We start from the raw sequence: 144,179 nt of genomic DNA on the forward strand, positions 1-144,179 counted from the left end.
CCAATGAAGCTGAATCCGAATCCAAATTCCACAGACGCCTGGACACGTTCAAACAATTGAACCGATTCCACTTCTGCCGCAATTTTCTGTTAGACTCAGTAGTATTTCTTTGATTATAATCTTGATTATTTCAGCCATTTTTACAACAGTGGTTGTAATAAAACGAAAAAGAAGTCCCATATTTTTATATGGTCCCAAGTTGCAATCCACTCAAATCCAGATACTCCAAGATCTGTTCTCAGAGATTTCGAGAACGAAGGGAGGAGAAATATGAAAGGTCCCGGACACTGCTCAATTATCAACGGATTTCAACGAACAATAAATAATATTCATATGGTCAGCGGATTCCAAAACACGGAACCAATAAATATAAGTTCAATGTAATTTATAAAGATTATTTATTGTTTTATTGCCATCGATTTAATAGAGTATAGATTTGTTACATTCTGTATAGATTTGGAAGTCGTTTATTGCAAACAAATTATTTTTAAAAAGTTGAATGTGTCTCCTAGAACATTTCTATATAGAAATCTGTTGCCCCATTTAATGAACCTAAAACAGATTAACCTTTTTTATTGCTTTCACTGAGGTAAATTGCTTTGCGCCCTAAATGAATGGAATGAAACGCCAACGACTTTTTAAACAATTTATTTCGATTGATCTATAAATAAACATATACAATAGTTTGAAGGTTCACAATTACTGCAGTAAAGATTTTTATTACCAGAAACATACAAACATAAAAAGATCGAGAAAAAACAACTAAAATTTATCTATAATAAGCTCATATTAATGATTTGTGAAAACACTATCTAGCTTTAGGTTGCTGAACTCGCAAAGGTAAATCACAAATTTGAATTTTGATTATCAACCTATTTTTGACTAGTGAATTGAACTTTAGAATAATAGTTAGAATTTTGTTTTCTTCTCCGCTATAATAGTAAGAGACTTTTTCTGAGAAAATACATTTTCAAATTGTTGATATTGATTTTAAATCGTTTTTAACATTTTACCAATAGCAGATAATTCATATTTGTGCATATACCATTGCCACATTGATTTCCTTTGTTGAACTGTCTTTTTAATTTTCTAAATTGCCATTTTTCAAGACTTGATAATACCATTATCCTTTAGAAATTGGTATTCGTTGAAAAAGAAGTCATCATTCCATTTTATAGTATCATAGTATCCAGTCTCAATTAAATTATTTATAAACCGCTTTTCTAGTAATTCTCATAAATAATAAGCAAATATAGTGTATTACCCAACTAACGAATTTTGTTAGGAAGAATATGCAAGAGAAATGGAAGAAATTGTGCAAAAATAGATATGTTACATGGCTTTTATGATAACGTCCACTACTTCAATATTAGCAGAATTTTTGAAATTGCTAATGACACGAAATTAGAAGAAGCCGTTCATCCCTAATTTCGTCACTCAAAGAGAATACTCTGCAGTATATATCATAATTAGAATCAAAAGTTGATTACTAGGATATTATGTGTGTATATGCGCGCGTGCGTGCGTGTAGTTATTTAGCAATAAAAGAAATTGCCTTAGTCGCCCCATCCGAATTTTTTTATCTAAATATCTCTCTTGGTAGTAAATGTACCTTATGAGATCTGTAAGATAACAAGTTGAAGGATTATGGGCTTGTAGTTATATACATACAATTATATACTCTTTCCTTAACCATGGTCTTTCATGGTTTTTGGTAATTGTTTATCAATTAGTATCAAATAAAGTTATTCACAATAAATACAAATTACAAATAGCTAAGCTCGGTAGGGTAATCAAAATAAGATTTAAATCAAGATGAAACACTCCAAACAATTTAGAATATAGCATGTGATAAAGCCCTGTAAACATATTGAATCAATACACGTGTTTTTTTACAACTCAATCGTATTATATATAAAAAAAAACTACCAATGTATATGGAAAGATATTCAAGATATGCTTCTTATATCATATCGTAAATAGCTTAATCTGAATTACTTGAAAATATGCGCTATGATTATTCATACCTTTTTCAATTCCATTGATTATATTTAAATTTTTTTGGTTCAGTTAGTGCTTGAATACTTATATATTCAATCCAGAAAACAACTTGTCAGATTCTTGAATTTGATGACATAATCATTCTCAAGTTATTAAGCCAAGAACCGGCGTTAAAATTCCTCGGATCATTTCTTTGTTCCTGAAAGCTTCTGGATTGAAAAGTTCCTATATATATATATATATATATATATATATATATATATATATATATATATATATATATATATATATCATGCTATCAAGTAACAAAAAAATAGTTCAGCGATTTTGTTGTTGACAGATATAAAACTTAATATACATTTTGGTTTTTATTGGTAAGTTTATAATTTGTAATTATAAAATCACCCACCAACAAGTGACCTCGCTCTTGATTTATATCCGAATCTGATTGATTGTGCGTTATTTTCGTTCTTATAAATGTGTGCTAGATTATACTTTATGTAAATTAAGATTTTCACAATAATTAAATCATATCAGACATTTAAACACAAAACGAATAATTTCCAGGTGAAGTATTTAATTGTGTACAAAAACTTGAACCATATTTACAAAATAAAAATAATGGAAATTGGCATTAAAAGAATCGGATAAGATTTAGAATGAAAAACACATACCATATAACGGTTAACATACAATTCGACAAATAACATGTAGGATGATTTATTTTCTTGAAATTCAGTCTATGCTATTTTTCATAAACCGAATGGCAAGTTATTACATTTTACATCTATCTATATCTACACATTTAAATATAAGAAATTGTGATAGGGCAATGTAGAATTTGTCAGAATTAGATTCATTGAAACATAGTTTTATATTAAGAATAGCATAAAAACTATATTAGATCTAAATGTAAATTTATAAAAAATATTAATAATTTAATTTAAGACTATACATCTTTGAAATTGGTATTATGTTTATTGATATTGGTCATTTAGATGGGTTTCATGTAAACTTATTGATTATATCGTTTAAAGCTCTTATAATAAATGAATACATATTTTAGTTGAAATTAACATCTAGTTGTGTAATTTATGTATATTATAGACAACTTAGATGTTTCAATAGAAAATGTCGACTTTTAAGTTTTAAGAGTACAGGATGTTAATCAGAGTATGAAACAACATTAAAGGATTGAATCACATTTTGGTATTTTCTATCCATTTCTCGTTGTGGAAGTTGCATTATCCGAGTAAGACAACTTATAAAAATCGAAATTTAAATATAACGCTTTAATAATAACACTATCACTGATAAATCTTTGCGTCAACTCCATTATTAGATTAAACATATGTTAACAAAACCTACACTTTTTAGATTATAATTTTTTGAAAATATCTATCAAACGAGAATAAATCCAACAAATTCTACAAGTAAATTCCTTTTCTCATTGGAAACACTACAAATATCTTGTTTTCTACTGAATTTCATTAACCTGAAATGAAATGATATGTGTAACTTCTTACAGTTACTGGATCACTTTTTTTACAAGTTATTTTTAGTCTGAATTTAATTTTGTTAATGGTAAAAAAATCCTAATTTTTATTCAATTACATTCCAGTACAGGTTGTCCAAGATTATACATAGAAAAATAATTTTATATAAGTTCTCAGTTATTCATGCGTAAGCATTGGTTCATTCTATATATCAAATTATTATTTATCTCTATATATAGTTGCTGAATAATGATGTATAAACACAAGCATAGAAGTAAAGGAAAAAAGAAGAAAATATAAATATAGGAAAAATAAAGAGTATTCTATAATTGTTTTGAAATTGTCCTAAAAATTTCTGAAAGTACTCCAAGGCTTTGGATATAGTTTTTATACCTGATAGTTCAAAAATATTTATAAAACACTCCAGAATATTTGATAATTGCGTGGTCGTATAAGTAAAAGCTAATTTAAAGGGGAAAGAAGAATAACATGCGAATGAGAAACCATGTAGTCTAATTAGAATAGTACGACTGGAACCAGAAATAACACAGGGTAAAATTGTGTAGTATACTATAATTTCATTAACATTGATATCTTTAAAACTATAAAATGGCTGGAATCAAGTTGAAAGAAATCAATCAAGTTTGTACTGTTGAAACATTTCAAATGATTTGTAGAATAAAACATCATTTAAGTTTTGAAACAAACAATTAACATATTCAAACAAAAAAAATATAATAGAATGCAATAAAAACATAAACTGAATACAGGTATAAACCATTATCAAAAAAGCTATGCAATTCCAGAGAAACAAGAGATATAAACGAAATTTATTTTTTCTTTTTTTCTTCTTCACTAGAGCAATAACCATTAATAATTGTTTTCTAGTTACAACATAAAAATAAATAAATGGGTCAGTATGTCACTTAAATTTTGCCATATGGTATTGCCATTGCTACTCATTAACGTAGTAGCATTATGATAATGGGTAGATTATTAAAATCTATCAAGCATATGTATAAAATTGTACTATTCAAATTTGCTTTGTTTCCCATATAAATTGGATGAATATACAATTCTTAAAAAATTCTATGATGACTCATACTTCATTATAATATATTTTAATTTGAAATTAAATACTTTTTGACGTTTCATATTTATTATAGGGTTATTTTATAATTGTCGATTTTTTAGTTAAAAGTACTTACTATTGAATAGATGTATTTCTATATTTCAAATACAAATAATGTGATTTTTCAAATAAAAAGTATAAAACAAAACATTTATTCAATATATATGAGAAAAACCGTTTTCAAATGAATAAGGAGTAATATTTAAAAATCAGAAACTACTTCATGTTAAAGATTCAAGTTGTCCTTTCAGAATAGGATAAAATTGCAAACCATTTCTGAGACATTTAATATAATTGATTGTGTGTGATAATGAATTATTATACTACAGAATTGTAATAGATGAGATTTTGTAAGTATTTTCAATAAATAATTAAAATTCATGATAAGTTTCTTCAAAATATCTCTTTATTGCGAATGGTTTTCTTGGCATGTACAACGATATAAAAATCTACATATCTCCTAAACCATAAATTTTTTCTAGTTAAATAAAGAATACCTTATTGTTAAAAAATCGATTGAAAAATTTATTTTTTCTATCTTTAAATTGAAGAGGCTGTACGGTTTGTTAACCATTGGGCATGAGCCGCCCCTGGCCTTCAGATAGTAATGTAGATTTATTTATTTCGTCAATTACACTACATTGACATATGTAATCATTCATTGAATTTAGAAAATTTATTCAAATAAATGTTCTGATTTCACAACTTTAAATGCCTATAACTCAGATACGGGGGATTGTATGCGGTCAACTGTCAACTGGTATAGATCTGCAACTGTGGGAAATGTATAGTTTTAAAAAAATTTTCTACCTAGTTTTATTTGTAATGGCATAAGATATAAGTGACTGAAAAGCTCCATATAATTCCAAAAATTTAATTAATAAACTAAAACCATGTCTGTGTTTTATTATTATGTATACATTACACATAAATTGCTATTTAAACAAAAACAAATCTATTAATTATATTTTTATAGTATGATCATATTATAAAATAAATGAAAAATAAATATGCAACTACTCTGAAATTTTGGAATTAAGATTGTACATGCTGATTAAGAAATATACACCATTGGAAAAATGTTTACAGGCGATAGAACTATCAATGTTAAATATTTAACAACCTAAATACATCTCTATAAATTACAACTGTTTCACTGGATGTGTATGGGTTTGGTTATTCAAACTAAATATGAACCATGGACATACGATAGGACCTAACAGTGTAAGTTAATGGTGGTAATAAACAGTGTTTAGTATAAATATCACAAATGGATCGAGACATTTCTATTAAAATGAAGCTAACAGTCACATAATAGTTAAATTAAAAAAAAACTGATGGTCAGTTTCACACAAATTACATAAAAAATTCTAAGAAAGAATATAGTGATTATTCATAGAATCCGGTAAATTCATAATCAATTTTTAGTATCTTGAGTTTACAAAAACTATTTGTAAGCCACAAAGTATAATGTTTGAGATTCATTATGAATTTAATAAATTAAAAAGGAAAATAGGACATTAGTAGTGAGTATACAGAGTGATTTTTTTTGTAATAAATTTACAGGATATTTCTACAAAAACTAAATTCAACTGAAAATGATGATAAGTTTGAACATTATTGATTCCAAATATGTAAGCTCCGTAAAAATTTAAATTTATCATTTTTTGAAAATAAAATAAATATGAACAAATATTTATTAATAATAATGGAATTTGAAAAAATAGCATAAAATTTTGACAAAACTCAAAAATAAGTGAAACAAAAGTGGTTAATTTATGACTAATTGAGCAAATATTAAAAAGCAGCACCAATAAAGCGAATAAAGTGTTTTTGCAGTGATATGTTATTCCAAAAACAAAAGTTTTTTGTAATAGACAATTCTCAAATATTTTATAGGCAGTTTTGATGCCTGCAAGAAATGAGATTTTTAATGAAATAATATTGTGGCTTTTCAATTGTTGAATAATTTCTTAAAATCAGAATTTTATACCAATGTGTTACAACAAGCTACTTTACAACCTGTTTATTCAAAATGTCTCTTATCATATGCATGCTATAATGATATATCGTAATTGAAAGTTGCAGAAAGTTGTAAACCATTTCTAAAAATTCTGTTTTTCTAGTTTGGACTTGGACATTTTTGTAATATATATGTTTTCTCAATATTTAATGGTCACGAAGTCTTATTTTCTTCGTCATTTTGATGGCCTTTTTACATATTTAGATGTCTGTCTCACTTAAGCAGCCTCACAATTATTACGAGGAGCCTTAAACACAATATTATAACTTTTTTTTTGATATTTTAGATTTTAGTAAAAAATATTAAAACCAATAATGATAAACGGGTTCTCGTATTTCAAGCATCTAAGTTACTTTGCAATTTCTCAAATAACACATTATTTGGAGAAGGATCCAATATGGCATCTGACAAGGCTATATAAGACATCTTACAACAGCATATAATACTTTCTTGAAAATGATCACCATTAATTTCAAACTAAACTATATAGCAAATATTTTACTTGTTTAATAATTTTGATTAAACCACATAAATTGCGCCAACACTTTTTTCGTATTCTATTTTAACTGGAGTTCACAAATGGAAATTATAAATATAGACAATCAACTGAATAATAAGAAATAAATAGAACAATATCCATTATTGATAATCTAAAAAAATTCCAGTTTAAGAAACATAACTCTGTATATTCACTCTGATGAACAAAAAAATGGAACACTTACAATCAACCGGGTTTCACACCTAGGAAGAAAAATACACATCGAAAATTGCCGATAAAATGTTTCAACGGGGTTTCTTACCAGCAGAATTCCCGTTGCCCTACATTGAACAATAAAGCACAAGGGGGACTTGGTACCAAGATTAATGATATAATTTTTTTAAATATATTAATATATACAATGACTAGACTGTTCCATCCTCTGATTTCTCTTAAAATTTAATAATGCCCTAGATATTTGAATGTTTTAATGTGTGTGTGTATAGATGACGACGTTTCTTGTCAATGAGTAAATGTGATAATTTAAAATAAAACAGGGCTATTGTCAGAGGTGGTTGATACTAGTCTCCCTTCATCGGATATCTCGAATATTTTGCTTCGAGCCAAATATTTTGAGCATTTGTTCTTCATAATCAGTAATATTGCGCTTCATAATCTCCATGCAAGGTCCTAACAATCGTTCAAAAGCCTCCACATCCAAAACTGTAAAACAATTGAAATATTAATAGGTGGTCCATAAATAGGTACATTAAATGAATTTTGAAGTTACATTGCTTTCATAACCTATTCATATCATTAGATTTAATGGAAAATTGTTGGCAGGAAGTATATAATTTAACCCAGAATAATTAGGTAAGTACAATTAAAATGTAATTATTATAATATAAAATATTTTTAAAATTCCAAGTTTGTTGAAATAAAACAGAATGAATGTAAAGGCACATTTTGCAAACATAGACTGATATAAATATGTAATGTCGATTTCATAACACTTTGTTTCAGTTGGGTTAAAAAATTAATTATGTGCAAATGATTGTGAGATAATAATAATGTGAAAAATGAATATTTCTAATGTTTTTCATCTTGGTCCAGATGAGTTTTTAACGGCCCAGACCCCAAGTACCACATTGACGAGAGAACAATAGCATATTTTGTTCTTCTTTCATCTTTTCGATTGTATTATTTTATCAATTTTTATTTTTTAAAGCATTATATACAAATTATCGAACCTATAACAGATTTAGTCAATTGCGGTTTTTTAAAAAAAATTACCATACGAGTGTGATATGTGAGACTATGTACAGTTAATTTATACAATAAATCGTCTGCTTGGAGGTAAAAGTTATTAAGTGAAAAAATCAAATTTTTTCAGGAGAGCAAAAAACGGGATTATACTTATAAAAAAGGGAAATGATAAATCATCAAAATTTCCAATCGATTCCTTTTTTGAACTAATTTTAAATTATATTTTTTGAAATTAATACTTGACTCATAGTAGACGAAAATTTAATTTTCGCACTTAATGCGTCTTACTTTCCAATAATGATGTTGGGTATAAGTGAAATAAAATATTATTTTTTTTAAATTCCTTTTATTGAAAGAGAGAAATATTTCAAAAATATTTTATAAACAATTACAAAATACAACATGTTATACACAGAAAAATCTTATAAAAATTTTACGGGTCTAAATTAATCAAGTGTCAATTCTTCATCGCTGATATCATCTATACAAAGCTTTCATCTGAAGTTCCCAGAGAAGATATATTTCTATACCACTGATGGACTACCTCTGGAATGATTCCTTTGTCACAAAGTTGGATCAAATCTTTTTTCTTTGCTTTAATCAATTGTAATTGGTCACTATAGGCATGGATGAAGGCTGAGAAATAAATGTCATCATTCGTGATCTTCCACGATTTGATGAGCTATTAATTTCTAAGGCTTCATAATCGTCTTTGTAACTGTACCTGCTCGGCTTTTAAAAATTTGAAACATTTGGTTTTTAGCCAATTAACTTTGTTTCTAGATCGGTTTTTTCATTTTTCATGAACTTAGATATCCCAAATCTAAGAAATCTATATACCTTAGCTCAAAGCATTGTAAGGTGACTCCTACAAATATTCGTGTATAGTCGTTCATAATAAATATCTCCTGACTTCTCATTTTCCTTTCTTTAGTGGAATGCATGAAATCACATTCCATGTATTAATGGCTGGATTCTAAAAATGTATATTCTATTACCTCTAAATAACTTGATATCACAACAGTATAAAGAATAGCAGCGACAACGTGCTGGTTGCGATTTTGTCTTGAGCAGGTGTCGGAAAATAAGGAGATTTCTTTTATTCCACTAGGTAGCATTGATATAAATTTCGTTATAATAGAACCAACTTCATCAGAGCCTGTTTTACCATTTATTTCATTAAAAAAAACTACCCTCTTTGTTTTTGCTTTCAAAGAACGTTAAGTTATACACTGAAATTTTCCGGATATAATAAAATTGGGAAACCGCATATATTGGAAGCTGCATTACTTATTGCAGCTTAAATGTATAGGTTTGAAATTTGCTGTCAGATTTTGCACGCTCTTTGCCCTTACTTTTGGCTTCTTGATTAAATTCTGTACAAATATTTTTTTATATAGGTGAATGCTAACAGTACAGTTCTGTTTGGTGGAGGCTTTGTTCAGCTCGCCAAATGTCCCTGATGGTGTGACGGTGAAAAATGCTTTGTTGATGGGGCCATTGGAAATATAAAGAGTTGCTTGAAAAAATGAGCTGCAAACCCTGAACTGCCCTATACTAGTTTCAAGAAAATAAATCCTTGATGTACTTTAAGGTTTAAAAGCTTTCACAAATCTTCTAGCTAGTGGGACAGAATTAAATATGAAGTCATTTTGTCTATTGTAATCAAACACCCAAAATATTCGGCCGCTTTCAATTCGGTCCTCTTTGGAAAAATTATCAATGCATACCTTGGCTAAGCATTCACCACACCTTGTGATATAAGGAAGACCTTCAGATCTCTTTTTCTTTACTATATTGCATTTCCAGGTTTCTAGTTTGGCTTTATTCTATTGATTTCTTTTTTTTGGCTACTTCTCTGTAATGTTGGAGTCGATCTTTCTTATCATGTAAAAATATTTGTTATTGTTTGTAGAGCGACACATAAGGAATACTTACAAATACCTTGATTATTTTCTCGATTTTCAAACTCATCTGAATAAACATCAAAAGTTGAAGTTGTTGGAGTCCTTTTCCTAAATTTTAAAAAATATTGTTTCAATAATACAAAGTATTTTATTAATTTTTAATGTTTACAGAATTATAAGTAATACACAGATAGAGAAAAAGCTTACCGTGTTTGTAGTGTTTACAATCATACACTCCTGATTTCTATTGTTTTTATTCTCATCGATGGATTCTTTATTATTCATTTCATTAGATTTACACAAAGCAACTAGTTTTTTACCACGACTGAGCATTATTAATTAATTACTATGCACTATAAACAATGTTTTCTTTGAGATAACTCACACTCACTTATTGGATTTGATAAAGGCAAATATGTGGTTCCAAAGAAAACCACTAAGATTAAATTCATCAGTTGTTCTAACCTACACAAGTCATGTAATAGTAAAACTCATCAAGTGATTTATTGATTTTTTGCTACTTGTGTTGGATTCTTTGTTCTAAAATGTTGATTTAAAAAAAAGTAAAATATCTGCAAGGCTTTGTCAATCATTCTGATATAATGTAAGATATTTTCATGACTAGATTTGTAATTTTTATAGATATTTATGTAGGATTAAATCAACTTCTTTCTTTACTTTGATGAGTAAATTATAATATAACAAAGATTAACCAATTTAAGACACTTCCAATTAAACTAGTCCCCTAGCTTTCCTAACAAAATCGCAAAATTTTAGATATATTCAAAAAACCTAATAAATAAATAAGTTCACCATAATTTCATTATGAAGTAAAATGTAAGGTAGTATAAATTTATAGAGTATATATTATGAATATAAGGTTTTTTCCTGAGAAATGTAATATTCATTTTCAATTTTATTATGCCGAAAAAATTATTGTATAATGTTCCATGGCACACACACAAAAACTATAATATTATTTCTATTTAATTTACCACTCAAACTTTTTAACAATTATTCTACAAAAGGCAGAAACCTACAATTTGGACAAACATTTTGGATTCATTAATTAATCCAACTAAATTATTGGCAAGATTTGATTTTTTTTGTTGATCAAATTTTTTATAACGATGATAGGGTACTTGCATGGTTTGAGAAAAAATAGTTTCAGATAATTTACACGCAATTTTTATTATAATTTTTTTATAATTCTTTGATCAATATTTATAGAGAAAAATTTTGAAGGTTCAAAAATTTTGCAGGTAGTTTAAACATTTCAGTAATGCCACCATATTGAGTGACGTTATAAGAATAAAATAAACACTGAACATATGATACAAAGTAAACACGACTGTAATTCTCTGGGTTATTCTAAAATAATCGTTATTATTAAACTTTGATTCATCTGAAAAATGGTAGTATATAAATCGTGTTTTGTGCCAGGATGAAGAAGTACCACTACTAAAACACTTGATAAAGTTTTTTTATGATGCCAAGAAATATATACTGCAACAAAAAGGGTTTATTATGATTTTAATTTTTAACGCGATTATGTAATAATATGGGAGCTTAACCTATAAAAATATAGAAAAATGTTTTATTTATAAGTAACTAATAAATTGACTACTATAACTGCACACGATTCGTTGCCGACAACGATAACCTCGTGACCATCAAGCAGACAACTGCTGAATGTTTTTATTAAACCTATGACGTCTCAACTGAAAACCAATGAGAATAGTTTTCCTATGAAGTTAAAAATTTGAAATTTTTGCGATTTTCAATTGAATAATTAGATATTATTTTTCATTTTTAATTAAATATTTTACTTCCTGACATTTCATATCAAGAACTTATAAAATAAACAAAAAATAAATACTTTTTAAAAAATTCAAGTACCCTATTGATAATGAATATATAGTATGCGGAAACTGTTTAAAAGATTTTTGTGTTTCTATACATGCAATCTATTTTAGTGCTCTACCGAAAGTTTTAGAGGATGAGTATAAGGAATGAAAAAGTTCTCAAGAAATTTTGAATTAAAAACTTATGACGTCTATGAATGAACCCCAGGACACAAAACTAGAAGCAGTTTGTCACTAATATTGTTCATTAATACGAATAAAAATAATAAAAGATTATTATTCGGCACTTACATGCACATCTAACTTCGCCATCGCAATAAGCAGAGGCGGCTCTAGGACGATGTGTCACCAATGCCAATTCTCCAAAATAACCACCTTTGCTAATACGATTAATCTCTACTTCTTTACCACTATCATCTAAAACGCTTATAACAACTTCACCTTGTTCTACGAAATACATGCCGTCCGCTGGATCTCCCTGTTTTATTATTCTATCCCCCTTGTTGAACACTCTGTAATACAAATTAAATTAAAACATTAAATTATAGGAAAAATTTATCAAGATCATTCACTAATACATTATTTTTTATCAAATTAAATCTAATATGTTAAGAATTATTAGCTACCAGATATAACAATCAATATTTATGTATGAAAGAATTTATTTTAGTTCTATGAAATAATCCTGCCGGGTATTTCTTTACTAAGAATAGCTGTTCTTAACCTTATTGAAGGTTCACACTAGATGGTTTTTTAACCTCTCATGATATTTTTGGCTTTATTTTTCTTTCTATTCTCATCGACTATTGTGATTTGAAGTACCTGATGTAGTATTTAGTTGATACCTTTCATACTGTAACTGTTAACGCTTTCAGGATTTTTGTGATGCTGCTTGCTATTTACTCAAATTATTGGCACAATTCCATATTTTGAAACCATAAGTTCATATTGGAATGATTGCTACCTTGTACATAATTATTTTGTTCTCTAATTACATTCTTGATTTTCTTCTAAGCAATAAGTACAATTATATCATTATGTCTGTACTTGCACTCTATGCATTTAGTGTACTTTCTGTTATCGGGTGATGTATTTCCTAGAGTTTCTTGATGAACGTGAAAATTTTTTATATGTACTCGTACCTATATATTAAACAGGTTGAAACAAGATATCTCAAGTTTAAAATAGCATAAAGTTAGTAAAATGATTCAAAATGCTTCGTGAGACTGCTTCTATCAGTTTTAATTAAACTCGATGTGCCAGTAGGGAAGTTAAAAAAAGACAATACTTTTTTAATACTTCAATTGAAATGAATTATCATCAAACGAAGCTAACAAAAAAAAACTGAAGGGCGAACCTGATAAGTCAAAATATTGTACATCGTTTGCACGTTATTAAATTTTACGAACAAATAAAAGCGATAAGTTTAATTAGAAAACTAAAAAATGAACATTAGATACTTACGTGATATGGCCAAATATATATGGACGAGGACGTTTTAAATTCGAATATAAATAGCGTTGTAGATTTTTTTTATTATAATTAATGATTTATCGTAAACGTAATAGACAATCATTATTAACGAATACGGAGGAAACTAAAACCATTATTAACATTAAAAAACATTAGTATCTGATGTATGTTTCTTAATAAACACGAACATTTTGAATCTCTCGATAAAATCAACTTCCAATTTCTGTCCACAGTATTGGTTAAGATCAGATATGCATATCAGGTGTGCCAAATTTTCTATTATTTTTATTTATAAAAAATAGTTTTTCGAAAATGTGAATTATTGGATATCTATATATGTGGATGTTATATAATACAAAAACAACAACAAAATACTCCTAGATCCATCATATATAATAATATAAAGGGTATTGTAAAAAGTATAGATATTTTGCAAATAATAACATATTTTATATGTATTCAGGATCTCTGTTAATTCAAGGCTGTTGTCCTGCATGCAATGTATTCGAAAAAAAAAAAACAGTAATGTTTAAAATAGCGTGAGATAGCTTCAATCCATGCGCTTCTGATAGTAGGACACCAAAAGGGTGAAGAATTTTGCTATTGAAAAACTATTACTTTATCACAAAATGTGAAAGTTGATTTTTAAGTGGTACAAAAAATATTTACCTTGGTACAAGAGCATCAGCTAGATTCATACGTTCGTACGGTTGTAGAGCCTTTAGCATTGGAACGCTTTCTATTAAAGTTTCGTACATCTGCCTCTTCTTGAAAGCAGATTTCAAAATGATACGCCTAAAGGTCTGTCTATCCATAGCCCAGAGAGATCCTTGAGTCACAGCTTTTACAGTAGCAGCACGAGGCATATTATACAATAAAGCTAACTCGCCAAAGCTGCCGCTGTCTTCGTAAGTGTGGATGTGATTAGGTTCTTTTGACGGGTCAGGAGAAACGAACACATGGTAAGTTCCACTAAAACATAAAAACATTAGATTCAAACACTTTTATCTTTTTATTATTTCATAGGTTCAAAGTAATTTGACACGTGTTTTAAAGACACGGTCGTTAACTCACAAGATGAGATACAAAATGTACAATCTCGTTGCAATTAACTAAATACGTTGAAAATGAGAGAGCTACAGGAAATTTTATACAGATTTGGACCACTTTACAGATGAAATAATAATGAAGTAGAAAGAGAAAACTAAACGGGGTCTGTAAATTAGGGTAAAATAATTAGATTCAGTAACAATGACCAATACCAATAAGAACGGCTGAATATAGCACTAAATAACTTGCAGAATGTAGTGGATGTAATCGAGAATTGACAATGCCCGAGAAAAGCTATGAATCGGGTAGTAGAAGGTACAGACATTATGAAAATGGAAGGAAAACCACGATTTGATGATATCAATTAATTGAGAAATAACTATAGTTATATGGGCACATGATGTCATTGTACAAATAAACTTAATTTTCTTCTTCTTTTCTTTTCCTTTTCTTTCTTCTAGATTCTAGAAGACCGAAATTCGTCAATACGTCAAAAATATTTTTAATAAAAATTTCTTTAGTTATTAAAAAATATTTGTACTAATATAATTTATTTACATTCTAGGATGTGTAGTAATCTTAGAACAAACCTTTCTCATTTTTTCTTGGCTGTGGTATCATTTATTTAGGTTGAATAAACAGAAAATTGTACTTCAGTTTCTTTGTTATGTTAAATCTAATATCGTATAAAAATGTAATGTTTCTTAGAAAGTTTTATAGACAAATAATTATGAAAATATGATTAACGAACGCATTGATCAGTACTTTTATCATCGATGTTTTGTAATGATAATAAGTGCCTCTATCAATTATTTGAGATAAAACAGTAGGAACAACAAAGACCTACCAAAACATGTTTATTACCTTGAAATTTATAAGAGCCGATAGTACAACTTTCAGCAGATTTACATTTAAAATTAGGACTTTAATTTACCAGTCAAAAGGACAGACTGAGAGTAGAGATATGAAAATTTCTTTTATTTTTTTTTTCAGAAATTTACTATTAAAACTGACTTTTTGAGATGAAAAATGAGAACGAAAAATGTACCTCGTGTCTTGATTTATACATTGTTATATACTTGATTATTTTATAGCTTGACTTATATCGATAAGAATTCGTTTTTTAAAATCAATTTAGGTGATAAGGTAGAATTCATAGGCCTTATTTTTATTGTTTAATGATATAGTACAATGTTAGGTACAGTTTGGCTATCAATATAGAACGGCAGAATTTAGAACATAAAAGAATTTTATACAAGGTGTTTCAAAAAAATGTGATCCCGTCTCTAGGGTAGATAGAAAACTGAAAAATATTTGGGATTTGCTTTCGTAACGCAATCCGTATTCAAGATAAAGGGCGTCGAGGAAAAAAACTACACATTTTCTACGATTTTGCCGCAACAACATTGTATTGAAATTTTATACAAATATGTTTTAGAAGCTGATACATCCAACGAATTTGTTTGACCCTCATAGATAGATAGTTACACGGGGTATTGAACAAACTTTTTCAATATTAGGTTTATTTAGCAAAATTTCTAATAAACTTAAACATCATGTATTTTCACACTAAAAAGGTACTCTTGATAAAAATCAATACTAAGTAGCGTTTTCGGAATATTTTGCTTTGAATATTATGAAGTAATAACCTATGCCGGTATGAAGTAATGATAAATGTATTTATTGAACAAAAAATCACAAGATGAACATTTAGAAAAAAGCTTATAACATATAAGATAATTCAATTTGAGTCCGAGGAGGCCAATGTATGGGAGCTTCTGCATCCCTACCAATCCATCGATTCGGAAAATGGTTACTCAACACAACAACTTTCTATCAATGTGGTGCTCCGTCGTGCATAAAAAATAGGAATTTTTGCTCGTTTAGCGCTAAATCTTCTAATATCTCGAATAAGTGATTGCTTAAAAAATCCAGGTACGTATCACCAATTAAATTTCCAGGTAGAATGTGATCACCTATTAATTCGTCACCTGAAGTTGCTGCCCAAACATTAACTTCAAATTAATGTTGGTAATGTGATACCCTTTTGACATGTAGATTCTCATAACACCAGTAGTGTGCATACCTTGTCGCGTAAAAGTGGCCTCATCCATAAAAAGAATACTTTTAAAGAAATTTTGATTGAGGGCTCTCCTTTCTAGTAATGTTTGACAAAAATCCACTATAACCAATAGATCTTCTGGCAAGAGCTCTTGTACTTGTCTATAATGATAAGGATGTAGCTGTTGCTCTTTAAGTATCTTCCAAGTACTAGAAGAAGACATATTTGTTTGTCTTGCCACATTCCTTACGCTAACTATTGAATGTTGATCAACTAAATTTAAAATCATATTTTGTTTATTAATGGTTCTTGTTGCTCTTGGTCTACCAGAATTTATTTTCTTAGGTCTTTCACATTACCAGTTTCTCGACAACGTCTTTTAATGGGTCTAAATGTATTTTTACTTAGTAAGTTTTTTCGAGGAAACTTTTCTGCATAAAGCTGCTAAAGTTTTCTGAACACTTGCCTAAGGTCAATAACATGTCGGTGTATTCAAAATTTGAATACATTTTGATTAACAATATCTCATTTAACAAATAACAAGGTTTCAGAAATGTAATTATTAATGGCTTAACGCCATAACTATCTATGAATGACAGTTTTCCATGGCTAACTCAGAGAAAATGCTATTGCCGTGTAAAATTCAAAGTTAAATAATTATGGGTACTCAGCTATTGGGGGCCTTAGTATGAAACACACAATAGTTTGAATCCCAGAACCGCGACACATGATCATCACATTGTTGTTTGTTTCATACTGAGACCTCCAATAGTTTAGTGCCCATACTTATTTAATTTTGAACAACAAAATCCTATACTGATTAGATTGGATTTATGTGAAACGTTACAAGAAAAGAACGCCCTCAGCCTTATCGATAGGGTCTCATTTGCGCGTGAATAAAATTTTCAATTCACATAATGCTTACTAATTAATAATAATAATAATGATAATAATAATTAATTTAATATATAATAAAATTTCAATACAATTTTGCCAGTAGTTGCGGCAAAATTGAAAAAAAGGTGTATACTTTTTTTCCTCAACGCCCTTTAAATTAAGTAAGGATGGCGTTACGAATTTTTTTACTAACCAAATCCCAAATATTTTTCAGTATTCTATCTATCCTAGAGACTGGATCACATTTTTTTGGAACACCCTGTATATAAATCAAGGGAAAGATTCTAAGAAGATAGTGATATTAATGAAAATTACTAATGAATATTCAAGCAAAAATTTCCGATAAACTAAACTAAACATATACAGAATTAGCTAGTTAATCACCTAAATGCCCAATCACCTGAATACTTGTTTTATTTGTAACAATTTCTGTTTGGTCATAATCATTTGGCACAGAGATAAACGTAATTTAAAATTTTCTTGCTATGGAAATTGGAGTGTTAATAGTTTTCTAGCTTGCTTCATTTAAATAAAAGACATATAGCAAAAACCATATTAATCAAGTTCTCACTTTAATTGAAAATGACATCAATAAAACTAAAATATACTAAGATCTTCATGGACCTGTTTTTGGTTAACTGAAATATTATTGTTTAAGATGCTGATAAAATTTTATACACTGTTTACTGCCACTACACCAAAAATCATTACCCTGCGTTCATTTTGAAAACAGTCTTTAGAGACCAATGATAAACAGTTAACCTTCGGTTTTTGAAGAAAACAACTTGGTTAGGGTAGGTTAGGTGTTCGAAATTGAAGTAATTAAAAAATTGTTGAAAAAAGTATCAGTTTTTTTCTATAATTAATTGAAAGTGTAATTTGCTAATTTTCAAATGTAACTATATTGACAGAATAGAAAATAATAACGATTTTTGCGTTAAGAGCTTTTATGGTGATACTAAAACTAAAAGACCTCATAATAAGGTAGCTCACTTATTTGGTATGCAAATGGAGGACGTAACGAAGACTTAACTAATGATGAAAAGTCCTTCGACGTTATGCAGAATTTTGTAGAAAATCCTTGTACATCCACTCGTAGAATGACAGTAGCATTACAATATGTTACTGTAGGATTTGTCTGAAGGGTTATTGATAATTTTTTTCCTTGTAAATAACACTAATATAGAATTATCTAATAATGAATGGAATTTGGTGAGCCCAGAAAAACTAAAAATATCATTATATTTTTCTGTGAAATTAACTGAATTATAAATATTTGACACGTGTCACGTGTTATCAGTATTAGTCTAGTGGTAGTAAAAAGTTTCTGAGTGTACTAATATTACCAAAAGTATCCAGAAATTCAATTTAGAAATTTTGCTTTTTGTACCTTACTTTTTTTTGATAATTTTTATAACAATTGTAAGCGAAACAAAAATAAAAACTAATTAATGTGATAATTTTAAGTACGGGGACAGCTGGAAATGAACAAGTAAGGTTACGATTAAACTTTCGTAATTGTTCAAACAGATAACAGTTATTGAGTTATAAATTAAAAAGGTTTATTCTAGTCGAGAAATTGCACACGTTAAAAAATTCCTTTCTAGTATGTAATGATTACATAAACTTTTTATAAATTAGTAATGATACTCATACACAGTGTTTTCATTAAGTAACTTTATAATTCACTTAATTTCACAGAAAAATATAATTATATTTTTAGTTTTTCTGGGTTCACAAAATTTCATTCATTATTAGATAATTCTCTGTTAGTGTTACTTGACAAGAAAAAAATTATCAATAACCTTACAGACGAATCCTACAGTAACATATTGTAATGCTACTACCATTCTACGAGTGGATGTACAAGGATTTTCTACAAAATTCTGCATAACATCGAAGGACTTTTCATCATTAGTTACGTCTTCGGTACGTCCTCCATTTGGTTACCAAATAAGTGAGCTACCATATTATAAGCTCTTTTAGTATCACCATAAAAGCTCTTAACGCAAAAATCGTTATTATTTTTTATTCTGTCAATATAGTTACATTTTAAAATTACCAAATTACACTTTCAATTAATAATAGAAAAAAACTGATACTTTTTTCAACAATGTTTTAATTACTTCAATTTCCAACACTTAACCTAACCTAACTTTCGAACTATGAAATGCAGAATTATGTGGTTTCGACAGTTGTATTTGTAAATTAATAGATTATGAATAGTTGAAATTTTTTCAACGTGTACTAGTTTAAAAAATATGTTAATAATAGGCCAAGAGCCGGCTTTTTTTGTAAAAAATGCACGGGAACAGCTAGTTTTTTTTTAAAGTCCAGGGGTGTCCCCCGAATGTAAGTCCAAGTAGCCGTCACAGAGGGGGGCTTCACTTTAGCCGCCATCTTGAAAAACACGATTTATTAAATATCTCGCGAACCGCGTATCGTAGGACAAAAATTGTGGATATCATTATATTTGCTATGTTTTTTATTTGAAACTTTTTTTGTATAACGCACATGTTCTAAATTATAGCGCTTCAAACTTGATTCAATATGGTTTTTGCTAAATATTTAGTTACGCTACATCGTAAGAATTGTTATTGTTATTCTTAACATTATTATCAGTAATTAACGTTATGCTTGTATTATGCTATTTTATATTGTAATATTATAATATATTGAAATATTAAAAATGATTTCTTTTTCAATAGAAGAATATAATTAAAAACCTATGCGTTATGAAAAAAAAAAGATAGCATCAATCATTTTAAAAAACTTCCATCCAACATTTTTTTTAAACTACTATTGTAAAATATACTGCAAGGTGCGTGCACTGTGCAATATATTGTGATTATGGAAAATTTGGAAGGGGCGTCGAAAAATCGTTTTTTTTAACAAAAAGTTACACTTTGTTTAATTTGCTAAAAATTTATGGTTTCGGAGATATGTATATTTTTAGATCCTTGTACATGCCAAGGAAACTGTTTACCATAAAGAGACATTCTGAGGAATATTAGCATAAATTCTTATTATTTATTGAGAGTACTTCCAAGAGGTATCAAAATACAATCAAACATTTCTTTGAAAGTTAATGAATAAATAAATGAACATTTGTACTACATACTATCAAAAATCATATTACTGGCATAAGGAAAAACTTGAAAAAGATTAATAATTAAAATAGAAAAAATAACATTGATCCTAATAGGTGGATTAGTATTTGCAACACCGGTAAACACAAGGAACGAAATGATCGATAGAATAAACTTCCATTGTGATGATATAAGGCAGAATCTTGGAATGCTCTTCCTAGTTCAAAGAAATATCCTACGTAGACTCCGGAAGTGCAAGGTGCCCACTTCGAACATTCATTAAAGTTTTTTTGTTTTTATTTGATAAGCTGTAGGCTAACCAACTAAATTCTTCTAAATTTTAATTTTTTGCTTATGTAAGTAACACGATGTTCGATAGTATGTAATTCAATTAGAAATGTTTGATTGTGTTTTCATACCTCTTGGAAGTATTCTCAATAAATAATAAGAATTTATGATACTATTCTTCAGAATGTCTCTTTATGGAGAACGGTTTCCCCTAAAAATCTACATATCTCCTAAACCATAAATTTTAATTTTAATTAATTATTCCATCAAACACATTACATGGACATACGTAATTACCCATTAAAAATTCATAATTTGGAAAATATACTTAAATATAAGTTCTGACTTCGCATATCTAAATATCTATAACTCAGAAACGTGCGGTCGTAGGAGAATTATTTTCCCGTAATCTACTCACTCCAGAATTTTTTGCATCAAGTCCCGAAACACCCTCTATAGAGAAAAATACAGAAAATGTTCAGCTAATTTTTATAAATTTTCAAAGAAGTTTTTATTTTATCCTCGTACAGTGTTATGTACTAAAAATTTTTGTCTTAGTTCTCATACATTTAAAAATGTTTCTTCTTTGTTACCTTTTTTAGAGTTTTCTCTTGATATTACGTCTCCTTTCAATCTATTACTTTTTATAGATATTTATTGATATATTGAACACACTGTTTACACTACCACTCACAATTACACTGAAGGTAAACAGTTCAGTCTTTGAAGGCGATAACTTGGTTATCGCAACGCGCATCAGACACTGTAATTGTGAGTGTTGGTGTAGTGGTAGAGTATGAATATCACCAACAGTTCCAGAAATTCAAACTCAATTTCTTGATTTATCATTAATATGACCAGACGTCCTGCTTTTAGCGGTACAGTCCCGATTTTTCACAATTTGTCCCGCATCCCGCGACTTTTTTTAAAAGTCCCGACTTTTAGAATTAAATTAAATTTTATATTTATGTAAATCATTCTTTTCCGTCCTAAGAATCCTACGGGCTACGACGACTAACATATTTATTGCTTTTGCTACTCAGTTACATTGTATTTGTCTCCCAGATAATACACTTCGTGCTCGTACTGCGTGCTAGCAAGCTATTTATGGTTTTGAATTGTATTAATTCTTGTAAAAATTTTAAATTCATAGGTTTCAAAACCACCGAAAAACTTAATTAATTATTTCCCAGAATACAGAAGTATTCGAAAGCTCGGAAAATATATTAAAGTTAGTCCACTTTGGTGTTTCATTGCCACGTTCCCAACAAGAAACCGTTTATATATATATATAAATATAAAATTTTTGTTGATACCCCCCTCCTTCCCTCCTTCAGAATAGACCCGGTTGGCCTATCTAAAAATCTGGTCTCCTTATCTATCATGAAACTAAAAAATCTGACTTTGTACAGTACAGGCTCAATATACAAGTTCTACATATCGTTGAAGTTGAAAAACAATTTTGAAAAATTTCCTATATTCTTGTTGAATATATATATAATTTACCACTTTTGTTTTTAATAAATTATCAAAAAATATTTTCACTTACCTTTGAATAACGTAGAAATTGTCACCATCATCTCCTTGCTTTATAACCAACTCGTCCTTTTCTACGATTCGTTCAAACATGGCGTCCAATACATCATTCATCTGGTCTTTATCCAAGGATCTGAAAAGTAAAATATTCTTGACTGCTGTAGCCAATCTTTGACGCTGCTCATCGGATTTCGGATGAACCAACTTTGCGCCGTCGTCGTCTTCATCATCCTCTTCTGGATTGTAAGTTTCTGCGAATACTGATTTGCGTCGGCCAGAAAATCTAATTGAAGGTTCTGTAAAAAATAGAAAACATATTAGATGATGACGAAAACCATATTTGAGGGCGGTTTGACGGAAGATTGACTTTTCAAAGGTTGACGCTTTCTCCACAGCGGTTGTAATTTTAGTTTTCGTCTTGTTTCTGATGACATTTTTCAAAATTTTACATAAATCTTTTGAAATGAGCTTATTTTTTAAAAATAATTGGTTTATCTGTAAAATAGCTTGTTCGTGGAACAGTTACATTTCGGCCATTGTATACACCCTCATATTCTTATAAAATGCATCACAAATTGCATTTTTTTATCACGTTTCCTTGTTTATTTAAATAAAATACTGGAATTTTATTATTGTCAATCGGTTCTAATAATAATTTCAAGATATGTAACAAATTTCTACATACAAACATATTTTTAGGTAAATTTTTGTGAAGTATAAAAATATAATATATATATATATATATATATATATATATATATATATATATATATATATATATATATATAAGGATGCAGGTGAATGTACAGTATTCATTCAGAATACTAACAAATTTTAGCGAATCAGATTACCCGATATATTAAATATATACACAGCGGAGCTGTCTGTTATCTTACAGGGCCTTTCCTGGTTGTCAAATAAAAAAGATATGGGTATTATTATATCTAACTCTAATGAAATGTCCTATTTTATGTGACATCAAAACTATATTATCATATTTGAGTATGACATTTATTTGGAATATATGGCAATAGAAAAATTCAGTACTTGGAGGAGTTTTTGTAACGGATATACAGAAAATATGCGGTTAATTCAATCAAATATAAAATATACGTCTCCTGGAATAATGCTTCACAATCCTCAAATATCACCTATTTTCAATTTTATCCTATCTTACAGTCATCTCAAAACTATTTCTTTAATTACATACATACCGAAATTTTATGCAGCAAGTGTATTCAGAATAAAGACTAGTCATGAGAGATATTCTGCCCATCTTCCCAGGCTGGGTATTAACATCATCTAACTCTCCCACCTCTCCACATAATTCTTAGAAGCGTGGCAGAAAAAACAGCACTTAAAATGTTTAGAGACGGAATCATCAAAGAAAAGCCGTTCCTGAATAATGACTAACCCTGTGACATGCCTCAGCACGTCACATCGCAAAAGTTTTGTTTTAAGAAAAAATTTACTTCAATAATAAACTGTAAAAGTGGGACCAAAACAACACACAAGAAATTAACAGAAATGTCATTAAATGGTATACGGATGGATCAAAAACAGCAGATGGAACTGGAATAGGAGTGTACGAGTCCAGAACCAAACACTCTTAAAGTCTGGGCAGCGCAGCAAGCATTTCTCAGGCAGAATTTTATGCAATTGAAAACTGTGTTCGGATCAATCTAGAAAGGACCTATAGCAAATAGGAGATCATCATTCTGTCCTATAGTCAAGAAGCCATTAGAGCTCTAAGCTCCAGTATCATAAAATCCCAACTCGTTTGAGATTGCCTAGAAAAATTGAACGAACTAGGCAAGAGAAATTACCCTATGGATTCCGGTACACACCGTAGCGAAGGGAAATGAAATAGCTGATAAGCTCGCTAAAGAGGGGGCAGACAAGCCCTTCATGGAACCCGAACCCTTCTAGGTTTTAGCTACAGAGCAATGGAAAAAGCACTGGAACACAAGGTAGATAGGAACAAAACCAAATATTAGGACAACCTACAAGGGCTGAGACAGGCAAAGACTCTTTTGGGAAACTATAACCAGAGAAGATTTGCAGAATGTATCAACCTAAGTAAGAACAATCTATGAATACTAACAAAAGTTCTATCGGGGCACTTTCGCCTCAACAAACCTCTGAAGATGCTAGGCCCAGCAGATAATGCGGCGTGCAGGTTTTGTTGCACACAGGACGAAACCTCTATTCAAATTCTCTCGAAGTATGAAACACTAAGGAACTCCAAAGCACAACACCTGGGAGCGTATGAAATAGACAAAGATCTCTGGCAATTTTAACCATCCCACATTCTAGACTTTTTAAAAGTGAGAGTGGGATTAATGGGATCGGCTGTAAACACAGGGTTCTCCAGTATCGCAGCAAGAAAGGGGGACACAATAGATCTTTGGGTCGCAGTATATACGAGACCCCAAATCCATACATACACCAACAATCATCAGTCTGTGCCTGCGATGATAATTCTTAAGCTGATCTTAATAACATTTTCTTTGAACACAGCAATTACATTCACAAAACAAAAATTTATCACAGTCACTTGTTAAACAAAATTATTCTCTACCTTTAAACCTCACTCACGTTTCAAGAATAGATAATCCTCATACTTTAGACCTATTGGTAAATTTTCTTCAAAGGTATCATAATTAATATTTAGGTAGAATCGTTAGAAAATTCTGTGGTTGATGAACTTGCTTTGAAACCATTTCTTTTCACACTTACCTTAGTTATCATATGTCAAAAATAAGTAGCAGCCAACAATGAAATTAATTATAATAGCATTGAAATGTATAAAATATAAAGAACGAATTTTACTCTAATTGTTTATGTCTTTTTAAAGTATAAAAAAGTCGTCAATACGATAAAAAATTACGACTGCATTAACACAAACCATGAAATATTAAAATAAAAACATACATTCAATTATTATAATCAAAAACGCTTCAAACGCAATGAAATACAAGAAATAGAGAATTTTTGGGAAACTGTTTACATATTTAGGAAGGAGAAAGCAATTATTTATAAAAAAACCTAAACAATTTGAGTAAAATTCATAATTCTATTTTGTTCATTTCAATACAACTAGGTATGAATAATTTAATTGTTGGCTGCTATGTATTTATTTTTGACAACTAAGGAAAAATTATTGTGGTTAAGGCAGATTTTTATTTCGATATTGGTGATTTATTAATATAATTATGCAAATTGTCGTTATTAAGACATATTTTCATAAAGACCGAAATAAGTCGTTTTCTAACGCCAAATTTCTATGAAACCACTTAAAACAAGGCGATTTATCAACAAACACATTATTTATTAGATTCTCTACAAAATTAAATGGTTGACAGGAGACCGCACCGTATGATCATTAATAAATCCCTTACTAATATTTTCTGGAATTATTTGTGATAGTGTTTACTACCACAACACAAATACTCGTAATTATACCGCCTGGCTAGTGTTTCAATAACCAAAGTTATATCTACAGAGACTGATGGTAAACTGGTCTCTCAAGATGGTAACTTGAGTATCGAAACGCAAGTCAAACTGTGCATTTGTATGTTGCTGTAATAGTAATGTTTACGTACAAGAATGTTATATCCATCCTCTCGAATAGTTTCACCATTATATTTATTAATTAGATTATTTCCGCTGTTTTTCTTCACATCAATAAAACAGATATTTTCTTTAACTATTACTTTTTTGCTGGATATTTTACTTCAAGACCTCTCATCCTTCATTTTCACCAAATTATACACAAAATATATACAATTTTCGAAGTAATATTTATTTATGAGTTTTCTTAATCTGAGAATGGACTGAATATTATCTTAGGGTTACATCCGTATTTTTCGAGATTTTTTATTTAATCCTTGTTCAGCGTATAATAATAATAAAATAGGGATTATGTTTTGTCTTATTTTGCAAACTTGTATATGTAGGATGAACTGTACTGGTTTTATTAAGTTAACTATAAAATATAAAAAGTTGGTTAGATTTGAATTCGTTAATCCAATTATAGCAAATAGCAGTTAAAACAAAAATCAATAAAACTTATATTCAATTGAAATGTTTTTAATAATGCACAAACACTGGATAGTTTATTATTTACTTTAAAGTTGATCAATTAAATTACTTTCGGAAAATTAAAGTTATACATTAATTTTCTGGTTTGCATGCATGTATTATTCCTAAAAAGCTCGGCATAGTCTACAACTACTAAAATTTCATCATGTATCAATGAATTTTGCTAGAGAAAAGTACCTTTGATTACTAAGAATATCAAATAATTTTTTAAAGAAAAGTTAATTAGAATGGAAAAAAATGTGCATCTAACATACATCCAATCCTAATATTAGGAAATCAGGGTTATTTTTCAGAAATTCCTCTGCTCAAGGTCAAAAACTATAAGGTAACAAAGTATTACTCTAAAAGATAATTTTATTTGGTTTGAAAATGTGGTAGAAGTTTATCTTCAATACCAATCATTCGATTTCTAATTTTTAAATATTTATTAATATAGAAGATCCATTTTCATATAACCATTACCAAGATAAGTTTTTTATTTTATTTTGAAATATGTCGTACTAAGTTAATTTTAGTTGAATACGAGAAGTATCTGAAAAGTTTCTGACCTCAATCCGAAGATTTCAATACTTATTAATATAAATCGGGAAATAGACTTGGGTAAGCCTTAAGTGATTATCACTAAAATTGCATCCATTGGTTTGTTTGACAATCGTATACGCGAATTGCTGTGCTGATTTTGCTGGAAAGGAAGAAATAGAGTTTTGGCCTGTCATTAAATATTTCTTTTTAAAAGTCAATATGTCTACGAAAATGAAAGAGCAGTTAAACACTGTGTACGGAGACTCTGCAACATTATTTATAACATCGAGAAATTTTACCAAAATGATACTTGACGACCGTTAGATTAAAATTACAGAAAGGGAAGTCTATCGGCATCTCAAAAGAATGCATTTGCCATATACTAACTGTAGACTTGCGTAAGCTATCCGCGCGTTCAGTGCCACGTTTGCTCACTTTGGAGACGAAGCGCAATCAATAAGTAGCATTTTTCTCAAGGTTTGATAACTGTACATGGAACCCCACTTCTGAAACGAAAAAACAGTCTAAAGACCGTTTTTTGGGATAGTCATGGGATTTTGTGCATCGAATATTTTCAAGTGGGTATTAGGAAAGTAATACGCATCATTGATAAAGAAAAGAAGAAATTTTAAGAAATTTACCGCATTTTACGAAGAAGTGTTTTTCTAGAAGGACAACGCACTCTCTCCCATTTCGGTGATTGCCATGGCTAAAATTCACGAATTCGAATTAGTTGTCTACCCACCGCATTCACCAGATCTGGCCCGCAGCGACTTTTGCCCGTTCCTTAACTTTAAAGTTTAACTCGCAGTAGGGAGACTATCAGATAGGGACTTTATCGTAGATTACAACGCGAGAACGCCTTTTTTGTGAAGAAAGTCGACAACTATTATTTGGAAGGGTTAAAAAGGTTAAGGCATCGCTGGACTAGTGTATAGATTTAAAAAGAGATTAAGTTGAAAAATAAAAATGATTATGGAAAGGAAAATGTCTAGTAACTTAGTTATTTCAGGAATTTTTCATACAATCCTTGTATGTTATATTTAATAATAATTTTGTCTTAAGTTCAAGCCTCGATTTCAATTTAGTGACTTTTAACGTTAGAATGCCTTTATTAGTATGGATCAAACATTATTCTATATATTAAGTATTCAAAATAATTTATATGAAATATTTTTGGACTATTTTATATTTCAAATTTCACTAAATGATTACGGAGAGGTATAATGTTCCTAATAGTTATACTAAAGTATGTTTCTAGATTAATGCCTTGAACAGAAGAGAAAGCTGTTTCATCTTGTTACTGACAGGCATTTTAATGTGCAGCTCATTTTTTATCTCACATTATTAGCTCTAAAAGGTCCATTTGATTTATAAACTACATTTTTCATCAAATAGCTATAATACAAGGTATACAAAAGTAAACGTTGTTTCATACATAAATATTACTATAAATGTTTTTTGAATTAGTTGAAACATAATAATCAAAAAAATATAATTTGATATAAGTTTGTTGGTTCATCAATGAGGAATAAAAAATGATTGTTCAATTTTTCTTAGTCTTTTTTTTATATAACTGTTCTTGATTTTTGATCTTTTTTGATACATAATATGTTTTTTGTTAGGATCAACATTGATCTTCTTCAAAATATTATGTATTGGAAAGGTTTTTGTATGTATATGTTAGGTACTACAATAAAGGCCAAAGTTGGGACAAAACATCAAAGTTATTATAAATTTAGGTAGAGAAGTTATTCTTAATAAAAAATTTTGCATATCTGTCCAAAAAAATCAATAGAAATCAATATTAACTTTAACAAAGAGTCGAATATCTTTAAAATTTCAATATTGAAATTTTTATTACAAAAGCTAATCAAAAATAAATAGAATTTGTTATTGGTAAATACAAAAATACTCAATTGAGTATTTGAGTTTTATTTTAAAGAAGAAATAAACAATTATTTTGAATAATTAATACACATTAAACAGTGAACACTTATCCTAACCCTTATACAAATATGCCAAATATTTAATTGAATTAATTCATAAAGCAGATAGTATATTTCCAAAATATTTGAAAAAACTAAAATCTGGAACACCAAAAAATGAAAGATGTTGTATATAAGACGTTTTCTTGTAATCATTGAGACCCTTTTTGTAAACAGCCATATGCGAAAAAAAATGAAAACAGCGTCAACATTCTTAAAACAGTCAAATGCAAAACGTCAATTTTTACAAAATGTTTGTGTATATAACAATGAGAAACATATTGATTATGAAGAAGTAAGCAAATCGAGAAACATTTCAATTTTTTTTTATATAAATTTTTCTCTTCAATGAAAAAATAAATGAGTATACAAGGATATCTTGAAAAATTATAAGCCTAATATAAAACCAAACAAAATTTTAATGTCAAAATAATTTATTACTCAACATATTCTCTTCTTAATTGGATACATTTATTACAGGGAACCTGCAACGTTTCCAGACCGTTCAAAAAAATGTTTCTTCTTGCTCTGCAAACTAGACCTCCACAACTTTTATTACCTCCTCGATGGAAAAAAATTTACGACCTTTTAAACTTTTTTTCAGTTGAAGAAAGAGATGATAGTCGAACGGAGCCAAATCTAGTGAATAAGTGTGTTCTAGTAATTCAAACCCTAAATCACGAATTTTTTGCATGGCAACATGAGATTTGTGTGCAGGGGCGTTGTCCTGCAAAAACAAAACACCTTTGGATAGCTTTCCGCGTCTTTTCTCTTTAATTTTCTCCGTAGAGTGGTCAGTAATGACGAATAATAATCTCCAGTTATTATTCTACTCTTATCCAAAAAATCAATCGTGATTACTCCATGGCAATCCCAAAAAACTGAAGCAAGAACTTTTCCAGCAGATTTTTTGACACGAAACTTCTTAGGTCTTGGAGAACCAGAGTGACGCCATTCCATCGATTATTGTTGCTTTCTGGATCGTAGAAATGTACCCAAGTCTCATCCATAGTAAGAATTCAGTTTAAGAAGTCTACACCTTTTTCAAATCGAGCACAGATCAAATGCGATGCTTCTACCCTTGCACGCTTTTGGTCAACATTCAAACATTTGGGGATCCATTTTGCAGAAATTTTTCTCTTGTCCAAATTCCGTGAGCTGTATGATGAACGCGTTCGTATGAAATATTCAGTGCTTCAGATATCCGTTTTAGCCCAATTCGAGGGTCTGATAAAATCATGTCATAAACTGCATCGATATTTTCGGGGACTGACCTTCCCGATCGGTCATCATCTTCAATGGAAAATTTACCTCTTTTGAAGCATACGAAGGACATTGGACATCACCAATGGTATTAAGCATATCTTCGTAAATCTGCTTACCTCTTAACCCTTTTAAGTTCTTGATGATGGTTCGGTACTCCAATTTTTTTATTTTCACAATTTCGGTGGATATCTTATTTCTTTTAATTTGTTACGTAAGTCTGGTTTACTTTTTTAACGTTAAACTTTACACTGACACTTCTAATAAGTTATTGTTCGTTGGTATGGTAACGCAATATTTTGTTTATGCTTGGAACTGGTCTAGGCTAACTAGATACATCCTCGTATACTAAAATAGACATATTGTTTACTAACTAAAATATATATAAAAAGGTCTAAACCCCCAACAGTTGTTTTGCCACTTGAAACAAATTTATTCTATGAAACAAAAAGTACAACTTTAACAAAATGGAATGCTACATTTTTAAATAGTTAGATAGACATGAAAAACAAGTAAAAATTATAGTTATCAGATTTTAGAAGTTATGGTATGTTTATTCACAATGTATTGCTCTTTCCTTTGTTTGGGTAACTACGTGCTCTTTGTGGACACTTATGAAATGTGACTTTCCATAATCAACTTTAATTAAGAACGACGAAGAAAGGACTACTATGTCTTTTCTCAGGAAGGTAACTTATAAATAATTTTCATTAGATCCAGTAATTAGAAAATTACTGAGTGATATTAATTTAAAAAAGTAACCAATTAATAGAGCTAGGAACAGATTTTATGTATGATAATGAACGATTTTTATTTGGGTTCAAACTAAAAACTAAAGAAATTCCAGACTTGTTTCATTTACTGAACATAAGTGAGAATTCACTTTCTCTATTTACATATCTTATAATTTGCGTGCTGTCTGCGTACAGCTCCACGATCTTATATAGGAAATTTCGAATGTTCAATTATACCATCTGAAAGGTCAGAAATTGGTCATAAAAGGTCAGTCAATTCCATCTACGCACGATAGAGTAGCATTGAAATTGAAAAAAAAACAAATAAGTTGTCATTGTCTTAACGGGCATGGTTGATTGTATCAGGGCAGTGAGCACTTACGCACAGCTCTTTACTATAAACCCGACGGAGTGAGGGAAGCTGTCGATAACCCATCTTAATTTGCTTTCACATAGCTCAGCCGAGCAAATTTAGCTAAATTTATTATTATTTTTTTTACAAATATGGATTTGATATACAGGTGAATTTTTATGTAAATAAATATTTCTAATTTAAAAAATGTAGGTTTATATAAAATTATGATGAAGTAAGCCAGTTAATTATTTTCCCCCCTCACGTAGTTTAAAATATATCCTATTTTTTTCTCCGCTATTATAAATTTGATGAAGTACATTTTTTTTCTTAAAAAGAATTACAAAAAAAATATTTCCCATTCCGTATGGTCTATAGTAAAGAGGTGTGCGTAAGAGCTCACTGTCCTGATACAATTAACCGGTCCAAATGAGGTGGTAAAATTTCGCAATGAACTTTCAAGATACGATATTACTGCATAAATCATGATAATTGAATTAATTTATTGTTTTACTGTTTAAGATAATATTTTGGACGTTTGCTTATCATTCTACAACTGTTTCTTTAAATATAAGTATATTGTATATGTAATATTTATACAAAAAATCATAAATATTATTGGAATAAATTAGTATTCAGTATTATATCAGTATCAAATGAAAAAACATCAAAATCATAGTCAACTTGAATAATTCTTTAAATCATTTTTTAAACAAACCGGTATAACAGGTGTTCACATGGATTTAGAACTAGGTAGACGGACGTTAATGAGTTTTAGTTACATTGTAATGGCAAATGACTAACGTTAGTTCAAAATGTTTTCAAGTACAGGTTTTACTTCTGAATTGCTCATAAAACACCGTTCATTAAACGATACTTCAATTCATCTATAAATTCAAATAGTAAAATAAAATACCTAATAACTAATTTTAGAATATTAACTTGAGAAATTTGAGAGTAATCATTTTTTACAAGGATGTAAATTATATTAATAAGGATGCATTATTTATTGTAACTATACTAAGGCACTTGAGTACGGTGGCCAAAACGCATGCAACCCGCTTAGTGTCACCTTAAGGCCCGTGTATCCGAACCGTAAAAAATGTATATACAAAAACTTCTACATAATAGGGATATCTTGGACAATTGGATAACTGAAAATTCCATTTCCATAGGCATAAAAGTTCGTTGCTTTAACGTTTTAAATGTCTAATGGGCTGCAAATTTTAGTTGATTTAAAAAAATGTGTCAAGGTCGTGAAATAAAAAAAAAAATAAATAAATGGAAAATATTTATAAGAATATTTTGTAGAGACAATGGTTTTAAGTACGTGATTATGAAAAATAAAAAAATAAAAGATTTAAGTCAAGTTAGTTGTAAAAAAATTGTTTTTGTGAAGGAACTAAGGAAAAGACGCATTTGCCATTTACTACCGTGTTTGCTGACTTTGGACCAAAAGCGCAGTCGAAAGAACATATTCCACACATTATTAACGCAGTTGGAACAAAATGAGTTGATTTTGGATTCATTAACTGTAAATGAAACCTGGATCCCCTACTACACTCCTGACACGAGAAAATAGTCAAAAAAATGTTTTGTAAAGGGTAAACCTGCTCAGAAAAAAGCAAGGACGGTTTCATTGGCCGGAAAAGTGACTGTTTTTTGGTAAAGTCATGGGATTATTTTCATCGACGGTCTTCCAAAAGTTGAAGCAATAACAGGGAACATTACGCATCATTGTATGAAAAGATGACAGTAGAAATTACAAAACTTCATTCAATCATGACAACGCGTTGTCTCCCACTTCGGTGATCATCAAGGCTAAAATTAATGTAACGAACGATTTGGGAGAAATGTATAGATTTAAAAGGAAAATATGTCTCTTGTTTCTTTGTTGGCTCGGAAACGTTTCAGATAATCCTTGTGTTATTATTTAAATTTATTTTATTTCCTTATTATTATTATACACTTACATTTCTAAACAATGATGATAACCTCAACTATTCTGAGCAAATTATAAATTCAAATTTCTATGTTTGTTCATTGTTTTCTTTAGTGAGTTTGTTTTCATTGCAGATGTTCTAAAAATATTAATAGTAACGACGAATATGTAAAAGATGAATGAAGGGAAAAATCAGAGACAAGGGAAGCAAAGAAAAGAAAAAAATACCGAGTGAATAAATCAATACCAGTTTAAGATATCCATTATGGTCAAAATGACGCTCCTAATAGGAAATATCTCCCAACAGAATTTAGTCAAACTATATAAAAGGTTTTTATGAAGACTTTAATGGATCCACGGAATCACTAGAATTTAGGCAATAGGAAGCACGTTGTGGTATTTGTAAAGTATGTAGAAGAGTCTTCCATATTTTCTGGAGCATCTCTTTTCTATAATCCCTAAAACATACTCTGGTAGAGTTAGTACGTTGGCCCACTGGAAACAGGTAACCTCTTTCGGTTTAATATCTTTCCCCCTTTGATGTAACAATATTTGTTACTAAGTTCTAAACAAAACAAGATAGATGCACTTGATATTATTACGTTTTGTCACCTTGAATTATATTATCTATTTGTTGAAACTTGAATATTTGGTTCATGTCGATACAGGTATGTAAGTATTTTCTAGAGTAGAATCTACTGAAGTTCCTGTTTAAAAAAGTTGGAACAATTTTTTAGATTATCTCATTCGACGTCAGTTTTAGAAAATTCCAGTTTATTTGAATAATTTAGTAAGCTTTAGTCTTTACTCAGGTAGATATTGGTATAAGCCAGAGTCATAAACATCAAAATCTTTTAACTGAAACGAGCTCCTCGGAAAACCTCCGTATATAAATTATACATATACACAAGCGGTGATAATTTTCAAAAAGTAAATCTGTCTTTTTTTCACATATTGTAATTTGAAGGACACTTGTTTAAAAGCACTACACCCGAGAGCGCGTATGAAATAGAAAACGAAGATCTCTGTTTATAAGAGATCCCAAATCCATACATACACACATACAACACTCTGCCCTTTGTACATTTCCAGAAAAAGTAACTTCACAATCACAACTTCAAGCTTACAAACCTTATATCAATTGTTAGTAATTTTCTAGAAAATAAAAATGCTAAGGAGTATTTGAAATGCTCCAAAATTTCTCCGAATATTAGGATAAGGATAGATTTCTTTGCAACCTAGAAGATGACAATGAGAACGATTCTAACAAGATATCAAAACAATAAAAGAAATACGAGATATCGAGACCAATATGATTGCTATATAATAACAGACTACTGATGGACCTTACAAAGAGATCATCTCGAGTGAAAATACCCTAGATAATCCAGCGCAAAAGGATTTTCTCAACAGTTGCCTTTAATTGACAATTCAAAATATAAAAAAATAATGAGAAATTTCTGTAAAATGTGGTGTTAGCACTTAAATGTGAATAAAATCGACTAGTAGAAATTATGGCCTATCTCAAATTCAAAAGGATGTTCATTGGATGGTATGTTAATTTTATTTGTGATCTAAAAAAGTTTTGTTCACAGAATACGAAATAAAATAGAATCCATTAGCAAGAGATCTTTTTGATTCAATTTTTTTCAAAAAATTAAGGAATGTCTATCAAGCTTACTTTATAATAACTATAACAGTATCATGCCCTTACTGGCTCTTCACAATAAACCTTGATAATGATAGGATAAATGTATGAAACTATTTTCGCCATGTTGAAGTAAATTAAATATATTAACTCACTACTACATATATTTATGTATTTACTGACCCTTTGTGGCCATACCTTAATGCTTTACAGCTGAATAAGAAAATTATTACCAGCACCTATAATATTCTAATTTTACTAGAAGAAACACAGTGATGGTACGAAGAGATTTGTAATGAAATGAAAAAAATTATATCCCAGATTCAGTGGGACGTCCTAGTATAAAAAACGATCATATTTAGGAATGCAGCAGATGGCTCACGCAAGAATTATGTAAAATAGGATTTGTTATTAGTCGAAGCGCGACATATTATCGACAATTCCTACTGAACACACACTGTTTACGCTAAAACTACAATTACACAATATTAACCAAGTTATCGATTTCAGAGACTCTGAAGATGATAAATTGGTTATCGAAAAGCGATGTGTTCAGTATGAATATCACAAACGGTACCAAAATTCCCAAATTAATCGACATTTCCTGTTAAGCTTGTTTGAGCTTAGGTCGATCACCACAAAAGTCACTTAATAGCAAATAGAATAGCGTCAATACTTGAACAAGATCAAATATTTTTCTTATCTTATGATGATTACTGGTCACTGTCGATGTAACTGTGGCAAAGAGGAAGCACCTCTTCTAATAACCGTAAGTCGTTGGATATTTTGAATAAAAATTCATCACTCTTCGAAGTGGAATGCTTAGTTCATTTACTGCTAATATTCATGCAATAAACGCTTTTCGAAATTTCAAGCTTTGGCAAAAACCAGTGGGAACCATAAAGGTTGATGAATGGTCGGATGAAAATCCACATTATCAAAATGTTATAGGGTTTGCTACACAGCACTTCAAATGACATGATCTCGATTAATTGTTTTTAGCTATCAATACTTCTGAAGATATGGTCTCCTTACCATTTTCGTTCCCATATCAATGAATGTGTTGCAATTATTAAACGTTTAGAAAGTTGAAAGATCCAATCCAAGAGTACTCAAAACATGTGCGTGAAAGCCAATACTTGCTTCAAATTGTAAAATGTAGAAACATAGAAATGGCCTATTTAAATTACTACTGGTTCTGCCATCAGTAATGTAAAACAAACAGTTGAAGATTTGGTCAAGTTAGCTATATGATTGTAGGGCAAATGCCCTACAATTATTTTTTGCCCGACTGGAAAATTGAAAATATTAAGTCGAACGTGCAAAACATGTGGTCGTTATCCGTCAAGTCACTAAATTCATAAAAAAGAAAACTAGCTCGATGAAATCGACATAAACATTCCAAAATCGGATGAAAGTGAGCAGTCACACAATATTGAGCAGCAAACATCCAGTGTAATCAAAAACTTAGAATCATTGAATCGGGCATACCAAAATTAAAAGAAGTTTGTTTTTTTCGTAATCTCACTTAATACCATAACTTTTGTATCTTTATCTATGCTGACTACCGTAGTAATAAAGTTTAAATCAGTTATGTCAAAGTTACGGCCCGCGGGCCGCTTCCGGCCCCTGAACTGTATCAATAAGGCCCGCGACCGCAATGTGTCACAGAAAGAAGGATCGTGTTTTTTAGAACTTTTAGACTTCATTCGATTCCTCTACGGATATTTTAAATACTCGTACTCTCAAGTCTACGGATGTTTATTAGTAATTTTAAGAGCAGCGTGTGCCTAGACAAGGGAGAGAGAAAGACAGCCATCTCTTAGCAGCAAGCGGAAATAACCTATTATTTTTGTCGAGAATTTTCCACGAGCTTCGAGTCTAGACTAGAACCTTTCTTAACCATATAAAAGAGTGCGTCGGGGCTACGTGAGTCAGTTGAGTCGAGTAATCCAAGTGATACGGTTGGAGAAGGATTTTAATTGTACTGCGAAAGTGATTGTGAAGATATAATGCGCATTTGTTTATGTCGTGCGCGTGCGATATCCATAATTGTTGTGTCGAGTTCTATAATTGTCACGATTTTCGCATAATGTCAAGTTGATAGTGAGTACAGAGTTTTTCAGTCTAAATGAGAAATTGCATATTTTTTCGAATGGAAAGGTAAACCACTGTGTTTGATTTGTAATCGAACAGTTGCTGTTTGTAAGGAGTTTAATTTGAAGAGACACTATGATACTAATCATAAGTCAAAATCCGATTGTTACACTGAAAAAATAAGAATCGGCACATTGTCGTCATCTTTAAAATCTAAACTTCTAGGTCAACAATCGATGTTTACTAAAGCTAATACAGAAAGCGAAGATACCCTGCAATCAAGTTTTATTACTGCATTAGAAATTGCGATAAGATCAAAACCTTTCACTGATGGTGATTTTATTAAAGACTGTATGTTGAAAGTTGCCGATGTTTCATTTCCATCTGAAAAGTCAATAATTCAAAATATTTCGCACTTAAGAAACACTATTGCTTCAAGAATAAATGATTTATTTCAAAATTTGGTTCCTCAACTGAAGGAGAAAATTAAGGAATTTAAAACTTTTCGCTGGCTGTTGACGAGAGCACTGATACTGTCGATACAGCTCAACTTGTTGTTTTTATATGAGGCATTAACAGTAACTTTGAAATAACTGAAGAACTATTAAAGTGCGTTCTACTGACAGGTACTACAACAGCAAATGATATTTATTCTGCAATTGAGCATTTGATAGCAGAATATGAAATCGACTGGAATATACTTAGCAGCGCAATTACAGATGGCGCTCCTGCCATGGCTGACAAACATTCGAGCGTTGTAACTAAATTAAAACAGAAAACATCGGGGAATTTTATGGGATTTCACTGTATAATTCATCAGGCAATATGAGGGCAATATTGTTTTCTTATATAAAAAATAAGCCGCTTGCCGCAAAAACTACAGAATATATTGATAGGTACTTCTCTATCCGACTAGACTAGAGAAATTTACCTCGTATCTCGCCTCACTAATCAAATTTCGACTAGGTACGCTAATAGGGCGGCATATTTTGTTCTTGTGCCCGGGCGGCGGATACCCTAGGCTCGGCCCTGGTCACAATGCACATTTTCAGCTTTAATTTATTCTTGAAAAAAAAAGAATAACTGAAAATGTGTGATTGGAATCACACAAATGCAATTGTGGACTGCAGATAAGTTTGGTTAAAAAGTTTGGGAATCACGAAAGGTATTCAAATATATAGATGTATATAGTACCTCAGTAAAAGGCATTGAAAAAATGATCTTCCATTAAACTTCAGTAGTAATTTTGGCGATCTGCGTATACTCAAAAAATATATTTTTATGCAACATAGTAAATTCATAACCACCTCACTTTATTATAAAATTTGGAATAACGACGCGGTAAATTATAATAAACTCAACGACACTCTTTCACTGTATTCTCAGTCCAATTTTTGAATGCTCAACTTTTATTAAAATCGAAAGCGATCAGTTTTAAAAACATGACCGGGTTACCGGGTAGGTATTTATATACGTCTAGTACACCAAATGAACACTTCCAAACAATAATAAATTAAAGAGACATTACTTTAAAACGAAATGGTTACAGTTGCTTTAAATTAAATACTCCCAAAATATCGAGCAAGAACTACAATTAAATCACTAAATGAAAAACTGAGGAATACTGAAATAATAAAAACAGAGGATCTACAATGTAATAATTAGGAGTGCTTTAGCAAGAAAAGCAAATAGAAACTTAAGTTTAGATCGAATCAGAAACGACACAATGAAAGAGCAAATGAACCTGAAAGAAACAATTATAGAATATATTAAGAAAAAATAGTTGATTTGGTACAGTCACCTGTAAAAGATTGCCAAAAAATTATGAGGTGGACCTTACAGGAGAACAGTAAGAGAGGAAGACCAAGATTATCATGGATGCATGGAATAAGAAAATCAATGAGTGTACAAACTCTGAACGATAAGATCTGCAACGACAGGAAAGAGTGGCAATTAGGCATCGGAAAACGTCGTAGGAAGTTTTGAACCCAAATTTATGAATATATTTTAAGACTTTCTTCAAGGACGCAAATTGAAATAATTACCCAAAAAGTAAAAAGCAAATTGTATTGGGAAGCTTAAATGATACATACTTGTCAATTAGAAAATTATATGAAGAATAATAGAAAAAATACAATATGATAAAAGAGGTGACTGATACCCGCCTAAAAACGATTGCTTAAAACGACTTTAATATAACAGCTAGGTGTATTTCTGTTGCATTATCTATCTATTTAACGTTTTCTTAATATTACTGAAATCTTTTAGAATATTATATACTATGAAAGAAGCTTGGAACTAGCTAGGGTTTAAAAAAATAAAGTTGTAAGAAAAGCTAGGCAAAACTAAAGCCAAAGATCAATTCACAAACGATATAAATTATAGAAATTTGAATTTAACGCTGCAATTAACACTTGTATAGTCTGTTTAATCAACTTATTTGTACTCTCGAAATGGTTAAGGATATACTATGATGACAAAACGAAAGCGTCGTCAACCTACATAAATTTTTAGTATCAGTTGGAGAGAGAAATAAATATATAATTCTTTATTTTATTGAAAATTATCACTTTCGTTAACTCAAAGTATTTATTTTTGGCTATGTTACTTCGATGTAAGAATGTTCAGAAATACGGATAATAAATATTAACTCTCTAAAATTTAATATTAAGAGTTACCAACCCCTTGGTACTCATTAAAACGTTTACAAGCACAATGTGTTATAATTTATTTCATTGATACAATTCGAATTACGACAATATTTCAACTGAAATTTTGTTTCCAACGTTTCGGCGATACATTTAGCCAGCTATTGCTCGATCAGATGAGAATTGTGAATCAGTACTGTCTGAAACTAAAAAAATATGTATCATCAATACTGCACTTCACAATATTTTTTTACCAAGAATCATTGGAAGGATTTTTTTCACAAAACGTGAAATATTATTGAACAAAAACTGAAAGCATTAAAATTGTTTCACTTTATCCTTTAGGGAACTTTATACATTTACTTCAATAAATTAACAATTTTTAAAAAGAATGAAAACATGTGTTTTGACGATTAGTATGTACTCAGATTTCTTACGTTTATAATTATTTCAGCGAATGCTTATGCATCAGACTGAAAAAGAAAACTAAAATTATCGGGAAGAAATAAAATATTATTTCGATTTACATCATTAAGTAATAATTTTCCTGAATAGTATGTATTACTTTGTAGTCTAGGAAGTAGAAAGTGGTATAGAACAGCAAACACCTAAGCACTTCACATCCAATTTGTTTTAATTTGTAAATTGATTTTGAAACTGTCTATTTATTGGAAACAGAATTAGTTAATGAAGGTAGTACCTACACACTTTAGTTATAGGCATGAATGATTTAGCTCAAATCTCAAAAGTATTGAGACACGTTCCATTCACCAATGTTGAACAATTTCTATCATAACATTGCGTAATTTCTACTTCGTGTAAAATTTGAAAATTATATTGTGTGTTCCACATCATACAGAACAAAAAGCTATGTTGCAAATATCAACTAATATTAATCACATCTAAAGGATTTGCACATTGGATTGAATATCAAACATAAATAATAACACAAAATAGGTTTAAGTACTTGCTCTCGATCCTTTCATACAATCAAATCATGAGCGTGGCTGTACCGAAGAATACAATAGATATAGTAATCAATACAGAAGTACTAAGAAGAATGGAAAAGGATAAAAAAGTCCTGTATAATGATAGGACTAGAAAGCTGTACAACCTGGGGTAAAAAATCATAACGATTATGATAGGTAACTCCAGAACGAATAAGCACTCTTCAGAATTTAAGTAACAGTAACTAATATTTTTTGTAAAATGTTTTATACCAAAAATGAAGTATTTCTGTGATATTTTTGATTTTTAAAAAGTTTTGGAAAATCTAATCCCCCAATATTTTTATTAATTTGAACATGTTACGTTAATGTTTTGTAATCAATGAACAACGTCAACTTCAAGGGTTCCACAGATTTTTAGTGATCTAGTTAGATGGATATTTGTCTATGTCTAGGAATTATGTAAGTGGCATCTAAAAAATGCAGAACGAAGAAAGATATTCATTCAGAAAAACAATCTAATTAATTTCATTCTTTGATTTTAAATCATAATGAAAAAAAAAATGTGTAGAAAGTAGAAGCGAGGAATAATAAAGAAACTTAACGTAAAAGTGTATGGGAAGTTGAAACGATCCAACCAAAAAAAGGACGGAGAGGCTTGTAAATTAAATACATATCATTGATTTAATTCGCAAATCTAGTAAAAGCTTAACGATGTTCGAAAATAGTGGCCACATATCAAATTTGCAGAAAATAGTTGAAGAAAAATAGTATAAGTAAATTAACACGGATTGCAGTTGGTTTTAAACAAAATAGGGTCTGAAGTTGCGAGGTTTATGTAGACTTTTAAATTGTATCAGATTTTTTGAGACTGTTTTCTGTTAGATGAGGTCAGAAATTATGTATCTAATTGTGTCAAAATGTTGATTATAGAATAAACGTATATACGTAGTTTGCGACTTAAGCCGACGAAATATAACTTGTATATTAAATAGAGGAAATTTAATTTAACCTAATCTTTTCTAACTCAACCTATGAACATATGCGCTCTCAGAATGTTTGTGAAATCCAAGTAACGTTCACAATCCACGTGATCTCCCGAACAAATCAGAATCCATTTGCAGAATTTTGTAGTTTGGGATAGAGACACTTTTAAACCGCAAACAGGCGTAATTTGAATCGATTATTGCTGATTTTAAATAGAATTTTGTCACATTTTCTAGTAAATATTTGAGACCCCTAAAATAAAATCTATTCTTATCTTTAAAGAAGTAGTAATATTCAATTAAAATATTCATAATTACAGTGAATTAGATAAAATGGAATTATAAAATGCATTAGAATTTTTCAGGTCTTTTTTATTGTTGTATGGAACCATTTCTGAAAATTCTGTATTTTGGAATTTGACTTTGAGAATATTTTTTATTGGATGTATGTTTGTTTTTTCATATTTAATTCATTTGTCAATTCAGTTTGATTTTTTTTATCGTATTGATGACTTTTTAATCTTTTTCCAAATATTGAAATATTGAGATGTCCTATGTAAGCAGCACATGTCTTACAAGGTAAATACTTTATACACAATATTACCTCTTTTGTATATATATATATATATATATATATATATATATATATATATATATATATATATATATATATGCAAGCAATGAAACGAAACGAAGTATTTGCCAGCTACATTATGAGCGATTTCTTGTTGGGAATGTGACAATGACCCAAGTAAACTAACTTTAATATATTTTCCCAGCTTTCGAATACTTATGTACTATTCATCCGGAACTGAAATTGCCAAACCATTAAAATTTCCCATTCCGAACTAAAAACTAAACTAAAGTTTTCTGCCTTATTTGCAGAAATGTATGAGAAACGTCACTTTGGGTAACTAGCTATACGAAACAGACGGACTGAGCTTTATGAAAACTTTAAACGCTAAAAAATCAACAAATTTTATTTCACACTGATCAAGAAGGAATGAAATAAACTGGATAATTACCCATTTGCGTTATGCAATTCGTATAATAGTGAATTTGACAGCAAAAGTGTGCATTTATTTTGAAATCTTAAACTTGACAAATCTCGTTAGATATAAGGTTTTATCCTTCTAAGAATACAGAGAATAAAAATTTGAGATATATTTATATTTTTTACAAGCAATACCAAGCACACAACCTACACTTACCCAATAACGTTTTCGACATTTTCTATAGGTACTATTATGAGCGATATATAAAAAATACTACATTTTATGTAAACATAATTTTTATTATATAAACCATTGGCTAGAATTTTGGCAAATATTTGATGAAGATTTGTCGGGAAACTGGATCGATTCCAAATCAGAAAAGTACGAATTATTTATAAATTAGATATAAATTATTTGTCAGTGTTTTTACATTGATCAAAATAATGATACACACCCTTAAATGGAAACTCAATTTCATCCCAGATCATAGACCAGTAAATGATACAATTAACTTCCACAGAAACCAGAAATCATACCCTCATATTACTATTCAGTGAAAGTTATAAATACATATAAACCATTATTGACAAACTCAAAACACTATCACCTATCACTACATTAACACTCAGAAATTAGTAAAAATATTACCAACGGGTTCAGAAATTCCAACTTTATTATCAAATCTTTATCTGTTCAAAGACTAACAAGAAAAAATGTAGTAAATATTTTCCAATTGTCCTAGCAGTTCAAACCTATTTCATTACTCGACTAGCACTATATTTTAACTAAATATTGTCTAGTCGACTCTGGAACACGGTAAGCAGACAATTGATGATTGGGAGAAGATAGCAGCTGCCGACACTCAAGATAATTAAAGAAGACAAAATAAGAGGATTAGAAATAAATAAAAGAAAGACCAAATGTATAGTATACATAAGAGGAAAAATAAATGAAACCACCATAAAAAGAGGAAAAACAGTTTTGAAAAAGTAATTAGGCACCATATTAAATGAAAGAAATGACAGATCAGAAGAGATTAAGGACAGCATGCAATCTAGAGATATAATAGATTTATAAGAGATACGAACTTAAGTACCAAAACCAAGTTGAAAATTCACTAAGCAGTGGTTAGTCCGGTTACCGCCTGCTGGGGAGAAACTACAAGTATCACAAACAAAGCAGAAAATCTCAAAATATTCGAAATGAGAATACTAAGAATAATATTATAGCCAAGTGATCCAGTGAAGAGGGGGATAGAACCACGAAAAAGACTAAGTCTTTTGGCCCAAGCTTCCAATCACTAGAAGAGTTTCAGATTATAATAGTGTATTAATCAGATCTGGATGTTACTCATAAGATGACAATCGAGAGTTGTATGGAAATGAAGAGGAAAGTCTTGTTAGCTATTGCCAATTAGTATGGTAGCGGGTATGTAGCCTTTGACAGAATCGGCTGGAAGAGGCTACTCATGGTTACTGGATGCTCCAACATGCTCTGTGGAACGCTTGGAGGCAGTACCCTGATTTTGTGACATTCTTGGATCGGTGGCGAAGTTAGAGATTGTAGCGAGGACCAAGTTACGAATGAGTATGAAAGTATAGATACTTCCTTACATAATAGATGATGGGGTAATATTGGATATAATTAAAAATATAAATCTGAACATCGATTCTCGGAGGTGGCATCTCATTAGGCCCAAGTAAAACCGTAAGTGACCAGAATATAGTCCTCACCGTTGACGACGAGTCGCTTGACAAACTGAGGGAATAAGAGAGAAGTATTATATTTAGATTGGAGCACTAAAATTGAGGCTTTCTAATGAACCCAAAATTAGCACATCAATAGCAATTGCTGGTGATGCCAAGGAATGAACTAATTGCATATTGCTTCTGACTACATGTCATCTGATGAGGACCAGCCAAGCTACAGAGAAAGCTACCATAACGTCTAGTGGAAAAGAAGTGACATAGACGGGAGAGTTAAGTAAATTATGAATTTTATGGTAAATACTAGCTTAATCATTTGCAATAGGGAGGATACACCCAGCTTTGTAAATAAGATTAGCGATACGGTCATAGATATTACACTGCCCACCTAATTGAAAAATTGAAAAATAAAAAATTGGTATTCTCAGAAAATACTTTTTTGGATCACAAGAGAATACTCCAGAAAATGAATAGATAAACCCAGACAGAGAAATTTTCGGGAAACTCTCTACCAGCCCAAAAAACCGATCACAAAAACATATAACATATCTACATAAATGACTCAACACCAATATAGGTATTCAAAGGAACTGAGCATACAGAAGTCGTAAAAATTGAAGGTAATATCCTCCAAGCGGAAATTTACGCAATTGTGAAAGGTTCCAATGCTGGTGGATCCAACAGAAACACAACAAGGCACCCTCAAAAACAAAAGCATCAACAATAAAAATAAAATCGAAGGTGGTAATGGCTATCTCGAAGCTCTCTCCTGGATCCGTGACACTAAAGAAGTCTCAGCTGGACACTATGAACTGGAAAAGGGAACTCTCAAGCAGATAGGCTTGCAAAAAGTAGGACTAAGATATCGGATGCCGAAAAAACAGTTTCAATGCTACTCTCAATAGAATTGTTATTGAGATATCCAGAATGACTGATCTAATGATCAATGAAGACACTAAATCCAGAACACCATTGGAGTGATCACTGGACATTGTATTGTTTGTGCAAAATTCCAGAGATGGGAAGTGACAACTATTGCAGAGAGTACAACGGAGAAGAAGAGACGATCGACCATCTGTTTTGCAAGTGCCTTTTCTTCAGAATTAGAAATAGAAAAAGTGCAAAGCTTCATTCTGAATTGGAATTGTTAAAAAATAAACAATAAAAGTGAAAAAGAGGGAAACGTGTTTAGGTAATAAAGAACCCAAGGACCCAAGGGTCTCCGCGTGATTCACGACAAATCTAGGTCGAGGTTACCAACCTAACCCAATTTAGCTTATAGTATACAAAGGGGAATTAGCTACTTAATAAATTCATTACTGTTAAAATTGGTGTACCACAAGGAACAGTACTTATTCTAATATCTTTTAATGTGTACATTAAACCCACTTAATTTTAAGATAAGATCGTGCTGATGATGTTAATAATATTTAATGAACACAGTTAATAAATTCCTAGACTATTTTGAACTGTCTCTAACTGTTACTAAAAAACTTAATAGGTACATCAATTATACCCTCACAGATGTGAATCTGCTGTTTTAGTGGTATTTGTATTCATAAAACAATTGTTCATTTTCTAAATACCATTATTCATTATCATAGAAATTTTATTGTAATTCTGACAATGAATATTTAAATAGATTGTTTAATAGTTATCACATCGACTAGCTGTAACTTTCACTCAAATCTTATCTTCCAATTCTCAATATTCTATAATAACATATATTTTTTTTGTACAAATTGCTTTTCTTCCTCAATTCTTACTGTAATAAATTGTAAATAAAGAGTAACGACATGGAAATATTGATATTGCCTGAAGTAAGTTATCATTAACATAATTTATTTGCAGCTTAGTCTTGCAATATTGACAGTTGTCAGTAGGCTTAATCACAAACCTAATTGAATAATTATTTATTATTTTCAAATCAACCCCAACATTAGGCATTCAATATGTTGTGAAAAGTTAATAGAATATGAAAATGAAATGAGAGAGTGTGATACATGATTTGATCGTTTTCCGAATTAACATATATACATATTCAATAATAAATATCCAAATAGAGAGCCACCTATAAAATCCAGTATTTCCAAGATATAAAAAAAGCAATTTGCAAACATTAAAAAGCGTTTGCATGTAAGTTTAGCCTACAATCACAATATCAGTCAACAATCAGTAATATATTACATAAGAAGGTATAAATGGCACCCTTATAAAATAAAATTAATTCAAGAATTAAACGGGGATTACCCATACCATAGATTGGAATTTTGTTAGTAGATTGGTGTAACCTAAATGCATATTTTGTTAGGGATCTAGTCTTTAATATAAGGACACATTTTTTCTAAATGGCACCCTTAATAGAAAAAGTTGATTATGGGAGCCCATTCCGAGCTCCCTTAAAAGGGTTAAGAAAAAATAGTTTTGGATTGTTTATATACCAGTTTTATTATATATTTTGTTAATTCTTTGATCAATATTTATAGAGAAAAAATATTGAAAAATCGAAAATTTTGTAGGTAGTTTAAACATTTCACTAAGGTCACCATATCACGTGACGTTATAGGTATAAAATAAAAACTAAACATATGATACAAAGTAAATACGACAGTTATTCTAAAACAAGACTTATTATTAAACTTTGATTAATCTGAAAAATGGTATATAAATCGTGTTTTGTGCCAGGATGTAAAAATACCATGACTAAAACACCTGATAAAGTTTTTTTATGATGCCAAGGAATTTGAATATACAAAAAAAATGATTTGAAAGTGTTGGTCGTTTTGACGATCCTGTGAGATATAATTATTTTTGTCAGGATCATTTTAATGTAAGTAAGATTGAAATTTAACTTATTTTAATATTTTTATAGTAATTAAGTTTATTATACTTTCAATTTTAAACGTGATTATGTAATAATGTAAAAACTTAACCTACAAAAGGTTCATTTATTTTATTCTTATATATGTATAGAAAAATGTTTTATGTATACATAACTAATAAATAAAAAATATATTATAACAGCACGCGCTACGTTGCCCACAACGATAATCATGCAAACAACTGCTCAATGTTTTCATTAGACCTATGACGTCACAACGGAAAATCAATGAGAATTTTTTTCTTATGTAGTTAAAAATTTGAAATTTTTGCGATTTTCAATCAAGTATTCAGATATTTTTTTCACTTTTCATTAAATATTTTATTTCTGACATTATTTCATATCAAGAACGCATAAATTGAACAAAAAAAATAAATACTTTTTAAAAAATATGCAAGTATCCTATTGGTAATTTAATTATCTATATAAACAGCAATATTGAGTCAGCAAATAATACTAGAATAAATCTATTTCCAAATGACAAATTTTCCAAATAAAAAATATAGTACCATCAACACTGTGTTACCCCTCATTATGATGTAAACATTTGTAATACTTAAATATAATATTTCCAAATTATTGGATTAAGAGAAAAGGGTTTATTGAATGGACAGCCTGGTTATCAAACCTTAATCAAATAGTTTTCTGAGATTATTTGAAGCCAAATGTATATGTCAATCGACACAATAATATTCGGGAGTAGGATTTATGTGGAAATAAATATTTTCATCTAATACGCTTGCAAAAATTCCATTAAAGATTGACTTATTGTCAAGAAATAGAAGGGTTTCAATTTGAACACCTCATTTATTTTCTTTTCTAGTTATTACCGTTTTTCTGTGATTAAAAAATTGAGTGTCTTTTGAAACTATTTTCCTTATTCCTTTATCCTATTGGATAAAGTCATCACTGCTATGGTTGTTCACAATAAAAGCAAAACTGAATTTACTCTTTGACATGTCCCGGAATTTTTTGCCTATATGTTCCCTAATGATGATAATTTTGGGTGTCAAACCTAGTCCCATTGTATGAAGCTTAAGCTGAGCTATTCTTAAGATATGGAATTCTGGAGAGATAACATAAAACCATTAAAAACAAGCAAAAAAATATTTTCAAAAAATACTTTACAATATAAAAAAATTTCAATAGTATAAATTTCTCACTCCTGTCTTCTTTTTCACAGTTTTTAATATTCCATTAAATTGTTTTATATATATTTTTATATTGAACCAAAAAAAGTTATTCAACTACCTTTTCAAAAAACTTACATACCTATTTTATGTATTAAACCCCTATTTAACAATTTGGAAAACTTTATGTTTTATAAACAATCAATCAGGCACTAATTTAACGGAAGAAGGTAACTGGAGGAGCTCGATCTGGTTGGAAGTGAATGAGATCTTGGAAAGTCATGTCACCAGCCACATCAATTTGATTTTTCAAACTAGTTATTAGTGGCTCTTTTATTCCTTAATGCAAATTTAAGTAGAGATCAGTTAAATTTTTCTCAATAAATGAATGGTCACAATTTTGCTTGCAGTAAAGCAAATATTAAGCAAAATATTCTGGTTTTCAATCATAAAAGCTGTAATTGTTTCACAAAATTCAATCTTTCTCTTGAAATTGTCATCAAAATAAACATTTTATACAAGTGAAATTTTTGAGTACTTTTCTTATTGGTCCATGATACATTCCTACTTGGGGTGTCACACACAATGTTTTCCTTTTAGCTCTAGCTACCCACAGAACCAGTTTTATATAACTCCGGCATATACTTATGATTTAAATGACAATCTGAGTAAGTTTCACTAAACATTGTTGATGTTCTTTTTGCGCATCTTCTGCATATCCGATAAATAGGAATAATTTGACTTGGTTCAAATGTCGACAACATTCAAAAAATCAATCAATGTTCAACTTGCAAAAATACAATTTAAAATACAATTTCGCCAATTCTAATTTATTTAAATAATATCATAGTGTTTTTAACACCTGAATAAGTTTTCACCAGATTTTGTTAACTGCTAAAAAAGGTCAAGTATGTGGTATTTTTGAAACGAAAGTTAAATGACTTTTAGAATCAGTCAATGAACCTTCCCCTTTGAAATTTGTTGACAAACAACATAGTTGGACCATAATATATTACATTTTCAAGTTTTGCACTAGTGTAATGAAAACAGTAGCTTAATTGTCAATTATATTTATTTATAAATTAATCAAGAATTGAAAATGAATTATTTAATCCCGGAAATTGAAAATTTAGTGATTATAGGATTAATGCCTAAAAAAGTTTAAAAGCTTACACTAAACCTATGCCTATTATAAGGTTCATGTCACAAGAAAATTGTTGACAATCTTGCTCACAAAAAGGTTCTTTTAGCTTATAAAAAAACAATCGATCATCAAAAAGTCCTCAAGTCTACAAAGTTACAACTCAATGTTACAAGGCACATTGTTGACATAAGTAAGTTTAGTCACCTGGTTTCTTTTTTATTATAAAAGATTATCACTAAAAAATTATAACTTAAAAAATAATAAAAAGTTTTTATAAGAGAGTGAGAATGAAAAATATATGCTGTTAAAAGATAAGAAAAAATATAAGAAGAGCACCAGACACCTAATAGTTATAAAAAAAACAATATAATGGGTTGCCTGTAACTATTATTCATTTACCAAATTTCAAATTCAAATGGTTCAATTTTGTTGTTTCACATAACTTCTGTACATTTATACCTAATATACCAAAAAATGTTAATACTTGGTAGGCACCGCAATGAAATCAACCTCATTAGGAAAGTTAAAGCAAAATGTTGAAAAACAATTTCTTTTATATCAATCTGAGTACATTAGATTACTAATATAATTATACATGATTACATAAACATTAGTGGCATATGTGTGGGTTTGTAGACTTAACAAAAACAAATTTTTGTTAAAGAATAATCAAGTTTGTAAAACATATATTCGTATCACACTTAACAATTGTTCCTTGGAAAAAACATAATTTGATGAATTTTACTGTAATCATCAGCAACAGCATCATTTATTTTAGTACCAAAGATCATAAATGTAATAGTTCTTTTTCATAATAGTAATTTACTTCAATATAAATTTACTTTGATATAAATGGATTCAAAGGCAGACTTTTTCAGTTTTGGATTATAAAAATTGCTAATGGCGATGATGTTAGGGATTTGATTTTATAGGGATAGGTTTGTAGATATATCGATATTGAAAAAATAAGACACAATATTTAATTATGAAGATATTTTGCAATAAAATCCCAGTACTATTGAATCACAGAGTGGGTACATAATAAATAAAACCAAAAATCTTTCTTTAGAATAAACAATAGAATAGAATAAAGTAAATAAAAAATCTATTCAGTTAAGTCCAGAATAGTTATTTAAATGTTAAAAGATTTTCAATTTATTTCAAATGAAATTATACAGTAGAAGTACTAAATGAACTAATTAAATAGAGAATATTTTGAAACTTACCTTCATCTTTGGACATAACAGATTCATCAGGGGATAGAAGCTCATCTTCTTGAGTGGGTGCAGTTTCTTCATATACTCTGGCTGTAGTTCTAGCTTCACGTAGCCTTGTGAAATACTCTGCAGCATAAGATATTACATCTCCAGGTTGTTCCAATAAGTAACTTATTGTGAATTCTAGAAGAACTTCTCGCAATTCGTCTGGAACGTGTATACGAGGTCCTGCGTGCCCGCGACTCATGTCTAATATCTCGTTTACAACAGGTTAATTTAAAATTTGTTTGCTCTAAATTTGTCCAATTATCACGATGGTATTATTAATTTCAAATATTTACAAAAACAATATAAATATACCTACAGTAATTAAAGTATAAACACAATACTGCAATGAGTGTGAAATTTAATACTTTATCCCGAATAACCTAAGCGTAATTCTTCATGTTTAATATATACTTCAAGAGCTTACTGTCAAATTTATTAGCACCATTCACTTGTTTAATCGCACAGACAATATCGACACGAATGTAAAGAAATTAACCCCCAGCTAGCACTTCACAAAAATGGAGCTTTTCGAAGTTACCTTATTCGAACTAGTCCTAATAAACGATTTTAATTCTTTATTACCAATCTGTGAATTATTGTAGTTTATTTTATCATTTCGTTTAGAAGTAACTAGTAAAGATCACCCGACAAGTACTCAAATACCACATTCAATCAATGATTAATGATCGACTGACACCGCACGAACTCGGAGCCTGACAAAATTTAATTTAATTGATAAAACTTCAAAATGCTCCTCCCGTTTTTAGTCTAGTCAATAAATGAAATTTTCGTTCTACCTGCCTCCTACCTTGATTTGGATTGGTTGGCGTATTGTGGATGACAGAAATGATACGTCACATATTGTAATTACCCAATCATAATTATTATAATTACTGAGCTGCATCGATGAAAGCACTTATTGTATAAAATGTTAGATCATTTTACTCTAGTTCAAAAACTAGATGTAGTGAGGAACTATGAACTATAAAGTAAATATTTATGCTTTATATAATTTGAAATTACTTAATCAGGTCAAATTAACAATAGGCGGAGGTGTTATTTTAGAAAATAGAATTGAATGCTTTCATCAATTTTCTGCATAGAAGGTTGGTGATTGAAAGGGCATTTCGTAGTTCGTATGTAATATTGTTGATAAGATATATACATATTTTTCTAAAATCAACTAACAATAAAAGCGTTCTAAGGAGTGGATATATGTGGTAAAACACATTGAATTTATAAATATATTCTGCTAATACAAAATTATCCAGTTTTGTTTTACTATTTCCATTAAAGAATATAAATCATTAAAAGGGATTTCGTAAACTAGGATTGGGTTAACCCGATCATGATATGAATGTTCGGAAACTAACCCACATTGTTCGGAAACTGACCGAGTTAATCGTACATTGTGATATGATACTTTATACCCTGATAGACAGTGGAAAGATCCTGGCAGAATAATTTGTACAGCCTAAAAATACTACATCCTCCAAAATCGTGCTCTCTGAAAACGTATAGATACTAAGCTTTTGAATAAATAAAAGGTTAATTGCGTTATTTGAATTTGTACCATCTAAATATGTCTAATTCTCTATTTGCATTCCGTTAAAATGATTTTTGTGGGCGGATCAGCTGCTCCAATTGTCTTTCATCTTCAATTTTAAAAAAAATATTTGCTTTGTTCTCATTTGTACTACCTTTTTTTGCCCAGAGGTGAGGTGGAAGCTAATGCCTTCCTCACAACGGGCGGGTGCAAATGCTATGAGTTTGTGTGGGACTCTTACCTACTAAATCACCCTCCTCAATCCTTGGGAGTGTCGTACGCCGGGAGGACAACAAATTGTCATTGCATCAGCGTACAACACTTAATCCTTTGGATTTTTGAGCTGTTTCTTAGCTTCACTCCTCTCCACCAGTCCGTCAAGACGGCACAAGAAAAGAGAAAGTTACTGAGCCACTCCATCAACTTCAAGGTCTTACAGCTCCCAGGAGTGGTCATTTGTACTACCTAAAAATTAAAATCAACTAATTTGAACCTTTAGGTAAAGTGAAGAAAACATATAAGTAACGCGCGATCTAAAATATTATAATCCTAACTGAAAAAAATTAGATTACAATGAAAAAACCTTTGACCTAATTTTCATTTGTACTACCTGAATTTTTTTTATTTGCACCCTTAAGAATACACAGAAAAGTATTTTGCTAGGATAGACCACTAAACATACCCTAAGATATGGTGTGTTCTGTGGGATAGACGGAGAAGGATATTTAAATAAGTAGTCTAAGAGTTTTATGTGGTTGATTTGATCTATGGTTCGACTCGTTTCGTATTCTGTTATTCTGCATTCAATTTTCAGTACATTTTTGGCAGGGTCTGTGTACTGGAATAGGAGAATCTCAGGACGATTTTCAACACCATTTCTGTTACTGGCTCACATCTAAAAGCTTACTTTTTGGTGTTTTATTTTTGAATGTTTGTCAATATGGATTCTGAAACTAAGTTGCAATCATGTATCGAGAAATAACCAAGATTATTGAATTAACAACATCCATCTTGCAAACGTGTATAAAATCTTTACAAAGGTGTTTAATATTATTTATTTATTAGCTATTTGCATTTTTGTGCATTTAAAAGTTATTATTTGTTGCGAATTGTTCTGTCGTGTTTACTTAGTCAATATGAGTAAACGAGTAAAGGCCTGCTGAGTACCAGGATGCGATAAGGTGAGAGTAATATTTACTATTTATCAACATAAAAATATTTAAATTGAAATCAAGTTCATATCTATACGAGAATAACTCTTTTCTTCCTAACTTCATTAATTTGTATTTAGGAAATCATTTTGTTGAATGGTTAAATATGTTGAATGATTTTATCCTTATTTCACTTTTTTATAGACATTCCATTCCTGCGAATGAAGAAGTTTGCAGAATTTGGTTGCAAAGAATAAATAACCCCAAGTTAATGCGTGCAGATACAGTATTATCATCACATAGAATATGTGATAATCATTTTGAACCAATTTGTAGAAACCCCAATGGCAGGTTAAAAACCTTTCACTGCCAACTCTACAATTACATAGTAAGTACTTATTTATTGTGACAATAAACCTCTTATGAATCCCAGCAAAAAGTTATGCAGAGGAAAAGAATATAATTGCCATTGTTGTTTGTAGGTTACGAAAAAGGTAAAAATGATATAGATACTTGGCTCAATGCACTGCCAATTTTAAATTCATTTCATTTTATAGACCCATCAAAAAAGAGTGGTAGATGTATAACACCATCAATTAAGAAACTACCATTCACCATTAAAGGATTTGTGTGCATTTGGCAAAAGTTGAGGCAGGAAGGATTCAAATATTTGAGTGCCAGAAACTTAAATCAAGATGCCATTGAAAATTTCTTTGGCATGGTAAGAAGTCATGGCATTAGGAGTATGAATCCTTCATGTGCTGCGTTTGTTTCATTCACAAAGTCTTTAATTGTAAATAATTTCATGTCTAAACATTCACCAGGATTTAATTGTGAAGATGACTTTTCAAAGGGGGCATTGGATACTTTTAAAAATTTCCTCAGTGAAACACCTATTAAACATATAACTCCAATAGTCAATGTCCCAATTTATAAACCATTCAATAGAAGCTCAAAATATACAGTATTAGATCTTGTCGCTCCTTATGTAGCAGGTTCAGTAGCGAAGAAATTATATAAAAGTCCCAAATGCCACTTGTGTAAAAATATAATATTGTCAAACGAATTGATTAAGGAAAATTCATTAATATATTCTAAGGAACATAAAAAAATGTTTTATGTGCGCCTTCAGCAAAATTCTGTGATATTTTTAAAAGTTTTTCATTTCATTAGGCATAAAAAAACAAATATTTCCTTTGGATGATTTGACAGACATTTTCTCAATATTTTGTTCAGATCATAAGGATTATGTAAATATGTTTGTAAATATTAGTTTTAACATATGCATCTTTCATTACAGGTATTATTACTAAAATTTTGAGGGGCAAAGATCAAAAATATAAAGACTATGATGTTGTGATGAATATGACATATGTTAAATATAGTGAAAGTAGCAAGGAAGACAATGGTCATACATTGTATGTACCATGTACAAACAGAAACATTTTTTAAATATTCCAATATCTCACTGTTAACAGTCCTAAGCCTGCTAAAGTGTGAAGGAAAATCTTTTGTTTGTGGATGTAGTTATAAAATGTCAAAAACAAAATAAAAATTATAATAATCATCCTGTGTTTCAATATTCCATCTACCTATATCTTATATAAACTATTTAATTGTGAAATTTAGATGGTTAGGTTGTCGCATAAATTGTAAATGAAATCAAAATATTTTACAAAATACCTCATTTAAACAGCATTTTAATATAAGGTATTTATATTTTTTTGTAAACAACAATATTTGAAATGTTAGCAAAATGAAGGTATTTTGCATAATACTTTTGTTTCATTCACAATTTGATGCGACAACTAGCTTCGAGCATTTAAAATTACTCGAGTTATTTTCCGCGAAATTGCGAATCAATTTTCAAATATCCCGCACAAGTCATTTACTCTATTCATCTATAAATCTATAGATTCACTCTTAAAACCAATGAATATCATTTATTTAACTGTTACCACTTTTGAATGTTTTGTTATAAACAACACAAAGCTGAATAAAACAGTCGTTGCTCTCTCTGTGCGAGAAACTATAGCTCATTTTTTACCGTTGGCAATAAAAAATATTAACAAAAATCTTAATTTATAACAGAAAGTATCCATGAAAAATTTGAACCATTGTGGTTTTTATCAAAATTTAATTGACATTGACAACTTGCAAAATTATAGGTACATTCCACTAAGCGTTCATGGCGCCTGAAATACTCTTTTGGGCGTTCCACATAGCGACTGCGATCATTGTGGTCGCAGCAAGAACGTCATGATTAACGTTCATGACGACACTTGTCAAGAGGTGGGTCAAAGTGAGCGTTGAAAGAATTAGCGGAATTTTCAACACTCAAGCAAACCAAGCAGATTGCAACCATGAGAATTTATCACATTTGATGCGGTATGGGATATTATAAGTACTTTTGAAGCATTCTTGTGACGCACCACCAAATATTTTACTATAATCGCAGAAAACATCTTGATTTTACTTTAATGTAAATCAGTTAACTAATCCACTAAAAAATTCAATAACTTACAAATTATAACATAATCTCTTTAACCTTTCCCTTTATTTGCTCTGTTTTGCCTGGGATGGGAAAGATCATGTTTGTGAACGTAATTGTCGTGAGTTCTTAATGGAATGCACCTTTTATTGATTAAGAGATCATCTACAACATGAATATTAAAATAGAAATTTGTTTTAACCACAATATTTTTTTTTGTTTTAGTTCGCTGGAGGCTGATTAAATTGTAACATTTGTTTATTTAAAAACTTAGTCTAATGGTAAAAAATGCACTTTAATCTCTCGTGCCGACAGTGGGACGATTTTTTTAAATGTTTTGATTTTAATCTATTTTTTTCTGTAAGAATTATAATTTTTTAGACTACATGTTAGGTACTTATATGTTTTCTCCAATTTACCTAAGGGTGCAAATTAGTTGATGATAATTTTTGGGTAGTGTAAATGAAAACAATTCAAATCATGTGAGATTTTTTAAAAATTGTACTAATTTTATGCTAGCATGAGGATTGGAGCAGCTGATCCTCCCTTAAAAAATAATTTTTTTTCTATAATGGGGAAAAAGTTTCATATTTTATCTTTGTTGACAGGTAACAAAATATCACTTGTTATGTTGTTCCCCGGGAAAAAATTCTCAAAGAAACTTTAGATCGTCCCACATTTTTTGAATTTATTGTTGGACCGTTTTTATTTTCATTATTAAATTTCCTTGCCAACTCCTTTCTATTTTTTTCCCATTTTCCTTCTAAGTTACTGTATCCCTTTCTTTGTATTTATTCAAAAGGTTAACCAAAAGCACTACCTATACAAGAAATTGCATGATTTTTTTCGTTCTTTAAAATTTAAAATATATAAATAAAAGCTTTAGTATCATGTTTTAAATTTAAAATTTCCACCTAAAATTGAATGCGTTGTTCGGAAATTGTAATCAAAATCTGGTTCTGGGTTAGGATTCTCATCTGATACGTGATCTACAGCAAGTGTGTAGGTATTCTATAAAGCTTTCATCTTGGTATGGAGGATGGATAGAAGGAGAACAATTTCTATATATCAAAAGTATCCATGAAAATGCATTAAATAAGGATGGTGCCACATTAGCACCTGGGTAAATTTTAAAGGAAGCGCCAAATATTATTAGTGAGAAAATACGAAATAAAATCACTTTAGGTGCAGTAATTCTCATAATAATTTTCTTATGTTATATTTTTTAACTCTGCATACTTGAATTGCTACATTAATACCATAGCTATTATCTACACCAGCGCCATTCTGGAAGGTTTTTGAACTGTTATCTATCATACGAAGTTTGGAACTTTTCAAACTTCTCTACAATAGAAGATACTCTTCCTTCTCTACACCCTCTATAAATCTTGGTGACATTGACAATATTTTGAATTGATTTATTGCACTGTTTTGATTTTCTGTGTCCGTTTCTCATGTTGTGTTTATAATTTCTTTCAAACCTAACAAGCTATTCAAATTTTATTCACCCTAGTGAGGTTTACATTAAAAAATATAGTTATACGAGGGGAAGTACCAGATTTTAGTTCTTGATTGTGTTGTCTCTCGAGCCGCAGCTTAATTACTAAGAAATGTGTTAAACTTTTCCGAATGTACATAGCCCTTCGTCCTTCAAATTGGAAATAAAATACTGGTCATCATCAAAGAAATATAATTTCAATATAAGAAAATTCGACTGTCGTACGGAATAGTTTAAGGTGTTGGTTTTTTATGTTTTGTATTTTATTTTATCATTTTATTAATAAAGAGTAGTACACAGTAGTTTTATTGTATAATAAAATATTCTAAAATTGAATATCTACCTCTGTTTATGTGTATACAATATCCAGGAGAGAAAAACTTTTGTTGTTCCTGGGTAAAAAAGTAATTTCATGAAAAGCGACATTTTGTCACCTGTCAATAGAGATAAAATGCCAAATTTTTTTTCCTCAAAAAAAAACATTATGCTTATGCTGTTACTATATATGTTACTATAAGTTGAGATAATGTCGTATAATTTCTGACATAAGAAGACAGTCTGACAGATTTTGTTAAGTAGACCATCCTTTTCTTTGTTAAAGGGCCCTTGGACGGAGTATAGAGTATATTAGGAAAAAGAAGTCAAAAGTCAAAAAGCTGTCAGTGTCAAAATAAAAAAAAAGTATTCTAAAATAATTTGATCTTGAATAAAACAATATCAAATTTAATATTATTCTTTCAGCTCAGTAAGCATTTCATTGAATTTTATAATAGATTTAACCGTATTCATACATTTCTATTTTTTTAGGTTAACCAAGCATTTTATGTGGCGGTATATTTAAAATGTCTGAGCGTAAAAATAAGTTAGATCAAAAACAACTATTTAATCATTTAGCAAAAGATTTTCATGAATTAGTGAGCAATAAACAAGCGTTACGTTCTGCGGTGGATACTTTCTTCAATAATGTTATAGAGGATTTAACTGTAGGAATAATATTTGATCTCCACAGGAAGTACAAAACAAATGCCTATGCTTTAGATATAGAAGATACTAGTGAAGATACAGATCAAGGAGACTTCGATATTTTTTCGGTAAAAAGTCATTAATTAGTTCCAACTAGTAATTTCCTCAGCTTTAACATCAATGATTGTTTCTCCAGTTTCAATGAGATGTGAACTTAAAAATTGTTAATCAGATAAGCTAATTCTATGAAATTCAAGAATATTAAAACCTTTCAACTTGCACACTGAATTACTTAAAGTTGAGTTAAAAATGTTTGTAGCATAATTCAAAAAAAAATCAAGATTGTATATGTCCAAACTGTGATCGTGCTGTAGCTGCTATAACGTTTGCACGTCATCTAGAAACTTGTATGGGAATGGGGAGGCTGTCACGAAATGCTTCTAGAAGAGCTCTTTGCAATAATAAAGATAATTCCGCATATGGAGGACTGGTGAGTGATGATGATGATGATGTAGATTGGGGAACAGCTGAACAAAGAAAGAAAAAAAGGGATAAGAATGGAAGTAAAAATAAAAGGGGTAGGTTTCTTTTATTGATATTTTATTTCTGTTATTAATGTTTCTATATATTTATTATTTTTGTTTGTTTTAACTGAAGGCTAATTGAATTTAAACATTTGTCACTTCTTTTATTTACAAATAAATGAAAAAATATGTGGTACTCAATGTGAGGGTAGCAAAAACTCTACTTGGCAAAGGGAAAATATCAGAAATCTTCACTTAACACTTTTGTTGCAGGCGACAAAACCTAGTTTTATATCAAATGCAGGAATCTTTATCTATTTTCAATCTGACCATGATATTTTTTCAATCCCCTATATAGCTGTAAAGATTTCGTAGTGAAATTTTACATTTAATCATCATCATAGGAGGTATATTATCCCCTCTGTAGTTGGGGTCGCACTCACTTGGGCTAAGCCCGCAAGATATATTCCATTTTGATATCTTTTGAAATTTATTTGCAATTATTGATATTATTTAATTAAATAATGTTACTTCCAAAAAGACATTACTTTTGAGAGAGCTTTGGCCTTATTCAAGGGATATGTAAAGTGTTAAGAGTAGAAAACCACTTATCTGTTTGTTTCTCTAAAATGATATATGTCATTGGGTAATATAGGAGGCATATAACCTCATCTGTAGTTGTGACAGGGCAGGTAGGAGGTAAAATACCTCTTAGCAACAAATATGTTTAAATCTTACAATCTCTCCCTTATTAGTGTACATACATGTAACTGTTGAACCAATTATTAAAAATCAAGTTTTTATAATTTTATCTAACAATTTATAGAGTGATTCATATTGACGAGCGATTTTATAGCTGAGTTTTATACATGTGCTGTACAGTTTTGTAAAGCAGGAACCAGTAGTTTTTATTATTAGAGAAAAGTAATTTAGATTTAGTTTCAATTGTATATTTTTATGTGCAGTATTTATCATCGATACAAGTTTTGAAAATTGTTATAAACATTTCTATGTTTTCCTTAATCTTCTATATAAATAGAAGTATGAATTGCAGTAATTTGGTGACAAATATAAGATATGAGTGAGAATTATAGTAATAATGAACCAGATATCAATATCAATCAAATATAACAACTGAAGAAAAAATGTGGTTTCAAATGAGGAAGGGTAACGACAGACCACATATTCGCTTTATCCTTGGGAAGTGCTACGAATACAACATAAAAGTTCATCAATTCTTACCAATACCATCAATAGACTACCGGCAAGCTTACGACAACGTAATAAGAAGCTACCTTTATGAAACATTGAGTATATTTGGTGCGCCATACAAGCTAATAAGACTGGTGTTCATATCCCTCTGCAACATTAGCTGCAAGGTGAATGTTCAACCTGACATTGGAAATAATATTTGGGAGGCTGCAGATCAACCCGAGAGGAATCTTTCTCAACCGATTAAAACAAAAGGTGGCCTACGCAGACAATGTTGACCTGCTAAGCAGAAGCTATAGAGCTTCGGGAGGGCTTCCGAACATTCAATGAAGAGTCCTATTGAGCAAGACTCAGTGTGAACTGTAATGGAGTAATGGCGTATTTCAGTGCCTAGAAAATGCGAAATCCCGCCCAATCAGCAGGCGCACAAAAGAGAGGATCTACCGTACTGTATCCAGGCCAGTTGTCATATATGCTTCTGAAACTAGGCAATGAGTGCTAGAGACGAACTGAGACTCAAATCGTGAGAGAGCTTTGGCACGTCGAAAGGATGCCGGAGGGTCGAGGTCAAACTTGCATAAGGACCTGAAAGAACTAGGCGTCCGAAACTGGCGGAGAAAAGTACAACATCGCGAAGAATGGAGGACAGTTGTCAGGTAGGCCAAGGCTCTTTAAGAACCGTAGCGCCAATTGGTGTGTATAGAAACATTAGAACAAGGGATGAAACGACCGATATTAATATTCAGAAGACTGAAGACCAGAGGGAGAAAACAAATTCGACAGGATTTAAATGTAAAAGTCTAACATCGAGCATTTGTAGATGGTTTATTGACAAGTAGTCACTCAGGATTCATTGAAGGAGGGCCAAACACATTTGTCTCTTAAAAAACTGGAGGTTAGCATGGGGAATTGAATGCAGGACATTATGAAAAATGGTTTTTTGATATTCTCTCAAATCAGGATCTGTTATTGTTATGAATAACCCAACTCGTCCAGACATGTTCTATTCATTCAGATTCATGTCTGGGCTGCGGGCTGGCCAGTCAAACCGCCTAATTTCTACCTCATCCAGATACTCCCTGACAATTCTGGCTGTATGTGGTCTCGCATTATGTTGCATAAAAAATGCCACGGTCCCCCATAGTCACCATGAAAGGCATAACATGGTCTTCTAGCACCTCCGTAATGTACCTGTGAGAGGTTAGGGAGCCATTTTCTATGAAGACTAACTCTATACAAGTTTGAGCACTGATTCCCGTCCAAACCATAACTGACCCACCGCCAAATGGAAGACGCTCGTCAATGAAAACTTCAGCATATCTTTCCCCAGGTCTTTTCCACACTTGTTGACATCCATCTGACCCAGTGAGGCAAAAACGCGACACATCTGAGAACAATACCCAGCTCCAGTTATCATTCCAACGAACGGGATCTCTGGCAAATGTCAATCTTTCAGTCCGATGCTGGCGCTGCAACGAGAACCTGTAGCCATTCTCTACATGACAGTCCAGCAGCATGAAGTCTTCTTCTAACGGTCCATTTACTAACGTTGTCATTTCTAACTTCTTCTAACTGATTTCGCAGTTAAACAGCAGTAGCTGTCCTATTCCGCAAACATGTGGACACCAAAAAACGGTCATCTCGTTGAGTGGTAACTCTTTTTCGCCCAGACCCTGATCTTCTAGTGATCAGGCCAGTCTCCAGAAAGCGCTGGTACACCCTTTGCACACCACAAAGACTAGTACCAACAATTCTTGCAGTTTCACGTTTCCCCCGACCATCTTGTGAGAGCGCAACGATTCTTGCTACACAATCGGATCTAAAGGTATTATGGGCCTGTTAAATCACTTTGCAATCGTTAGGTTTTACACAAAGAATCAACATTAAACTGGAAAACAGGCAAGGCAAATGTGAATGTTCAATTAGCGCAAAGGCACATTTTTCATCAAAGTCGTACTCTAATACATCGAACGGCAGCTAATGACAGCTGTCAAGTCTCGGAAAAAATTTGCTTTAACGCCTACTAATCCTTATCAATATTGACGCTAAAATTATTCGCAATTTTTTGCTCGCCAGTGTATATGAAATATGTAGAGGATAAAATGGCGCAAAAACTAGGAGTCATTGCAATTCAATTGCCACTCTACCTCTGTGACTTAAACCTAATAGAACTTATATGGGATCAAATAAAAAATGAAGCAAATGTATCTAACATATAGTGAAAGAAGAGTGGAATGTGTGCAATCTTGATAATTGCATTGAAATAACCATCGAACCCATAGTTGTGGAACTGGGCGAAGATACTATTGATGAATCTGAAGATTACACAGACGACTCAGATAAGAAGGAAGTTAACTTTTATCTGCTATCATATTCTATTTTTAATAGAAAAAATTATTCAGTAATATTTAACATTTATTACTGTTACTATCACATCAAAAGACTATTACATTAATTGATCGAGAATTGGTATGGTATAATAAATTTTTTATGATACATTAAATTCATTCTATTCGAAAAACAACCTTCGAATTGACAATAGACATAAATATGGAGTTTCTGGATTTTGATTGCTATTCAATTGTTTGTGAAATTGAAATCCGCTCAAGGTTATGTATAGATTATTGGTAATTTAAATCAGTTATTTTATGAATACACTTTGGTTTTGTTTCTAAAAACAGGCTTTTTTGTAATTAGTCATTACGATTCTCTATTAATTAATGTGAGTAATTCTAATATTGTTATACTTTTTTACAATTTATATATTTTTACACTGTACTTTGACCATTATTTCAGTCTCCTACGATGAATACATCATAAGTATTCGAAAGCTCGGAATATACAATGTTTATTCAATTAAACACCAAAGTTTACTCTTTTTGTAGCAAAGCTTTCGAATAACTATTATCAAAGAATTGATTAAATGAAAATTGCGGTGAAATACATTTTTCATAAAATTTTAAAATCATTACGTCCAACCTCAACAACTTTCAAAATGACAAGTAGACAAATTTGAAAGCTTGCAGTACATATTAAAAAGAGTACACAATTTGGTGTTTGATTGCCACACTCCTACGATAATATTCATAAACTAGTTGTCAAATACTAATTTGAAGGGCATTATAAATATTAGAAAGTCAAAATTATTATCCATTACGTAATATGCTACTACAGGAGATATTGAAGAGCCCATTTGTGTTTCAAAAATTTGTAGGAAATTTTTATTATAAGAAAAATATGTATTATTGAAAATGAATGTTATTAATTCTATTAGAGTTTCTTTATTAAGTTGGCAAATTTTACTTATTTTTACTTTGGCGTTGTAAAGCTGTTAGAACATTACTAAAAAGTGAAATACATCTAAACCTAAGAGAACATAATTCTGTGGTAATACCTTGACATTAAAAGCTTCATTGATTCTAACGGAGTCTTCGAAATAATAATCATTACTTTAGATTTTGTCAAAATTTCAGATAACCAAAGAGTAAGAGGTTCAATTAACGTGTTTATTGATGCTAGAATTGGCCTAGCTGATAACGTAGGTTTATAACTTTGTGGTAAACAATAGAAATTGCAGAAATACCTTTATAGTTTGTTAATTTCTCTCTAGGGTCATTGTCAATTTGTTGGAACCTTGTCATTTATGATTGTAGTTTTCTTTCTAAATTATTTATTTTAATTATTCTAAATATTGCAGTTTTCCTCTTATAACTGTGGCATTACGTTTGTCAGATGGTATGACTTATCAAATAAGGTTTTTTTTCAAAAACTTATATTTTATATAATATTTCTCTAACTACAGAAGATTGTTTGGATTTATTAATATAGTTAGATAAATTGTTAGTTGTTTTACTTATAACTATATTTCGTTCATTTCGACATGTTCATTTTATATAAAAAACCAACAAAAACAAATTGACAAAGAAACAAGATGAATTAACAAACTATAACGGCATTTCTGCAAGTTCTATTATTTCCAAGAATTCTTAAACCTACATTGACAGCTAGAACAATTATAGCTTCAATAAGCACTCTCAACTTCTTACTATTTGGTTATCTGAAATTTTGACAAAATCTTATAACAATAACAATGATTATTGCATCAAAGACTGCTTTGAAATTGATGAAGCTTTTAATGATATGGTATTATTATTAGGTTTAGATCATTTGCTCCCAAACTTTTTTTTCATAGACCACTTACAAAATTTTCCTGGATCCGGTGAACTCCCTACATTACTATCAATTTCCAAATCTCGACAAAAAGTGGAGATTAGATCTATCTATGGGAACTTGCGTTCTGACTAATCGGTGAACTAACAGATTTCGAAATAAAAGGGTTAGAATTGATTGCTGATAGGGTTATTTATTTGATTATAAAATCAACTCAACAAATTTGGCAATTAAAATTGGCCAATTAAAAAAGTTACTCCATCCAATATTACTTTTTTTAAATCTCCAGTTACTCACAGCACAAACAATTCCTACAAATTTTATTTAGATAACTTACCATTCGGAGTGGTAAAAAGTAATATAGTATATTTTCTTGTGTTGTAGGTATTCATTTAAATATATAAATTATTACACTATTAATTATTATTGTTATAACAGTTGCAATATGATCAAAATAATAATTTTTTTGCTCATTGTGGTTTTTTTTCTGTGTTTTGAAATATTATTTTACTTATTTTTTTATTTAGTTACATATTTCTATTTTTTTTTTAGTTTTTACAAGCTTTTATCTACAAATTGTAACAATTTTTTGACAAAGCATTTCTCTCTCTTTATCTCTCTCTCTCTTTAAATTAATAACTTATTACGTAGTGTAACGTCTACAGTGGTAATTACAAAAAATATAATATAATTTTAATGAGAGGGATGTACTTGATGAATTGGCAGCAAATTATCAATCTTTGATCTTGAGTTTTGTAAGGAATAACCGCAAATCTTCCCGTTAAATGATATTCATAGAGTTTTTTGAAAGCGGCCCAACTTATTTCAATGTAATATAAAATTATTATTTCATCTATTATGTTTTAATAATTTCTGTGAATTGTACAGAAAATTTCAAACAATATAATGATATCAAAACTCCTCGATAATTAAATAAATTGGAATAAATTAGAATCAACCACATTCATTTTAACAATACATATTTCTCTTATAATAATAAGAATTTCAAATCAATTTTTGGAACACCAATGGGCTCTTCAATATCTCCTATACTAGCAGACTATGTAATATATTTTATTTTGGATTTCGTGATATCTGTATTGCCCCCCAAATTATATAAAGAAACTGATAATTTGCTATTTTACTTTAATAGCTTCGATCCTCACATAAAATTAAAAATTTCGAAAAAAACCCTTTAACCAAATCTAGTATACTGTATGAGATTGTTAAGGGCATTAGGTAATGGTAAGTAGATGGCTATCCAACTATTCTAGGGGTTATTTGGTTTTCTACTTTTGATATCATGGCTAATTCAATTTTAAATCTTTTCTATTCTTGTAATTTTTTACAGAATTTTACAAATTTCGTATTTCGTATATATTTCTTTAATTTCTTATTTCTTAGACTTTTTGATATGTTCATGTTTCTAAATCTTCTTGATTTTATGTCTCTTCTGTTTTAAAATTAGTTTTTTTAATAATTATTGAAAGATAGATAAAATTGACGTTTCGACTTTTTTTAAGTCTTTATCAAAATATTGTCGTTGCCACTGACAATTTGCTTATTTATATTGATTTATAGATCACCTTCATCATGAATATCAAAATAAGAATACAATCAAACTAGAATTTTGTTCTAATAAGAAAAATTAATTTTTCCTTGGTCCCTACATCTCAAATATATAGCAGTAATCCATTAAATTATTCGTAGTTTTATTAGAATTTACAAAAGAGAGCTATAAATTCTACTTAAATGATTTAGGTCTTTTTTATCATTTATAGCTTTTTTGTTCTTATGAATGTGAACCAATCCTAAAAATTATTTTTTTCGTATATTAGATTCCGTTTCAAGAATTGTTGAAGCTTTATAATTGAATTGTTCGTAAATGAAGTTCTATTTTTTTATCGTATTGATGACCTCTTAGTTTATTTTCTAAATACTGAGATTTCTGCCCTATTTAGATAGTGTCACAATTAGTACAAGGGACTTGATATATAATATTACTTCTTTTGGAGACAACGAGAGTGAAAAAACATGTGTATGGAAAAAACTTTTATTAAACAAGTGAAGCATTTAATTATAATTAAAACAATGAAAAATTGACCAATGAAAAGAGAAGTTAACAAAGAAGTTTTTTTCATTTGTTTAAAAATTATTTGTAATAACCAGGGCTCGGATTTTTGCATATTTGCATATTTTTTTCCGACCAACCCCCATCGTTAGCCCAGATTTGGTCACATTTTTTATATTTTACTCTTGTTACCCATTAAAACGAAATAAAAAATTAAAATCTTCTACCCCACCTTTTGTAAGGTGAACCTTTTTTTTGGTCTCTGGGAATATATATTCTGATTTAAATTTTTTTTTTGAAGCCAGATAAAAATTTGATGCTAAGTTTCTGTTCTGTTTCTTAATTGATTATTCCGGCAAAAATTATAGACAATTCAAGAAAAGTATAAACAGATACTACAATCAATTAAGAAACAAAACAGAAACTAAACATCAAATTAAACAAAATTTTCATTACCATATGTACAATTTCCCAACAATTATCGAATTTTTTCAATAAATATGATATTAGCATAAGTCATTATCCAAATATTTCACTAAACTGAAATCTAAAACACTGTAGTTATTGTGATGCTGTTTACATACGGCAGAAATCTAAGTATTTAGAAAATAGACTAAAAGGTCATCAATACGATAAAAAATTAAAACAGTTTTAACGAACCACGAAATATCAAAAAAGGATAAATTCAAATATAAATATTCAAAAATGTTTGAAACGGCATCAAATACACGGGAAAGAATGTTTTTAGAAATGGTTCACATTCATAAGAACGAAAAAGCTATAAATGATAAAAAAGAACTAAATCATTTAAGTAAAATTTACAGTTCTATTTTGTAAATTTTAATTTAACTACGACTGATTTGACTAACAGCTGTTACATATTTTTGTGATTTAAAATAAGGAAAAATTAATTTTTTGTTTAAATGTTTAAACAGGTTTTTTATTTTGATATTCATAATGTAGGTGATATATTGATTAATATAAATACGCAAATTGTCAGTGTCATGTCTTATTTTGATTATGATTGCAACAGGTCGTAACGTTAAACTTTTATGTCTTAAAATTATGTCTAAAAAATATTAAAAAAAAATAATTTTAAATCAGAAGATATTAATAAAAAGTACAGGTTGGGGTTTGATTGCCACAAGCTTACAATAATCAATGTTTTGAAATACATAACAATCAAGGAATTAACAACTCAAAGTAAAATTGATTATAGTTTCATAAATTAATTATTTGATAATACTTTGTATATCATAGTATTTTTCACTGACATTTATATAATATTTGCTTGTAGTTTTCGACATAGTTTTAAATATAACTTCAGGTTCACATTTTGTACAGTTTAACCATATTTTTTTAAATACAGCTATAATTTTTTTATAATGCTATAATCCAGTAAGGAATTATATCTATAAGACAAATCAAAATAAAATTAAACGTTTAATATATCAACAAATGAGCTATAACAATTTTCATAAAAAATACTCCAAATTGGTTGAAGGCAACAAATAATTTATGAATATTTTATGTACATGATATAGTCGATTATTGTGCATTTAAATTAATATCTGATGTTTATTCACAAACTAATTGCTTTTTAATTCAAGTAGGTACACCTAAAAAAAACTATGAACATATAGAAAGTGTAGATTCTTTGAATGTGGATATAGAAGGGGAAGATGAAGAATTGACGAATCTTAGGGACATCTTAAGACTTCAGGATTATTCAAATAGCACTTCACCTGCTGATTCGGCTTCTAGTTCTGGATCAACTAAGAAAAGAGATAAGTCAAAGAGCAAGAAGTCCAGCAAACGTGAAAGAAGGTCTCCAAGTCCCAATTCAGTATTAGATTGAATATTTTTGATGTTATTAATTATGATATTCAGATCTTTTGAATCTTTATTTTATTTCATTACATCAAAATGAGAGTTGGTAGTAATTAGTGTGTTATTTGTCATATCAGTGATAATAAACTTCAATTATGTATAAGGTTTCATTAAATAATAATATACACTGTCATGTTTTTCTTACTTATTTACAGTTTTTCTAATGGTGGGATGAAATTATACCACCGTATCTTACTTATTTAATTTATTTACCCTATGATGTCTTGGTGCGCAACTACTTGAACGATGTTTTCCTTATTGGTGGATAGGTCGAAGATTTATATATTTACTTCAAACATAATACGTAAAGTGTACCAAGGTAGATCACACAATATTATTAAACTCAAAGAAAGTATACGTCTAGAGGTTGCACAAATAACTCCAGAAGTTATATAAATTTATTAATTTTTCAAGCAAATACAAAAATCATTTACTCAGACTTATAGATATAGGTGAATAGGTATTTAGAAGACCTTTCAAATAATGTATTAACAACACCAACATTTCCATTTAAAAATTCATGCTCAAATAGATGACATGTTTCAGTATTCTTCCTTAAAGTCACCAGTTTACGAAATAACGAATTTATTTCATTTGCACCATACTTTATAATTAAATATTTACTACTTGATAATTTATTTAAATTCAAAGATTACTATTCACTATTTTGCTAAGTTCCCTATGACTTTTTATTATAAACCCGTGATTCCCAAAGTGGTCCAGGCTAGGCTAAGTTTATTTGGTTTCGATTGTGAAGAAATAAAATATTGGCTCGACTTCTCTTATCAATATAGGCAGATAATATTTTAAGAAGCTCAGCCACTGTCAATTGTAAAAACTTGCATATTCCACATTCAGTAAAATGCGTTGAGACTTGCTGTTGTCACGCTGGCAGCTGTCCCAGCAACGCTTGTTCAGACGTGCAAATTATTTCGACTTCTGGTGTATGTGCTTGCAATCCTGAACGACCTTTTCTGATTTTTCACCAATATAAATATGAATGTCAACGATAAACGTTACTCGTTTGTTACCGGAATTTCATAAAGAAAAGTAAGTACCTACCTCCCTATTCGTTATATGCTTATAGTTTTATTTTATATATTATTTGTTTTACAATTTACAATTTATTTTAAATAAAAAATGAAAAGAAATATCTTTCAACCAACCAGCTATATGAGGTAGGTATATTTATAATACAGAGTGAGTTTTGTGTATGGAACGCCTCAATTATCTTGTAAAAGGCTTGTATGATTTTTATAAATTTTTGTGTACAAGGGTCCTTGTGATAAGGCTGGTATTGTGGTGGTATTTACATTGTTGTCAGATCTTTCCTTTTTCTGGAAAGATAATGAACTTTGTTATAACAAATGGATCACCCTGTATTTTTTTCGCTTTTCGAAATCTTTAAAAAATACTTATTATTTTTCATATGATGTTCCCTATACATAAATGCCATAATTTCGAGTTATAGTTACATTTGTGTTTTCTCCGCAGAAGTTATAATATACATTTAGCTGGCTGACGTTTCAATAAATTATTAATGTTGAAGTTCTTTGAAAGTTACAATCGATCGTTTATCTGCAAACGAACGAATTGATATTTTGATGATATTAGAATATGGTGATAGACGTAGAAGTCAACAAGAAACGTGTAATATCTTTAATAACTTATATCCTAACCGAAAGTCCTTAACAAGATCTACTCAGTAAATTAGTAAACAAGTTCAACGAAACTAAACTGTAAAATCAGGGCGCAAAAAAACTGCATCAACTGAAAACAAATCTTTAGATGTTTGTGTCCTGTTAGAAGACACGATCCACACTTGAATACTAGAAAAATAACTAGGGAACTTGATATTTCGCAAAAATCCGTAATGAAAATTTTACGTGATAATAAATTCCATCCATACAAAGTGACGTTGGTTCAAGAGTTAGCAGATGTCAATTTTGATAGACGTGAAGAGTTTGCAGACCTAATTATGGGGAAATGTTACAATCAAAACAATTGAAATTTTGTGAGTTTTGTTTTGCGATGAGGCCACTTTTTGTATTAATGGAAACGTAAATTGGCATAATTGTAGATACTGGTCACGTAACAATCCTCGTTAGATACGTGACTCCCACACCTAATATTCCGAAAAAATGAATGTATAGGCTGGAATAATAGGCGACAAAATAATTGGTCCCTTTTTCATTGAGGGTAACTTAAATGGTCTGGCGTATTTAGATTTTCATTTACATTTGAAAAAACTTCATTATTAGAAATTTTCAGATAATATCAATATCCCAAACGTCAATATATGGTTACCACAAGATGGTACCTTACCTCACTATATGTGTGTGGTGAGGCAATACCTAAATAATGTGTTTTCTAGAAGATATATTAGAAGGCGCGATTTTATTGAATGGCCCCTGCGACGATTTTTACCTAAGTTCCAAGTAGGACTACAATTAAGTGTATCTATCTAAATAATGCGTATAATGCCGTCCAATTTATAATTATTCGATTGCATTTTAACGAATACTATCTCGTATACGATTTACATATTTTTAAAAGTATTTATAAAAATAATAAATTTGGTATCTACACCTATGGTAGATCAAACAAGTCTAAGGATTTACGGCACATAGTTAATGTATATGTGGACTTACTAACTGCCGTCACGCAAATTCTTGAAAAAAATTTATTATTTTTGTCGGATGAGATTTCCAGGTTTCATCTTTCTTGCTTTGTGTTATACTTCTTTTTGTATTTTCAGTACTACTTAATGGCTGAATTAGAATTAAAGAAAAATGTGACGTTTTCATCATTATGCATCTTCCCTTTTCCAAAAACAAGACATTGGATGAAGAATCTATAGGTAAAGAGAAATTTATATAATTTATTAAATATATTGTCCCTAGATGACAGTACTGGGTATTTTCGAAATTTCTTACGCATATTTCTTGCAGACTTTGAGGCTCTAACAAATTTGATACTTCCGAGAGTGCACAACCGTGAAAGAAAAATTAGCTGTCACTTCACGCTTTTTGGCAAGTTGAGATTCGTATACCAGTTTGTAATACGTTTTCAAAATATCGAAACAAAGTATGTAACGTCATCAATTAGAAATACGACGTACAGACATCAATGCACGACGCAGGACGCAATAATTTACGTTGTTTCATTATTCATTTTCTGGCACACATTTTTGTGCCGCATCGTTGTGACATACTACAAAAGAATTTATGTCAGATGTAGACCCACCTTAAAGAGAACGAGAAATAAGTAGTAATTGGCAGTCGCACTTCATGGGCCACGCTTCCACTTACGGCCGCTGGAAATATAGGACTATCAAATATATGGAATAAATGTTTTGTTTATGGGAAATCGATTCTTTGGTGTGTTCTATGCTCTTTATTTGTCTCTATTGAGACGCGATGTAGATATTGAAGAAGAAGGAGGTTGGGCTTTTTTGTCATCCATGATTGTGATGTGGCATATAGGAGAATTACAACTTTACATTTAATAAGATACTATAATTTATTTATAATTAATAAAAATATCCTTTAGGTAGCCGACGAGTGCACACGCATACTGTTCTATCTGGATAAATATTATTATCTTCGTGCTAATTTCATATAAACGTTTTTATTCTACTGAAATCTATTAAAAACCAAATAACAACATGTAAAATTCAATTTGCGACCGTTTATTTACTTTTGTGAAACTATTATCTGCAAATAATTCAAGAAATCCACCAGTGTCATAGGAGTGCAAAAGATAACTGTTATTTTCCTACTATTTATCCCACAGGGTCCTTCTCGGACACCTGTTCCTTTCTGAACCTGAATCTTGTAGCTTTGGTATCCAGGGCTATCGCAAAATTGACTACAGTGAATAAAATAACCCAATCATCTTTATCTCATCAAAACTCATCTCATGGTATAAAATCATATGATGATGCAACGTTATCAAAGCCTCCTCCCCTTACTTTTCCTAAACGCGAGCAAGCAATTATAATGCACTCTATCCCCGACACCGTTTTATTCGAATACATGAAATCTATAGGAGATATCGTTTCCCCAAAAAACATTACTATCCTTAACAGCAATTTTAGATGATCTTCTTAAAACTCACCAGAACATTTGCATCAACTCTACTACAATAATTCCTATTCGAAGACTAATTTCACCAGCTAAACGCATTTTAATATCGAATGGATCCCCACTATCCCACAGTCCGTTATCGAAAAAGCTCTCAAGGACAACGGACTGAAAACAGCTTCTCCTGTTTCATTTGTGAAATGTGGCGCGTGAGGAGATGAATACGCTCATATCATGAGTTTCCGTAGAATTACTTACGTCATCCCTGAAAATGATAACTTTAGCATAGAAACCTCGATTCTGATTACTCACAAAGGCCCTCCGTACCGTATATTTGTCTCTACTGACAAATTGGTGTGTTTTCTCTGTAAACAAAGTGGACATACTGCCGACTCTTGCACCAATCCTATACTGTCTAAACCTCAAAATGAAATAATATCCTCTCACTCTTCTTCACTATCACAATTACCACCTTCTACTTTACTCAGCGGTGCCTGTTCTTCCCCCCTGTTATCTTCTGAATCCCTTTCGAATAATTTATCAACAGTTGACCAAACTAATGCTGAACCACCATCTAACCCTATACTTTCTCCTTCATCCCATGGCCAAAAAAGAGCTATATCCTCTGACAGTAATGTTGATACCCCCAGTCAACTATCCCCCACAGAATCCCAACTACCAACAGACAACCAAATGCCCCCCTCCCCGTCATATAAAACATCACACAACACAACTTAGCTCTGTAAGGGAAAACCTAAAATCCCAGCCACCGAAAATCCTAAACTTACTCCCAAATCTCAAATATCTATTCAGAACCTCTATAAGAACAATCCGTCCAATATCACGCTCTCTGAAACCCAGTTCACGGCATTTTTAGAAAACTCATACGGTAGTTCTGATCTTCTCAACGATGCTTTAGAATTTACTCCTAATATCCAATGACTGTTAAATGATCTATCACTTCTTATGCTGAAACAAAAGAGCGATCTATGAAAAACCGTTTCACTAGACTCCAGAATAAACTTAAGAGACAACTTAATCCTGAGAATGTCTCTGATAACAAAAGCGTTTCTTCCGATAATCAAACCGATGATGAACTTAATTTTCCTCACTCAAAATGCCCTAAACTATTATCCATTCAAAATTATTAAATGGAATTGTGATAGATTTTTTCCTCGCTTAGATAGAATCTAACAATTAATATCAGATAAGCGTCCTGTGTTTACAAGAAACCAACTCTAAAATAGATAAACTCTCTAAATTAAAAAACTATGAAGGATATCATTATGTTCGCACCAACTGCGCGAGAGCACCTCTATTTTCATTTCTAGTGAACTATTTTCCTCCCCTCACCAAATCGCTACAGATCTTGATGCTATTGCAGTTTCCACCTGGTGCCCAAATAATCTTACTATTTGCAGCTTAAATATTCCTCCTAATTATCATTTAAAATAAATAGAACTTCTTAACCTAATTTATCAACTCCCCCAACCATACATTCTTGTAGGTGACTTTAACGCCCATAATACAATGTGGGGATCCAATATTACCATGGGTAAACGAAAAACTATCGAAAACGTGATCAATTGTACCGGCTCGTGCTTGCTAAATACTGGATGAAATACACACCTGAATTTCACATTCGACACCTTCTCATGTATTGATCTTAGCTTTAGTAACTCCAAACTTGCCCCTTCATTAAATTGGCATACTGCTAATGATCTTTATGATAGCAATCATTATCCTATTAACATATCCTCCAGTATCCCTAATCAAAATGATACTTTTTCCAGAAGGTATTGGCGCTTAAACTCTTCCGACTGGACTAGTTATACGTCTCAAACGGAGTCCAACCTATCGCAATTATCTCTCACAGTTGATATAAACAATAACATACTGAGAATTACAGATGCTATACTTTTGGCTGCCAATCTTCACATTGGTAAAAATAATATCTCTCACAAACAAAAAACTGTCCCTTGGTGGAACTCCAGCTGTAAAAGTGCTATAAAACAACAAAAAATAGCACTTAATTTGTATCGTAGTCATAAAACACAAGAGAACCTTATTAATCTTAAAAGAACAGAGCCAAGGCTAGATAAATTGTGCAAATCCTTTGATGTTCGTTGAAAAACCGACAACTGCCGTGTAACGTGCGTCGTGTGTGATAAAAATATTTGCGTAGGAAACGAGTGCATCACATCGCAAAAAATTTTGCCGAATGATAAGCAACACCAGAATTTATGCGAGATGTGTACTCGTCTTTACTCGGAGCGTTGTGCGCAATCGTCACGTCTGTAATGGTAAGTGGAGAAGAGTAAGCCACCTTCTTTTCGTAGCTTAAAATTTATTTATTACATGTATTAAATTTTGTTTAGGTTTTGTAGCTCGGGAACAGAGTTGTTGACTCTGAATAAGGAGGTCGTGAGTTCAAATCACTTTTTTTTTGAATTTAATTTATACAACTTTTTTAAATAAGGGTATATTTGAATACTTTCAAATAGTTTGATTGGTATTTTCATATAATCTGTTCGCAAGTTTTGTAAACAACAATTACATCAGACGATGGTGTAATAAAAGAACCGTGATTTCTTATATTCAATAATAAAGGCATTGTATCTTCAGTATTGTCGCCTTTTAATAAAGGAAGACGCACTTCGCATTGTTCATTTTTTTTATCAATTTATATGCTATAAACCCCTAAATATATAATATTTTAAACATAAACTGATAATTTAAACAATTAACATGTTACATTTAAATTAATATATTGTTACGAGGTATCTGCTCAGAAATTCTGAAATACAATGATGATTTATGTCGTTCTTACCAAGATACATGATCCCGGTATACTACCACTACTTGTGTCATATATTACCTTGGCATTTTTACAGGTTAGTCCCTTGACATGTTCTCTGTAGACGCAAGGTTCCTGGATTAGGAATACGCTAAGGTATTCTTTAGTGGACGCCCGGGCAATCACTGCAGGTGCTCCTTTTTCGTGGTGAGCGTTCACTTGTGGTATTTTTTTTATGTCCGTCATCAAATCTTAGGATCATCGGACTCACTAAGAGTGTGGTGCCGTTGGTAATCTTCCCAGTCTCGTTGCTTGCGCAATTTGGTTCCATTGGAGCTTCGGAGGTTAATTCTCTGTGGCCAATGTTTTCGATGTGTAGGTGATCTGTGCCCTTCACATCTTCCTTGGCATCTTCAGCATGCTCTTTGGAGGTATTGCGAGCATGTTTGTTCTCTACTTTTTTTGGGTCATGAACTGGTATTTTCCCAAACCTGTAGTGAATGGTGTAACCATTGGCCTTTGATAACCAGATAGGATTGTTCTTCTATACCTACCCTAATGAGCTAACCATTACTTTCGTAGGACTTTCCATTGTGAAGTCCCTTATTATGCGCTTATATTAGCTGTAGTACCCTCTTTTCTTCCACTTCTTTACTCCTAGGGAGAAACGAAGTGGCGATATGTGCTTTCTGGATATCTTCTCCCGCACACGTTGTTAACTCAGCCCCCGTCCAGCCCGCGAGCTGCGGAACCTTCAGCCGTAACCACTCAAGCAACTGTGTTGTTTCACAGTCGACTGGAATTATTCCCTAAATGACAAGTTTGCAGTATTGAAAGTGAGAAAAAAGGGAATATAACTAATCAATCTGTGTATATTTGTTTAAATATTATTGTTCCCATCAATAAATTATGCTTATTTTGTTTGTTTTATTAAATTGTGTTTATTTAAATTTTGTACACAATAATTTGATAGAACTACATACTATATGCTTTAAAGCCAAACTACCCATGTGTCAAGCCTGAAAAATAGGCCCTGATGCCAATAGGCTAGTTGACAAAATTTAGAAATTAGTTTAAAACTATAGCTTATCATCTATTTCACACAAGAAACATATTATTTTAAGAAAAATAGATTTTTTACGTTAGTATTTTGAGTTTTTAGAAATGAAGTAACTGCTAATTGAATAAGAATTTTTTTGTTCTTCACATAATACTAACATATAAGTTTTAACATTGCTGACTTCCAATATACAAAAGTAGTTGTTGATTGCAAAAAATTTTTCTAGCATAACGGCATGAATTTTGGGCAAATTACTGCAGTTTGCTTTGTTACTCCATGGTTCCATAGGCAAATTATACCTGTCTTTCAAGATTAAACTAGAAATGAACTTGAATAATTTAACAATAAATGCTGAAAACTTGATATAACCTGGTCACTTTATATGAAAAAGTTGTTTTTTTATTTACTAATTATCATAGTTAATCATTAGAAACTCAAAGACATCCGATTTATTACTAGTGGAAACAAGCCTAGCCTGCCTAGAGTTCACTTTAGCCTTGGTCCGCCACTGGTGGCGAGCTAGATTAGAGCTTAACGCAAAACAGAATTAATTTAACAAACTTCTGGTTTTATTTTTTCTCAGTTTTTATTCATTTTTCTCACATTTCACTTCCGCTACCTCTACCTAGCACAAATTAAAAGCACTCCGAAACATGGCGAACGATTCCGCTAGGGTTGTACAACAAACAGTTGCACAACGGTTTCGTCCGCTGAATTCGACCAATATCTCTGTGATAAATTGAACTTACGTTGAATCGTCAAATCTACTATATTATAGTATAGTTAAATAAATTTAATGTATACTAAAATGAATCTTATAAATTAAGTTTTGTTAATATTTCATTATCTAATATGCAGTCTGAGGGTAAAATTCTTTGGACTTGAAATATCTTGGGTAGCCTGTAAGGATTTAGTATTTTTTAATATTTTTGCTTTTCAGATTTTTGATAAACTAACTTTGGTATATTTTTGTTAACAAATCCGCGATATGGGTCCTGGAGCCGGTCCTGTCCGATTTTACTGGAACTCTAAAATTCGGCAAAGGGGCGCGGCACGCTTGATGTACGTTTGATATACCCGGAATTTGTTTAATGTTTTTTTATGAAATTTTTCGTCATAACAGGCAATTTGTTTATAATGGTTGTTTTGAATTAATTTCTAAGAACGGTTTTTTAATTATTTGTTTTCGTTCGTTTTCTTTTAGAATTTTATAGAATTCTAGAAATGTCTACGGTATTTGTATACTATACTACAAACAAATTACTCCAGGAGGAAAAAATTCGTATTGGATTATTTAGCTGCAAAAGCTAAAGAGAGAATAACATTTCTTCTGATGCTGGAGGGCAGGACACGTGGCCAAAAACTGTACTGACCAGGACAGAAAACAGCTCTGCAGAAAAAGTGGTAATTGCGGCCATTACAGAAAAGAGTGTCCACACAATGAGCAGTGTCATTTTTATATCACAGGATACACACTACAAACAATGAGTGTTCGATATACCGAAAGGAAGTTAACAAGGCCGATTATAAATCATCAATAATGATAAGTCCTGCAGATTAACATAGGCAGGAGACAAGGCGCTCACGATTTATTGTTATGAGCTATAGTAGACGATAGCATCGACCTACTAGTACTTAGTGATCCCAACAAAAATTTAAACTGGTACAGCGTTGAAGATGCGGATGCGGCAATTGGAATAAAAAGTTGAGATTAACAATATACTAGTGTATTGCTACTACATATTTCCAAATACAGGAAGGATGCTTTTAACCATTTCCTAAATCAATAATATGGGTCTCAGTCGTGGATGACAAAAGAGGCGCTGTACTCGTGGAGTGGGCTCCATAGTTTAATTTCACTATTATTAACAGAGATAGTACCCCTATATTTTCTCGGGGCGGCAGCATCTTGTTTATTGATATAACCCTGGCGTCTTGTATACTAGCAAACAGAGTATGTAACAGAGTATGCGACAGCGAAAATCTCTCTGGTACTTCCAAAGCATACGATAACAGAACAAAGAGAATACCGCTTGAAATTATTCAAAGCATAGCCATAAATGTCACAGAAAAATTTTTGGCTAAGAACCAAGAGTTACTAACCCTGGATATACTCCCAAAGATATGGAAGACTGCTGGGAAAACTACTTGAACATCCCCATCACCCATCAACGCCCTTAAACAAGTAATGGGTAAAGTGGAAGGAATCGAAAGCTATGCTTACTGGCCAATTCAGATTTCGTAACGCCTTTTTTGGATTTGTTGGATATGCTCATGACCTAGCCGTTTTTGATTAGAGCCAAAACTGAAAATGTTCTAGTGTAGATATATCAAGAATATCTGAATGGATGCGGAACTAAAAACTCCAGCTGGCTCCAGATATAACAGAGGCGATTTTGTTGGTAGACACAAAACGGGCAAAACTAATCACCATAGATATCTTGGATTCAGAAATTAGCACACTCAAAGAACTGAAATATCTATACATTTTCTTTGATCAGGGGGCCAAAATATGGCGACAAGCAGACACAACTAAAAAGTTCTATGTAATTTGCTACAAGCTAGAATAAGGCCAGTGTCTAACACCAGAAAGATTTTGAGTTCCATTCAATCATACTTTATGCCGCTTCTATCTGGAGTGAAATTTTCAGAGTAAAAAATGTTATATTTATACTTTTTAAAATACAGAGAAAACTGCTCCTTCACAACGGTCTTCACAGAGGCCCTGTTAGTAATAGCTAATATTGTTCCGATAGACATTCAAGTAGACGATAGAAGTAGAACACATAGAACAAATAAAGGCTACAGAGAGGAAGACATCTCTGAAAATGAAGCAGAATAGAAGGACTCACACATACAATGACATGACATAACCTGACACAGCTTATGACGGGCCACGGATGTTTTGAGCAATATTTTCGTCACTTTGAAATCAGGATCTTGCATTATTGTTTCAAATGTGACGATGGGAACATATCATATTCAAATGTTATAAGTAGAGCACCGAACGAAGAGACGTCGAAAATAGAAGTAGAACTTTTTGTAGGTAGGAAGAAACAATAAACAGATGTCTTATTTAGAAGATTTCTCCTCCGTTACAAAAAAGATATTCCAAGCTTTCGAATACTTTTGTATTTATTATCAAGTACTAAAATTATTATGAAAGTACAATAAAAAAATATGTATATAAGTATGACAATATTGAAATTACTTACATTAATTATAAAGGATTTGACTGTACGCTATTTCAATATTATGTCTATTTCAATATTATGTGAATTCTGGAAACTTTAGAAGTAACTCATTTTATATATAGAAAAGGCGTATGAATAGGTAAAATAGTACATTCAGAATTATTTTTGCTATTTGGTCTTCTGTCAGATGTGTTAGATAGAATTCGTTTTAAAAGATATGAAGGATACGAGTTTCCATTAAAAAGTTTGTACAATAATTTCAGGTTCTTTTTTCATGAAATATTGGATTAGAAATTTTAAGGACTTTATTTTTCACCTGCTTTATTGAATTAATCTTAGTGTTTCTTGAATGGTATGAACGATAAATTTTATATCTACTAGAAATTATTGGTTTTTTATAAGAGCCGATCAAAAATTCATCGTCTTCGTTTTTTATAAATTTGGTCGAAATGATAATGGTATCAATAAAAAAACCTAAATTTAAATAACCTTAGTGTAATCTATGCATATATTTTAGACTGTGAAAAAGCATATTCTTTGAAATTTTGCAACTAGACAACAAATCTAAACTCAAAAGATATACAAGACAGTGAAAACTTGAGTCACATTTATGATAAATTATTTAATCACTAATTTGTTATTCTCTGATATTGTTATCTGCACAATCCTTGCAATTCTACCGAAGAGAGGAAACCTACGGAAATGAGTAAGTTGGAGAGTATTGGTATCGGCTGTATTTTAGATAGTAGGGATGTTTACTTTTACTTTTATTACTATTTTTGCAAATTCCCTTTTTAGGTAGAGTTTCAAGTAGTGGGTAGAGTACGTAACAATTGACAATGAGAAGCATGAGATCAAGAAAAAGATATGAACATGGGCAGCATTCTACAAATTGTAAGACGTTTCAAAATCACCAATGTATTTAAAGAGGAAGGTGTAGTTGTTACATTATGTAGACCAGTACTTACGTATGGAGCAGATGTATGAGGTATCCACATAAGACTGAATACTAGAATAACTGCTGTTGTATATTTGTTGAGAAACGGCCTTAGCAAAATGAACGGACGTTGGATAGACCAAATGAATATAGGAATAGTAACTAAGACAAGATACTCTCAGATGCAGCTGTCATACCTCCTATTGGTCAGATGACCTGAAGAGGTTTCAAGGAAACTGGATCCAAGTGGTATGGGACTGAGAAGGGTTGCTTACGTCTAGAAATTCACCTCGCAGGCTGGTTGATGACTGTTTAGTAAAAAGAAGAGAAGCAACGGTTAAGAGAGATAAGGAAAAGGTATATTGTAAACACTATTAAGAAAGAGAGCATTTAATTATTTAAATAATGAACTTAAAACATTTTGCACCTTATTTCAAATAGTTATAATTTATATTGAACGAGAATGTCGCGTAATTCTGGTTTCAATTTGGAAATTAAATATCATTTTTAGGTGAGACAGTTTCCATATTTTCCCACAACCTTAATTCGATAGCATCTTCATTAACTGGCCTGCTTTCTTTTTCCAAAGCGGCCTTTTCTTTAGATTGTGCTCCTTCACGATAAAATTAATCATTTTGGTTATGTGCCTTTTCCAAAGCGACCCAGTCATCGTTGTTGTAGAATTGTTTTTCAGCATTATCACCAAATATATTCACATTTTTTCTAAAAATATCATTACAAAGGCAGACATCCAGTACAGGTTTTTCATTTTTCTGCTCTACATCATCCGCTACAGTGGTTCTAGTTTTTTCAAGATTTTTGAACTCAACTCTGTCGATGACTTTAAGGTTGTTTTGAAAAATATTGCTCAAATTTTTCATTTCACTTTCAGTTGTTTCATTATTGGTATCTTTTTCTTCGTTATCTGACGTGTTCGCATCATAATCGGATTGATAGTTGTTGGGATTGCTATTCTGATTATTAGCACTATCAAATTCTTCAATATTTTTACAAGGACAGTCATCACTTTTTTCGAGACATTTAATATTTCCAACTTCTTCTATTTGTTCATGAGCTGAAGATTTGCTAACTATGGTAAAATCATTCTTGACTTGTAGATTTTCTGCTATATTCTTGTATTCATAAGGTTGATTCAATGCTTCGTCATTAAATTCAGTGTTTTCTATTCGACAAGAGCAATATTCAGTATCACCGTAATCGTGAGAGTAATCCTTTTGTAGTTTATTTCGATCAGATTCACTTTTATTCATACTCTCATAGGTATTAAATTCACTAATATAACGTGGATCATTACCTCCAGAATCCGCTATATGTTTTTCTTCTTCCTTTTGTTGGGATATATCATCACAAACGTATGGTTCAACTTGCGATTTATGTAGTTTTTCTTTTAGATTACCATAGTCGTAACATTCTATTTCGACAAGTTTATTTTGACACAAGCATTTTCCACTAATTTTTTCACTTAAATTTTCATGTAAGTTACATTCGCTTATGCGACAAGGTACATCACCTACATGAATCTCATCATCTCCGTTTTCATTCTCTTTACACATATCTTTACATATATAGTGCTGAACTTCATATTCAATTTTAGTAGTTTTCAAATTACCGTAGTCACATAACTTTTGAGTTTGATCTACATTTGATGCATTTTTAATCATACTTTCATAGATGTTGTACTCACTAATAGGACAAGGACGATCTTCATCGATAACTCCATTTATAACTTCATTTTCGTAATCATCTCTACACATATTCTTGCAAATATATTGTTTAATTGGTAACTCTTGTTTTTTTCCTTTCAGATTACCGTAGTCATAACATTCCTTTGTTTGGATTTCATCTCGACAGGAACATTTGTTAGTGCTCATTTGATCTTCAATTTTATTTACATCAACGGGATTAGAACCATTCTCTTTCTCTTCTTTTTCTTCTATTCTAGTAAGAACTTGAGATATACTTTGGCCGTCATCTTTTTTTGGCTCTAGAATACTATAAGTGCTTTCAATCATTTCATGTGGAGCATAACCTGTTGGTCGTCTTTGTTTTAGTTTGCTTCCCACTTCTGTTAATTCATTTATGTCGCAATCTTGGTCACTTTTTAAATGTGATGGAGGGCATACGAATTCTACTGATCTTCTTGATCTTTGACTTCCGTCATAACTTTGGCCTCTTACATAATTTTTCATGTTTTCTTCATTTTTCTTTTCTGCATTAACGATAGGTACATTAAGAATTATAGAAGTATCAGATTTATTATTTTTATTGTCTATTTCGTTCAGATCTTGTTTACTATAAAAAACCGCACTATCTTCTGGCCAAGATTCGTTAATTTCCATTGGGTTATCACTTAATAAAGGAATTTGAGCCTTTTCTGCAATGATCTTTTTTTCAGAACTTGGTTTATTGTATGAATATTTTCTACTGGTATTGGGAACTTTATTTTTCTTTAACTGTGTAGAAGTGTCTGAGCATTCACATATTCTAGTTTCCATGGGATTGGAGTTTTTACTACTTTTCCTCCTCGATGCATTGGTCGTGCATGTGCAATAATCATCTTCTTTATAGCTTGTGAACTCTTTAATGTTTCGTTTATTTGATTGTTGATTACCTATACATTTACATATTAAATAACAAGATCCCTGTTGGATTTTATCTATTTGACTTTTATTTGATTTTGGTATCCTCTTAATTCTACATTTTGACAATTTGGAGTTACTGGTCTTTTTAATAACTACATTGGTATTGAAATTGTCATTCACTAACTTTTGATTTTTATCAGCTGATGATTCAAATATACTTTGTTTTGATTGGCGCTTAGGTTGTTTTAATGGGTGACTACGACTTGATTGATCCTCACGAGAATTAGGAACTGATTGAGCTTTACTTTTATTAGAGAGATTGCTCTGATTATGAACTGAATGCTCCTCATGTGTATCAAGCATTAGTTCATTTTCACTTTGAGGTGACAATTGTTCAAAATTTCCATTTTTGCTTACATTACCTTGTGTTTGTGAATTTTGACTAGGGTTTGTATTATTTGGTACTATATTAGAGCCACTTCGATACAAGCTGAACTTTTTGGAAATAATTGAAGCTTCACGTTCCTTTTCCTGAACTGTCTCGTTTACAGTCGAATTATTCTCATTAGATTGAGCAACGGGTTTGGGAATACTAGGTAAATTATTTTCGTCATTTGTTAGTTTGACCGTAATTTGTTCGATGTAGGGGCATGTACAATCAGTATCGTTGACGTTTGTTGTTGTATCAACAATTTGATTTAGTTTTGATTTGGAAATATTTTTCATCAAATCTGTATTATCATCTGGGAATTCACTTATCACAAACGGTGTCAAGTTATTATCTAGATTAGAAGTTCTGCTCACGTTATTATAATCAGTGGCAATATTTTCATCCCATACCGAGTTTCTCTTTGCAGATACTGTGTGCAAAATTTTATCGTCAATAGAACTATCTACATATGTATTCATATACTCACTAGTTTGTTGCTTCGGTATTGTACTGCTCCTTGGTTGAGGTTCATATATACTATCTTTCTTCGAGGTTACACTCTTCCGTGAAACATTATTTTCAGCATTGTTATCCATATTTGCATTGAAATAACCACTGGTTCGCTTTTGGCTTATGGTACTCTCTATTGGTTGAGGTTCATATATGCTAGTTTTCCTAGAGGCAACACTCTTCCGTGAAATATTATCTTCAGCATTATTATCCATATTTTCATTGAAATAACCACTTGTTCGCTTTTGGCTTATGGTACTCTCTATTTGTTGAGGTTCATATATACTAGTTTTCCTAGAGGCAACACTCTTCCGTGAAATATTATCTTCAGCATTATTATCCAAATTTTTTTTGAAGTAATCACTGGTTCGTTTTTGACTTATGGTACTCTCTATTGGTTGAGGTTCATATATACTAGTTTTTTTCAAAGCTACACTCTTCCTTGAAATATTATCTTCAGCATTATTATCCATATTTGCATTGAAATAACCACTAGTTCGCTTTTGGCTTATGGTACTCTCTATTGGTTGAGGTTCATATATACTAGTTTTTTTCAAAGCTACACTCTTCCTTGAAATATTATCTTCAGCAATATTATCCATATTTGCATTGAAATAACCACTTGTTCGCTTTTGGCTTATGGTACTCTCTATTGGTTGAGGTTCATATATACTAGTTTTTTTCAAAGCTACACTCTTCCTTGAAATATTATCTTCAGCATTATTATCCATATTTGCATTGAAATAACCACTAGTTCGCTTTTGGCTTATGGTACTCTCTATTTGTTGGGGTTCATATATGCTAGTTTTCCTAGAGGCAATACTCTTCCGTGAAATATTATCTTCAGCATTATTATCCATATTTTCATTGAAATAACCACTTGTTCGCTTTTGGCTTATGGTACTCTCTATTTGTTGAGGTTCATATATACTAGTTTTCCTAGAGGCAACACTCTTCCGTGAAATATTATCTTCAGCATTATTATCCATATTTTCATTGAAATAATCACTTGTTCGCTTTTGGCTTATGGTACTCTCTATTTGTTGAGGTTCATATATACTAGTTTTCCTAGAGGCAACACTCTTCCGTGAAATATTATCTTCAGCATTATTATCCAAATTTTTTTTGAAGTAATCACTGGTTCGTTTTTGACTTATGGTACTCTCTATTGGTTGAGGTTCATATATGCTAGTCTTCCTAGAGGCAACACTCTTCCGTAAAATATTATCTTCAGCATTATTATCCATATTTTCATTGAAATAACCACTTGTTCGCTTTTGGCTTATGGTACTCTCTATTTGTTGGGGTTCATATATGCTAGTTTTCCTAGAGGCAACACTCTTCCGTGAAATATTATCTTCAGCGTTATCATCCATATTTGCATTAAAATACTCACTGGGTAGTTGGGTACTATCTATTTGTTGAGGTTCATCTATATTTTTTTTGGAAATAAAATTACTATCCAAACATACATTGAAATTTATATTAGAGCAATTACAGGTTTGTTTCTTACTTGCTGCACTCTCTTTTTGATGGGGATCAGAAATATTATCTTTTGTCGAAGACTTCGACTTATTTTGATTTATGGACTGTTTCGAAATTGTAATATTATTTTGTTGGGGAGGTAGTTCATTTTCATTTTCTTCAGGTGTACAACTATACTCAATCGAAGTAACATAATCATAAGAACCTAATTCTGACTCAATTTTAAGTCCATCTTTATGATTTATATCCACATTAACATTATCATTTTGTTCATAACCTTCATTCATATAGTCAGCCTCATCTCTATTTTCTTGACAGAAACATAATTTTATTGGAATCTTATTTCCATTTTGACTTTTGTAACTATTTATATTTTTTAAGTACAAACATCCACAAATTTCAGATTCATCCTTATCTACATTATCGTTGGCGGCATCTGATACATGACTCGTAAATGTTTTTGAGCACCATTTCTTATTATTTGGATCGAAAGTAGTCAGAAGAATTGACTGTTGCTTGCAAATTATACATTCACAAGTAGATGCAACATTTTTTTTTCGAGAATCAGTATCTCTTTCGTCGTTAAAAAATAGATAGTTACCCCTAAAATAATGAGGTTGGTGGTCATTTTCTACTTTATTTGTTCTCTGGTAGCTTGAACATACTTGTTTTTTAGGTTCCATCTTATTTTTGTTCGATTTACTGTTTCTAACATTATTGACATTACAAATAAAATTTCCATTTTTTCGACTTGGTCGTTTATAGGATTCAGGGGAGGATTTTCTCAAACATTCATTATTCTCGGTATCAAATTGCTCCAAATTGACACACATCTCTTGACACATACACTTCTTATGGTCATTATTTTTATTTCTTTTTCCGTACGAGCTTGGTCGATTTTCATTAACCACGAAATTTTCAAAAAGTTTTGGACAAGGAATCGGCTCATAATGACTCTGTTTACTCTCTTCAATATTGCAATAATCACAGATATGATCATTTTGATTTTTTACATATGTTTCTTGGCACGAGCACGAGGTGGAACTGATTCTATTTCTATCAATTTTGCTATCTGTGTTTTTGTAGACATGTGGCTGTTCCTTATCATGATACTCAATAAATCTTTGATCAATTCCAGTGCTTCTTCCCACTCCCTCTCGATTTTCCTGAGTTAGATCTTTGTATAAACATTTCCTGCAATAATTTTTTCGTTGAGTTGACATATTATCATCCTTAGGTTGCTTGATATTCGAACAATAACAGCAAATCGTTCGTGTAGTATTCTTTTTTTGTCCATCTCTTTTGTCGTAATATCCAGAAACTGGTCTATTATATTGAGTTTTTGTACGAATCTCATTTCGTACTCTTTCTTCAATTCCACATCTATAACATTTTTGATCGGTTTTATTGCTATCAGAATAACTCTCATTTGCTTCGTTATTGTCATCATTTATATTCTCGCAATTTTCTTTAGTGCAGAAATTACTTTTAATTTTTCCACAATTGCTACATACATTTGGAATATTTGCAGTTTTGTAATCCTTGTTCTCCATATTTTCATAAACATTATTTTCTTTGGATTTGGGATCATATGAGGGAGTTGAAGTATAATATTGTGTTTTATTTGTGTCATTTTCAAAATTTAAATTTGGATTTTTCTCTTCTTCTCCATCGCTACTATCATCTTCTATTTCATTTTCGTCATACTCTGTTTCTTCATATTGCTCCTTGTCCTCAAGATTAGTAATTTCTTGATTTTGTCCGATGACATCATAGTTATGATCACTCGAGGTATCTTTGGTTTTATTGTATTTAGGACATGTATGAAAAGTTATTCGTCTGTTTTTACATTTCTGAACTGAAGAATTTCCTTCTGGATAGTACAGTATTTGTTCCAAATCGTCAATGTCATCATGATCTGTAATACGTTTATCAGCTTCATATGGTTCTTGTAGTAATCTTTCATTTTCTTGACATGGCATACAAATTACATTGTCCATTTTGTTTCGACGCTTTCCTTTATTTTTACATTTAATCTTTTTCTTTGGTTTATTATATACCTCTGAATAACTTTTTTGGTTGTTTTCAAAGCAACTACCGAGTTTACATTCTCCTTCCACATTCATGTTCATTGATTGATTTTCACACGACGATTTTTTAGCGTAATGACTTGAGCATCGTAGTGAACACATCCAAGCAACCAAATTTTTTGGAATACCTGCACACCTGGGAGTGTAATTATGCGTTGTAGTCATTTTCCATTGATACCTGAAAATATTTGCAAAATTAACGAAAAATAGAACATTGGCATAACCGACTGCTTGCAACTTTTCTATTATTTTTATCTGTACAATTTCTGATAAAAATTGAAAATTTCTCTTTTTTCATATTTCTATCATCTAGTATTTGACATAATTTTTTGACTTAATTTAATATCAAGTGATATTTCATATTGGAATGTCATGAAAATATGAGATTTATATTCAATTCAATTAATTATAATGGTGTACAGAACTACTTTGGCTCACAATACATTCAAACTTTATTCATTAACGTTCGACGTAAGACGTCTTGTACCAATTACGTTGAACAGCTGAGGTAGCTGCTAGAGTGAGTAATTGGTCCGGTAAAGAAAAAGTAGTGAACTTGACCAATTCACTGCGAGGAGATGCCTTGGATGTACTCCAGACGATACCTCTCGAAGAAACTGATGACTGGTTAGACATGCGATATGGTTACAAACACCTGTACCAATCGCAGCTGAAGAGCCGAACCCAAAATCGTGACGAAATTCTTCAAGAGTATGAAGTAGAAATTGCTTGAGTTGTCCGATTCGCTTATCTATCAGCACCAGAGAACATAATGGAATGTTTGGGCATTTAGTCATTCATTGATGGTCTGCCTGACCATAATATGTAGAGGACACTTCGATGAACCGACCCGAAAACCTTTGTAGTTAACCTAACTGTTGTTATATGAAGCAGCCACGATGGCTTCATATAAAAAAGTCTGAACCATACATGAATAGAGTGACGAGAGCCAACTATACCAAACCGTCAATTTGATAAAAAGTATGGCTGAGAAAAAGCCAAGGAAGATTCGATGCTGGAAATGTGGAGAGCTAGAGAAGGTATAGAGTTGATGCTAGTGTCCCAGAACAGGAACACGAAAACTAGAACGTAAGTGCTGATGACCATCCAAAAAGGAAACCAGGGTTAGATCGTGCGAACCAAACGACGACAACCGATTCGAACAAATGATATCAATAGCTAGGCGGTCGGGGATATGGGATAAATTACCCCAAATGGGGTAAAAAGGAAATTTTTGGGGGTAAAAATGAAACTTTTGTGAGTTAGAAGTATATATATTTAATTTGCTATTTTATAAACCTGTTAGTATTTTTTTCAATTTAAACAATTTAGCGATATTTGCAGGCCACGCCATCTAGAGTGTTCTCGAGTTATATCTTTGCGCAGTAAAGCACAGCCCCGGCTACCTGCTCAGTCCGTGCCATGCAGTCAAGATACAAATACATTGCCGAGAGTCAGAGAGCGAGTTTTTACTAGTTAGTTGCTAACAAGACCACCATTTATCATTAATCATCGATATATCGATCAAGGTAAGCCGCAATTTGAAAATTTAAGTAGTATTTTACAACTATTATTTTCTGTCTCCATTCAGATGGCAGCAAATAGAAAAAGAGCATACCAAGACGAATTCCTTAATTACGGTTTTACACAAATAGAAGACAATGGTACAATGAAACCACAGTGTGTTGTATGTATGAAGGTATTGCCTTCATAATCTTTCAAAAAAGTCAATTGAAGAAACATTTAGATAATTTGCATTCACACCTGTCTTCCAAACCGCGAGAATACTTTGCAAATTTAGAAATATCTGTTTAAGACAAAGATTGAATAGCAACTTTTTTGGTACATTTGATCCGCGTTCAGCATCAAGGAGTAGCCTGGTTGATTGCTAGAAATAAGAAACCATACACTATTGGTGAAGATTTGGTTAAACCAGCTGCTGTAAAAATGGCAGAGATTATGTGTGGTTAAAAAGAAGCGAATAAACTGAATTCAGTGTCCTTTTTTTTCTATAACTCTCGATCTTGTTACGCCAATGACTATTTAGCTGATTGTAATGGTTTACACAGTCTGAACATACTGTTTTACAGTCTTCGAGAGAGGGTTATAGGAGAATTATTTTCTTTATAATATGAGACAGTAAGCTGAAACGTCATTCGTTGTTGCTTCATCAATTTCAAATTCTATTCTTAAAACAATGCAAACAGATTGGATAACTTCTTTTTGTCTTGAATGAACAATCAATGTGTACCAAAGAAGCATTATCCTCCAATTCTTGTGGAGTGAAAATAGGTTGGTTAATTTGAAGATTGAAATAGGACTCTTGAAATTCGGAGAACATCTCATACAAGAAGACAAATCTATTTATATTGAAATATAAGTTCAGATCGTGATATGGATACCTATCTGAATTGAGAAATATACGCAACTTTGTCAGTTTGCAATGATCAAAATTACTTATGTCCTTTATAACTTCTCCTCTTCTTTTGAAAGGCTGCGATAACATGCTTTGGAGCTTAAATATTCATACTCGTTTTAACAGCCCAAGTATGTCTTGTAGAATTGTTTAGTGAAGAATATTCCACAATTTGCCAGGAGCGTAATTTGAGCGGCAAATATTTATTACTTATTATCTAATACGGACGTAGTTTATGTCTGACGTGTGGTACATTCCAATATAATTTACTTATTTCGACATCTGGCTTCTCAGTTTCATCGGAACTTATTATTTGCATCAGTATCATCATTCGTACGGATTAATATCAGATCCTGTTCCATATTCATGACAATTTCTTTAAAATCGGATAAAAATCGAAATGGTATACAAACATTGAAATTGCCATGTGCGTCAACCAAAACCCTTTCACTCTTTATTTTTGGAAACCATCCGGCGTTTCTCATGAGAATACTCTCATTTTCATTCACAGGTAGTTTCTTATTGTCGAAACAAAACCTACATCGGGGTGATTTGTACACTTGTTTTTGAATGTAACCCCACCAAAAAAATCCATTTTTGTAGGGTACGGTGAACGAGGTGGCCATTTAAGGGGTCCTCGTCTACCTATCCGTCGTCCGGGAAATTCATTATTTAAATGTGTATTGATCAGTTGGGTATGATGAACTGGTGCGCTATGGGCCTACGACATGATTCCCAATTATTTCACCACATATATTTAATGACCCCTTTGTCTAACAGATAGTCCTTATACAATGCGGTTGACCTGTTGCATAATAGAAATTGTATCTATTAACAAACCCAGTTTTATGAAATGTTGCTTCATCGGCAAATAATACAAAATTGAAAAAATGTCTGCTTTGCTGAATTTGTTCTTGAGCCCAATCATAGAAGGTTAACCGCTTTTCATAATCATCATTCAATAGTTCCTGCATTCGACGTATATGGTAATTATGCATTTTGTTCTTAGATAGAATTTTTTGGTTAGTACAACTTATGTCGGTTTGTTTTGATATTTCCCGTGTCAAGATATGAACCGTAACCTTTAACATTACGGTCATCTCGTTGTCCTGTTACATTGTATTCTTCAACCTTTTGCTTTTTTCGTAAGCTACACTACCAGTTCTGGTATCGTTGAAGTCAATTTTCCAATGTCTCTTTTCTTGACTGTGCGAGTGAACAGTTCTTATCACGGGCACCCACTACAAAAATCATATCTGTCAATTCTTGTATCAGAAAATTCATGATCTCAATTACTTCCTCGTTCTTTGTAATACTAGATATTGCTTCCTGAAAACATGTGTATGTTTTTAAAAATAATGTAAGTACTCCAACTTAATTGCGATATTAATAAACGTATGAATTAACAGAGTGATCGTCTTCAAAATTTTGATGCAACAATGTATTGAAGTATCACAATTCATAAGAGGAAACGAAGAATGAAGTTCGGATTTCCAGTAAATAATCAAATAGCTTTAACTTTCTTACTGTTATATATGGAGTGTAGAGAAGGAGTAACGTCTCTGGGTTAAAAAATGTGAGCTGATTTTTGATGGGAAAATAGGTGGCGCTGATTATAGAGGGTATTCGCTTGAATTTTACGCGCTGATTTGAAAATAACTGTATAGTAATGCTTCAAATAATGCACCGTGATAATGAAATTAGTAGTATTAAAATAATGAAACGATTAACAAAACAGAATCTCGTTAAATTAACTTTATTATTTAGCTATTTATTTGGTTTAGATAATACATATATTCTAATATGAAAAAAAAGTAGAATCATGTAACAATAATGAAATAGTATAAAAAAAACATTTTGGTTAATTAAAATAAAATATTGAATTTTATCCGTAACTAATATAATAATTATAGCGATATAATTAGATCAATAAAAATAATAGAATAATAAAAAAAAATATTTCGGTTCATAATAAATTAAAAATAAAATATTGAACTTCATTAGCAACTAATATAATAGTTATAGTCATATAAAATATCAATAAGAATAATAAAATAATTGAAAATAAAACATTTTGGTTCATAGAAATAAAATATTGAACTCTATCCGCAACAAATATAATAATTATAGTTTTGTTAAAATATCATTGGTAATTAGGTTATGCAAGCAGGTACAGAAATATATCAAGTTCTTAATAAAAAATAAAAATCTAATAAGATATTAAGGATTACACAGCTTTTCACATGAATATAATCAAACGTCAGTCACAACTTTGATAATTTCTTATACATTTTACTTTTATTTTTTTTTTCTATATGCTCCTAGTTAAATGTTTTGGCCAAGAAATGTCCTCTCATGGTTAAATAATAAATAATAATCTCTCTTGTTAACAATAGAGAATGTTCGAGGCAACCAATTTTGGGCAATTGAATTTGAGTAATTCGATCAAAAATCATTTGTATAGTATTCCCTTCAATTCCCTTTTTCCCAACAACATCCAAAACTGTATTTTCTAACCGGCGAGTTAATTCAAACAATACCTGACTGGGATATGCTAGGCCGCCATACAAGGATAGTTCGTTGATTAATTCATTTTGTTGATTCTCTTCTACCGATCCAGCCGAAGATAAAGAATCAAAACAATTTTTGCAGAATTTTTTACTATTTTTTTAATATTTTTAAACGTTGTTTAATTCTTTTCACCACCTACATAATATTCTGTTTTCGTTAGTTTATAGAATCTGAAGCTAGTTTCAGATATAGTAAGTGTCTAACTTCAGATCTCAATCCCATAGTACAATCAGCGCCACGTATTATCCCTACAGAATTCAGACCATATTTTAAACGCACCGTCCATAAGAGACGTTACTCCTTATCTACACTCCATACTGTTATAGTAATCATATAGGAAATAGATAAATGAGTAAGTGCGGTCGAGATGAAACCACAAATAAAATATAATAGACTAATATCAATTCACATGAAAGAATTATTGTATTCGGACGATCTGCTAATAGTCGTTAATATAAAGGAAAAATTGCAAAACAGAATAAAAAAATGGCATGATAAAATGAAAAAGTATGGCTTACAGTTACAGATAAATACATAAGAGACTAAAATAAGAATATCCAAATGGTCTTTGAAAACGTCAGGCATTCTGTGCTGATGTAGTGCTAGCAGTCAACAGTGTATTTAGTATTTACATAGGTCATTATCAACTTTAGACTGATAACTATATTATTTACCTATTAAAATTATAATTTTGTTCAACTACCATTTCCTCACATCCCATTTTCTAAAAATACTAATCCACCTTTATCTTTCATTATTATTTTCAAGTACTTTAACTGCTGCTTTAGAAAATAATCATAGATGGACTGACTGGATTATGAGACAAGAACTTCATCGTCTTACAATTTATTGTATATCTTATATATTATTACATTACCAGCTTAATCCGCATGAATTCCATATGAGTCGCTTCCAATGTTTTCATACTTCAAGTTAAAATTTGAGGTGGTCCGTATTTCAAGTGGATATGATAAGGATGAGAATTTTCTTTCTGAAATAATATTTTCATAATTTTTATTTTTTACTAGGAATAGATCATACGACTTTCAGACTATTATAGTGATGCAAGTATTTATTAAGTACAACTTGTGAGATTTACGTTCTGTAGTTTCGTTTACTTTTTTCTGAGCATATATACGTATTCAGAATTACAAGAAAACCAACAGCAGTACCAACAAGTTGCAGAGCAAAACGTCAAGAGAATTGCAGAACAGAACAACTTTGCAGTTTTTTGGGATTGGCTCGGCGTAATCATGATTGATTTTTTGTATAAGGGTAAAACAATAACTGGAGATTACTATTCGCCATTACTGACCACTCTACGGGAAAAAGTTAAATAGAAAAGACGCGTAAAGCTATCCAAAAGTGTTTTGTTTTTGCAGGACAACGCCCCTGCACACAAATCTCATATTGCCATGCAAAAAATTCGTGATTTAGGGTTTGAATTACCAGAACACCTCCTTATTCACTTTGGCTCCATCCGACCATCATTTCTTTCCTCAACTGAAAAAAAGTTCAAAAGGTCATAAATTATTTTCCAACGACGAGGTAATAAAAGCTGTGGAGGTCTGGTTTGCAGAGCAAGAAGAAACATTTTTTTTGGAAAGGTCTAGAGACGTTGCAGGTTCGCTGTAATAAATGTATCCAATTAAGAGGAGAATATGTTGAGTAATAAAATATTTTGACATAGAAATTTTGTGTGGTTCTATAGTAGGCTAAGAATTTTTCAAGATATCCTCGTATATTTTTTTTCCAGTTTTACGACTGTGTTCAGACTCTGATTAAGTTTATTCTTACATCTACATCAATTAAACCACATTATGAAAGAATATCGAATCCAAATTTGCCCTGATAACAAACGAGATCTAAAAACTGCATTTTCTCAATCATCTATACCGATTTTTGAAAAGTGTACTGGAATCTGCAAGATTCCGGATGCAGGCATTTTACGGTAAATCACTCGGAAAAACACTGCAAAAAAACATCTTGTCGATCACTTGTGCGAGTGTGTGTGTCGCCGCAGATGTGATAAATCAAACATTTATCCCTTTATCCAGCTTTTACAGGATATCAACTATCTCTATTCAGATGTTAATTTTGCAGTTAAAATATTTTCTTTGCATATTTCAACATTAAATAGTTCAAATTATTATACATTACATCTCACATGTATTAGGGGTTTATTATAATGAAGCAATTCAGTAGCCATACATAGTTTCATATTCACCTTGAAAATACGAAAAATACAAATTTGTAGCGTAAATAAGAATATGTTCTTATGACATAATGACTGAATAACTGACTTCATGGCGATTCGCAGTCATCGGGACCGACAGATGCGTAATCAGTGCTCTGAAAAACGTAAGTATACCAAGTTTCAGTCCAATCACTGGTAGACGGTATTCGGAAGTTGAGCCTAGGATTCATTGAAGCTGGAAACCACTCAGTCTGAGCTAGAAAGTTTTAGAGAACTTCAAATAAACAAAGAAGTATTTGATAATACATTAAAAGGAATAATAAATCTAAATCTTTTAATATCAATGAAGGAGGTATCTAATTTGGGAAGGATTTTCTGCCCTTTCTTGACGACGATAAATACAAATATGAGGAGATGTGTACTCACGATGTACTGTTTTGACTTTGTTCTAAATATGATTTCATATTAAAACTCACCTTTATATATACGCTCCTTGTTGTATCAACGGAAAAAATGTATCAGTTTTGAATTTTGTCTTGAATAATTTTAGTTTACAAATCTGCAATAAATTTTATGATAATGATCATGCCTCTCCGAATAATTAAATGTAGAAATTTACTTAAGATGGATAATCATTTTTATTTTAAATGGTATGTTATTTATGTCTGAATGTTTTATACATAAAATTTATTTGACAAATTGTTTGACATGTCCTGGTTTATGATCCGATCACTCCAATTGACATTTACACTGATTTCATATTAAAACTCACCTTTATATATACGCTCCTTGTTGTATCAACGGAAAAAATGTATCAGTTTTGAATTTTGTCTTGAATAATTTTAGTTTACAAATCTGCAATAAATTTTATGATAATGATCATGCCTCTCCGAATAATTAAATGTAGAAATTTACTTAAGATGGATAATCATTTTTATTTTAAATGGTATGTTATTTATGTCTGAATGTTTTATACATAAAATTTATTTGACAAATTGTTTGACATGTCCTGGTTTATGATCCGATCACTCCAATTGACATTTACACTGATGTCATATACTTGATGTGGCCACTATTAGCTAGCCGTGGACGTAGATATTTTTACTAGTTAACATATCCTGTCAAAGTATTTTTAGTGCAGTAAATGTATTACTATTGACACAAATTCAATTAAGGACGTTCCTAAAAGGATGACTTTGTAAGAAACCTTCGAGAAAATTTGAACAAATATATTTATTAATAATTTCAAACAACGATACACAAAATTTTAGAAAGTTTTATATCATCCTTCAGTTCTGGTGCTCATGCAATGAAGTAAAAAGTTCAATCAACTTGCTAACGACAATTGAACTAAGTTTACTACATCTCAGAATTTCTGGATTGATAGAGAAGTAATAATTTGACGGCTTGGTTGGCTGAAGAAGCGAGATCAATAACTTTCTTCAGGCATCAATTCATCTCTAGAAAGTAACAGTTTATTGAACATGGGTTTGAGAAGTAAATATATAATTTGATTTGTTTTACCTAGTTCATATAAAATATAGACACCTAATATATTCCTTAGGAATATTGAAAACTTATCCTTGGTCCATCGAGAGTATCAACGACATAAGCAAACAAATTCTCTTTTAGAAGCCATGACAAATAAATGAAGATAGTGCCTCAAAATATATACAATTCTTATTAATCAAAATATCAATTGACCAAATAAACACATATACAACATAAACTGTTCAATCAGATGAAAAACACAAAGGATATTTATTAAAAAACACGTCACAATTTCAACAACAGTGTAACAAACTACTTGTAAAATGGTCGCGACGAAGTATGCACACTGAGAATAGTTCTTGGAGGAAACGTTTGCTTGTAGTTTCTTTTTTTTATTTGAGGAGAATTGAGAACAAGAATGGACGAATACATGATGAATTGGTTCACTCGAATCTTCAAGTTGCCAGCGACAGAATGAAAAAACTTTACAACACGAAAGCCACATACTTAATCATGAAAAGGATCAATGATTTCATCTATCGCATATGCAAGATTCCCAATGGCAATCCCAAATTAGTCCACCAAAATCGACTAGCGCCATTTGAAGGAGACCACGACTTACTGAAAGGACTGAATCAGTTGCGAAACGAGCTTAATCCTGCTTTCGTAGATTCCATGGATGATTGTTCACTTTACTGGAAAATAAGAAACTGTCTTTCGTAAAAAGTTTGGTTAAGTTTAGAGATACTTGAAGAGCAGATCCCAGCTCCCGGCAAGACGCTGAGATTCAAACACGATTCGCGGTACATCTTTTACCTGATAATTAAAAATGAGTTTCAAGATCAATCAACCTACCGTGATTTGTGGGAAACGCTTCAAAACCTCCGCGATCATATGTTGGAAGCCAACGTGAAGCAACTATGACCAAGTAATAGATATTAGATAGCGAGTAACCAGTTGGAATGGCGAGTCGTCAGGCACATGGTAGAGATGATGTTCGAAGATACAAAGGATCACATATTAATTTTCAGCTATTCCCCCCATCATTAGTACTTGGAAACGGTTATTTCTATATGACCGGAAAGTGTAGGAATGGGTCCAGTCTCAGCTATCCATGAGTTCAAGGAGGCAAGGAGAAATGTTACGAGCAAGTTCGCAAAATGTGTCTTTAAGCCGCTTGTCTAAGAAATTTAATTAAAAATATGAGTTATCTAAAAGTACGGAACAAAGAAATCGTTGTTCATATTGCAATATAAATGTGTCCATCTTCTGGAGGCATACGTTGCTTCGGTGGTAAAGCGTATAGTAGATATATCAGCTGTATATATCAAATAAAGTATAGGTCCCAAAACTATGTGTATGCATCATCGTGTTCAAGTAAAAAGGGTCTGTTCTTACCGAGGAAATAATTGAATTAAAAGATTTAAAAACGTAATAAAAAACAACATCAATCTCAACAAAGCAGCAGAATTCGATCTGATAATGAATTAATAGTCTTACTTGGACCTACCTAGAGATTTTCAGTAATCGAAGAATGTGATGATACTATATAAAACGAGAATCTAACAGCTATAGGAGTGATCAATAAGATGTTGTGTTTAACACATCGGGATATTGACTAGTAAACTAAACAGTGTATTTAATAAAAAAATTAGTATTAGTAAATAGTATACTCTCTATAACTATATAGTGTATAAATAACTTACGAGGATACACTGTATGTACATATGTGTGTGTGTGTGTGCGCAATCCCACACTTGTTTTGTGGTTAAAATGTTTAAATAAATGAAACATTAAAATATTAAAGGAATTGGGCAGCATTTTCAATGGAATTTCTCCGGCAGCTTGACTTTTCCAACGCTTCTAACAACAATTATAATATTTTAACCAATTACCCAAAATTATACGACCAAATATTCCTCATGAATGCATTTGAACTGCATGAAAATTTGCATGCAGATTCAAAATCGTCATTGTGGTTCAAAATACTCTGTATGTATCTGTTTTTGATAATCTATCCGCACCGAAAAAATGAAGACTTTTAACTTATATACAAAATTTATTTCATAAATAACTTATTGACAGTAGTATAATTAAACTGTACAAACATATACTCACTACTAAGTCTTATATTTAACTTCTAATCACAAAAAGTTCCGATCAAATGGCATATTGATAACATAAAAGAAATGATTACAGATAGTTATTATTATTAAATATATTGATATTCATTAAGATTTATGTTTTGTTTATGCTAGATTTTGTTTCTAAAACCCCCTTTTCATTCGGCAACTCTATGTATATCGGTTGATTCATATTAGTTATAAATCTGTCATCTTGAGAAATTTTGTGTGGATTCAGTGAATTCGTCACCTAAAATACAAAAAATTGATTTCAGTCGACTTAAAAGAAATTTAAGGGGGAGCAATTTTTATGATAAAATATGATAATTTAAGTCGTTAGAATCGGCTAATCAGTTAGATAATGATTTGAAAATTTTTTCTTCAGGTTTCTCGGCTTCAAAAATGTTATTTATAGTCATTCATTTGTAGTTAAATTGGGCTGAATCTTGGATTCATTTTCTTTTAGTTCGTTTACCTTCATCTGCTGCTTCTACTATTTTGAGATAATTTCACTTACTTTTCTTCTGTACAGTAGAACCAATAATGTCAAAACGCTTATAATGAAGGCAGAGGCAGCTGCGGTAACAATCAAAGCTGTGTGATAAGGAACTACAACGGATACAGGGGATTGTGAAACTATTTCTCGTTGTTCCAAAGCTATTACTTTTTCCGAATTGATGTGTTCATTAGTATATAACTTGTGGATAACCCGTGATCGACTTATATCAGCTTTCAAACCTGGTGATCTTTGTAGCATAACCTAAAATTTTGAGCAGCATGATAAATATTATTTACCAATAATGTGTTTATTATTTTATAAAATAGTAATGTATACAAAGAAAATATGTAAATTTTCAAGATCAAACATCATAGTACTTTAAATTTTTATTGAAGCTTAATGATCCCTAACACATCCCATATCAAATATATTTAAGTTGGTTTGACCATAATTTTTGGAAAATGAAGTGACAAACATCGAAATGCAAAAGTCTTTCTCTATTATATGAAAAAGAAATTGAACTAAGGCATTGGAATTATAAAATGCGACAAAAATGATAAGAAATGGCATTGAAAAAATCGCTTACAAGAGAGTAATAATGCACTGTATATATATTGCTTGCATTGAAATTTCATTTAACATACAAAAATTTTTTTCTCATTTAGCAATGTGTAAATAGCAGTACCCAACTGCTTTATTATTACATCATTTTTAATAGAATATATTTCTATTCACATCAGAAGGGCACTTTTTCTAAAAATACAAGCGGTAGTTTTTTTTCATTGGAAAAAAAATAAGTCCTAAAACCTATTAACTTGACTTTCCTGTTATATATTAAATTTTCCCAACAATAAACCTTCTCCCGCGAAAATTGATTCTAGCGGAAAAACCTCCTTGGTGGGAATCTTCACATTTATTCCTTAACCACTAAACTATAGAGTGGGATGTAAGGACTCTATTTAAACCGGACATTAACGGATCTCTTATTACGTCACAATCACTACAGCTAATTTCATATCTACCATTCTTTTTCAAGTTTGGTATTTTATCCTTAGGTTTAGGAATCCTACAATTGTTTTAATGTATTATTGGGTTTATATATTCTCATTTTGATTTTGGCAGAAGGTCGTTTCACAAAGAGATCTCTTAAACCTATGACGGTTAATTAACCTATTTACAATTCTCTTATCATAACGGTTAAGTACAGCTACCTCCCCAATAAAGGTCCTTTTCTTAATGTATCTCTTGATGTTGAATGGAAAGTGAATCAAACGATGTACCTGGAAATGGAGACTGGCTATATTATGTTAGATACCATGGAAATAATCAGCCGGGATGTACCTGCTCGAAGCGGTGTTTTTTCTATAACGGTCAGCTACAAACGGTGATAGGCAATCGCCTATTGCTATTCCTTTGTCTTATTTTTAAAATTCGTTGTGGTACTGGAAATAGTTTTGTTCATATATTTTTATTAACTGTTAATATCGTTCTATTACATCCTCATGGTACGTCAAGGACTGAGAAATAATGAACTTACATCAAAGGAGATTAAAATTTCCCCATCTTAAATTTCTGCACTTTTCACTTTGTGGATAAATTCCATATATCCCAGCGTGCCGATCCCACAGGCATTGGCTTTGATACTTTAGAAATTAACAATAGTATTAGGTTAAAATTTGATGTATTTAGGAAAAACACCGCTACATGCAGGTACATCCCGGCTGATTCTTTCCATTGTATCTAACATAAGATGGTCTGTCTCCTATTATGGTACATCTATCCATCTAACATCGAAAGATACAAGACGGAAAAGATCTTTGTTGAGGTTGTAGCTGTACTTAACGGTTATGATGAGAAGTGCTACAGAAAGAAAAATTAAATGTAGAAAATCTCGTAAAAATTCTAAATTATATTAATAATAAAAATTATTTACGTATCACTTTTATATAAATATTCAATTGGGTTTTTGAATATTTAACATGTTTTGTTTGTATCTTATACTGTTTTAATAAATAACATGTTTGACAATAATTTTTTAATTATTTTTTTTATCAATTATGTTTATCGTAATACTGAAAAGCATAGGCAACATTTGGACATTTCTTAAAATAATTTAAATATTTAGTTTCTTAGAATTTTTTTTTCCAGAGAGGTGTCAATAGCAACGAGACTTCCAACGAGTACTTCTTGCAAAATGGCGCACTCTGCCGGCAAAAAAATCTGTCCCCTATATTGAGAACATTCGTTTAACACTACGTTCAGACTCCTTATATCTATACTTCCTAGTAACGGTAGATGCAATTTGCCAAAGTTGAGTGATATCTTCTAATGATTTTTCACACCTTCGTATTCATCTCTTTCTAGTAATCGCCAGTTTCAATTGAGAGGTAGAGAGTTTGCAAAAAAGATCAATTATTATAAAACCATTGAACGAAAGGAATTCTTATTCTGAAATTGGAAAGTTGTTGGAGGTACGGTGTGGGTAATGTGATGAAATTTCAAAATAAGAACAAATTAGACTCCAAAACTCTGTAATACAAGGAAAAGTCGCTATTACAGACAGGAGAACATAATCCTCTCCAGTGAAAGAAATGAGAGATTTAATCCTAAAATTAAATGTTGAATTCTTAGCCTTGACATATCACCCATATAGACTCTATGGCATGAAGTAGGCAACTTTTGAAGGAAAAACTAAATCCCAGCTTTGAGAAATGGTTGGTTGTAATAAGTTGTTACATTGAATTTTATATTTCATAATTTTATAGAATTTTTTTCCAAAATAAGTTGTAAACTAATTTATAATCAATGAATTCGTAATTTAGTGAATAACCAAAATGATACCATATCTATGTATGAACAGAAAAAAATTTTCTTTAAATCTGTAACGTTTAGATTATTTTATTACTTAAACAATAATTTCTCATTGATAGAAAAGTAGGTACCATTTGCTCCAATTTATATGCAACATCCACTTTGTTATCACCAATTAAAGAAAATTTAATGTACAGAGCATCCGATGTAGTTGACGCTTTTATACCATCATTATTTACGTTTCCATGAAGACTCTTAATAATTTTTTTTATTTGATTAACTACAGGCACTGCTGATATATCATCAAATTCTCCTCTGAAGACTAAAGTCATATCTGCTTTTTCTATGGGTGTGACAACTGGAACAAAAATGAATTTTTTTAATCAAATCAACATGTTCAGCGGAGCAGTTTCTAAGCTAACCATTCTGTTCTGCTAGCAAATATTTGTGATAAATAAATGAATCATTTATCAGTATAACTTACACTTCTCTATAAAACAAACCCCAAATAGTATTAAGTAAGAGTATTTAGAGAAGAAGTGTGAGAGAACGTGGTGATAAAGTCTATCTTATAATGAAGAATAGCTAAGATGAAAATGTTTTGAAATACGTACTTGAAAAGGCTTTAGTGACAAATTTATTTAACGTCAAATACTTACTACACACTTTTTCCCCTTTCCTAAAAGTGTGGGTATTTGGTAATTGATTTCCCGCTTCATCCACACACCAACAAGTTTCTTCTTCACATTGAATTGGTTGAAACTTTCCTTCACTATCACATTGACCACCTAGAGATTCACACCTACCGACAATAGGTATCTCCCATTTTAGCATGTTATCCTCTAATTTAATATCTTCTGGTTCATCAACATCCTCAACGGTTCCAATTTGCATCATTAATTCTTCTAAAACTACGAAAATATACCATATAATACAGAATTTGAGTATCGGGTCCAACATCGTATAATAACAATTGGTTTCATTTAGAATGCTTAAAAAACACCCAGTTGTAAATGTTGTTCGCAGAGTTTCGCACTTGTATGGGTGCAACGAATGTAATGAAATTGCAAAATATCGCAGAAGTCGAACTTCATGGGGTGAAATCTTTGGAAGAAACAATATTATCTTACATCACGTCTATATTTTCTGTTACTATAGAAATTTTGTGAATTTTGCGAAAATACAGAATAGGTACAACCATTATGTTTTTTTTAAAAGGTGTCATTCTATATTCCTAACACTCTCTTTCCTGTTTGTTATTCTAATGCCATGCTTTGGAGTCTATTTTCTACTATACCTTCTACACGCGTGTATATTTTTCTTTTTGGATAGCCCCATTTTGTCTTGTCAAATATTTTTGATTATCTGTAGACTTGATGTAAAAAAAGAACGTCATCCACCATTATGAAAGGATTGACATGGTGAGTTTGAACTATTTTAAAGGAGAAAAACCACGTTTAGAAAAAGACTTATTTCTTGATAGAGTCTAATAATGAATGAAAGAACACAAATTTTCAAGCATATTGAAATCTTTACATTTATTGTCATTCGATTTAGTTCAATTTAGATGTAAGAGAGTGTTAGATATTGCGCGTTACCGATATAAATTGAGAGATATTTTTTTTTGATATTTGGATTTATAATTCGAATCCTCAAGAAAAACCAATTCAGTATTAATTCCCAAAATATATACAAATTTGTTTTTATAAGAACATTAATTAACATTATTAGATAATTTACCAATGTCCCCATCTGCAGAAGAGTCAGATCTGTTCGATGACCAGCGTCGAGCTTGTCTGAAATTGCATTCTGGTTCTGCACCTCTTGTTAGGGTACCTTTCAGTGGTTCTCCTTGAGGTGTTACACACCAGCAAACGCCAACGTGTTCCAAGCATTGTACTGCTTGCCAACTTCCAGTTGTTTGTTCACATCTAGGTGTAAATGTTGGTTTTCTGTAGAGATCCGCTGCTTTCTGGTTCTTTTCTCGAAGCCTTTCACACTGACTGAGTACTTAAAAATAAATTATTCGGTTAATTAGTTTTAATACGGAATTGATTTGATTCGAAATGAGTTTGTTATGAACTGAAAATGCAAATTTTATTTTGATGATTTGTAATAATCTTATTTCGCTTCTTGTTTTTATAAGCTATTGAATATTTTTTTATTTCGTATTTACCTGGACAAACAATATTGCACATATTTTCTGTATGAAAATTGTTGTGGTTTCCTTGACATCCATTGAAAATGAATTGCTCACACTTATTAGTTTTCGAATTGAAGAAAAATCTGGTTAAATTTCTTATATCTGATTCATCTGCACAAGTTCCTGGATCCAAGGGCTCAAAACACACATCTCCTGAAAATAATCGATAAGATCGTGCTGTAAAATCTATTGCATCTACAACTTACTTGGCTTAGGGCAACATAGGGCGTATTCTCCAACTGGACTCAATTGACACTTATGAGATGATGGACAGCTTTCATAATCGGGACCACACATAACTAATTCATCGGTTCTTCCTAATTTTAAAGGTTCTCCATTTTGACAGGGGTTTTCTTTTTTAGGAAGACACATAGGTACTGATGGACAAGGCCAACTGATGCATTCTACTGAAACCAATCTACATGTTTCCCCTTCTCCTCTGCACGTTATTTTTGAACACGGATCGACACACTCACATGTTCTGCAACCTTTTTCGTCTAACTCATATCCTAAGGAATTAATTTTTACTTAATATTGTGTAAATACAGTGGGTTAGATATCGGTTAAAAATTATCCAAATAGCTCGTCTAAAGAAATTTTTTATGTCTTTATGTTTGTACAACTGTTACGATTACCTGTTACCTATTCAATTTACTTACAGTGCTACAGAATCTTTTTTATCAGATCGAATAGAGAATCAACCCCAAAACTATTATTGTACGAATAGGAAAAAAGTGAAGTTGTGATGAATGATTTGGTTTCTCACATTAGACAATATGTTTATAAATACCATTTTAAATTGTTGTTTAATTATTAGAATAAAATACCATTAGACATTATGAACAGATTTATAACAATTCACTAATGTTTGGTGGATACTGTTATTGATTCTTATGAAAACGTTTTGATGTATGCAATATTTGTTGACGAAAGTACATCAATTTCAAAACTGCCAATGTAATATTTATGGATGGATAATTTACCAATTTCCCATAAATTAGTACTACTTTCGGGATTTATTTCCAATTCCAATTGTTTTGAAAAACAATAAACATCATGCCCAATTAAAAAATCAACGAGTTTCTGTTTATGTAAAATGAGCTAATTAATATTTATTATTGGCATCAATACAACTTTTTCGAAAATAATTCAATGTACTACCAATTAACAATAAGCGAGGAGAGAATAGCTCCTTGCATTGTAAATAGAGTCTATAAATACATAATATTCAAAAACAGCTTGCAGTACGACTCACCATGCTCACAGTTATCCTCGCATTTATATAATGGACATTTAGATTCCAGTGGAGTATCACAAGAAAAGTTTTTTGAAGACTTGAAACGAGTTTGTGATAATTCAAAACCAAACTCATCGACACACCAGCATTCTCCAGTACCAGGATTGCATTGCTTAGGCATATAGGATCCATCTTCTTTACATGCTGGTATATATACTCTTCCTGCAGGCATACCAGATTCGTGTGCTTGGTGTTGGGCCAGTGATTTCTGATGTTGACATCCTGAAATATATTTCGTACATAATAATATATGATTTTGATATTATAGATTTTGGAAAATCGAAGATGAAACATCTTCTCGGTTTATGCAATCATATTGACATTACATTCTATATGTGTGAAGATGACGCAAGTTGCAACAAATTCCATTTATTTTATGATAGAATGTTTTTAGTGCCAAACCTTTGAAAATGAAATCACGCTGATAAGTAATTCCTAAAATCTATACCTGACGACGACAAACTAGAAATGTTGAAAAATGTCTGTGGTATGTTTCTTTTCTTCTATGTACACTTTATTAATTTTTTCTTTAAAATGAATGTTAACATAAGATATCAAAGTATACCTGTTAAAAGCAAAGGTTCGATACATTGAGTTCCACAGCCATTTGAGCAGCATCTAGTAGTACCGTTGCATGCCATATCAGAATTGCATTCAAAATCACAGGACGTAGTCGTTGCAGGAACTAAATAAGGACACTGCCCTACTTTTTTAGGTAAACCTGTAATAAATTTGACAAAACCAGTAAGTATTTCTTGAAATTGAGTTTTTCTCATCAACGTTCATGCATTTATATTTATATACACAAAGGTTTCAAAATATCCATCTCAGCCAACACAAAAATCATCCACACATGTGGGCTTAGAGAATAAACAGAAAACGCAAAGAGAATTTTCAAAAGTTACTTGCACTTTTTGTGTAATAAATACTCATGCATACACATACTCATGTGTTTTAAATTCTTACATTATCATTAAGTGATTGTTACTTGGGATTACAAAAATTAGGAATTTGTGTGAATCGCTTGCATACGCATAACTTATTTGGTTGAGGTTTAGGCAGAAGTTGTAAATTTTTTTCTAAGCGTTATAACACCATTCTTCATGAAAATCAAAAAGTATGGACACAAATAAACACTAGCTCTAGCAACACCTTCAAATTGACAGAAGAAAATTACGAAATCCCCGAAATACATATTGGGACAGAAGAGCAGTACCAAATGGCAATAGTGCCTGTGAGGAATAGTCAAACAGCGTAGTGGTTTTCATTGTCAGTAAGTGTATTACCAGCCATTGTTTGCAACAGCTATTGTCGAACTTCTTGACAGAAACGGACAGCCTATTAGATGTTGAGCAATGCTAGATTCCGGTAGTATGAACAATCTGTGCACGACGAAAATTTTCAACAAATTGAAGATTAAATTTCAGCCTATCAATATGACAATAAAAGATATTAATCAAGCTCTCCTGAATAACAATAAATTATTTTCAACTGAAATCCATTCCGTCAACCATTCATTCAAATCTACTATTCACTTTTTAGTTAAAGACTTAGTTATAATGAATTCCGAATGAAAGTAACACTGAAATAGAAAACGAAAAATCGAGAATTTAATCATCTTTATGAAAGTAACATGCTAGATGGGAATTTTTTGAGTACCAATTGGGAAAATTTACTTCTTCTACCCCCCTCTCCTCCCATTAAAATGCCTTCGCAACGTCGGTGGATTCAATATGCGTAAAAGAATGTCAAATGACGATTTTTCAGAACCCTTTTTCAATAATAGGGGAAAATGAGATAAAAGAGTCTAGGTATTTGGACACCCAAAGATGACTCATTAAGTTATTTATTCCAGATTACGGTTACTTTTTACAAAACGTTCAGTCCTAGCAGGTGTAACTCTGGCATCAATAAATCCTAGGGCTAAGCTTATTTTAAAAAGTATTAGGGAATATAAGCTGGATTAGAATAAAAGCTTACTAGCAAATATTGAAACATATTGGTTAGAATTGTCAAATCAAATTGCACTTATCAATTTCTTGACGGTACCTAGATGTATAATGTCTTCAAGCTCTTCCATTCAGCTGATCGGTTTTGTGACAACTCCTAAGCTGCTTATGGAGCTATTGTTTATCTTACGTTTATTGATACACAAGGTCAGATACAATCTAATCTCATTCCTGTAAAAAGCAGTTCCGCTCAAATCCTCTTTGACAATTCTTAAGTTAAGAGTCTTGATCTCGAACATAACTTATTGGACGAATTCAACCCTCGATCGGGTTTGACGGGAAAGGGAGCCACGTAAATGGAAGGTTTTCGTGACTAATAGGATAGATAGAATACAGCTACTAACCGAAAACTATAATTGGAGGCAACCAACCGCTCAAGATTCTAGAGATATATTGAATCACGGAGGGAGGTGAGGTGAGAGTGGCTTAATACAATAATCACAAATATTGATCCTATTTCTGAAGTCCGTAAAGAAGTTATTACATTAACACATAGTTTTAATCAAGATTAATAACTATATTTATGATTTACTTTCTACCTATGTTAAGCTAATCAGAGTAATCGAGTATTTTCTAAGATTTTGGAAGAATCAAAATTTTCGAAAACTGCATCAGAAATAAGAGATATCAAAGTGTACTACTAAATTAGAGTTAGATAAACCGAGTTTGCATTATGATCTTTAGTTCAAAATTAATGTTTTAAAAATTAAATACATTGTTTCGAACTTGCAACAAAGTTTTTAAATCTAGTGAGCCAAAGTTAGAAGAAATTGGGTTGCTCAGAATTCATGGCAGATTAAAGCATTCACAACTGATCTTTAATCCCATTATTCTGTCTCAGAAGTATCTATTCACCCCCCTACTTAACACATCATTCAAAATATTTACATGGTGAAACAAATTTAGACGCGTACTCGGGTGAAACTCAAAGGTTACATTATCATTTTCACGTGTTTCATTACTCCTGCTGTTCAAGGAGATATCGTAATTAGTCAACAGCTGAAGCATTTTTTAACGTCCTTAGGAGATCTGTAATATACATGATTATTTGGAAATAAATGGACAACATACTTGAGCTAACTTCATTTTCCTCTGAGGGGTATTATATAACGTAGTTTTTTAAGTTTCGAATTCATTAACATCTGTATATGACGAGGATATACCTCTATCTATCAAAATTATTTTTCAAATATTTATTTGTAATATGTGTCATGAAATATCAAAATGATATTATGTATCATAATTTTTGATAAATTTCAATATTTACATGCTGGTACAGGAGGGCAGTAATGATCCTTGCAGCTGACTTCAACCAACTGACATTGTTCATCATCATTGCAAGTGATTCCTGTACAAGGATCTCTACACTGACATTCAGGACAACCAGTATCTTCATCCAGTATAAATCCATATTCACAACCCATTCTGCACGTCAAATCCAAACAATCCAAGGTTTCTCTGAGCTCCGTACAATTTTTAGATGCTTTACCTATATAAAAAGAAAAAAATACAGCGATTATATTTGGAGGGCATTTTAAAATTAGACATAATTTGTTAATAAGATAGATTTCTGTTACAATTGCAATATTGTGTTTTCGTACGAAAATAAATGATTGAAATTCGTAAAAAATATGTTGATAAAAGCAATAATTCGGTTATTTTGATGCATGCTTGTAATTTATTTGAATATTTCTTGAATTAATTGGAAACTCGAATCAAGTACCTCAATTTATATACTTTCATTTATTATTATGATAATATTTTTCTTTGAGGTAGTAGAAAGGTTGAAATAGTCAACGAGCGAGAGATTATTTGAACAGGGGATTTTCTTGGACTCAACGATTGGTCATTGTCTCGCGTTTTTAATGAAAAAATGAGATAACTTATTTGAAGAAAAAGAATATTCTCATTGAATATAATAATTCACATTTATTTTTAACTTTTTTTTACATCGGCAAAGACATGAATATGTAATACTAATCAATTTACTACATTAAAGTATATTTAGTAGTATCGATGTGTTTTTGATTGAGTAACTGAAGTTTAATGTTTTGTAGAATAATGATACTGGGATTCAAAATATCACTTTCCACATTCAAGACATCAATTCACATAACTAGTTTCTGCACGTTTTATTTTTGCACATTGTCTCGTTAATTTCTTTTTCCTTTGTAGTAACAAAGTTTTCCTTTTGAAGCTCGTGTAAATCTTGGAAAACAGTTGATGGTTCTCCTTTAGTTTATATTCATCCTTGAATATCATCAGCTACTCACGAAAGAGAAATACTGATTTTATCTCAGAGATTCATATCAATAACAGAGTCACGGTTTTTGATTAAGTATTAAGATAAAAGAAGTTTGACACAGAAATGCTGTGGTACCCTGTTTTAATACAAAAACACTTTCACTAATTTTGTGCAGAATCCCTATGAGATTATATTAATTGCATCACTAAGTTTTGTTCGGAAAAGATCCTACACTATAGATTCCTGACATATTATTGCTTTATAAACTGATATTCTGTATCCGATCAAGTGAGTTGTGTCTGAAAATATGTTACCATCTTCAGATAATTTGCTTACTTTCCATTGTCGGATCCAAGTTGTGTCTGACTTGCGATGGCTTACTTTGTCTTGGTATTTTAATAATAAAATTGGTTACTATTGTGTATACTTAAACTGCATTCACCACTTGTGCGTTGGTATGACTGTATTCAAGCCTTCTTAAATGAAATTTAATGAAGCTAACAATTCTCTTTTCGTGATGATTTATGGATTTTAGGTCAGTTTTAATAAAAAATCAATTTAAAATAACAAGTGAAATTTTTAAAAACATAAAATTGTCTTAGGAGTAAAAGGTTTAAAGAAAATAATTTTTCACCGGCCAATGTATTTAACGTAGCCTACAACACATTGGTGATATATTATTATTTATATTGACAAACTCAAATCTTTAAAATTTTGTGACTGATATCGCATGGATATATTCAATATTCTATATCCAGTGTTATATCTCCTATTTTTCTATAAATAAAAAATAAAGAAAAAAATGCCGATTTGAGTCTGTCACTGGTTTTTTATTCTATTAGCAGTCTCCAATTTTATTTTATATAATTTTATTCTCAAGAATACATCAATTTCTCTAAACTTCATTGTACTAATTTTCATGAAAATGGTATATTTTGTATTGAAAGCCCTTGAGTCTAAACTCCCTCAGATTTTACAAGACCATTATATTGTAAAATTTGATTTAATATTGATAAAAATTGTACACTAATTTCTATTAAACTAGAATTATTTAAAAAAAAATTCTCCATATTCGTGAAGATTGTGCTGAAATTTTACTGCTGATTTCATAATCTATAAAAAAAATGTAATAAAAGTTTTACAATGTACCTGTTTGCCGTGTTTTTGGAATTTCAGTTCCAAAATTGTCTACACACCAGCAATAATCATTTGCACATTGCATCGGATTATAGTTACCATTTGAATCGCATTCTGGAGTTGGTAATGCTAAAGTCATACCTTCTCGCGTTCCTTCCATACTTTCAGAAAATTCATGGAGATATTCGCACACTAAAATTAAAATGTAGATATAGCACGAAAATTTTTTGTAGCACATATGTATTCAATCCTGTATTTTTAAGATTCTTAGAATGCACAAGTATCTGGTATTCGTTCCATATTCAGTTGCATCAATATTTATATGGTGACGACTTTTACCACAGCTTCTGTTTATAGACCCGCAGAGGAGAAAGACTTTTTCAAATTAGATTATTATGTGTTTAATTGTGGAAAATCATTACAAGTCTCTATTTTGTCAATAGTTACTGAAACAGATGATAAGATTTTTGAAAACGGAGTTTTGGAATCTCATGAATCATATTCCTTTAAATATAAGAGCATATATGTAGCTGCAGAATTTTCAATAACCTGTAAGAAATTACCCAAATAGAAAATGTTCAAATGTATAGATAGGAAAGGGTCTTGTAGTTGGCCGATCAGATTCCCAGACTCTATCGATTACTTTCGATAATATGAGAGTTTGAATTAGGAACGTGTTTGATGCAGTTATACCTGACAATTCAAGAAATGTTAGACTATCATTTGGTAGGGTTACACTCAATAGAGAAAATAATACCTACTCAATTTGAGCAACTAACATATTTTTTTTTTCATTCATTATTATTATCTGATAGAAGTTGAATACAACTGGGATATATGACACTGATTATCTTGATCAATTAGTAATTCAATTATACTTTAATACCAGAATTAACATAAGGTGCCTTGATGGAACACAACTATTTGTGACATTATTTTTAATGAAGTGATAGTTTTAGAACGGTTAGAAATAGGTATACCTCTTCATAATGGAAAAAAAACTGTGCTATTAAATTGGTGTCTGAATTTGGCCAAAGTGACACCCTATTATGAAATAATGCATAAATATCACAATTGGTATTTTAAGGTATCGTAAATTACTGTTGTAAACTTCACTCGTCTAAATTGAATGGGTTCCAGAATCAACTAACCAAGCATCCAAATTATTAATACTTTAAGACCAGAATTAACATAAGGTGCCTTGATGGAACACAACTATTTGTGACATTATTTTTAATGAAGTGATAGTTTTAGAACGGTTAGAAATAGGTATACCTCTTCATAATGGAAAAAAAACTGTGCTATTAAATTGGTATCTGAATTTGGCCAAAGTGACACCCTATTATGAAATAATGCATAAATATCACAATTGGTATTTTAAGGTATCGTAAATTACTGTTGTAAACTTCACTCGTCTAAATTGAATGGGTTCCAGAATCAACTAACCAAGCATCCAAATTATTAATAGTTTTCATAAAAGAATTCAGTAAATTCATAATAATTTTAATCACAAATATATTTGAGATGGAATATATTTTATATTTTCGAGCAAATGCAAAAAATACCCAACTTAATGAATTATTCGTTCAGTGAAACTCTAGACATTATAACTTTACTTAGCTTTTGTAAACTCAACAGTCTTAATCCGAGTACTATAAAATTCACGATTTATTTACTGAGTTGCAAAAATGTATTTCTTCTTTCAAACAGAATTTCGTTTCGGATTAACATAAAACAATATTCTATTCAATATTTTGAAGCAATCATAGACGTAGTTTGTAAAGAAGAAAATAATTGGATAGAACTTGACATTTACATCCACAGCAACATTTTTCAGTGTCCTGTTCATTTACAAGGTAATGAGAATTGAATTTGAGCAGAAAATATATTACTAGTAGGAAACACAAGATACGATAATTGATATATGAAAATAATAAATTGAAATTATTCCAATCCAAGAATATTTGATTAGAAAATTTAAGCAAGAAACCGAAGTGAAAATTAAAGTATTCCATTTAATAGAAAATTGACCTTGTGAAATAATTTTCGAAAAACAAATGTGTTATCACTTAACTAAAATTTAGTGGAGTGAGGATATTTCTTTTTATTGTTAACCTATTGAGGACAAGAAAGTAATTTTCACTGTTTGCTTAATTATATGTTATATGTCGATAAATGACCTAAAGATGGAGAGACAGAGAGATTAGGACATGATGTGGAGTTCTTGGAAGTTAATAAGTACCTAATTGATTTTTGATTAGAGTATCAAGTTTGAAAATTTAGGAGAGGATCGATAGATGTAGTTACTTCGTTTAAGCAAAACCATTGTTGGATGATAATTGTATGCTTAAATATATAATTTGAAGGAAGAGGAAAGATATGTCAAACTTTTGCACGTTTCACCAAAATACAAGAAAAACAGAATTTGTAGTTCGCTGGTTCTCATACAAATAATTGAGCTACCAATGATAAAAACGACCTAAGCAATTTGAGGGGAGTTTATAATTGTATTTTATTGATGTCAATGTATCTAATAAAATTGAATTAAGGGTTGTTCTTTGTTTGTGATGTGACAACTAAAGATCTGTTGATTGATTGATGTAAAATAGTTAATATATATATTTTGAGCTTATTTCAAGATGGAAAGTATTTTTCATCAAGAATATTTTTTCCGTTTTGACCTTTGTGAAGCATTCACAATGGTAAAAATAGAAATGATAATATTTATAATTAATTGATTCCTTACTTGTTTGAGGACGGTTGTCTATTTGGTTTCTATCAGATATTTCAGATTCTAGTTCTTCTTCTAAGACTGGACAACAAACTGCTTGCGTTGAACCAGGAACTGCTGTACATTCGTAAGAAGATGGACATACTATTCCATTTTCTGACCGTAATGCACACGCTACAGGAGCACCCCTGAGATCGTCTGTCAATGGAGTTCCAGTTTCACAAGGATTAGCATACACTGCTTTTGGTCGACCTTCATGAAATAAATAATTAATCGGTTTCAAAATGAATCTTCATGTATATATTCATGTTGATGGAAAAAGTGTAGACAAACATTATAGAGGGGAGATTTTGAGAAATTGTAGACAAAAAAATGAGGAATGAAATTCTCAAAGGAAGGGGATTCAAATACTCATTCTATGTACAAGATCTACAAGGCCACGTATAGTTATTAACCTAAAGTGTAAATTCATTTTTGAATTTGAAAGACTATTTCCTTCGAAAAATTTAAGCCAACCAAAAAGCTGCAATATTTTATCTTTACCTAGCAACGATTTGCACTAGTGCACTAATGCCAAATTTTCGTCTAGGATGTAAACTCATTTTGAAATATTTTTTCAAGAACAAAACTGTTGTCAATAAGTTACCGTAGATACCAATTCAATGCCAATATGATGATCGTCAACTACGGTATAATTTAAAGAATAACAAATTTTAAACACAGAATTAAGTTTATTTTAAATTAAATTTTTCTCAGGAAATAGTCTGCCAAAATGCCCTCTCGTGCATGTCAAATTGTCTCATAATTTCCTCTTGTGCGCATTCGCGCACTCGAGAAAATTAAATTATCGACAATTTGACATGCACTCGGGACATTAATATTGAAAAGATTCAATGATTGTCTTGGTAAAAAGTTAAAATTGGAAATTCATGTGTGTTAGAAGATTATATTTTTATTGAGTTAGTCTTGCAAGAATAAGTTTGGGTTGGGTATTTACTGAACGTAAATACTAATGAGACAAAAATAAACTTACATACAGGTACTGATGAACAGAAGAAATCACTACAAGATGATTCTTTGACATTTACACATTCTTCATCTTCTGGACACATGAATCCATCACATGGATCATCACATTTGCAAGTATGACAACCGTCTTCATCCAGTTTAAAACCATATTCGCACACTTGGGCACAATCAAGTTGATCACATTCTTTTCCGTTCTTATTCAGACTTCTGCCCATAACTTCATATCGAGCTAAATAAGATAACAATATATACTCATGTTCCTTAATTCATATTATTTCACGTCTTTCCACCATTTCACGAATGGGAATAATAAAAATACTCACCATCTATTACAGAACAATTAATGTTTTCAGCTGGACCCATTGACCCTTTAAGTTTTCTACCTAATCGATCGACGCACCAACAAACCAATCCATTGCGGCTACATTGCTTTGCCTCGAATTGTCCATCGTTAGTACATTGAGGTACATAACCTCTTCCTCCTCTTTCGCTTATAGCAAATAATTCCGATAAAGCACGCTGATGAAGACATTCTAGAACATAGTTTTATGATTATTGGTTAATACAAAAAAATCACCTCCACCCCTATGGTACAAGAGGTTGCGGAAAAATAAGTGAGTGCTGGGTATAAAATATGACCATAGAAGATATTCAGATATTTTCCTGAGCAATAATTTAAGAAACTGTACATATACGTTTTTTGTAAAAAAGTGCTGCAGATATATAGATATATAGTTTTTACCTACATTTACCTACCTTTTACAGCAACTTCTAATATTTTTATCTTTATTGAGGGAAAATCGAAAAAAGATTCGATTCCAATATCCCATAAAGTAACTAAATTTAAACCTGTATTACAAATAGGCATTTCATATCTTCTACAAAAAATGATAGAAAAACAGTACTACAAAGCGACTCCAGGGCAGCCTTATTAGTCTTATTAGATGACAACTTGATTATCGAAACGCGCGTAAGACAATGTAATTGTGAGTGTTCTAAAAATTCCAACCTAATATTATTATTTCCAAATTTGAATTTCTACTATTTACGAATAAAGTTTTGGGTCAAGATATTACACTTCTTTGTTAATATGTGAGTTCTTCTTTTTTGAAATACGATTTACTTATTATTTTCATCTGTAATATGAGTTTTATTTCATGAGATTGATGTGGAGGTCTTTTCTTTTTTAAAGTTCAGTACGTTTTCAAAGAGAAATTTCCAGTTCAAATCAGTAATACGCCAAGAACAACAACCCAATAATGAAAATGATAAAGTTCAGTCCCCGTTCGCAAGATTATAGTCCGACTACGATCTTAGTAATCTATGCAGAAAACTGATTCACATCTTATGAGGAAGCTGGCGTGGATGATCACGGACAGTCTAGATTAGATGTACGGAAATTTATATTGGTGAAACTTTGAATTAAGTACGTATGCAATCAAATAAAAAAAGAAACTGCTTGAAAGTTGTCGAAAGCTTCCGAAAATCTACAATTTTACCAAAAACATTAAGTAGTTACAAAAAAAGTTCAACTACTCTTAGCTGCAAACCTACTCTCCCCGGTTAATGCTTTCCGATAAGAGAAAGACGCTATTTGTAAATATAGTATCGTGTTTCCGCTAAGTACGAGTTTTCTAAGACGAGTTACACTGGTAACAACAAAGAAATAAGACACCGATAGAATGTTGAATCGCTTTTTCGGAGTTATTTTCCACTCCAACATTGTGAGATCATTATGAAGATTTTATATAGCTTTCAAGTTGTAAGATTTTCATTTTTAGTTTTAGAATAAGTAAAATTTATTATTAAAAAGTAATTTTAGTAGATTAAAATGTTAATTGTCACAGATAGTAGGAGTGCACATCGCTTACAAAAAAAAAAAATAGAAAATATTTGCTCATACGAAAAGGTGACAGAAAAGCATACTATTCTAAATATAGCTACAGAAGAAAAGAAAATTCAAAATTATTTCTATATGTACTTATTATTATTCCACAAAACTATATCTATCTAATAAGGACAGTTTTCCAATTTAGGTAATTTATATTTTAGAATTTGATTCTGAGTGTGAAGTACACATTGACGAAATTCATATTAAACAATTCGAAAATCATCAAACTGAACTTATAATAATTAAATTACATTCAAACGAGTTAAAATTTAATAATATTCAATGTACCCTAGATATTCAGAATCAATAAAGTCACCAAAATTTCGTATGGACTGTGAGCATTATTCAAGAAAGGAGAACTTGACGAAGAAACAAATACCAAGAAATCCAGGATAGTGCACAAAATTTGGAACTCTGCAGTTTAACAGATTTCCTCAATTTTTGTCTAGCAGTGGAAGGACATATAAGAAAACATGAAATTAGTAGTATGCATTTCGAAGTTTCTACTTTTTACATTTTGCACATTTTTAGAAGATGTGATTAGTGAATTTCCAATAGATCACCTTCATCATGAACATCAAAATAAGAATAAAATCAAAATAGAACTTTGTTGTAATAAGAAAAATTAATTTATATATATACGCAAATTGTCAGTGTCAATATCAAAAGGTCTAAAAAATAAGATGTTAAAGAAATTATATACTTTATCATTATTTTTGAGTTTCTTGAAATATCGTTGAAATTTATGTTTAAACATTTTATATCACAATCTTACAAAAAATAATTATTGCAGGCAAATGCAGAATCTTTAAAAAAAGATAACCTCTTCTCTAAGATAGGTAGAAAACTGGAAATTATTTAGGTTTGCTTAGTAAAAAATTTTTCGTAACGCCATCCGTATTCACGATAAAAAAATGTATACACTCTAACTGAAAGATCGCCTGGCAAGAGCTTTTATACTTGTTTGTAATGATAAGACCTTTTGTCATACTCCTTATGCTAACTGTTCGATCTTGATCACCTAAATTTAAAATTATATTTTCTTAATAAACGTTTCTTGTTGTTCTTGGCCTACCGGAATTCATTACCAGTTTCTCGACATCGTTCAAAGCCTCCAAGTGTATTCAACACTGAGTACATTTTGATTAACAATATCTAATATTACAAATAACAAGGTTTCAAAAATGTAATTATTTTCGACTCATCGCCATAACTATTAATAAATAAGAGTTTAGCATGACAGATTTATACAAAATTTTAATTCATATAATATATGATAATTACTATCAACTTAATCATACAACTCTCGATTATTACTAATCTATATCTATAATCTATCTATAATCTTCTATCTTCTATAATATAAAAATGAATCGCAAAATGTGTTGGTAAGCGCATAACTCAACAACGCCTGGACCAATTTGGCCAAATCTTTTTTTAAAATGTTCGTTGAAGTTCAAGGATGGTTTTTACGGCGAGAAAAATTAGAATTATTGCTGGAAAAACCCTAAAAATAGCTCTTTTCTTTTTCCCATACAAATGATTTGTAACTAAAACGTAGTCAATTTGAGCTTTTTTGCTATGGTAATTACAAGCACTCACTGTTGTCTAAGCAATGTAGGTGTGTTCCTAACGTCAAAGATCATATCTATCAAAACAATGTGTGTGTGTGCGTTGGAGCACAGAATACATAGTTGGAGGAGTTTAATGTCGCGTTCCGAAACTCGCGTTTCTTTTGTATTAGTTTCGGCACGCGAGATAAAATGCAGCAGTTTTCACGTCATTACATCAGTCAAACAAAAATCGCGTTAGCAACAGTGTTTTATTATTTTTAATATCCAAACAAAAACAATTCGTACGGCTTAAAAGAATTTGACTTCAAGTCATATCAAATTAAAAAAAAAAAAAGCTAATTACCGATCTAATCGTACTGCACAAGAACGTGACGACGGAAATGAACGTGAAAGAATTCGGATATCACAAACGCGTGAAGCGCGAGCGCGACATTCAACTAATAATCGCGCAAGTTTGAATCGAGCTGCTTTCAGTTACGATGTATCAATTGACTACAGTAACTACCAATGTGTTGTTATTGGTTCTATGAACTCGGTTTGCTCACACTGTAAGGCATTAAAATACAAAAACGAAGCCAATGGATTGTGTTGCGCAAATGGTAAAGTGAAATTGATACCATTGGATCCACCACCAGAACCATTGTACTCATTGGTTTCAGGAATAGGAACAGATTCTATACACTTTTTGACACATATCCAACAATATAACAATTGCTTTCAAATGACTTCATTTGGGGCAACAAATGTAGTTCGGGAAAATTTTATGCCAACTTTCAAGGTATGTATTATAGCAGTTACTCATAATTATTTTAGCGAACAAAATTTTCTGTCACGAAAGTTAAGATGTGTCACTTATCTTCAATTTCTTAATCATTACGAAATATATCACTTAGTCATCATATTATATGGTGATTCAGTTTCAGTGACACTTTTATTATATTTTATATATTTGATAGATATTAGTTAAAACTAAATATATATTTTTAAGATCAAATATTATTTAAGTTTGGTCACTGACAATCCATTAATTTATACCACACCATAATATTTTTCTTATTTACAGATACAAGGGCAAATATATCACAGAGCAGGTTCACTGTTACCAGTGTCAGATAGCGACAACAAATTGTGCACATAACAATTTAGTAAAGAGGTCTATTATAGAACAATTACAAACTTTATTTCATCAACACAATCAATTGATTATATTGTTTAAAACTGCCCTGGATCTGATGCCATCCGATAATCACAAAATTGTAATCAGAGCTGATAAAACACCTGCAGGTCAACATACAAGACGTTTTAATGCACCAACTATTGATGAAGTTGCTATCGTTGTAGTTGGAGAAAACTTGGAATCGCGTGATATTGTTTTACATCGTCGGAATGATCAATTACAACGTATAAAGGAAACACACCGCTCATATGATGCACTGCAATATCCCATTATATTTTGGCAAGGTGAAGATGGCTACGATTTCTCAACAAAAATGATAAATCCCATTACAGGTAACTAAAATATTAGTTTAGCTATGGCGATAATATTTCAGTCATTATATTATGTATTTTAATTTTATATTTGAATGTTATTAAAACAAAATCTATTTACAGGTTCTGAAACCAACAGAAAAGTCAGTTCAATGAACTATTATTCATACCGCCTAATGATTCGGGAAAATGAAGATAATCACATATTGAAATGTCGGCGATTATATCACAAATATGTTGTTGACATGTATGTTAAAATTGAAACGGAGAGATTAACATTCATCAGGTTGAATCAAACCAAACTCCGATCTGAAGAGTATATTCAGCTTCGAGATGCGATTAATACTGATGGAAATGCACAGAATGTCGGTCGGATGACTATTCTTCCAGCAACATACATCGGAAGCCCTCGGCATATGCACGAATATGCTCAAGATGCCATGTCGTATGTTCGTCATTATGGTACAGCAGATTTGTTCATCACATTTACATGCAATCCGCAATGGATAGAAATCAAGCAGGAGTTATTCTCTGGGCAATCACCCATTGATCGTCATGATATTACAGCCAGAGTCTTTAGACAAAAGTTGAAATCATTAATGGATTTCATCGTAAAACATAATGTGTTTGGTGAGACACGCTGCTGGATGTATTCTGTGGAGTGGCAGAAACGAGGATTGCCACATGCACACATTTTGATTTGGTTGGTTGAAAAGATAAGGCCAAATGAAGTTGATGCAGTGATATCAGCTGAAATCCCTGATGTACAAGTAGATCCTGGATTACATGAGGTAGTTATCAAACACATGATACATGGTCCCTGTGGAACTCTTAATCAAAATTCACCGTGTATGATGGATGGTAAATGTTCAAAACGATATCCACGGACATTAATATCGGAAACAATTACTGGTAATGACGGTTATCGATTGTATCGTCGCAGGTCGACAGCAGACAATGGAAAATCAACAATTGTCAAATTAAATCAACAAGATATTGAAATAGATAATCGTTGGATTGTTCCATATTCACCCATTTTATCAAAGACATTCAAAGCACACATCAACGTTGAATCTTGCCATTCAGTGAAATCAATTAAATACATTTGCAAATATGTAACCAAAGGGAGTGATATGGCTGTGATTGGAATTGGTGCAGAGAATTCCAATGATGAAGTTACCCAATACCAAATGGGCCGCTATGTCAGTAGTAATGAAGCAGTTTGGCGAATATTTTCTTTTCCTATTCATGAGAGACACCCTTCTGTTGTTCACTTAGCTGTGCATTTAGAAAATGGACAAAGAGTGTATTTTACAACACAGAACGCAGTACAAAGAGCTGCTCAGCCACCATCTACTACATTAACCAGTTTTTTTGAGACATGCCAAAACGATGATTTCGCACAAACATTGCTATATTCTGAAATGCCAAAATATTATACCTGGAATCAATCCTCAAGGAGATTTATACGACGGAAACAAGGAAAATCAGTTCCAGGATATACAGATGTATATTCCACCGATGCGATTGGCCGGATTTATTCTGTACATCCAAGCAATGATGAATGTTTTTATTTACGACTGCTATTAGTCAATGTACGTGGCGCAACATCATTCCAACAGTTACGAACTGTTGATGGTGAATTGTGTGGATCCTACAGAGAAGCCTGTCAACGTTTGCAATTACTTGAAAATGACGCTCATTGGGATCAAACTCTCAATGATGCTGTAATATCATCACACGCTCATCAAATACGAACATTGTTTTCTATAATCATATCTACATGCTTCCCATCAAAACCAATTGATTTGTGGATCAAGTACAAAGATTATATGTGTGATGATATTTTGTATCAAATACGGAATAGAATGGGAAATCCAAATATACAAATCAGTGAAGAAATTTACAATGAAGCATTGATTTCAATTGAGGACATGTGCTTGATAATGTCAAACAAACTATTAATTCAATTAGGCCTGACCGCGCCCAATCGTCCAATGCATGACGCTTTTAACCAAGAGTTGCATCGAGAAAGACTGTATGATCTCAACGCTTTGAAAGAATTAATTCAAACAAATCTTCCACTGTTAAATGAACAACTGAATTATGTATTTGAAACTCTTATGAAAGTAACAAATGATGAAACTGGAGGGATTTACTTCTTAGATGCACCTGGTGGTACAGGAAAAACTTTTTTCATTAATATTAGCAACAATTCGCTCACAAAATAAAATTGCACTTGCACTCGCTTCGTCGGGAATCGCAGCAACTTTGCTTGAAGGTGGTCGAACAGCCCATTCAGCACTAAAATTGCCATTAAATATGCAAAGCAATAAAACTCCAACCTGTAACGTTTCGAAGAACTCTGCAATGGCAAAGGTTTTGCAGCAATGTAAATTGATTGTTTGGGATGAATGCACGATGGCACATAAAAAATCTTTGGAGGCTTTAGACAGAACCTTAAAAGATCTACGGAGCAATAATAACCGATTTGGTGGTGCAATGATTTTATTAGCAGGAGATTTTCGTCAAACATTGCCAGTGATTCCACGATCAACGCCAGCTGATGAACTCAATGCATGTCTAAAGTCCTCCAATTTGTGGAAACATGTCAAAGTACTTCATTTAAGCAAGAATATGCGTGTCGAGTTGCAAAATGACCAATCTGGAAACATATTCTCTAAACAACTCATTGACATTGGTAATGGCAAATTACCTATAGACATGTTGACTGGCTGCATTAACTTTCCTCAAATTTTTTGTCAGTTAACTCAATCAAAAGATGAACTTATTCAGAAGGTGTTTCCAGATTTTTCTCAAAATTACAGAAACCATGATTGGTTGAGCGAACGAGCTATACTGGCTGCAAAAAACATAGATGTAAATGAATTAAATTTCAAAATTCAAGAACAAATTACAGGCGAATTGAGGATATATAAATCAGTTGATTCGGCTACTAATCAAGATGATGTAGTCAACTATCCACCGGAATTTTTAAACTCGCTGGATTTGCCAGGATCAGGATAATCAACCAACCGCGTCTTTGCAACGGTACACGGTTAGCGATAAAAAAATTACTAAACAATGTGATAGAAGCAACTATACTCAAAGGAAAGTATAAAGGAGAAGATGTTCTCATACCGCGCATCCCAATGATTCCGACTGATGTGCCATTTGAGTTTAAACGACTACAGTTTCCAGTGCGGCTTGCTTTTGCTATGACTATAAACAAGTCCCAGGGGCAATCATTAAGTGTTTGTGGTATTAATCTAGAAAACCCATGTTTCTCACATGGTCAATTGTATGTTGCCTGTTCCCGTGTTGGAAAACCATCAGATTTGTTTATCTATGCGCCAGGTAATCAAACAAAAAACATCGTATACCACAAAGCACTACAATGATAATAATAATAATTATTTATGATTCACATTATTAACAATAAAGCGATTACTTACTTTTAAATCCTTATATATGTTTTATTTAATTATTTTTTATTCACAACGCCCTATCACCAGGGTGACGGTTCTGTTCAGGAGAATTTTTTAAAATACGTAGGCACAAAAACTGCCACATTACAAATCTTTTTGACAGGACGAAGTCTGTCGGGTCAGCTAGTTTTCAAATAAAAACATTTCAAAAACGGTACAGATTATCGAGATTTACAACTTAAAATTTGATTAATAAATCTAATCTTGAAAAATTTATGTTCAATACTACTCGGTAAGAACCGTGTAAGTTCTATGAGAGTTCAATGAAATTCAAGGGTTGCATCAGTTTCTAAAACATATTCGTTTAAAATTTAGAAATATTTGGAACTTAGAAATTAAGCTATATCAGTCTATATTATATTCAGCAAGTAGGCTGATATAATGATTTTCATGCAGTGTACAATAAGATGATTTGAAATTTGAAATGATCCTTTTAGTAGCATTAGGCATTACCTGTAATATTCTCTGGATGAATGCATGAAAGTCCGCATTTTTCGGTACCACAACACTTTTGAACGGATGGACATTCCAAATCATGACTACATATTTTACCACAGGGCAGGTTCCCTTGCATCTCATTTGGGCACATTCCAGTTTTCTGGATTTTCAGTGACGCTGGACAGCAAACGCCATAATCGTTACCTAAAATGACAGTCATAAAGCATTTCCCTACTTCAAATCTTTACTCTAGTGAAATTCCACGAGGTAAGCTGATTGATGTCTTGAAAGAGTTCGAAATATGGGAATATATCTTAAAAAGGGTGCACTTTGGTATTTTATTGCCATAACCCCACAAAAATCATCTTTATAAATGAGTAAATACCTGTTTGAACTAAACATTGATAAAGCGGAGGGCATTGTGGTTTTCCTAGATCATTCCCGCATAAAAAGGGTCGTACAGTTTCACTGATACGAAGAGGATCGCCTACTGGACAAATATTATCCAAGCTTCTTCCACGTTTACCTGCAAATTTCATTAAATATACAATATTAATAATCATTATTGAGGTTAAACACATAAGTTATAGAGGTTCTAGAAAATACCTCAAGGCAATAATGAGTGTTATTTTGGACTATATTTGAACAAAATGATCAGTGTGGCAATAAAAAGCTGATTTAAATAAACTCAATGTAATCTATACATATCTTTTAAATTTTGAGAAAACATATTTTACGTCATTAGCAGCTACCTAAACTATGGAAAATTGAACTTCATTGTAATGACCTAACCTGGTCTAACCTGTAAAAATTTGATGACATTCATAATCTAACCAATGAAAATTCACAACAATTTGAATAGCAACGGTAATCAATAAACTTCTATATTTCACGCACGATTATCATTTTAAAGGAATACAGAAATGTTTCATTACTCTAAGGTAGAGGAGGATCAATGTTACTCACAATGTTAATGTTACACTTATATAAACTTCGACATTCTTATAAACGTTCCATTTTTACTCTCTTTCCAAAAAGATTTGTCAGAAAGTGATAAAAATTTGATTGTAATTTATTACATTGGTTGATTCTATTTTATTCTAATTTTTTGTCTAATGAAATCCATTTAAAAATTGTAATAATGAGAGAAACTCTTTTTAATTTGGATATATAAATTATAAATTAGGTCAACAATCTATTAAAATTAGTGTAAATAATTCAATTTTCATTATTCCCTTACATATACATTTCATACAACATACTACTTATATGTATAATGAATTATTCAAATTAAACGGATGTTCAATTTTCAAATTTTTTCATAATAAATCATTGATTAAAACGAACTTGATTTAAAAAAAAATATAAGTAATGAAAGCCTGTTTGCTCTATCGATTAAATGTGTGAATATGGAGCAGGGCTAATGATATCAATCTATCATGACTGGTTGACGTTCTTGAGTAGTTTTTCAAATCAAATCACTATCAAGGCAATGTCAATATTTCAGGCACTAAAATTGATGATAAGCATTAAGTCATGTTGTTCCTTTCTTTGTGTATTTTACACTAATATGAGCTTCAAATGTAAGACACTAGTCAACAATACCTGACTCTAGATCGTTACACCACTCCTTTATTTACATATGAGAAACAGGATCTGAATCAAACACCAAAGGTTCTTCACTGCCTAAATGTATTTTTCCTTAATTATGTTTTCAAAACTATTTCCATGAACAGTGATATTGTCCATACTCAAGAACTCAGTTTTAGAAGCAGAAGAAACTGACGATGCAGTTATATTTCCACTCTCCAGTTCTAGGTCTTGCCTCGAATGCTGTACCTAAATAATCGTTATATGTGAAGCTGTATATGTTAACGTATTCGATGATGTTTACTTAATATGTCGATAAAGTATTTTTCCAATAGTATTTGTAGCCAAATCTTCTCGATATCGTTCTTTTTAATTCAGATCCCCATTTCTATGCTTGACCTAAGATGTCGACACTAGTCAACCGCAGAGAGTTGATTGTGACTGTATGACATGCAACAATAAATACTGCTACAATGATATTGGGAACAATAATAGGCGCCTATATAAATATGATATGATTGAAAACGAGCCTCTTACAAAATATTCTCATTTGATGGAATCAATCCTAAAAAGATGATAAATCATAGTTTAGATGAAAAAGAATTACATAAATCAGGACTACTTTTTGAAAGTAACAGTATTTTTAGAAATTTGTACAAGCAAAATCAATAATTTTTCAATTCATTTCGAAATTTAAACGTGATCGTACATTCAATTACCTATGATACAAAATATGATTGATTATAGAATAACAATAAAAAAATCTACATAGAATAACAAACATAAATGAATTAACTTTATGGTGCGTGAGACATTTTATAATATGTTTTCAATAAGAGCGACTTAGAAAGAGCCGATAGTATTTTTGCGTTTATATAGGACTTGGTCGAAATAAGGATCCATTATTAGACTCTAAAATTCAATCAACACACTGCTAAGCGAACATAAAACGATTTGAGAAAAAATGATTCACTTCAGAAGTGAGAAGAACAATGCTTTTTATGTATATGATAAACGTTGAAGTAAGGTCAGTTAGTTTTCAAGAATTGACCAACTTCCGATTGTGGTTTAAATAAGCCAAATTATGTTCTAATCAATTACCTAATAAGAAATAATTTTCGTGAAGACGACTAGTCTACAATACCCAAGTTTTAATAAAATGACTAAAAATTTAGACTGCTTAATCAAAATTTTTCTGTGAAAAGTTTATAGTTGATTATCAGATAAGAAGCGCGAAATTTAAATTCCATTCTTACATAATTATTCACATTGTGCTTCCTGTTTTTGTTAATTAATAGGTTAAGGTAGTGAAATAATCAACGGTTTTGACATGTCAATAGAAATCGATATGTAAAGGCGTTTTACCTAGAAAGGCAACCATGCAAAGATGAGTGCAACAATAGCAAGGTTTGATCGATAAAGGCTTCTGTGTCAGGTTGAGCATTTAGAACAAAATATGTATGTTAGAAATATGGTTAATTATTGAGAGTACAGTAGCTTTAAACCTCCAATAAGTGGTGATGAATAAACTATATATTAAATCGATCAGAAAATCCTGTGTTAATAGACAAAGTTTTCCTAATTAAAACAAAAAAATAAGTTATTTATAAGAATAGTCTTGGAATCAAGAAGATATATCTGACAAAACAAATAAAGAAAGGCTTTGCATAGAAACTTTAGATTTATATTATTGTTATGAAAGTGACAAGAGATATTGCTGAAAGTTATTTTTAAGTGTATAAAATATACGGCAACATTGAAATTCAAGTAAAGTGGTGGAGTAGGGCAGAAATTGATTTTTAAAGTAGCGCTAGATGACGATATTTTATTCGTAAATTTTAGTTTCTTATACACTGGAATATAATCACGTGCTGAATATATCACAGCTTAAAGAAGTATTAGAAGTTCAAAATATTGATGCAAGTTTCTATCTTTTTTGCAAGATATACGAGTATCAATTGAGAACAAAAGCTATACATAGGACCATGCACAGTGATGATTTTTAAGGCTTAGATACTTTTGCAACGAATTGTGGCCTCAAAAGAAACAAAAGAGATTGGTACTTTCCATTTCTGCTCTAGATATGCCATGAATTTCATTTCGAATTCTGAGGATCATTTGTTTTTGTTATAGGCTTAGAATAAAAAAGGGGATATTTTTTATCCCCATATCACGCATAGTAACAAACTGGCATGTGATAGATGAACCATCCGTGTTTGATCATTTATGTATAAGATTCGATCTAGAGACAATAGCAACTTGCCTAAGGGAAATACGAGCTCCAAAACTCCCCAACAGCTTCCAACTGAATTTGGAATAATCTCCATATAACATAGAAGGGGCCTCCAACCACTTGCCCTACTTAATCAAAGTGGCATATAAAAACAACTGCCTAGTAAAATAAAGGGTAATCCATAGAAATATGCTTTACAGGTATAGAGAAGTGGGCCGCTTAATATATGTAGTTCAACAATGCAACGAATACTAGAAATTCGGTAAACTATAGAATAGTTCTAGCAAATTATGCCAAGTAATTCAGAAATTCTAAAAGAAGAACTTAGAGAGTGCGAGGGAATACATGAGTTAGCCCCAGCACAACGTTTCCAAAAAGTCTTAGCCAAATTAAATAGAATCGGACAATTTCAAAATGCAAACAGTATATTGCAGCTATGAGTTAGAAAGTTCAGGGATACTTCTAACGACTCACTTTTTCAGCTCAGAATTTGCAAGTCCTTTGAATCCAACCTAATTATGGGATATATACCCAAAATATGGAAAGAGGCAAAAGAGCAAAAAAATAATTCCACTAAATGCACATAGAAAAGGTTATTGACAGCGAAGATATCGCTCTAGTATCCTTCGTTGAAATAGAAGGCGTTTTGACAGCACCTCACATAAGGAGGTGCGCATTTTCTTCGCTAGCCAAGCGACCTTGAAGGTACTGAAGACTATTACATGCACGTTCAAGTTAGCCTGGGAGTGTAAATAAACTTCAAAAGCACTAGCTAACAGAAACAAAGTAATTCTAATGTGGCCGCCAGGCCACTAGTGTATACCTGGCAATGTCTAGTTGATCGCATTTTTTAGTTTTATAACATCCATCCCAATGTCAGCATCGAGGCTAAGTCGTAAGGCGACTAGTAAGCTCATCTCAAAAGAGTTTTCAATTAGTTATCCTCGGATTCTTGAAAACTAGCGTTTCATGATCCATGTCTTTGTTGGGCTTGAAGAGAATGTTCAGTAGTCCGATATAGACACATCCAATGACATCCTCCACGAGTCGATCAGATTAACGATTATTGAGCAAATAGTGAAGTCAGTCACAGGTTGGCATCGATTAAAAAAGTAAGCACATGAAGTCGGTTAGTAAGAATCCTTTGGGGTTCTCATCCGCGCATCTCTATAGGCGATAGTAAAAATTACGTGAGAAAGGAGAGCAGAGTTTCTATGGGGTAGAATGCAGAATAAATTACCAGTTCTTCATCTGCATCCCTCTCACTCAGAGGAATAGAAAGGGTGAGCGCAACACGTTCCTGGTAAAAATGCAGGTGTGCGTTCCAACACGCAGTATACGGTACTGTAGCGTACCCTTCTGATATATCAAATGTTTTGATTGTGCCCCGAAAAATTTGAAATAGCTATTTTAATATTCTTTGAAATGTAAATAAATATATTAGTCGAAAATCATTTCAAAATCACTTTTCCTACATTGGAAATGTCAACAAAAGGATCACTTCATTTAACTTTTTCAATAAATTTCAATCTACCAATATATTTCAATAGTAGATATCTTTAACTTTTCGACCTAATACAACTTGTCATTGACAAATCTGATAACTGTATGGATCAAAAGATCGCCTACTAAATATGGGATGATACGTATATACAATCTGTTTTAACTATACGAAGAAATCTTTATAATGAAATATATGTTGTTTGTGATTTCATGGTTTATCAATGCAATTTTTCATAGTAGGATGAAAGATGAGACAAATTTTTTTCCCAAAAATAACCACATAAAAATTTATATTATCTACAGTTTCGAAATGGGATCTTGTAATATAGAAAAATCGAAAGAAGAACATAGGTCTTGCTTTTTTGTGATCATACAAGGATAGTTATGATTGAATTTGAGCTTTTGGAACAAGGTGCCTTGGATATGAAAATGGGAATAAAATCTTATGTCGCCGATTTTGACTAAATTTCGTACATGGGGCTTTCATGATATGAGAATTCCGGCTTTAAAGGGCAAACGATCGCAACAGCTACCTGTCCAGTAGCCAAGCAGCCATTAGAGCTCTAAGCTCCAATATCATAAAATCCAAACTAGTTTGGGATTACCTAGAAAAATTAAACGAGATGGGCAAGATACATAAAATTAACTTACAATGGATTTCGGGACACACCGGAGCGAAGGGAGATAAAATAGCTGATAAGCTCGCTAAAGAGGGGGCAGACAAGCTCTTCATGGGACAGCTACAGAGCAATGGAAAAGAAAGTAGATAGGAGCAAAATCATTTGTTAGGATAAACTACAAGGGCTGAGACAGGCAAAGATTCTTCTTCTTCAGAGTAGATGTGCGGAATGTATAAACCTAAGTAACAACAATCTACAAATACTAACAGGATTTTTATCGGGGCACTGTCGCCTCAACAAACACCTGAAGACGCTAGACTTAGCAGATAATGGGGCGTGCAGATTTTGTTGCACAGAGTTCGAAACCTCCAGTATCCCAGCATGAAGATGGGACACAATAGAACGTTTGGGTCGCAGTGTATACGAGACCCTAAATCCACACATACATATTTACATGATATGGGAATTCCGGTTTTGAAGGGTAAATTTTCAAGATAGAATAGATCAAGGAGACCGGTTCCGATAGTAGAAATTTTGCTAAACCAGGTTTAAGTGGGCAAAATTGAGTATGAAAATTGCATCAGGACTGGCTGAGAAGGGGTCGTTAAATTTGTTTTGCGATTAGACTGAAAATCTGGGACAAAAGGTATTTGGGGACAAGGAATTCAACGACAATATTAGTTTTACCATTGGACTCCAATAACAGGGTTAAAAAAATAAAAATCCCAAACATTCCGATTTTCGTCATCTGAAAAATAGTAAACTTCTCAAGATTTCGATAAAATTTTGATTTGATGCTATTGGGTAATGAGAATTCTTATTTGATGATCGACTTCCTGCGAAAAATTCTTTTTCTAATACATTACTTGAAGAATTTTTGGAAAATTTGAGAAAATAACTCCAAAATCGATATCCTCGTATAAAAATACGTCATGATCCATTTTTATCTTCACAAAATTCAGGATACTTGAATTTTATTTAAATTTTCTGTAAAATGTATCCCTATTATTATATGTTCCACGTCTATGGGATATTAATGTAAAAATATACAGAATACAGAAGTTAAATGATGATTGTTTGAGAAAAAATATATTATTCTTATAATACCTTATAATTTAATATAACAATTCATATTTATTGGAAATCAATTGGGCTGAAAATTATGAATCGATCTAAAAATTAATTGCATAGTATTTTTCAATTGAATATATAATATATAATATATAGATAGAGAATTCATTTCAACGATTTTGTGTGAAGAAAAGATACTTGAAAATGATAATTCGTATTGGATTTCTCCAATACATCGTTTGTAGAAAGTATACTCTTCAACCAAAGCACGACTGGTTGGCGTCTGGTATTACACAAAATTTCCGAATAATTTTCTTCTAAATTTCACTAAAAATTCAATCGCGACAGAATGGTAACAGTGATGCCTATATTACATGGATACGAATAATTCATAATATTCAAACACAGTAATAATGGAAAAACCTATTGTTTTTTTGGAAAAACAATTTATTGAGAATTTTAATTTGAAACGACTATAGCCCTCGAACTATAATATGTAGACTTATGCGGTCTTGGTGATTGTATTTGTATTTAAAGACATAATGCAAAGATGCACCCTTCTAATAGACTTATGCAGATGTATCCTATATTTTCTGCTAACCCATCTGAAAGGGAAACATTCGCAAGATAAAAATTCGGTCGAAATTACTATAACTATTGGAAAAATGATATATTATTTATTATAATAGGCTCAAACCAACAAGCATTTATTCAAGAATTGAATATATAATTAATTATATGTTCCTATTACGATTTTACAGGCAATTTCCGATGACCATCAATGAATTTCCAGAAGGTATTTCATTTCATATTACATCTAACAATGCAATCCGTTAAAGAAAATTGAAGATGTCTTGACCGATATACTCACATGACCTTCTCAAGTTGGTATTTCGATGAGTCATAAATTAAATGGTGAAAGTGAATAGTCGTTTGCGTTAGTTTCACAATCAATGACATGAATAGCAAACTATACTAATACCAAGAGAACACTAATATAAAGAGTATTGATTTATTTATTAGTTACTCTTTTATTTGAATATGGGTGAAAGAGAGGAGTTGGAATCGTACAGGTATTAACATTTGCTAGGCAACATTGAATGCGAGGTATTAGTTTTTGAAAGTGGAATTGTAAGATGAAAAAGAGCAATTATAAATAAATTTATTTTTGGGTGGTAATAAATACATCATAGCAATACTTAATACATTTTATTAGGAAATATGTTGAAATTTCATTAATAATATTCGTGACATTACGCAAATCAATTACTGTACATATTGATATTGATATTACAACACCCATATTTCCATTTAAAAATGATGACGTCATCACGTTTACATAGATTTCACCAAAAATGGAAAAGAATCCTCACGTGTACGAAATAACGAATTTATTCCTTTCATTTGCACCATACTATATACATTGCCACAAACACACACACACACATCATGTTATTCGATCTCAAAACATCAGTGGTTATTCGATTCACTAATAGAGCTATCCAAACTATCAGATCCAAAAATTCAGATACAAAGCTATTGTAAAAGCGAAAATAATTAATCCTACAAAACGTAATAGATCACAAACATGAAAATTTAAAACACTTTTCCTTACCATATGTACAATAACTTTCTCAATAACTAACTATTTCGATAAATATTATATTAGAATAAGTTCAAAAGGATATTGGCAAAATAAATCACTAAATACCATAAAAATTTAAAAAGTAATATTTTTGATGGGGTTCCTTGTAATTATTGTGACACTGTTTAATCCAGACATCTTAGTATTTAGAAAAAAAAATTACGAGAAAAAAATAGAGTTGCATTGTTAATTGATAAGAAAATAGTTATTTATGCAGTAAGTGCAAAAAGTAAGTGTTTAGTGCACGCAACGTGAATTTGTCTAACAAGGCCATTAGGCCGAGCTTGACAAGACGTATGTTTGAAGCATTTACATTTGTGTTCATAAATTGAAATCATATGGCATTTTAGAAACAAATGAATTTTCTAGTAATTTCGTAATCCAGTACATAGTAAATATGATAGATTATGAAATCCGGAATTTTTTGAAACGTATTAATATCTCACAGAAAAAGGACTAAATATTTGGATCATTTGAATGTCTTGATTACAAATCGATGATTTGTAATCATCGACGGCATTATTGATTCTTTTTTATTTCTTTTTTTACCATAGGTTCCTTCATACATCATTGAAATCAAGCTACTTCCACGTTAGACATTTAAATATAATAAGAACATATCTTCAAAATATAAAATTTTAGATAATAAACAATTTTAACACACATTACATCTAGTACTATAATTATCGTTATTGTGATCCTTATAGCAAATGTATTATCTATTTTATTTCACTCGTATCCACCCTGAAAGAAGCTCCGAACCATCTTTTGGCAATAAGTGATGTAGGTGTGTTCAAATCACGCCATCACAACTGAATTGTAAATTGAGAAACTGAAATCTTATTGTATTGATGTCTTTCAGTTAATTTACCTGATGGTATAAAGTTCATGGTCTCAATTATAGCGATCGTGTTTCGTAATTTATGTGAATTAACTAAATCGTTGAATGCCGGAGAATTTTATTATTATTTTGCAAATGTGATCGTGAGAGAAGCGCAACACTTGCGTTAATTTCAATAGATGGGATGGTACCATGTTTTATAGTGCATACCTTGACATTAAAATAATTCAATAAATTGTTACGATAGAATTATGTAGATAGAGCCCATCCTGATGTTTCCTAATACATGAAAATGTGATGTCTCAACTATGTATAAGTATTGTTATAATGTACAATGGAAAGAAATCGAGAACATTCCGTACTCAAATTTATATTGTGAAAAAAAGATATAGAGTAAATCTTCTGTTGTGTCAACAACATTTACTTTTACTTCTTAATAATTATATTGTTGCTTCTTAATTTTTAGAATTATTGCGGTTCAGTATATTGACGGCTCATCATCTAAATCTCTCAAATATGTTAGCGTATGTTGACCTCAGCTTCCTTCACATTTTCTGCTACTAATATTTCAAAAACTGATCGGATATGCAGATAATAATGGTTTCACAGTTTGGAATGAAATAGGATGATGAACTCTCAAGATCATCACTAGAAAAATTCATTCGTTCCTATTTATATTCTCATATTAATTTGGAAGAATAAAGGCATTTTCAGTACCAAATACTTACATGTGGGAACCGGAGGACATGGAGGGTCTGCACAAGCAAGTTCTTCAAGATGACATTCAAGAGCATTGGGACATTTTATGCCATCGCAAGGATCCCTGCATCGACATAATGGACAACCATCAGCAGATAAAGAAAAACCATGTGGGCAGAACATTCTACATGTGTGATCTGCGCATGGCTTTGGTGCTAAAACAAGAAAAGTTATCATTATCATTTTATATATCCCTTTTCGATAAAAGTTTCTTTAACATAACAGGTAAAAATTTTAAGTTTTGACTCTTGGTGTAAAGACCGAAGTACGTCAAATTTTTATCTGTTATTTTAAGCTGAACAGAAACCTGAAATCAAGATAAATATCAATAATAATCAAAATCAAAAGACCAATCAAAAATCTATATATATATATATATATATATATATATATATATATATATATATATATAAAATATAACCAAGAGGTCATCAATACGATAAAAAAAATAGAACTGCATTGACGAACCATGAAATATCAAAAAAACATAAATTCAATTATATATATTATATATTATCTTTGTTTTCTTGTTGATCTTCTGTGATAATGACACTTTATTACTAAGAGGCGAGTATTTTTGCAACAATATCAAACTGCAAATGTGTTTACTAAGCAGTTGCTAGACATTGGAAATAATAAAGTTGCAGTGGACACCTCGACCGGATTCATCACATTACCCACAGATTTCTGTCACATCACAGAATAGAAAGAGAAGCGTATTTAGCGTTTTTTCCCTGATATAGCGCAACAGTTCATAACAATAATTGGCTAGGTGAATTAGCAATTTTGGCGGCGAAAAATAAGGATGTCGAGGATCTCAATGCGATCATTCCGGATTTTTTTTTCAGGACTTTTTCCTTCAAATCAATCGACACTGTTATGAACTAGGATGATGTAGTCAACTATCAACGGAGTTTTTCAGTTCACTGGTATTGCCTGGACCATCGCCTCAAACTTTGCAGTTAAAAGTAGGACAAGTTGTCATCATGCTGTGTAACATTAATCAACCTCGACTGTGCAATGGAACAAGACTGGCTGTGAAAAAGGTGATGAATAACGTCATTGAGGCAACAATCATAAAGGGAAAATACAAATTAGAGGATGTCTTGATCGCGCATATACCGATGATTCCGACGGATTCACCATTCGATTTTAAACGTTTACAATTTCCGGTACGTCTGGCCTTTGCGATGACCATAAATAAATCGCAAGGCAAGTCGTTGGAAGTTTGCGGAATCAACTTGGAGTTTCCCTGTTTCGCGCATGGACAATTATACGTCACGTGTTCACGCGTCGGAAAAGCGTCATCTTTGTTTATTTACACAAAACAAAAAATATACGAGTAGTTTATCAGAAAGCTTTAAAGTGAATAACAGACTGTATCACAACTGTGTGTGTCTGTCAATATCAAATTGAATTATAAATAGCCAGTATTTCAGGAAAACTCCGCAATATAAAGTGTAATTGATCTAAAATAATAATAAAACTTCATTCATACCGAGAATTTTTTTATTAATTTTAATAATAAAATGAATCCTTCTTTTTGTTTTAAGTTTATTTTATACAAAAGTTTAGGTCTTTTATTTATCAATTGAAGCAGTACGAAGTCTGCCGGGTCAGCTGGTGTTTTATAAATTCCTTAAAATATGAAATCCCTTTAGTTCAATAGTGTGATAAAATAAAGATTTTACATTGATTTAAGCTGAATGTAAGTATTTGTTTGGAAATCATTAAGTTGTAAATACTAATTATACGTACATGGCCACCTAGTTTTCATGATTTTTATTTCAAATCTAGGTATGAATGTCAAGTTCGCTTTCTAAGTTTATACATAAAAGACAATTTGAACTTATCACCAATTAAATAATAATACGAGATTTCGATAAATATGTAGACTATATGTTGCATAAAGTAGGACAAAACCTTCTAAGCAACAAAAAAATGAATTTTTTATAAATGTTTTTTGGGAGTACAAGAAAGAGATAGTAGAGATTCACTTCATACTCGTATACCAATATTGTTATTTTAAATCACATGCTTACGAAAACACTTTTATTCTTTATACAGAGTGTTTCGGGATTAGGGATGCAACATCGCTCATAGAAAACATCGATGTTAGAACATCGATATTTTGAAAAGTGGAACATCGATGTTACAAACGTCGAGGTTTATGAACGATATATCGATGTTTTTTTTGCAGAAAACAGACACAATTTTTAATATCTACTTTTTAAGAATAATCATTATTTTATTTTAACAGAAAATAAGTATGTATTTATTTTTTTAAAAATAATAATTTTGACAACCTGGTGCCCAGTAAGCGGTTTCTCTCCTGAGAAATTGTAGCTCCAGCTTCAGAGTACCGCTCGCTGAGTACCGAAGTTGCCACAATAGGCAAATAGATCATAACTAAATTATGAAGCCTGGGAAATAATGCCTTCATGTCATCCCACACCTCCAATGCATTTCCCTTTATTGGAGTAACAGTAGATGACATGAACATTTGTAATTCTATTTCTGCTTTAGTTTTACCTTTCGTATTTTTTCTTCATATTATATTGTGTCAATATTTTAAGGTACCTCCATATGTCACTTTCATTATTATCGCCTTTTTCGGATTCGTCACAAGACTCATTCCTACCTACCTACCAACAACTAGCAACACAATAGTCTTCAGTACTCGTCAGTGTGGACAAGCGAAGCAACTGCTTCGTGTGGCGCCTGCGCGCGAGGCGCGTTTGTAATGTTTGTATTGCAGAACGAACTAGAAACTAAATAGAAAAATCTTGTGACAGTTGTGACTAAGAAAGATATATTTTATGATTATGTGTACCTAACATCGTTCATAAAACATCGATCATGAAGAACGATGTAACATCGATGTTTAAGGTTTCGATTTCGAGGTTAAAACATTGATATTTATGAACGATATATCGATGTTTGAAAAACATCGATGTATCGTTTGCCTCCCTACCCGGAATGCGAAAAATTCGGGAATGAGATTACGTGAAAATTATGCTGTGATATGGTCATACGACCCTCGTTTCTGAGTTGTATGCCTTTAAAGATGTGTAGTGTGATATACATGTAGTGTGTTTCACGGAATAAATAATTCTACTATCTGAAGGCCAGGGGCGGTTCATGCCCAATGGTTAACAATCGGTAACTGTATAATTTAAAGACAGCAAAAATGAATTTTTTAATCGATTTTCAAAAAGGTGTTTATTCCAATTTGACTCAATGTGTGGAAAGAGTCCAGCGTTCTTCGTGTACTTCGATTTGATGTTCTGCCATAGCTGGTTTGAAGAGAGGACCTGCTCTCATACTCGTACATATTGCATCTTAAGTGACTTTTTCTTGACTCTTGACTCATTATATTTGAGTGGAACCCAGTTGACTAGTGATATTCACCTCAGTTAAAGCATGTGTAACTGGCACTCAGATGGAGTGAAATTTTATTATTCTTGCTTCTAGTACTATGACAAACATCAAATTCTCTTCCTTAAATATAATCGAAATGAAGTAGAGAATCCAGAAATTGATATCTTCTAAAAATTTGTACTGACTGTACTGTACTGTAAGGGGATGCCATAAGACCAATTTTCTATATCTCTACGTATTCCCAGCATAAGATTAATGATACTTCATATAGTAATAATAATTAGGTTCGTATACGATTTGTCGTATGCTCAATTTAATGAATTCCATTGATATATATTTTTTATATGTGAACTTATTCGGTATATACTTAATTTCCAATACTTGCATTAAAACACTAAATTGAAATATGCAACACGTTTTCTTCTTAGAGATTTACGAATAACACTTCCTTTGAGCTCTCTACTCCGTATCATCAAGTATATTGCACGTCCATAAAAGTAAATTAAAACGTCTACAATCATAAAAAACAAGTTCAGAGTATGATGATTTGTTGTCACCCAGAAATAATAATGATATTCGCTGGAATGAGTTGGTTGACTCTTAAGAAAGTTCAGTTTTATGTGTATGCCTCAATTTGACAATTTCTGGTATACAAGGACAGAAAGTTCTATTAGTTTGAAACAGTAACATCATGAGTTATATATGATAAATAATACAGGCGAAGAAAATAAAAAGTTTTTTGTGTAGTAAAGTTCCAAAGTAAATTTAAAAACATAGAGGAGTGGGCTCAGGTGTCTAAAAATTACTACTTTGAATTGAATTTGGTTTCTAGATTTACCGTTAAATACATAGAAACATGGAGGTTACACCACTTATATACATTACTTATGTTTAAAAGAAAATCTATATTTTTGTGGCCACTATTTTGGATGTATGTAGGAAGATCCATTAACTTTAAATGTTAGGGTGTAGGTGCAGTAGACGATACTAATATAATATGGAAAGATATCATGCTATTTTGTTATATAAATTGTAATGGAGACACTTAGCTAAAGGTAATATTTTTCTTACAGTTTGAATGTAAGAAGCCGTTAATTACTTTGATAGAAATCAATCGTTAATCTCAGTCTGAGAAAAACTTTTGTATGTATCGCTGAGTTCTTAGGAAATACTTTCAGTATCAGTATTTTGAAAATTCAGCATTTCAAAACTCTTACAAGAATTGTGTAAAAGAAGTGAACACATGTATTGGTATAGTTTGCCTGTGCATTTTGGTCGCTTTGCGGATAGTATATTTAGGTACACCTAAAAATGTTTGGTTCATCAGTTCATCTTCTACCTCAACAAGTCAAAAATATAAATCTTCCATGTGGTTTTTCTTTTATCATGTTATAGGTTTAGTAAACGAAAGCTTTTTGCGCACTCTTTGATTCTAAAGTGACATAACACTAGTTTTGCAAATTTTGTGCGGGGACCGGCACTTGTTTAGTCCAACTTGCATTTCCACAACATGCAAAATGAGCTTGTTCCACAAAATGAGTTATATTTTATCGTTCTTCCTTTTCGCAAAATTCATTACATTTTTATTACATTTAAATTTTGCTTATTCGACTTATTTATTTTTTAAAATGCAAAAATATTTTTATCAAAAATATAAACTGAAAGGAACAGCAAATAAAATACATCCATGTAACTTATTTAAAACTTTTCTTGAAGAAATGTATGGCAAAATGCTAATTTACTAAATCATGAGACAGATCAAAAATTTTATAAAATCATATGAAGATTCCTCATAATTATGTTTCTTTTTAAGTCACCCGAAATGCTATTTACATATTACATGTGATACATTATCTTATATTTTTCATACAACGATCAATCCTGAAAACCAGAAGCAATGAGAAAATAATTTTCAAGCGCTGGAACTTAGTCGTCACATTATGAACTTGTTCAGGCTTACATCTGTCTGAACTTGTTGAAGCGTGTCTACAGTAGAAGTGTGAAATCTTGTCTTAGTGATTAAATATTTACTAATATTATTGAACATTGATGATCAACATGTGATTATAAGACGAAAGGCTGAATATATTGGTTATTCATATCATTTGTTACATATTAAGCTTATTTCGGAATTGAGCATGAAATAATTGTCTGCACGATGGGTATCACCAACATTAACAGTTACATACAAGTAATCTCGAAAAGAAATTTGCAATCATTTTTTAGCACAGCAAAAACAAGTAAAAAAAAACGTTTTTTTATAATATTAGTAACAATGGATGGGTTATGGATCCATGCTGTGATGTGAAAACCAAAATGAAGAGTACCTAATGCGTAGAAATATCGAGGTTCATAAGATTTTATGGAGAAATGAAAAGACCGCAAATTATTTTTAGACACGATAATTCAAAGAATCAAAACAGTAGAAAAAGGATAGAAATTCAAATGAACAGATTACATATGATGTCGATATACTTCGAAAAGAATGCCGAGATGTTTTATTATGACTAACTAACAGGGCACATTTCGGCAATGGAGTACGAGGATGTATAGATATCTAGCATAAAAAAATATTGCGTTACCATAGCAACCAACAATAACTTATTAGAAGTGTCAGTGTAAAGTTTAACGTTAAAAAAGTAAACCCGACTTACGTAACAAATTAAAAGAAATAAGATGTCCAACGAAATTGTGAAAATAGAAAAATTATAGTACCGAACCATCATCAAGTACTTAAAAGGGTTAAGAGGTAAGCAGATTTACGAATATATGCTTAACACCCTTGGTAATCAATGTCCTTCGTATGCGACCGTGAAAAATTGGACTGCAGAATTCAAGAGGTAAATTTTCCATTGAAGATAATGACCGATCGGGAAGGCCAGTTTCTGTATCAGTCTCCGAAAATATCGATGTAGACATGATTTTAACAGACCCTCGAATTGGGCTAAAACGGATATCTGAAGCACTGAATACTTCATACGAACCCGTTCATCATATAGTTCACGTCAATTTGGACATGAAAAAAATTGCTGCAAAATGCATCCCCAAATGTTTGAATGTTGTCCAAAAGCGTGCAAAGGTAGAAGCATCCCGTTCGATCTGTGCTCGAATGCTTGAAAACGATGTAGACTTCTTAAACCGAATTGTTACTATGGATGTGACTTGGGTACATTTCTACTATCCAGAAACGAAGCAACAATCGATGGAATGGCGACACTCTGGTTCTCCAAGACCTAAGAAGTTTCGTGTCCAAAAATCTGCTGAAAAAGTTCATGCTTCAGTTTTTTGGGATTGCCACGAAGTAATCATGATTGATTTTTTGAATAAGGGTAGAACAATAACTGGAGATTACTATTCGACATTACTGACCACTCTACGGGAAAAAATTAAAGAGAAAAGACGCGGAAAGGTATCCAAAGGTTTTTGCAGGACAACGCCCCTACACACAAATCTCATGTTGCCATGCAAAAAATTCGTGATTTAGGGTTTGAATTACTGCAACACCCCCTTTATTCACCAGATTTGGCTCCGTTCGACTATCATCTCATTCCTCAACTGAAAAAAAGTTTAAAAGGTCATGAATTTTCTTCCAACGAGGAGGTAATAAAAGCTGTGGAGGTCTGGTTTGCAGAGCAAGAAGAAATATTCTTTTGAAAGGTCTAGAGACGTTGCAGGTTCGCTGTAATAAGTGTATCCTATTAAAAGGAGAATATGTTGAGTAATAAAATATTTTGACATTGAAATTTTGTGTGGTTCTATAGTAGGATAAGAATTTTTCAATATATCCTCGTAGACATCAACAGAATAAATTATATAGAATACTCAGCGTTGGGGTTCCTTTTCATTTCTCTATTATCTTTGTGTTAAACATTATGAGTTGTGATTCGATGTAAATAAACTTTATACCTTCACGCTTTTATACCTTAAAACGTATAATCAGGTTTCCTATATACGTGGAACAAAAAGATTTTAACGGTTCGTTTCCCTTTCCATTGTTTCTCCATGATAAATCAAACTACAAACGAATTCAGAATCCTTGAAATAAAATTAAGTTAACATTGTTTCATTTTTGCACTCGAAATGTAAAAGTTTACCACTTTGGAAGCAGATTCCTTTTTACAAAAAATGAGGTTTGTTTAACTGAATATATATAGACTTAACTCCAGTTTTTCAATCAGATTGTGAAATAATGCATTTCTGGAACAAACAAAATTACTTTTCAGATTTATTAGAGCTGAATTACATCAAATTAATTCTTCAGCCATAATTTCCAATAGTACAATTTCACTTATGCCGTTATCTCAATCTTTAGATTAACTTCATGAACTCTATGTTACCAATATAGGTTTAGGAGTGGGTGTTAACTAGCATGAAGATGAAAGGCCATGTATTGGAAGATTCAAATTTTTGGAAGATATGAACCGTATGAAACATGAAGAAATTAAGGCTGCAAACTTCAGAAATCTGTAAGGCTAATAGATGAGAAAATGGTAGTATAATGTAGAAGCCGAAAAACACTAATGAAATCTAGCTTTTACAGATTTGGCGAGAAGGTTAGAGAAACACAGTTTCTTCTTGTACAAATAGTAGGCCAATACGAGTTTGTTTTTCCTTATTCATTTCACACGTGCGTAATCTCTAGCGTAGTCCCAAGTAACATCCATAAAAAAATATATGTATATAGGGTCCTTCACGACGAGCTGAATCGACATGTATATAGGCTCGTTCAATAACCCTGTCTCATTCTCCGTATATTACCAGCAAATTGAAATAATCTTCATTAATAAATCCTATACCATTTCATCCCTATTTCATTGTTTGTTTTTATGTTGATACGTTAGCTTTTTTTGGTGTCTCCAGACAACCGACAATTAAAAACCATGAATGAAGATTTCAGTTTTTTCTACATGAAAGTTTCAAATAAAAACCCTTAATTTGAGATATATGAATTTACTAACGAAGTCCCCTTAACTTAAAGCATAGAATCCAGAGAAAAATGCCAATTGAAAAAATTAAGTTTTCGAAGTCAAGGTTTTCACAGATTTTGAAAGTTATTAGTGTTATTTGTCCAAATCCCAAAAATATTAGACCTGACTCACTTAGACTTAGAAATATAATTTTTTTAGTGTCGGGCAAAATTTCGAAAATGTGAAATAATTAAAAAATGGTGGACTTTAGGCATACGATACATTATATAAAGTTATATTGAAATTTCGCGTAGATTCCATATCGATTCAGCTCGTCGTGAAGGACCCTGTACAAGCATAGCCGTTTATTGACAGTCCGTTGTCCGGTGAAAAAACGGATGTCTGCAAGCGCTCTAAATTTATCCACATTGTCTTTCACTTACTCCATTCATTGGAACACTTAACACTAGACTTAACTAACTTATATAATAATTAACTTATCACTACTTTTCTAATCTATTCAATTCACCGCTTACTTTTCTATTTCGTTCCGTTCACTATGACTTTTAATTATAAACTAAACTCCAGCTCCTAAAAAACTAGACCATATACCCAAAAATAATTTCTAAGAAATTCTAGGAAATAAACAAATAACTAAGATCATCCTATGAATTAACTCTAAAAAAATATAAACAACTCGATGCTGTGATAAAAACATGTGATTAAGGTTACATCAAAGATGCCGCCGCATTCGGTGTAATAGCCAAAATATAGACTTCCATTATAAAAGAACAGGACAAGCCTAACGGTCCATGTAGTGGACAAATTTGTAACATTACCTCCTTAGAAGATAGGTCCTTCTAGAACTCGTGGATAGCCGGGACTGCGTGTTTGAATCGGCAACTGGACCCATTCCTGCACTTTCTGGTAAAATGAAAATAACAACACCGACTTTATTAGGTACTGATAACAAGGTGGGAACCTGCAAATTAATACGTGAACTCCGATATCTTGGAATTTCACCTTTACCATATTCCTGATGACTCACGTTTGCACATGATCGCGAAGGTTTTGAAGCGTTTCACACACATCGCGGTAAGTTTATTGATGTGGGGAATGAAATAATTGGGTTTTTCGATAGATTGCGAAACAAAGACAGTGGTATCACTGTAGGGTGTTCAAAAGATAGATAATCAACCAAAACTTCACTATAAACTTAAAAAAATTCAGTACTTTTTTCAAATTTCTTTGCTATGGGGGAAAGTATTCTACCCTTTTGCTATGGTTTGCTATACTCGGCATATCCACTTAATATCTGCCACTAAGTGAAATTTTAGTAGTTTCAAGAAATATATTCTCAGCTAGTTCATCATTGTTTGAACGAACTTTAGAGTCAGAAAGCTCATTGATTTCCCAAAATTTCTCTATTAGTTCATTAAGACTAGAAGTAAAAACAAATTTTGTTTTTCTAAACATCTTCCATAAAACGGTTGCCAACCCTCGTGCGTTTTAAATACGGGCGGGGATGTTGCAGGCTAGCAAATATTTTAACGGCAGAGCGAATTTTCTTTCTCCCCTGATCTTCTTTGATCCTTGTGGATGACCATTACTCGTTGTCCACTGTAGTTCTGGAAACTACAGCTTCCTTAGATTCTCCTTCTGTAAATCCCGAAAAGCTACAAGAACTCCGTACATGCTCTAGCTCTCCATAATTCCAGCATCTGATCTTCTTTGGCTTCCTGCCAACCATATATTTTATCATGTTGAGGATCTGATCGAGTTTGCTTTCATCACCTTCTTCGTGTATGGTTCTGACCTTGTTATATGAATCCATTGTGGCTGTTTCATATTCAAGGTTTACGGATGAATTATTGGAAGTGTCCTCTGCATATCATGATCGCGCAGGCCATCAGTTAATGCTGGATGCCCAAACATTCCATCCAGTTCTCTGGTGCCGATGGATAAGCGAATCGGGCAAGTCAGTCAATGTCTACCTCGAACTATTGCAGAGTTTCGTCGCGCTTCTGTTTTCAGTTTTTCAGCTGCCATTGTTATCGATGTTCGTGACCATATCGCATTTCCAATCATTTACTTTAGCGGCTGTCTCAAATTGTTTAACGTAATTGGTCCAAGACATCTTACGTCAAACGTTGGGGCCTTCACTCTGTTAATTCTGCCAATGTCTTCTGTCTTAGTTGTGTTTGCGGATTCTATGATTTTGTATGTTCAATCTTCTTTTTATCTGTGGCTCGCCCTGCAATTTCTGCAATTTGCCCACTCGTCCAGTATAAGACCACTTTCGGGACTTGCTATGTAAACTACTATTTTATTTCCTAATTTATTTTAACGGTTTCTAAAGATGAGTTAAA

The 144,179-nt window shown here is 31.3% G+C and overlaps 4 protein-coding genes and 1 long non-coding RNA gene across 12 annotated transcripts in view; 2 read left to right on the forward strand and 3 right to left on the reverse strand.

Moving 5' to 3' along the window:
- Positions 1-632: 632 nt before the first annotated feature.
- LOC130891153 (cAMP-dependent protein kinase type II regulatory subunit) lies at positions 633-51,889 on the reverse strand. Of its 2 annotated transcripts, none has more exons than XM_057795737.1 (5): positions 50,877-51,889; positions 22,577-22,859; positions 14,311-14,613; positions 12,460-12,680; positions 633-7,853 (listed from the first exon to the last, which is right to left on the reverse strand). In XM_057795737.1, exons 1-5 carry the CDS (start codon positions 51,112-51,114, stop codon positions 7,723-7,725), a joined length of 1,176 nt encoding a protein of 391 aa, XP_057651720.1. In that variant the 5' UTR covers positions 51,115-51,889; the 3' UTR covers positions 633-7,722. The 2 variants fall into 2 exon arrangements, with proteins under 2 accessions (XP_057651720.1, XP_057651721.1); XM_057795738.1 differs by lacking the exon at positions 50,877-51,889 and adding an exon at positions 43,006-43,103.
- Positions 51,890-52,025: 136 nt separating this feature from the next.
- LOC130891154 (uncharacterized) lies at positions 52,026-55,179 on the forward strand. Its single transcript, XR_009058857.1, has 3 exons — positions 52,026-53,642; positions 53,817-54,000; positions 54,913-55,179. It is a non-coding gene; the product is annotated as an uncharacterized LOC130891154 (long non-coding RNA).
- Positions 55,180-58,101: 2,922 nt separating this feature from the next.
- On the forward strand, positions 58,102-68,564 carry LOC130891126 (SAGA-associated factor 11 homolog). 2 transcript variants are annotated; one of them, XM_057795696.1, is made up of 4 exons: positions 58,102-58,346; positions 58,409-58,692; positions 58,884-59,142; positions 68,152-68,564. In XM_057795696.1, the coding sequence occupies exons 2-4, from the start codon at positions 58,444-58,446 to the stop codon at positions 68,397-68,399; spliced, it is 756 nt and encodes a 251-aa protein (XP_057651679.1). In that variant the 5' UTR covers positions 58,102-58,346; positions 58,409-58,443; the 3' UTR covers positions 68,400-68,564. The 2 variants fall into 2 exon arrangements, with proteins under 2 accessions (XP_057651679.1, XP_057651680.1); XM_057795697.1 differs by having other exon boundaries at positions 58,108-58,346; positions 68,155-68,564.
- A 12,314-nt stretch (positions 68,565-80,878) lies between these two features.
- LOC130891591 (putative uncharacterized protein DDB_G0282133) lies at positions 80,879-95,550 on the reverse strand. Of its 5 annotated transcripts, none has more exons than XM_057796421.1 (4): positions 95,283-95,522; positions 94,059-94,112; positions 93,487-93,600; positions 80,879-87,800 (listed from the first exon to the last, which is right to left on the reverse strand). In XM_057796421.1, the coding sequence occupies exon 4, from the start codon at positions 87,785-87,787 to the stop codon at positions 81,131-81,133; it is 6,657 nt and encodes a 2,218-aa protein (XP_057652404.1). In that variant the 5' UTR covers positions 87,788-87,800; positions 93,487-93,600; positions 94,059-94,112; positions 95,283-95,522; the 3' UTR covers positions 80,879-81,130. The 5 variants fall into 5 exon arrangements, with proteins under 5 accessions (XP_057652404.1, XP_057652405.1, XP_057652403.1 ...); XM_057796422.1 differs by lacking the exon at positions 94,059-94,112 and adding an exon at positions 94,837-95,062; XM_057796420.1 differs by lacking the exon at positions 94,059-94,112 and having other exon boundaries at positions 95,283-95,550.
- Positions 95,551-98,336: 2,786 nt separating this feature from the next.
- Positions 98,337-144,179, reverse strand: part of LOC130891358 (uncharacterized) — a 76,374-nt gene continuing 30,531 nt past the window's right edge. For both annotated transcript variants that reach the window (XM_057796013.1, XM_057796014.1), the window contains 17 exons: positions 133,492-133,677; positions 123,646-123,786; positions 123,276-123,464; positions 114,705-114,914; positions 114,386-114,610; positions 113,368-113,604; positions 110,634-110,813; positions 108,507-108,728; positions 105,796-105,951; positions 105,189-105,452; positions 104,140-104,442; positions 103,907-104,086; positions 103,471-103,740; positions 102,390-102,641; positions 101,862-102,088; positions 98,938-99,180; positions 98,337-98,670 (listed from right to left, as the gene is read on the reverse strand). In XM_057796013.1, coding sequence (XP_057651996.1) covers positions 98,536-98,670; positions 98,938-99,180; positions 101,862-102,088; positions 102,390-102,641; positions 103,471-103,740; positions 103,907-104,086; positions 104,140-104,442; positions 105,189-105,452; positions 105,796-105,951; positions 108,507-108,728; positions 110,634-110,813; positions 113,368-113,604; positions 114,386-114,610; positions 114,705-114,914; positions 123,276-123,464; positions 123,646-123,786; positions 133,492-133,677 — 3,620 coding nt within the window. In that variant the 3' untranslated portion in view covers positions 98,337-98,535. The remainder of the gene's footprint in view (positions 98,671-98,937; positions 99,181-101,861; positions 102,089-102,389; positions 102,642-103,470; positions 103,741-103,906; positions 104,087-104,139; positions 104,443-105,188; positions 105,453-105,795; positions 105,952-108,506; positions 108,729-110,633; positions 110,814-113,367; positions 113,605-114,385; positions 114,611-114,704; positions 114,915-123,275; positions 123,465-123,645; positions 123,787-133,491; positions 133,678-144,179) is intronic.

This window comes from Diorhabda carinulata, chromosome 3 (genome assembly GCF_026250575.1).
Source record: "Diorhabda carinulata isolate Delta chromosome 3, icDioCari1.1, whole genome shotgun sequence".
Lineage (NCBI taxonomy): Eukaryota > Metazoa > Arthropoda > Insecta > Coleoptera > Chrysomelidae > Diorhabda > Diorhabda carinulata.

Bases quoted from the DNA above. Each gene is read 5' to 3' on its own strand.
- LOC130891153 (XM_057795737.1), bottom strand. From the start codon at position 51,114: ATGAGTCGCGGGCACGCAGGACCTCGTATACACGTTCCAGACGAATTG. The intron at 12,681-14,310 runs GTAAATATTTTT...TTTGTATTACAG, and splicing joins GCTGATGCTCTTGTACCAAG to AGTGTTCAACAAGGGGGATA. The intron at 7,854-12,459 runs GTAAGTGCCGAA...ATTGTTTTACAG, and splicing joins TGGCGAAGTTAGATGTGCAT to TTTTGGATGTGGAGGCTTTT.
- LOC130891591 (XM_057796418.1), bottom strand. From the start codon at position 93,330: ATGGGATGTGAGGAAATGGTAGTTGAACAAAATTATAATTTTAATAG. The intron at 87,801-93,283 runs GTAAATAATATA...AAATATTTTCAG, and splicing joins CAAAATTATAATTTTAATAG to GTATCAATGGAAAATGACTA.
- LOC130891126 (XM_057795696.1), top strand. From the start codon at position 58,444: ATGTCTGAGCGTAAAAATAAGTTAGATCAAAAACAACTATTTAATCAT. The intron at 58,693-58,883 runs GTAAAAAGTCAT...AAATGTTTGTAG, and splicing joins GAGACTTCGATATTTTTTCG to CATAATTCAAAAAAAAATCA. The intron at 59,143-68,151 runs GTAGGTTTCTTT...TTTTAATTCAAG, and splicing joins TGGAAGTAAAAATAAAAGGG to TAGGTACACCTAAAAAAAAC.